Source organism: Pinus tabuliformis, chromosome Q, assembly GCF_031772625.1.
Source record: "Pinus tabuliformis cultivar Carrire ecotype Pingquan chromosome Q, CPIR1, whole genome shotgun sequence".
Lineage (NCBI taxonomy): Eukaryota > Viridiplantae > Streptophyta > Pinopsida > Pinales > Pinaceae > Pinus > Pinus tabuliformis.
This window is the reverse complement of record NC_142296.1, coordinates 158,354,417-158,498,595: the sequence shown is the minus strand read 5'-3', so window position 1 is coordinate 158,498,595 and position 144,179 is coordinate 158,354,417.

Below are 144,179 nucleotides of genomic sequence, written 5' to 3'. Positions count from 1 at the left end.
TTTATAGCAACCTGATATATATATGTTTGATTGATTTGCAAGAGGTCGGACAAGGAAGGAGAAGAATATGCATGTTGCAGCTATACCCCTCAAATATATACATCTCTCTTTCTGTTTCCAAGGCAGAGTGTTCTGATTTATTTGCAAGGGGTTACACAAGCAAGGAGAAGAATATGCGCCAGGCAAACTGACCCTCTTCGTGTTTTGGTTGCATTACTCCTGCATACCACCTTTCCCTTGTGCTTTTTGGTTCCTTGACCCGCCCTTTTCACCAATGGTGCTTGTTTTCTCTTGAGTCTGTTGAATCAAGTTCAGGAAGAGGCCCTATTTGTGCTTTTTGGTTCCTTCACCTGCCCTTTTCACCAATGGTCTTTGTTTTCTCGAGTCTGTTGAATCAAGGTCAGGAAGAGGCCTTATTTTTCTTGTGTTAGACTGCACCATATTTTGTGTGGGTTAAGTCATTTTAATATGCGTGGTGAAGAATATGTGTTTTAAGGATGTATTAGGAAGGTTAGATGGGGAGGTTTGGTTTTTACAGACCTCGTGTTTCAAATTTAAGCATTTAAGCAAAACTATGTAAGTTGTTCCAGGCATGATTTCTTCGGTGAAAAAAAGAGTCTTTTTAATCTATGCTGATATCCCTAAATTATTTTCAATTAAATTTAATCTCCATATTATTTAATTTTTTTTTTTTATTTTTATTTTATTAATGTCAATTTATTTTGATAATACCTTAACAACACATCTGATATTCATCTATCCAAAACCCATAAACATTTTAAAAATCATTTTATTTATATTTAAATTACATGTTTAATCTATATCAAATATATAAACGTTATGATACGTATTTCTTACCATCAAAATGAAGATATCTAGTTTCATGTTTGTTATTTGATTGGGTGTTTAATTCACATTTGTATATATTTTTAATTTTATTATAAAAATAATAAACTATGCTAATTTTATTATATACATATAAACAAAACAAAAAATTGAGAACCAGTCCTTCTAAAGGGATCAAATTTTATAAATGCATGAACATGTAGAGTGAGATTTCTTTAAAATGGAATGGGTGTATAAGGTAATAATCATATGCGGAAGATATAAGTCTATAATGTGGTTTGGGGATGGATGTCCATAAATTTTCCATTTCCTGGTCATGCATATTTTCTGGTATTATAAACTCAGTTCTCAACCTTCACACTTTCTGATCGATTGGTCATTATCTTTTTATTTAAGAAAACTGATCCGATGAGGGATGAATAAATTCGATCAAATATATAGATGGAAATGAAGATATCAAGGAAGCAGGGATCTTTCATTAAAATAAATTCACATATGCACTTTTGAAAAACGTTATGGATTCAATAGAAGCTGCTACGAGTTTATTATATTTTGATTGTAATATGTAAATCAAACTTAACCCTTTGAGATAGAAATTTACAGGAATTGAGACGTGTGTGACTATGTTACTGGGACCTCCCACAAGTGCTAGAGGATGCCTGTAATGGCTGGCTTCCGGATATGGGTTAATAGCTTACAATGTCTGGCTTAAGAGGCGAATCTGCTTATTGCAGAAACTAGCTCCACAAGATATGTGAGGTTCATTTGACATTTGACATCTGACAGAGAGCACTTTATGTGATTTTTTTTTAAGCACTTTATGTGATTTTTTTTTAAGTTGAGTGGCACTTGAGTTTAATTGTAGATTTTGGAATATTTGGATAATATAAATTTTAATAGAATTCATTTATATTTCTCAAAATATTCCAATGCTATAATGAATGCAAAAATAACGTTACAACAATTAAGGTTTATAATATTCCAAACCTATAAGAAATGCAAAAATAACGTTACAACTATGAAGATTTATATTGCTTCTAGGTTATAATCATTTTGAATTTAAAAAGAAAGAATTCCCATCTCAGCATCTGAAGAGGAGTTTAAGAACATTGTGCAAAGGTGAGGGTGAGGTTTTCACTGAATTAAAGATTCCTTATTTTAAAATCTGAATATGAGTCTAATAACACTCTGCACATTTGAGCGTGAAGTTTACGCTGATTCTACCTTGGAATCATCATGATTAGCGTAAAGTGTAGACTGATTCTACCTTGGAATCATCTTGAATTCAAGCAGAAATAAAGTATTTTCCTCTTGGAATTTGAATGGGAGTTCTCGATTAAGAGCAGTGCACAAGTTTAAGTTTACACTGATTCTACCTTGGCATCATCTCGAATTCAAGAAGAAATAAAGAATTTTCCTCTTGGAATTTGAATGGGAGTTCTCCATTAGAACACTGCACAGGATTTTTCATTTGCAATTTGGTTGTTGTGTTAAATTTGCATATATTTATGTTTCAATCATATATTTTTAAATTGGCTTTACCGTGTGGCTTAATTCTATTAAATCTTAAATTAATGTCTAAAAGTGTTGGATAAATTTGTAACAGTGTTGGATAAATTTGTAACATTTCTGTGGTAACCTGTATGAAAATATATTGGAGTTAGAAATTTTTTAGATATCAAATTATTATTCCAGACAATCTTCATCATTACATAGAATAACTTTAGTAATAGAATAGTAAATTACATAACCATCAATATTGTAACAAATTAACATAAATTTTTTATTTTCTAATTTAACCTTGCATTAATTAGATGTTAGTTAATTTATTTTTAATAATATAAACGTCATATCATGCAAAGAAGCATCATCATTAAACCGACACAACAAGCCATCACATCATTGAATAAAACCAACAAACGTTTAATTTTATTATTAACCGCTTGTGAGGGTATTCGCCCTTCACTCAATGGTTATAAAAGAATCCATCTTTTGACAATTGTTATAAAATATTGCAAAAAATATCATCTCAAAAACAACATAAATTGTTATAAAGCTATTAAACTCATAATGACATCATTTACCCACAAACCCTTCAACATTATGTCTTTAGGGTCTCGTTCTTGTCATCCGTGGATTATCCTACAGCCGACAATCTTTCAATCTGCATAGACCACTAATTTATTCCCCGCCATAACAGTAACTTAATTCATATTTATATGTCACAATTTTTTCCTGCCACTGCTATTGCCAACAACCTTTGATATCATGATTAAATCAATTATTAATCAAACCAATTCATAAATATACAGTAGTGGTGCTTCACCATCTATTCATGTACATTCATAAAATGCAAACAAAATATCGCGACATGCTTCTTTTAACATTGCATATGAATTAGTTATAAGTGTATAATCTTCAATGCATTTCTATAAACAAATACCACATTAACTGATATTCCCCTCACATAAGTCCACATTCTTACAAGACAAATCACTACAACTGTCCAAACATTCCTTTAAAGGAAACTAACACATAGTTATGATCTTGGTGCATGCGAATTACATAAACTTTATCAAAAGAACTAGCCCTTCAACTATTACTTTTGGTGCATACAAATACGTAAAGAAAGCTAACACAACAAATGTTGTTCCTATGCATGCAAATGCATAAACATTCCAAAAGAAAGCTTAACACAATAGGGCATGCAACACATGTTCCCTTTTCAAATCTAGTATAATAGGACATGGGAAAACATGTTTTTTTCTCTCCATAAAGATAATGTAATAAAACATACAAATACATGTCTTATTCTCCAAAGATTATACCAAAATTACCCACATATATATTCCAAGGAAACCAACACTTTACTATGGTTTCTGTGCATGTAATTCATCGTATTTCCCAGAAATTATTTTCCAATGTATGCTAACACAACATGCTATCATTTCCCACATACAAATGTATATTCTTTCTAACAAAAGCTAATACAAATCTTGCATGCATATACATGATCTTATTCCAAAAGAAACTAACATAATAGTTATGATAGCATAAAAGTAATCATATATAAATTTTTCTAAAGAAATATAGCTCAATACTTCTTCTATCCATGCAAAAAATATATCTCTATAACACAATGATTATTCTTTGTGTATGCAAGAGCTTATCATAATAACCTTCTTTAATATACACAACACATATTCCCTTTTCTAGAATTCTACCATCATTAACTATTATTTTCATGTAAACAAATACATACTTTTTTTTCGAAATGAAGTTAATATAACGTCATTTTTCTATCTTTCTACATGCAAGATTCTCATGCTTCCATTTCAATAAACTATCATAGCTAACTATATTTTAAGCATAAAACTCTTTTATGCACCTAAATCAAGAAATCAACACAATTCATCTAGCGAGACAATATTTTCAAGAATATTTACACAATAACTTTCTCTATTTACATGCAAAAACATATGCACTTGTAACTCATCTAGCCAGACAATATTTTCAAGAATATTTACATAATAACTTTCTCTATTTACATGCAAAAACATATGCATGTGTTCTTGTTCTTGTATGAACGAGATTCATATGCATATTTTAAGAAAACAATCTTTATTGTTCATCAATTCATACACAAAACTCTTATGCTTGTCTTTCTGCACTCAAATCCTTGCAGACTTTCAATAAACAACATACAGATTCATCAAAACTCTTCCAAGAAAATTAATCTAATTAACTTTTCTCTTTTCCAAAAATCTGATAATGTATGCAAAGACATTTCACTTCGAAAGCTAATACAATGATAGAGGTAATTAATTTTTTTTCAAGCATTAACATAAGAATTTAATTCAAGAATTCCGATATAATGGATATTATTATTGTGCACATATTCCTATTAAGATTCTATAGGAATCATGCTAATATCTCCAAGGAAATTAATAATCTATTTTTCTCTCATAATTTCCTGGCAATCTTTTCTTTAATGAAATAACTTATTTTCTTTATCTTTTCATAGGAAAAGTTTTCATACATTCTTTTCATGAAAAAATATCATGATTTATTTAATCTTTTTGTGTGCAGGTTTCAGGTGTGTTTTTTTCCAAGAAAACAATATCCCTAACTTATCTTTTACCATACAATTTTTCTTTCAAGTAAAGTAATATAATTTCTTTATCTTTTACAATGCAATTTTTTTTCAAGAAAATAATATAGTTTCTTTATCTTTTACCATGGAAAGCTCATATACATTCTTTATGAAAAGTAGTATGACTTCTTAAATATATTTTTTTGCGGGATTCACATGAATGCATTCTCTTTTCAAGATTAACAACATCCCTGTAATATATTTTTTAATAAAACAAAAAGGTTTCTTTGTTTTTTATATCTAAAGTTATCATGCATGTTTTTAGAAAATTATTGCATAGAAACCATGCAAAACCTTCCAATGAAATAATTAATTCCATTACAATAAATATCCTTGAAACTTTCAAGAGTCTAGAGCAATATTTCTAATTAATAAAATAACCTATCATTATTTGCACAAAACACATACAATTTCTTTCCAAATAAGTCAAGGTTACTTATCTTTTGTGTGTAATAACCATGAAGTCCCATGTGTATGCCTCATGTTCAAGAATACCTTTCGTTGGAGCTGCAACATTCCTCACCAAAGTTGTGATGGACAATTCCTCGAGACTTCATGTGATGAAAACTTTAATTGATGAAGATGAAAGTTGTTTTTTTCAATTTACGAATGAATTTAAAGAACATGTAAAACTTTTTTTTTCTCAATGAGTTATCATTTTCTTTATTTGATTCAAATTAGTTGCCAACTAAATCATAACAATTCTTGTTTTCAACCATTTCGTTAAACATGGTAAAAAAAATTGTTTCCATTGTGAATGTCATCATAAATGCAGTTTATAAGGATATTACAAGATTTATGTCACAAAGTTGCATGGCAATAGCTTGAGTGGTTTACCATTTGACCTGAGTTCAATGTAAAAGAGTGGCTATGGATAATTTAACTTTCACAACATTGATAAATCCATTTATAATGTTGTGATGTCATGATCACAAGGCGTTGTCTATTAACGCAGTAAATTTGCCCGGACATAAAAAATAATGCAGGGAATTTTTTCACAAAAAACTGATACCAGGAGTGCTTGAATCCTGTTTTTGATGGTGGAAATGGATTCAACACTATCAAAAACCATTGGGGCACCCGAAATCTTGAAACATGACAACTATAACCCGATATCCCAAATTTCTGCCAAAGTTTTTCAAAAGCTTGTCGGAATTTCCATTATTTTCCAGGAAAATTTGAGGTTTTTGAGATTGTCCTTCCGATTAATCACATAATTAGTTATTTGGTCGAATTTTCAAATCAATTAATGTGATTTCATCCTCAAGACAAAGATGAACTACATTACTTGGTTTGAAATGACAACCAAAACTAATTATGTGATTAATCTGAAAGACAATCTCAAAGATGGATCACAAAGGCTTAAAATCAAAAGTATTCATGGAGTTATGGAAATTGAACATTGATATTTTACCCAAAATTAAAATTATGGAGGTGGGGAGGTAGGAAGGAATAATGCTTGTTTATTAATTAGATTACTTTTGGAGTGGGAAAAGGGTATTGTTCAAGTGATAAATTGTTCAGCAGTGTATTTGAATAAGCAAAAAATATGTTTATAGAAGTTTTTACAGTGAAAGTTTAACGATAAAATTTTATTATTATTAATATATAAATAATTTTGTGAAATAGTGAGAAAAAGATACTATTTAAGTGATAATTTCTTCAGCCTTAAATAAGCAAAAAGTTTGTTTAGGAGAATACAAAATTAATTTCAATAATTATAATAATAGTAATATATAAATATTTTTTTAATACATTGTTAAAATATTAATATATACATAATTAAATTATATTATTTAATTTAAAAAAATAAAAAATATTATCATTCATATATATATATATATATATAGATAGATAAACATTAATATTAATTTAGAAAACGTTATCTTATATTATTTTAGACTTTACATCTACACTCATTATTACTCTCAATTCAATGTAATCCTGAATCTATGACTTGAACAATAAACAAGATGAATAGCAACGTGGTTGCTAGTTCCTGCCTAAGGGAAAAAGAAATATAACTTGGAACCCGTGGCAGCCATTCAGACACTCAACTACCATGGACCCACCTGGATGCATTACATGCGCTCTTGCATAATCATTTGGATGAATGTCACAACAAATGTTTGATTACTGGTGTCACGATGAATGTACTTGCTTTGGAGGGAAACATTGTAGTACTTTTTGAAATTGAGTCTGCTCATGAATTCATCGCAACCTAGTGAGTAAGGGGGTAGATCTGGTTAGCTTGGGCTTCCCCTATGGCTCTATGCAACTCATAAAATTGTGAAGAAAATAGCCATATCCTGCAAATATGAAAATGATGTTTCAAGCTTATAATTACAATGGAGTAGTTGTTTCTATTATTTGTGGAGTGGCCTCGTAGAAATTATTTGCAGAGCTGAGTGGTGTTCAAGAAGTGTACGTGTTGTTTTTTTGGGCCTAAGAAACATCATTTGAGCACAAACAGGGATCCCCAAACCAGGCGGTGGAGTTGGCCAAAAAATGGAGCTTTTGCTTTTGATAAATGACATCCTCTGCTATTCAAGTTCACATAGGCGTCCTCCATGATGTTCGATGGAAACAAATGGGGTCATAATGGTCATTACCCCATTACTCTTGTTGTCACTAGAGCATAAAGCTAAGAAACAATTGATTTTGGATAGTTTCGTGCGTAAAAGAAACCCTAAGGCATTGAACTGGCGCAAGCGTGCCAGTTGTATTAGAGGATCTAGTGTGGGAAGAATAATGTAGTTTTTCATTGTGCAAACCAGAAAGATTTACTGTAACATGATAACCGCGTCAGGTGACTCCTGTTATCACTCCAAAATTTCTTCAAAGTTGTCAGAAAAAGAAATGATAGAGGTAACCACAAACCACTTTTGGAGATCAGGACCTAGCCTTCCTAATCTCAGAGAGGGCTCTCTCTTTATGATTTAACTTTGTTTTAGTTAATTAATTTTAGGCTAGTTATGATTGCACTTGGGTTTTGATTTGAAATTGGGTGGTGGGATCACTTACTTAGATGAAAAGGGTTGTCTTTTACCATTGGGCTATGGGGTCAAATGTCAGACAAACAAGACTGGATTAAGTTCTAAAAACAGTGTCTAGAGGGCAAGATAGAGGAGTTACTATAGATCTCAAAGGCTTGAAGGTGAAATGGTTTCCAATTGGATCCAGGGAGCAATTAAGGGTTCCCTAGGCCGGATCATGAAGAGAATGAAAGGGGTCAATCGGGACGGGAGAGAAATTAAGGGTTCTCAAATCCAGGTATCAGAGGAAAACATATAAATGACTAACTGTGCAAAACAGAGTGTATTTAAACAAATTCTGAGCTAAATTTCCAGTTAATTCATTCAAATTCAAATAACAATTAATTTTATGAAACACATAAGAAGGTAACAAAATCAGACAAAGAAGATACTTCACTGCAATAACTCATCTCATGAATCCTCTAGTGCAATCTTTTTATCACTTGCTCCAGTGTGTTGACTTGAAAGTTCGTACAAACACCCTTAGGTTTAAGATCAAAATAACTCTACAAATGTATAGCAATCCACCTTCAATACTTCGAACTATGGAGTATTTATACAAAAAGAATTTACAAAATATCTCAAACTACATTGAGAACTAATCTAGGAAAAGGAAATATCTTCATGCAAGAAGATAGAGACAACTATTGAACTACTGTTTGCTATCCCAGTTATTTAGGTTCTGTTGTCTTTTAGTCTTTGATCTTTTACCCTTTAAGCTACTTGGATGTTTGGTATTCACACTGGATGTCATATTTACTTATAACCTTCATCTGATACTCTTTGACCTTGCTGTCCTGTCAATACCCTTTTACTATGCTCTTTTACTTTTTACTGTACATTTATAATTTTACTGTGTATTTCCTACAGTAAATCATTGAGTTTTCCCATGTCTCGGCATCTTGTAATTTGATATTGAGAATTTTTCGATATATCTCATCTGCCTTTGTGTATTTGGAAAAAGTAGGCTTATTGAAAAAAAAGTGTTTTACCTCATGCTGGAGGTAAAACAAGTTTTCAAAAGTTTGGTATAATACTTTGCCTGTCGGTATGCCCTTCATGGATGAAGTGTTTACCTGATCTTTGGCCACTTCCATGATCTTCTTATTGTAATCCTCTTGTGTCATTAGCTTATCATTTATAACTAAGGGATTTGGTAATCCCTTTTGCCTCAAAAGTTTGAACTTAACCATGAACCTGTCAATAGCGAGTTGCATGGTTTGACACTTATCCTCCAAGTTCAACATCAAATTTCTCTTAGTGAGGACTCTTTTGATTTCCAAAATTGTACTTGTCCTGTCAGGTATCTCTGGTTCTTGTAGCTCATACTTGTTCTTGGAGTTGAGGAAATGAATGATCCTTGCTGCCTCATCTGGGATATCTCCAAGTTCTTCTTTGACTCTCTAGATGGCTTCTGTAGCTTGCTTTATCAAATCAATTTGTTCAAAAATAACCTGAATGGATGGCCAAATATCATTGATAGAGTTAATGATATTGGCCCAGAGTTGTTCCTTAGCCTGACCTAGAGGCTCATTCAGTGTCATCTCTTTCTCCAGGCTTTTGATTCTTTCAGTGATCCTTGTAGCCTTTTGTTGTTCTTCTCTGTGCATGATTTGGGCCAATTTGTAATCTGTTTCTAGGTTGGTGACTTTCTCCTTAAGTCTGTTCATCTCAGTGGTCTGAATGGACATTTCTTCCATTTCTTTGACCAACCTGTTTGCTTCATCACCTGTGGAGCCTGTTGTTGTCGATCCTGTTGCTGATGTAGTTGGTGTAGATGTTGGTAGTGCAGTGGCCATTGGAGCAGTGGGAGCTAAGGATGCTGCCGAAGTAGAAGGTACAGTAGTGGTAACTATTGGAATGACAGTTGGAGAAGCATTATCAATACTAGCTTGTTTGAGCTGCATCAAGCTATCCAGTTCTTTCTCCATCTCCTTCAACTGATCATTCAGTTGCAGAACTAGGTCCATCATCTCTTCATGATTGCTCTGACTTTCCAGGACCTCCTTTGTCTGTGGGTGTTGTGAATGAGGTAGCTTAAGCTGTTTCTTGAGGGCTGCTATGTCCTCATTCTTCTTCTTGATTAATTTCTTTGTGGCCTTAATATCACTTGGCTCATGGCCCAGTTCAATGACCAAGTCCTCCAAGGACTTTATTCTGTTGACTTTGGCCTCTGAGGAGGCCTTTTCCAGCTTGAATTGGGCTATCACATTATCCAATGAATCCTGCAGCTTGTAGGTATCCATGGCCTTTCCTGTGAGGGTGGAGTAAATCATTTCTCCAGCTTACTTGTGGAACTCTATCTAATCAATGAGATGAACATCCCTGGCCAACACCTCAAAATTAGTATTCTTGTAGTCTGTTGAGGTCTTTGATTGTTGTACAATGGGCTGCAAAAATGACACCTGCATCTTGTTCGCTTTGATGTCAAAGGATGACATCAATCTGGTCTGGTTTGGTGGTGTAAGCTTGAGGTATTGGGCATATGTCTCTGCTTTCAACTTTTCATTCCTCATCTTTATTTCTTTGAATCTGTCTTTGATATCCTTTTCCCTGTCAGCTGGCCTGACAAAGGAAGAAACCTCCATACTCTGTTGTCTCTCTATCATCTGTGTGTTGGAGGTTGATGGTTGTTGTGTTTCCTCTGATGCAGCTGTTTCTTTACTTCTCTGCCTCATTGTCTCAGTGTCAGTCATTTCCAATGATTCAATGTTCTCCTCCTGTTCAGACACAAGATTCAACTTGGGTTTTTTCCTTAGCTCAAATAGCTCATCTATAGTCGCCATGGCAGATTTGGATGCCTCTTCCTTGTTCCTCTTATGATTCTTCTCCTCATTAGCTGGGGTTTGAAGCATAGGATGAACATTCGTTGTTTCTCCTAATTTTGGAACTTGCAGGAAAGAGATCTGGTCAAATTGTTTTTCTAAATCAATCAGTGTGTTCTCAACATCCACAACTATGTTGTCCATATCAATCAATGTGTTCTCCACCCACTCAGATTGGTTGGAAAACTGTTCAATGTCTGGTCTTGGGTGGTGGATGTAAGGTGTCAATTTGACCTTAAGTCTCAACTTGTTTATGACCCCATGAGGTTCATACTGCCATATGAAACTATTTCTGAATTTCATATGTTACAGTAACCTATCAGCCTCTGGACCAACCTCTCTATTGTTGAAAATGAATGGGCCCAATTGGTTTTTCACTTTGAACTGGGTTTTCTTCCTAGCAGATAGGAAGTGGACCTCATCAGAATTGATGATTTGCCTAAAATATTCAAGGGAAAATATCCTCATATGGGGGTATTTTGGCAATTTATAAGGGGCTAACTAGCAGCCATAAACTCTAATCTCAGTGTGGTTCTCGTAGAGGTACGAGTCTCCCACCTTGCTGTTATTTGCCAATTGTAGCACTCTCTTGATGTCTTGGCTGATTCTAGGCTGAGTATCAGAAGTCAACATGTTCATGACTGGGTACACAAAGGAATCTATGAAGTCTTTGTAGGTGAATGTTGTGGAAAACATTTGGACCAAGGGTGTCCAGTAGACCACTGATCTCTCTTTTCCCCTGGTGTCCAACTTCTGGATGCTCACAGGGAACTTATCTGTCTGGTAATATAAAAACATATAAAACAACACTGAAGAGTATTTGAAAACTCTTTCAGTGGGAAGTCTAGTGAATTGTTCATGCATTCTGTCTGCAATGAACTGAGCATAATCATACATGATAGCAGGAGGCTTTCCTGGAGTGAAAATGGACAAGAAGGCTAGGATGACCTCATCCACATGCTCATCTGATGTGTATCCTAGGATGCATGAGAGCATGGTGACTATGTGTCTGCCAATTTCTGAGAAAATGGTGGCAGCATAGGGTGGGGTATCTATAGGAGTATGGCGGTCTTCAATGATAAAATTCTGGAAGATTTGCTTGATTTTCACCTGGTCTAATGTGATGTATAAGTCTAACAGGTTTCCAATGGATAGAGGGGTCTAATTAGGGCTAGATTGGATTTGTAGCATTTGGTTGATTGACTCAAGTGTAATGGTGAATAACAATTGTTGATCTGGGGCAACAATAGCCCTTTGGCTAGGGACATAACAGGCATGACAATAATGTACAATATCTGGGAAAGGGTGAACTTCTGGGAATGTGTATTTGGGTAAATTGGATTCCCAAAGGTTGATGTCATCTGCATGGTTCAAAAATATGTCTTACTCCAATTGTGGAGTTTCAGAAGGTGGGCTACAGTTGATATGTCTTTTATTTGGAAATCCCTATTTGATAGGGCCAAATGGTCAATGTCCAGGTGAGGGTTTGACACAGGTCTGACATCCAGAGAGGTCTGGGTAGCCATCTTATGGGGAAAGGTGTGAATTGGGCTTGCACAGACTGTAGAAGTGAAGCTTGAACAACTCTGGTGGAGTGAAAGGGTAGTTTGCAGGTCGGAAAAGAGGGGTTTGGGTATTCTAGGGGAAATACTCTCAATTCAAGGGAAAGATTAATTAAATTTAATTAATTACTGTTTGAATTGACTGTATGCTTTCAAATTGAGATGGTTGTTCTAGTGTTTTGTCAAAATACCTGGAAATGGTGGTATAGGTTGCAACTGGTTTCAATGGTGGCTGCAGAGGGTACTCTGGCTTCAGTTATGCACTGGATGGTTGAATTGGGCATCCAGAGTGTGTTCGAGAGGTAGTTGGCGGTCAAATTTGGTTGCAGAGGCTTAGGGTGGCGCAGTAAGGCTTAGGAAGCTTTCACAGAGCAAATGAGCAAAAAGGGTGAAAATGAGCGTCTTCGGCCTTTTAACTGTCAATGGTTAGAATTTGGCACGAAATTTCATAATAAACAGTGGGTGGTTTCAGCTTTTGGCGGGGAGGTGGTTTCGGGGGTGTCAGGCGGAAAGAGTCGATAGTGCGGACACAACCAACCTCCCTAGGAGCCTAAGACTCTCTAGTGACAAACAAGACAAACAAGAGCAATCCTTCTCTAAACATGCATTTACTATATAAGAAATCAAGTGTTTAGATCCTACCTGTAATCCAACGCTGTTGCAGTAGTTCAGCCTCGCTGATCCGGATGAGCTCCTCCTTCACTTCGAAGCCTGCGTTCACTAACAATCAAACGATTAAATAGCACTTGATAGTCTCATAAAATAAAACATATTTAACACATAGACCAAGGAGTACATGAAACAACTCATAAATAACAAGTTATTGAGAAGAATGGACTCATTTGCATTAATAGGAAACAAAAGGAACAATTACAACCTGAGCCTTGGTGTTGTGCAAGTCCCTCCCAGGGTCCATCAAGAGTTCTCCTTTACTTTGACAAAGCTCACCCACTTCCAAATAGAACAAGCAAAGATGGCAATCTCTCCTCACAAGCTTCTAAATGGGAGTCCTAATTCCAGCAGCATCTACCCTTAGAAATGTTTAGCTTCCAACCTCTCCTCCTTCTGGCCTAATGCCTGTATTTATAGTGCTCTAGAGGAAGTTATTCAGGTCCACCATCAATGGGATAATCCCCTCTTTGGATGGGATAGCTCCCTTATTGATGGGATAAGTTCCTCTTTGGTAGGAGTACATGAACCATCTGGAGGCGTTCAATACACGTCGAACAACCTTCTAGAATGCTCTAGAAATGACCACAAGTAACTTTTTAAAGATGAAACTTGCGCATTTTGACCTTTACAGGGGTACGCACCTGCCCCTTTACATACAGAGCGTACAAGTACGCAGCTTTTGTGAACATTAGGTGCGTATCCGCAGGTAAGGTTGAGAGAACCTGCGTACCCAGAGATAAATACATTTACAAAGACTTTCTCTCTTTTTGAAGTTTGACATGGAGAGCAGAGGCATGAGACTTGCCCAGGAGGATAGCATGACTGTTGATAGAGCCATACCAACTGTAAATAGTCATGGTGACATTTTTTAGTGTAACAGATTGCCCCCTAAAGTGCGAAGCCTGTAGTAGATTAGGGTTTTGTATTATCTAGGAAGGGTGAAGCGCTTTATCATTTCAAGGATTATCTCGTGGAGAGCCTGGTCAGAACCTGCAATTTTCAACACAAAATACATGTATAAGATTATATCATCACTGAGGTAGGCATTCCCATACTCAGATCAAAACTTTAACTAACAGACTAACTACTCTGATACAGGAATGATCTTGCAGTACATCATAATCATAGACTTTTGTAGACACAGTATGGGCGCAACCATCTGTTTATGATTAGTCTACTTAGATAATGAATACAAAACTCCTCGCAGCCTGGATGGTGAAACTAGATCCAGGGTCTTCATTTCTACTTCCCGAATTGGTACGATTCTAGCCATGCGAATAAATGAGTTGATGTCGAACATGGTAGAAACCACTTGATTACCAGTCGATGATGTAAACTGTTAACAAGTGTGAGAGAGACCACCAGTAATGTCAATGGTTCTCAAAGTACCCAGTACAATCCATGAGATGTGAATGAATGAGTTGATGTCGAACATTTCACGGAATCCTTCGATCGAAAGTCAATGATGTAAACTGACGTCAAAGGCGAGAAACCTGCCATTGATGCATGCAGACTTCAAGGTACTGACGATTTCTAAGTCATCTCTCTAGATAATGTGCTGATGTCGATAGAAAGCGACCCGTTGCAGGCAAGCCCACAACACGAAATCATTGTTCAAGTTGAAGAAATGTTGCTGTAAGGACTGACTCAGGGATGGTCAAATGGATGACAAGTATTTTGCAGATGAAAGTTTTGCTTGCAGACCTCTTGAACACATAACGACACAACAGATGGCTTGGTGATAAACGACTCAAAGTTAATCCCCGAAACCCGGCTGAAGACTTTCAATGTGGTTTGATCAACTGTGAGGTAAAGGATTTCCCAACCCAGGTGAATGAAAAGTGTCGTGTCCAAGAGTGGTAATAAAGTTTCTTCTGAGACAAAAGATAACAAATAGGCTCATTCTTCTCTCTTTTCCCCCACCATTTCTGGCAAGTACCTCTTTATTTTTAACAAGCTTGAGGAGGATAACATATGCTTGATTATAAGCTCATCCTTCGGATGAGTCCAACCTAGTTTTGATTCGAACCCTAGGAAGGAGTGGTTCGTTCCTGTTTGTAATTGAACAGGTCCTTTACTGTGAAATTTTAACGAGCCCAGTATAGGAGAAACTCGGCGTTTTTCAATTTTAGAGAGTCTGAAAAACTTAAGAAGACTCCAGGTTGAACTTTTTCGTAAATTTGTGTCCCCCAAGCCCGAAAAAGTATAAAATAATACCTGGGAGAACCGCTTGATCTTGCGACCAAGGAGTACTTTCATGATTAGTGTCTCTGACCTGAAAAGTAAAAAGCGATCAAGGACACGTCGTTTTATTTCCGTATCGAGTTTGAAACGACAAAAACCCGGCAATCTTTTCCTGATTTTACGGTCAGAAAAGAGCTATAAGGGGACCGTCTTTTAATTCCGTTTTAACGAGTGTAAAAGAAACGCTCGGCAATCTTTTCATATTTTAGGAGTCAGAAAAGAGCTTAAAAGATGACTCTGACGTGAAAAAATGATAATTTACCCTAAAGTCCCTTTGTCCTGCACAGAAACAACACATTACTCATACCTGTTTAAGATGGGCAAAAATACATCGAAAATGTCCTTTCATGGTGAAAAATAAACAAATCTAGCATTTATTTATCCAAAAAACCTATAAAAAGACTTCTTACCATGTCATTTTTACCATTTTACTGTTGAGGTTGAGAAAAGGGCTTTTGACAAGAAACTTCCCGTGGAGATTGCGGAGAATCCGACCGTCAGAATCGAACGCCGTTTCACCAGGTATTCTACAACACCCCTCTCTTGTTTTCCATCCGTTTAGAATTCAGTTTTAAGTTTTTATTTGATTTTTTTGGGGCATTAGGGTTTCAAAATGCGCCCTTCGGGGTACGCAGGTCATGCACTGCTGACCTGCGTACCCCGATATTTTCCCAATGGGAAAATTACGGGGTGTACGCACCCGGCCTTAAGGGAACCTGCGGCCGGGCACTCTGTCCCTAAAGGCCAGGGTGCGTACCCCGCAAAACACAAATTGAAACCCTTGGCTCTCCAAAATAGACAAAAAATTTTAAATTTTATGAATTCTCACTTGATGTTTTATGATGTGCAGGGAGCACACCATGCTTGATTGGCGTGAAAGAGAGCACGAGGATGTTGATTTGGCCGCGATAGGTCATCAACCTTCCATTGATGCATTAAAAGCATGCGGACTGTACAAATACTGGGCCATACCTGGCATGAGGGGCCAAGTGCCTTTTCTTGAGTGGCTGGTTGAAAGGTGGAACATTCAGGAGCAATGTTTCTACATCGGAGAGCACCAGCTCGAGATAGAGCCCTCCGACATATATTTTCTCACTGGCTTGCCTAACAGGGGCGAGCAACTTTCTCTATTCGGGACTAGGCCGGGTGGCCAATCCCTTGCTAGTCTCCGACTAGAGTGGTGCAACAACCAAAACCATGAGAAGGGGATAGAAATCAAGTACATATCCCGGCCTGAACTTATGGTGATAGCCTTTACTGTTACCAGACTTTGCGGCGCGGCCGCTTTGCACCAAGCCACCGGGTCCCAAATGCGGATGGCTATAGACTGTTTCCATGGCACCATTTTCAACTGGTGTGATGCTGTGTTGGCTAATTTGAAGGGCCAACTAACCAGGGCAAAGAGAGGACAACTGAAGACCTTTGGATATGGGCCTATAGTTGTGAGCTTTGCCCTAGAGAGAGTTCCAATGCTGGTCCCCCAGCATCTTACAGTTCCAGTTGGGGCGCCTCGGGAGCCTAAGTTGATGAGATGGGTTGCGGTAATGGCCCGGCATCCTGATGAGGGCGCAGCAGTTGTTCGATTTCCTGATGGTTACTTTCACTGGCTAGAGAGCCAGGTCTTTGCTATTCAGGACTTTCCTTATGCCGGAATGGATTTTCGGAATGATCCGGACATGGTTCTTCCACAGGGAGAACAGTGGGACGACAGAGGTATTTCATTTTTCACAAGTTTTCAAATTATATATATATTTTTTTGTTTTTATATATCGCCTCAAAACTGACAGCACAAATTTTCAAAATGCAGATGTAGGTCCACGGCGTCCAGCCAACCTCCGGGCTTTTGAGAGGAGAGTACCAGCTGTACCAGCACCAGCCCCACAGGATGCGGCCGCAGAGACCTTAGCCGAGCTGGAACAGGATCTAGAGCGTCTGACGGCGGATATACCAGAGACCACCATAGATGACATTCCCATTCGACTTCAGCGCTATGTGGTCGCAGTCCCAGGACCTTTTAGGAGGTTCTTGTGTAGGGTAGCGCGGGCAGTGGTCTCGTATAGAGAGCACCACCAGTGATTGGCTAGTCACTTTTGTAGACACATATGACATTTTTGGTTTTTTGTACTTATCATTTTTGCCGATCATAAGGTGTTTTTCAACCTATGATCGAAGACGATGTATATTTTTTGACACACTCCTATCTATATATATATCATTATTACCGGCTCATTTTGTTTAACATATGTGATGAAATGTTTTTAAATTTACTTGCATGATTATCGTAAATGTCTGTCCAACATTCGAGAAGCAATTGCATCTGCTAATGTATTTAAAGACCTTGGAATATGCTGATATTCAATGTAATCAAATTCACGTTCCAAGAGACGCACTCTCAAAAACAACCTTAATAACACAGGATTTCTAATGGCATATACTCTATTAAGCTGTAATACAACAAGTTCAGAATCTAACCTCACTATCAAACGTCGAATTCCAAATGAAATAGATTCAGATAATAATTCAACCACTGCACTGTATTCTGCAATGTTGTTCGTCGTTTGACCGAGGCTTACCCCATGCATAGAAACTAACTCGTCAGAGGGCGAATAGATAACCCAAGCTGCGGAAGAGATATTCCGTGTACTACGACAAGCACCATCAGCAAATCCAATGTATGTTTGGAGAGGCGTCGACATCTGCAATATCAAGAGTAAAACCAAGATAAGCCAGAATAACGACGAAAAACACACTTTCTAAGCTAAGCACACTATCTAAACTAACAAACATACTAGCTAGAAAGAAAACCTAACCTAACTAAAATTCTCCATACCCACCATTTAAGCATAATACCTCTTTAGGTAAAGTCCATTTCTGGGTTTACCCAAAGAGTCCCCATCAAAATCTACCAGCTCATAGGCCCCTTTTGCTAGCTTTCGCTTTACAATGTAGGGTCCATGCCACATAGGAACGAATTTTCCAGCACCTAGCTTATCGTTAGCTTGATCATATAATAGCACTAGGTCTCCCTCCGAAAAACTTCGAGGGGTCACATTTCTATCATACTGAGCTTTCATTCGCTTCGCGTGAGTCTCGATTGCCAATGCAGCGTCACGTCGAGTCTCATCTAATTGAGCTAAGTATAATAAACGTTTCTCCTCTTCGGAAGTAGCTGGGAGTAATTCGACAGCCATTTGAAGTGATGGGATTTCGCATTCAATGGGTAACACAGCTTCCAAGCCATAAACTAGCTGGAAAGGAGTGAACCCTGTTGAAGTTTTCACTGAAGTTCGGTATGCCCATAGCGCTGAAAATAACATGTTGTGCCAATTCGACCGATGAATACCAATGGTTCGTCGGATCATGATAACCAGAACTTTGTTGATAGACTCAACCAAACCGTTGGCTTGCGGATAATAAGGAGTAGAGCTATCGTGGCGCAAACCAAGCTGGCTTGTAAGCTCAGTCATCATGATGTTTCGAAAATGGCTCCCATGGTCAGTGATGATTGCTTGTGGGACACCAAACCTAGTTATAATATGATTGAATACGAAAACTGCAGCTGTTTTGCCGCTTGCGTCGAATGTAGGCATCGCCTCGGCCCATTTAGTAAAATAATCAACCGCGAGGATGATATACGCATGCCCCCCGGCCGAGTGAGGGTTACAAGTAATAAAATCGATACCCCATTTGGCGAAAGGACCAACGGCAATTATAGGATGGAGAGGAGCAGGTGGTGCGCGCATCTTGCGATCAAACACTTGACAGTTGTGGCACTTCCGGACCGCAATGATACAATCTTTAAACATGGACGGCCAGAAATAGCCAGCGCGCAACACCTTCTGAGCTGTGGCATACCCAGACATATGACCGCCACATGCTCCAGAGTGACAATCATTCAAAACCCTCTCAGCCTCTTCGTGAGTTAAACAACGTCGAAAAACTAAGTCTGCCCCCCGGCGATAAAGTGTATCTCCAATAATCTTGTATTGCTGGGATTGAAACCGAATTTTTCGACGTTCCGACTTTGAAGCTTCAGGCCGAAAGGTTTGGGTTTGGAGATAGATGATTATATCCCCGTACCACGGATCTAAAGTACTGATAAGAAACAAAGATTCGTCCGCAATGGACTCCTCTGCCACAGTTTCTGTGTCAGCACGCGGGAAATCACACATCAATTCCGCAAAAACTAAGGATTTCTTAGACTTGGACTTCTCAAACTCCAAGTCGAACTCTTGCAGGATAACGATCCATTTAGAGTACTTGCCCCCTAGCAGTTGTTTTGTCAAAATATAAATCATAGGGTTGCAATCCGAAATAACTGTAGTTTTACGGAGAAGAATGTAGTGACGAAAACGCTGGACAGCTTGAACGGCTGCCAGGGCCAATTTCTCCACATGCGAATATTTTAGCTCAGTGGGGTTTAATGTCCTACTAAGATAATATATCACATGTTCCGCTCCGAATTCATCTTCTTGAACTAACACCATTCCAATGGTGGAATGCGAAGCTGCGAGGTATAAGAAGTAGTCCTGGTTGTAGTTGGGAGGATGCAACAACGGTGCATGGGTCAACGCGTGTTTAAGTGCATCAAAAGATTGTTGGGCAATCTCGTCCCAAAAGAATTGAGCGTTCTGTTTCAACAACCGTGTAAAACCTTTAGTGACCTCGGCGTAGTTTGGAATGAATCGGCGTAAAAAGTTCGCTTTCCCTTGCAAACTTTGGAGTTGGCGCAAACTCGAAGGAGGAGGCAATTTGATGATAGCTTCGACCTTCGAGGGATCGACGCGAATGCCGGCTTTTGAAACAACAAATCCCAGCAATCGACCCGTCTCTATACAGAAAACACACTTGTGGGGATTCAACCGAATTCGATAATGCCTACACCTCATAAAGATTGCTCGTAAGTGGACAAGGTGATCAGCTCGATGTAAAGAATGAGCAGGCAAATCATCGAGGTACGGTTGCACAATGTGCTTGATGTCATGAAATGCGTAAGACATCGCCCGTTGAAAAGTGGCCCCGGCATTCTTAAGCCCAAAAGGTAATTTGCAATAAGCAAATGTCCCCCATGGACAAATGAATGCCGTTTTTGGTTGGTCGGCAGGTAGAATATTGATTTGATTATAGCCCGAAAAACCATCCATGAAGGAAAACATTTCACTTCCGGCACAATCATCAATAATTTGATCGATATAAGGCGTAGGATAGTTGTCTTTTGGACAAGCTCGATTTATATCCCTATAGTCGATACAGATTCTTATTGTTCCTTGTTTCTTGTTGACCGGAACAATATTCGATACCCAATCCGTTAACGGGATTGGATAAATGAAACCTGCTTTCAACAGCTTCTCGACTTCTGCTTTAATCGCAGCCGCTTTCCGAGGGTGAATCTGACGCAACCGTTGCCGGACGGGTTTAGCGTCCGGGTAGGTCTTTATTTCATGAACAACAATGGCAGGGTCGATTCCTGGCATTTCCTCGTAAGACCAGGCAAACACATCGCGGAATTCTTGGAATAGGGCCTTGTAAGTTTGGATTTCATCTTCTGTACATGAGGCACCTATATGAATGTTTTCCTCAATTCCGGGCTTCACTGAAATATCAATGGGAATAGTGCGAGAAATATTCCCTAAATTCAACTCTGAATCAGAATGTTTCGTTGGATTCTGAGCGTCTTTGACATATTCAGCGGTAAAGATAGATGAAAAATCATTTTCAAAAGCATCATCCTTAGGTAAAAACGAAGATCTGTGATGGAGATCTTCCCATGGTAGATCGTCTACACTTAGGATTTCGCGAAGTTGCTCGTCAGATGACACGACTTCGGGAAACGCTATCCGTTCTAAGGTTGATGTGAAAAGTGATTCTTCACTGACCACATTCATTTGGTCGATTTCGGTTGAACGCGAGTCGGTAAAAGACATGACGGCTTCATAAGCAATTTCATATGGACTCAAAGGCATAGCATCACCGAATGAGTCTATCTCAGATTCAGATGGGACAATCCAAGGATCATCATAAATAATGTTGTCTGATGTAATCATATGAATTGATGCAAATGAAGGGTCTGCGTTGATTGGAGGGAAAGGAAAAGTTCCCAGTAAACCGGAATCTTTAACTAAACCTACGCCAACGTCCCTATAAGGGATTGTCGTCTTACCGACATGCTGGATACTCTCTGAAGAGGCTGGGTCGGATGAAAAGTATGTCAGCTGATCAATCGTCACGATCTTACCGTTATGTGGAAACTTAATTACTCTGAAGACCGATGAAACGACCGCTGTCATAGCATATGACCAACTTCGACCCAAAAGAAGGTTGTAGTCTAGAGGGGCATCAACCACCTCCACATCCAGACTAACGGTTTTACCTTCTACCCCTATAGGCAATTCCTGTAGAATACCAAACGGACGGAACCCACGGCCATCAAAGGCCTTAAGGATGGTCGGGGATTGGTTCAACGAAGGAGAACCAAGCGATCTCCAACATTGAATCGACATAATACACGTAGAAGCTCCCTCATCAATCACAGTCCGATGAATAGGCCTGTTTTTTACTATCACTGGAATTTGGAAAGCCATTTGATGGGGTAGACGCGGTGTACTATTTTCTAGATCGAAGATTATCAGATTCGGGTCCTGAACATCAACAGCTCCGATAGCCGACAAAAGTAATTTTCGTTGTGCTGGGCATGATTGCAGCACTTCTAAAGCCGACATTGCTGAGGGTGAAACAGCTAAGTCCTCAACAATGTTGTAATTCTGGGCTGCTCTCGCATGTGGATTGAAAGCAGACCTTCGAAGTACACCCTTGGCGGGCGGTTTGATTACTAAGTCCGGGTTAGGTTTTTCGATCTGTAGTGGATCGGAACCAGGAGCTGAGGTTGATGGATTAGAATGAGAAGATTCTGCTTCCTTACCATCAACAGGATTCTTACTACCATAATCTTGCGATCGAGTCGCAATCCTCACATGAGACATCATCAAAATGGGTTCTTCACTGGCAGTCGAGGAAGAACCTATCATCTTACTCTCCTGCTTTGGAAATGGATCTTTTAACACAGCAGGAGTGGGAGAACCTTTGACTATTTTCACAACCTCGGCCCGATGAGGGCAATCTCTTGTAAAATGATCCTCTTCACAAATAAGACAAGGATATCGAGGTTTGCGCTTTTCGTCATTGGTTTCCGACTTTTCTGTTTTCTCCTTCGGAGCCTTGTCTGCTTTAGCCTTCTTCTTTCCTTTCTTCTTTCCACCGTTTTTTGATTTGGCCGTAGATGACTCTACAGCGTGAATATCGGCGGAAAGTTCAGGAGAAGACTCTCCTGTCGGGGAATCAGGCAAAGTGATTATAGGAGTAGTAGAAGTCTTGGAAGATTTCTTCTTGCTCTTTGTGTTCACGATACCAATCATACCATCAGCGGCATGAGATCCCGAAGGAGCAGCAGCGATTTGATTCGATTTTGGAAGATCTGGAATCTTCTCGTGTAACGTACCCGACTGAGTATAAACTAAGTCAAGGTACTGCGCCTGAGCAATGACTTGCTCCTCAGTAACTACTCCGGCCTTAGCTACATCTTCAGTAATCTTCGGTAATAATGATTTAACAAACCATTCAGCTAAGATTTGGTCCGGAATAAAAACTTTCACTAACCTTCTTCGACGTCTCCACTCATGAATGTGATCAGAAATATACGTGGACGTCGATTGTTTTAGTGAAGTTAATAACTCCGTGCCGTTATCGTATCTGACCGGCAACTGAAAGTGAGTTAAGAACGAGGTAGCTAACTGGCTAAAATTGTAAAAAGAGGCCCGTGGTAACTCAATGTACCACTTGGCCGCGAGACCAATGAGTGTACGCTGGAAAAGACGTAAGCGGATCGAATCATCCGAGATAGAATTTGAAGCACACCAGAGGTGGTAAGTCATCACATGATTGGACGGATCCTCTCCAGACTTACCTTCGAACTTGGGTATATCACTGGGCAACTTATTTGGCATTGGCGGCCAGAACGGAAGATATTGAATTGGATCGTTCGTTAGGCGCGTCAAGTCTGGTAAATCCAAAGTTGCGATAAACGGTAACTGCCGGTTAGGATCTCTAAAACTCTGGGTCACAAGACCAGTCCCAGGAGGAGGATATCCAGGATAACTAGGAACAGGAGTCGCATTAGGGATATTATATCCTCCTGGAAAACCAGGATTAACCGGACCGTACTGGGGTTGTTGAGGTTGTTGATAAGTGTACCCAGGATACGGTTGATACTGGTAAACCGGCTGTTGGACAGCTTGCCCATGTTGGTACTGTCCCTGGTACGGTTGTTGAACAAATTGAGGTTGAGTAGTGACAACCGTACTTATACCAGGCTGACCTGTAGGCATCTGGACCGTGGTTTGAATCGTAGATCCAGACAACGGTAAAGATGTCTGAGGAGTGGTTACAGAGACAGTAGAAACCGGAGCTGTCGATACTCCAGAAGTAAGTGCGGTAGATGTAGCGGTAGTTGCAGCAGCCGTTTGAGATGGAGTACTAGGTGCAATTGGCGGCTGAGTAACTACCGAAGTTACAGAAGTTTGAACATTTGACTGGACAGGTTGCGGTTGCTGGGGTGGACCAGAAACTACGGGTTGTCCAGCTTGAGGTACCAACTGTATACTTGGCTGCAACACCTGTTGACCCTGTGATGGATCCCACACTATCATTCCGGGGTATTGACCCGTAACAGGTTGAGGATACTGAGATCCATAACCGGATTGAGGATAGGATTGATAATTGAAAGGTGCAGTTCCCATACCTTGAACATATGACTGACCTTGAGGTGGTTGATAACCTTGACTCGAGTATTGACCTTGAGGTTGATAACCTTGAGGTAAATACGGATACTGGGGTTGACCTTGACCTTGAGGTTGATACCCTTGGGGTTGATACCCTTGAGGTAAATATTGATACTGAGGTTGACCCTGGGGTACATATTGAGGCTGGGGTTGACCTTGAGGCATGTATTGCACCATAGGTACATACTGACCTTGAGGTTGCCCCCCAGACACGATTTGTGTACCTTGAGGTTGCCCCCCAGGCGTTAACTGAGGCTGCCCCCCAGGCGGTAATTGGCCACCTTGAGGTTGGGAAACGGGAACTGAACCTGACATCATGTAAATGTCTCCTACACCCAATGGTATATTACCATTGTTTCCAGCTAATAACCCATGATCAACGGGTTGAGGAGATGCCCCCGCAAAGGTACCAGAAAGTGATTGATACCCGGTGGGAACAGAAGGACCGCCGTGTAAGAAAGATTCAGGAGTTTGAGTAAACACGGACGACTGACCAGACATATTTACAGGAGTATAAATACCTCCAGGTGGAAAAGGAGTACGAGGTGTAGAAAAACCTACCCCTGAGTTGTCTAAATAATTGGTTAACGAAAGGTACCAAGTAGTACTTCTAGGAGGACTGTAAAAGATAGATTCACGCTCCCTGAGCTCAATAGTAAGTTGATCTTCAAGGTTAGAGACGCCTATTTCTTCCTCTGGAGCAAGTTCTTCGATAGCAATCAGACCAGTAGGAAGATTTTCGGTGATAACTCGTTCTACTCTTGGTGAATCTGGAACACTAGAAGTCGGAGTAACAGGTTCAGATATTTCAGGTTCTTCGCCTGTATCACTAGTAGACGAAAAACTACCAACAAGCTCAGAAACTGTAACAGCTTCGGGATTATAACCTGTCTCTAGACTTTGGTAATCTGGATGGACTACCAAGGAAGATTCTCCTTCTTCAGGTGAACCTACTCTACTGCCACTAGGAGGAGTTACAAGGACCTTCAAACCTTCTAGATTACTGGGGTCGTCTTGAGGAGGTTCACCCCGAAGTCTACGGGATCTCCTCAACAATTCGGCCACAGAAACAACTTCAGGAGACTGGCCCCGAAGTCTACGGGACTGTCTCGGTAATTCCGCCACAGCTAAAAACTTTTAACTACTACACACGAAAACAAAGTAAAATCTCAAATCAAACCACCTAAAGTCTCTAAAGAACCAAACAAATTTGAATCACACGCCTAAAGAATCTAGGGCGTCAAACCAAGCACAAACAGTAGCCTTCCAGACCGAAAACGCTAGTTGGAGATGAAACCCAACATCGCCGGATTCAGTACAGAAGTGGCGGGTGGAACAGTTACCCCGACAACCTGCTTAATGAATAGACCGACACAAGTTCCTCCACTTTAACCGTCTCGAGTGAAGTGAACCCCCCGGAAAATCCAAGTGAGTCTAGCCGACGTCTGCTCCAGGTACAGTGGGATCTTCCCTCCACCGTCACCTCGGTAGAATCCTAAAGATAATGGTCACTAAGGTTACCAACCGCAACAAATGCACCTGGGGGAACAGTCTACACTCCGACAGCACGCAAGGGCAGAGTATCAAGCTCAATCCCCTTGCCGGTTCCTTGACAATAATCCAAGGTTTACCGACAAGTGACCCCTGGCTCCTCGACAATGGTTAATCCGAGGTTTACCGTTTGTAATACGTGCGTGTCTGGCGTCGTTCCCAACGAGGGAGGATTGATCCCCTCACTGGTTCGGACACGAGCTCGTGCTTCTCCTTTAAGAGGAGCTTTCCCAGAGTACAAATGAGACAATTGGATTTATTCTATCACAAGATAAGCTACTTGTTTGGTTTTGTTGTCTTGGAGAGTTAATTACTCTCCTACTCCAAGACACTAGCCTGATCTAAATTGGTGTTTCAGAGCCCTAGTAAATAAAAGTTACTACGTTGATTTTACTTTAAGCGTTAATTTTATGGTTTTTCTTAAAGACAAAAGGTAGCGGAAATGAAACCAATGGTGTGTAGACTCGACTCAAACCACTACAAAGATGCACCTAAGATGATTTACGCTACTTTTCTTTTTCAATGAAATTCCTAACTAAGAGAGTTGAGAAATGCAAATTTTATAGAAAACAACTTTCTTAGTAAAGACAATCAAAGAAACAATTCTCTTTATCTTTCCAAGCATACAAACATGACCACTCCTTACGTGCACGAAAAACTCTTTTTCTTTCAAAACCCCTCAAAGCTACTTGAAACAAAACTTTTCAAAGGAGATGTTTTTGTATTTTCTCTTAAAAGCATATAAATCTATTTTAACGAAAATCAATCTCAAAAGTTATAAAATCTATGAAAACTTGACTCACAAGCAAATCAAAAAGAAATTTACTCTAAGCAAACCTAACGAGGCAAAAGCCTACAAAGATGATTCTAGGTTGTTTTACTTGACCAAAATCAAGCCAAGGACCAGCTAATGCAGAATCAAAAGACCAGTCAAAACAAAACTCAAATCTTTTTGTTCTTTTTGTAAAATGGAATTCAATACTCAATCAACAAGCACTTCGAAATTTGCCAAAGAGACCACTCAAAGGTAAGTTGCTCTCACAGGTAGACTTTATGACAGGTCTGACTTCTAAGAAGGCTGACAAAACCAGAGAGATCTAAGGCTTGACAACTTCTACCGCCAAAGTCACTACAAGACCTACTCAAAAATCAAACCCTAGGGCTTAAACTTCTATGAAATCCACTAAAACACTCAATGCTATCGAAACAAGTTCAGGTGAAGATCTTTGACAAGAGACTAATGGATCTGGGCAGTAAAACCTAAGAAAAAACAAAATCTAAGAGGAAAAAATGTAAAAAATGGAAATTTCTTAATTTTTAGCAGGGTACGCAGGCAACCTGTTAAGACAGGTGCGGGCCCGCTCTGTGCACACAGCAACAGTGCGTACAAGTACGCACTGTGCAATACTCAGAGGGTGCGTACTACTGAAAAAACCAAGAAAAGCTAAATTCAATCTAACCCTAAGCTAACCCACCCAAAAACAAAGTCACAGAGCCAAAAATCAGAAAATAAATGACTTTTCTCAGATCAAAGTTGCATACAAAGGAAAAGACTTTCACATCAATGGAGTCCCCAGCGGAGTCGCCATTTTGTCAGGCGGAAAGAGTCGATAGTGCGGACACAACCAACCTCCCTAGGAGCCTAAGACTCTCTAGTGACAAACAAGACAAACAAGAGCAATCCTTCTCTAAACATGCATTTACTATATAAGAAATCAAGTGTTTAGATCCTACCTGTAATCCAACGCTGTTGTAGTAGTTCAGCCTCGTTGATCCGGATGAGCTCCTCCTTCACTTCGAAACCTGCGTTCACTAACAATCAAACGATTAAATAGCACTTGATAATCTCATAAAATAAAACATATTTAACACATAGACCAAGGAGTACATGAAACAACTCATAAATAACAAGTTATTGAGAAGAATGGACTCATTTGCATTAATAGGAAACAAAAGGAACAATTACAACCTGAGCCTTGGTGTTGTGCAAGTCCCTCCCAGGGTCCATCAAGAGTTCTCCTTTACTTTGACAAAGCTCACCCACTTCCAAATAGAACAAGCAAATATGGCAATCTCTCCTCACAAGCTTCTAAATGGGAGTCCTAATTCCAGCAGCATCTACCCTTAGAAATGTTTAGCTTCCAACCTCTCCTCCTTCTGGCCCAATGCCTGTATTTATAGTGCTCTAGAGGAAGTTATTCAGGTCCACCATCAATGGGATAATCCCCTCTTTGGATGGGATAGCTCCCTTATTGATGGGATAAGTTCCTCTTTGGTAGGAGTACATGAACCATCTGGAGGCGTTCAATACACGTCGAACAACCTTCTAGAATGCTCTAGAAATGACCACAAGTAACTTTTTAAAGATGAAACTTGCGCATTTTGACCTTTACAGGGGTACGCACCTGCCCCTTTACATGCAGAGCGTACAAGTACGCAGCTTTTGTGAACTTTAGGTGCGTATCCGCAGGTAAGGTTGAGAGAACCTGCGTACCCAGAGATAAATACATTTACAAAGACTTTCTCTCTTTTTGAAGTTTGACATGGAGAGCAGAGGCATGAGACTTGCCCAGGAGGATAGCATGACTGTTGATAGAGCCATACCAACTGCAAATAGTCATGGTGACATTTTTTAGTGTAACAGGGGGCCATCACACCGCTTTTGGCAGTCGAGCAGTATTTCCCCAAGAGCACGCGCGTTCACCTAAAGCTGCCACGTAACCGAAAGGGGCCCGAACAAAACCACTAATTTCGCGTGATCTCGGGCAGGTAAAGGTAGGAAAGGGAGTCTGCGCGATATGGATGTGTGCCGTCAGATCTAGGGGTGGTAGATCGGACGGTTGTCGCGTAGTGGAGCTGCACAGAGGGAACTCGGGCAGAGATTTGTAGGGCCCAGGGGGTTAATTACAATTGATTTGTAATTACTTAATGAATAAATGGGGATTAAAATATAATTAATGGGTTATGGAGTGGGACCAAGGTTAAATTCGGCGGGATTTGCTAACCGCACCAGGGTGGTGGGTTAAACGGGTTTTATGTCGAGGAAATGTGAATTTGTGGAGTTAATTAAATAAAGCGGAAGGGAGAGAAAACTTAGAGTAAAGGGGTTTTATGGGGTAAAAGGGATTATGTCGAGAAATATAAGAATGGGGGAGTTAATAAAGTAATGCGGGTGGGGATTTAAACTTAGGATAAGGGTTTTTAGTGGGTTTTTAGGCAAAATAGGGAAATTAATAAGGGGAAAGTGGTTTCTTCAAAGGGGTTTTGAGTTGGGAAATGACTTTTGGAAGGTAATTTGCTAGGGAAATGTGTGAAACCAAGGGGCAAGGGTGAAAGTGAAGGGAAACGAGTATTTTCTTCGAAAATGATGGGATAATGGGGAAATTAGTATGTAGTGGGCGATGAAATGGAATGAGGGGAACTTAATTAAATCAGCTTGTGAACATCCTTTCACTTTCATAATTGCTCCTGCACACTAAAACATAGGATTAAGCATAATAAATGTGCTTTTGCTTCAATCAAATTTGTACTTCTGCAACCTTTCATCTACTTACCCTAACTTTTTTTCTTCACTTTATTGGGTGCATATAAGCTAGCAAACCCTTTCTTTCCTTTTTCTTTTGAAAAGTAAACGATCTAATTCTAACCTTATATCTTCCAATGGCTCAGATTAAGCTTATGAACACATTTTATTTCTATACCTAACTATTGATCTGCCAAGATTAAACAGTTTGGATAGATCTTTATTCTTTATCTATAAACATGAAATTTAAAGCATGAACTAGTCAAGATTAAACAGTTTGACTATCATGGGTTGTGGCATTTATGACAAGCTGCACACAACCATTATTTTGCACAGTAAAGTAAAAAGTAGTGGCACTTGGACTTGCACACTTTCATGATCTGTTTTTTATTTGGGGTTCATATTTTTCACTATTTTGATCTTTTCTTATTCTTTTTGTCCTTTGATATTTCTTTTAGGACATACCGTCTTTACATTTTTTAATTTTTAATATGGAAAACATTTGCAGAAAAACAAAGGTATGTACAATATTACAAGATTAATTATAGCCAATTCAAAATTATGAATCCTATTATTATAGGACCCTAACAACTCCTAGAAGAAAGAAAGTGGGAGGCGGGATATCCTTTTTATAGAATTAAATATTGTACGTCATTTAAAATCCTGTACGTCGGAACCAATGAAAATTAATCCCATCGGATTTTTAATTCACCCAGGAACATTGGTATGAAGTATTGACTAGTTTCCAAGCTCAAATCTCGAACTATATCTTTGCCAAGAAATGAGAAGAGTATAGTATCACGTGCATGTACTTCTATAGGTGTGAAAAATAGGACCCGTATTAATCCCTTCTCCATAGTCAGTACCATCATTAGCAACACGATTAGTTTGAGGTCCAACAGTCTATCCAGAAGGAAGAACCACCTTCGTTCACTAAGTTCCTGCAATAGCTAAATAAATTGAATTCAATGGGCATGAAAACATGCGTACTCGCCAATTTCACCCTCTTGGTTGGAACTCTCGGCATAAGACTAAGGCAGAATCCTCATCCATCATCCAACATTTCAAAATCCATCATAAATTGGACTCAGCTCCTCAACATTGAACTCTGCTGCTTGGAGAAGAAAAAATCTCTATGAAAGTTGGAGGTGTTAAACATTAGTCTGTCTTAAAATGTAGGAAGGTTAGACAGGCTTTCAGTTCGATGAGGGCAGCTTCCCACACATTAATTGATTGATTGGGAAAGCAAGCAAAGCAGGGTTCTTCCTTAGGTTGGGCGAACTCTGCCTTCTGGGGGATAAATAAGGCGCCTATTTATTAGTTAATTGGGGATCAATAAAGCTGCCAAGGGTAGAAAGCCATAAAGTAGCAAGCCAGTTCCTATTCGAACCCCAACAAGCCAGCAAGAAAGAAAGCAAGTAGCGGGATTTCGGGGTTATCCCCCAGTTGTCGATAATATGTTTGAATTACTATATTTCTTAACTGGTATTACTACAGGTTATCAACAAACATCAAAGAAATCAATAATATGTTGGACATCTGCTTGATTATAGTGACAATAGTTCTTCTTCATTCCTTCTACTAGTGATTTTAACATGTGCTTGGCAATGGACTTTGTAAAAAAATTCATCTCCATTCTTCATGCAACAAATTTAATTTGTATTTAGCAACAAGCTTAGTTAAATGACTATTCTTCATTATTCATGGTGATCTATTCATGAATCTGGGAAATGTTATTTTCAGGTTCACACTCTTAGCTCATCATGAACCCTTCCGATGCATACTCCCAGCTTATACGTCTGCATGAAATGCATCAATCCAAAGAACACTGTGCAAATGATCTTGATCAAATGGAAATACATTTGGATGATTCCAATACCATTGGCAAGATAACAATCAAAAGTCATTTAGACAATCTATAAACAGTTGATCATCCAGAATTGGTGGTAGTTGTAACTCTGTTTCTTTTTCATTTTCCTTGCCTGGTGGAGTTGGTCTCCAGGAAAATGTTCAAGTAGGCAAAAGCAAGCCAAAGAAGGGCTTCATGGATTGGTTTTCGTCCAAAAATCAGGGAGATGTGGAGGATGGTCAAGTAAAACATGGAAAAATGTTCTTGTTTTACGCCTGGCATCTCTCAACAAGCCAGAGACTCCAATGTTCATACTAGGATGCAATGGGATCCATTGCAACAGTTGTGCATTAGGTTACATTTCCTTTCTTTTGTGTCTTGCTTTCAAGCGTTATTGCCAGTTTTAATGAACCTCCACATGAACTTTGAAAAGATACCAGATTCTGGGCAATTGTGTATATAGTTTTGGCATAAACATGCCTCCTCATGAGACCAACACAGATGTATTGTTTTTTTGTTGTTGTGGCGAGCTTGTGCGGCATATACGATCATTGATATTTAATAAGAGTGGTTTGATGGTAGTGAAAATTCAAGGTCAGTGGATGGAAAAAACTTTTACTGTTTTGTTAATGGGAGGAAAACACTCCAAAGAGTAAACATTAAATTTGTATTCTCCTTCCGCTGTACGTTACTTCCATCCTCTGTCAGTCAGTCGTACCTCAACCGCCTTTGTCACCTATGCAATTGGCTTCCTTACTGTGATTTGTATTAGTTACAATAATGTATAATCATGTATTATCGTTGTTGTAACTTGTGAATCAGAGGGACAAAGTGTTGCAACTGATAGTGTTGCAACTTGTGGAGTAGTAGCAATGCAAGTACCAGCAATCATATAATGCACAAATAGCAGTATCCAGGTAACTCATAAATAACAACATTGTGTTGAGACAGAAGGAACAATTAGTTTGAATATTCTTTCGAGTTATTTGTATTTTGTTTTATCAAGTAGACCACTATTAGAAATACATAGAATTGTTTTATGTTAAGCATAGGGCTTTTCATGTCGTCTATTGTTAATTTCCCTCATAACTGTACAAATCTCATCATCCATTTTACATGATTAATTTTTGATCAAGTGATCAATTCTAGGCTCAAAAATGAAAGTGCCTATAACTTCTTGAAACCAGCTCCAAATCGAAGAGCTTGCCAATCTGAATCCAATGCAACTTGAATTTCTCAAAACCGATATCGTATGCTCCTGATATCGCGTTCTAATCGTTTTCCCAAACAAGCAAAAATTTTGCAGGTACGCTGACTGTGCAGTTTTTACGATGACTGGGCAGACTGATTATACAATGTCGGCTAATGATAGGCATCCACTTGGCCTCTCCAGATTGGTCGAATTCTGTTGTGTTTTGATTGGTGGCTTCGTAGTCCAATGGGTGGAAGCCATGTGGGTGAGTGGTGAGCAGCCACGTGGCCTCTCCATGGTTTGTAAAAAAATTATTTTATGGGCCGACCTTTCTCACAGGAATCGAACATGAGACCTCCAAGCCAATAGTCAAGTGCCTTACCACTAGGGCACACGATGGGTCTTATTAACCATAGTGCAAAAGCACTATATAAAGTTTCATGTATGCGAATTTGAGGGAAGGGGCCAAGGCTAAGCTCTAGCCCTCGTCCACCCCACGCCCATGATACCACAGGAAGGGGAGCCAAGGGCTAGAGCTTAACCCTGACTTGAGGTTCCAGCACCAACACATACAGCCAACTGGACCAAGCGTTGTAATCCATGAAGGCACTAAGGGGTGGGCGCAGAGGAAGAGACCTGACCGAAGGTCATACCACACCACATGGAACAATAGGCGGAGATCGAAGGTGCCAGCCTAGAGGCACTAAGGGATGGCCCCAGCCTAGGCCATATGGCCCTCGACGTGACCAAAGGTGTGGAGAATGGAGCGCTTGGAGGAGGTGTTAAGATGTGGAGACCAGCCCCAGGTTTGATGGACCTTATGTGACTCGGCGTGAAGTGTTAAGGGGCTAGGGCAGGAAGGGCGAGTGATTAGGCATGTCCTTGGCCTCATGCTACCATATAACCATATGCCCAGTGCTAAGGGATTAACCAACGAGGGCAAGCGTTAAGGCCCAGCCCTCGGCCATATGTGCCCACACGACGGTCCTAATTTTCAGCCTCAAGGGCTTACAAGATGAATTAAAGTTCCAACAAAATGCACTGGTGGAGGGCAAAATTGGCGCTTCGTTGGCGATTTTTGGGGTGGATTTGTAGAACAGTTTGACAGAAGGTATAATTTGTAGGATGGTTAACAATCAAGTTCAGGAAAGATCTTGGAAGCTCATAACGTTTTGAGCTTTTATCCAAATTGAGCTCAAAAAAATGGCTACTTAGGGGTTTTTGGATGTTTCGTGAATCCATTGGTAACCTCTAATTTCTTATTTGAGTGCATCTACATAGTATTTTTGCAATTTTGAGACTAAAGGTGTATGGATTAGTCAGGTTTTGGAAGAAGTTATGGGAGGTACTTGGGCATGGAAAAGATTTCGTAGGGGTATTCTCACTTCCATAAGGCTACTGTAGCAGCTGTAGCCAATAGGGTTCAACTCAGGTTCAACTTCTCTTATCATGAAGTTTTTTTCATGTGCTTCAATGTGGAATTCAAGTGTTCACATGCTTGTTTTAGTTCATTTCAGTTGGAGTATGTCATCTTTGTAGAAGATGATTTTAGTTGTTGTTGTTGTGAGAGTTATGTGTAGGAGAACATTACCTTGTAGGAGTAATGGCCACATATTTACCTGCAACAAATGTTTATGTACTTCATTGATACTGAATATATGAGTGGTCTAGTCATGTTGATAGGCCCAGAGATGTAGCCCAGGAGGGGTGAACTCTGTTAACAAACCTTTTGTTTTGCTCTCATTTATGCTTGCATGGATTGTGTGTTGTTATGTTCATTGTGTTAAATTACATATGGAGACTAATTCATGACGAGAAGAGACATTTGAAAAACATGTTGTTTCAAGACCCATTTTTGGAGCCATGCAAAGATGAGCTTAAAGAGAATGTTCAGATTCCACTCATCAGTATTTTGTTCCTGCAACAACAATAAAAATGATGGCTTAATTATGACAAGACAACATGTCTTCATGAGGATGATAAGTGAAGTGCCTTGATTGGGGCTTGAAGGGCACCAATTGAAAATTTTTCATTTTGGATTGAGTTTTTGGGTATTTTTGAGCTCCAACCTCTTTATATTGACTAGAGAACTAAACTTTTGGAGACCAAAAATTCCTAGTGGGGAGGTGTGATCAGGTGATCAATTTTAGGCTCAAAAATGAAATTGCCCAGAACTTCTTGAAACTGGTGCCAAATCGAAGAGCTCACCGATCTAAATCTAACGCAACTTGAATCGCTCAAAACTGATATCATATGTTCCTGATGTCACATCCTGATCGTTTTCCCAAGCATGCAACAATTTTATAGGTACGCTAACTGGGCAAGTTGATTGTATAATGTGGTCCAATGACAGGCTGCCGCTTGGCCTCTCTATATTGGTCGAATTCTATTGTGTTCTGATTGGTGTGTTTGTGCTCCAATGGGCGGAAGCCACGTCGGCCAGTGGTGGGCAGCCATGTGACCTCTCAATGGTTGGTCAAAAATTTATGTTATGGGTTGAACTGCCACACATGAATCGAACACGAGACATCCAAGACAACAGTCAAGTGCCTTACCAATAAGGCACACAATGGGTCTTATTAGGCATAGTGAAAAAGCACTATACATTTGGGGGAAGGGGCCAGGGATAATCTCTAGCCCTCAGCCACCCCACGCCCACAAGACCGTAAGCAAGGGAGCCAAGGGCTAGGGCTTAGCCCCAACCTGACGTTTCGGCACCAACACATACAACCAACAAGACCAAGCCTTGTAATCCATGGACGCACTAAGGACTGGGCACAGAGGAAGAGACTTGGCCCAGGGTCATACCACACCACATGCAACCATAAACAAAGGTCAAAGGTGCCAACCCGGAGGTGTTAAGGGATGGGCCCAGCCCAGGCCATATAGCTCTCGATGTGACCACATTTGTGGAGAATGGAGCGCTCGGCGAAGGTGCTAAGATGTGGGGGACAACCCTAGGTCCAATGGACCTTATGTGACCCGACGTGAAGTGTTAAGGGGCCTGGCGGGAAGGGCGGGCAATTAGCCCAGTCCAAAACAAGCAGGAGACGACAAAATTTGTGCAAGATCTGCCGACTAAGACTCTCGGGAACAAAATGCACTTTTCAACCCCATAAGTGAGTTGCAAAGCACACTTTTTGGCTCAAAAACTACATTTTCCTCAATTCCAGGTCAGTACATGCGTTCTGGAAATTTTCTGGAAATTTTTCAATTTTTTATAGACTTACCGAGAGTGTTGTCAGTAGACTAGTTTGGGTACTTCATCTCTGTTTTTCATTCTCCCTTAGGCTTGGATTCACTTGATTTGTCTCTTTGAGGTAGGAAAAATCCCCCTAAGGTTTAGAGTACACCTCCACATTGTTAGGAAGAGATTTGCTGAGTAAGAAGTCTAGGGTTTTCAGCATTTTCAACGACTATTTTCCGGATCTGATCCATTACTTTTCTGATCTCTTGGATAGGTTTATTTTACCTTTTCTCTCTTTATAGTTTGGGTTTGCCTTTTTCCCCTTAGGATCCTCTTCAATATCCTGGGTCTTTGAGCTTCATACATGTCCTTTGCAGCATTTTTCACTTGTGATTTTTGTTGTTTGTCTGCATCATTTACAACAGATTAGAGCCTTTAGATCCCTATCCCTTGAAATTAGATCTTTTTGGCCTCTTCTTTGTTTCTTTGAGTTGCTTGTTTTGCCTTCTCTTGCTTAGCTACTTGGTAGCCATTGTGGGTGAGGTTTTGTGTTCTTAATTGACTGGTTATTTTTTTGTCATTTTCAGATTTATTTACAGTATTCCAGCATTTTTCTTTTAGCAGCATATGGAATCATGAAACATGCTTAATTAACTTATCCACATGACACATCATTTTCACACACTCACACCTTAAGCGAACGTGAGCTTGGTTAACACCGCCAAGCCAATACTTGAAACACTATATCTTAATAAATCAACACACATAGATTAAGCCCACTTTGGCATCAGGGCCAAACAATCTTTGTAGTGTAGGTGTAGGGTCAATGGGATATGCTTCCAATAACACCCATCGATCACTTTTGATTGAGACATAGAAGTTGACATATTAGGGAGCTTAAAATCCTTCACCATCCCATGGTCAAAACTGGAGTGCGTCAGAAACCTAATTCAAAGGGGGTTAGGCTAAGTCATCGTGTGAGCAGCTCTCCTTGGGAGTACCCAACCCGTGGCAAGGAATTTTGTGCAGTGGTTGACTACCAAGAAGCTCAAGACTCAACCACCCCCGTGGGACAAAGGTAATCGTAGTGACCAATATTAGGAAAACACCTTATAAGACTGGCTGTGGGAAGCAATTGGTCTTCTACCCCGCCATTCTTTGGACAACTCTGCTTGTGGGGATGAGATTCTGTCAAGTAAAAAGTTCTTTGGAAGGCCATCTGAAACAATAGATCTAGGATTGTTTGAGGATTTTGATCACCTATAGGCTAGAGGTATTTTTCTTTAATAAGACGTGTTTTCTTATAGTAGAGTAACATCATTAAAATAGTTAGTTTACACTTGGCACCACTGCACTAAGTATTTGCTTGTTGTTTGTTTCTATTTTATCCCTACATTATCCTTTAGTCTAGACATCGTAGCACCTCGAAGGTGTTTTTCGTGTCAAATTCGAGGGATTCACCTTCAATTCCCGTTAGTCCATATTACTCCTCCCTGTCGAGTTCAAGTTCATCTTCCTAGTCCTCCATTGAGTCATCATTCTGATTCTATTGATTCATCTCGTTCATCTTCTAATTTCGCACCTTCTCAACCCCATATCGCCATCATGTCAGGCACCAATGCGGGTGCAGGATCCTAGGGAGGTAACTTGATGGAAATGAGATTTTTGGAGTTAATCCAAAATCCCTTTCCTTTACAAAATCGATCCTGAGGCCTGTGGCTTATGGCCCACAAATCCTATCGGAAGCGTTCTTTAGGCCTTCAACCTTTAACCGTGGACTTACACAAGAATCAGAGCCATATAACATTATCGACTTTTATATTGGAAGCATTCTTGAGGTTGTTAAGCCTTAAAACCTAGCGGCCATACAACCATCGGAAATACACAGGAATACATGTGGAATCCATATCCGAGCCCGAAGGCCGGATCTCAAAAAAAATGTTGAGTCGCATCTAATGAAGCTTCGGGTCCGCTCTCGTATCACAATCGCATATTGGCTGAGTCCAATAATGCCAAGGCTCTCTACCGATGCGACATATCGGCGATCGCTCATCGCAATCGCTCAAAGCCTGCATCCACCCACATGCCTCTATTTGTTTGTGATGAGATATGTGGTGATCGCATATCGCAACTCTTCTAGGCCCAAGGTCCATGTCCTTTGGGAATCGATCTTTGCAATGTGATGCTGCACTGCGATATAATCCTGGTCATTGATCGTAAAGATCCAACGGTCCTATGTATTCTCAGCTGTTCCTTCCTTAACTTAATCTTATCCGCCATTTGAAGGATTCTGTGTTAAAACACAGTTCCGCCACAGTCTCTGCCATTCACGCATACACAGTTAACTCATTCATCAATGGATCACCATCACGCCGGATGGTCGATCAACACACCAAAATTGGGATTTAAACCCTCAGCGCATATATATATAACAGAAATGGAAAGAGAACATATTACACAAACATGCAAGAAATCCACAGAACACATATGTATTATATTATAAATAACACAGTTACAATTCTAAGGAATTTCAACCTTAGGAACAGACTCACTCTCGACTACATCTGGACTATGCACTGATTACACACTCTATCTATTTCTCTGTGGCTCCTCTCTCTGAACACGCAGGTTCACGACACACATATATAAGAAACATTGTTGGACCAGATCACGGAAGGATCCAATCAATCCTCTAGCCAAAAACCCTTAAAGCACTCATACGCATGCATATAACACATGGTAGATTACATTTTATAAAGTCTTCGAGGCTTATCCATTTCATACTTTAAATCTGTTTTAAAATAGATTTTTCCCTATTTTTCTCCCCTGGTCCACATGCTCCTCTTCCCTCCGCTTTGGATTCCTCCCTTTGACTAAGGGTGTTGGATGCTCTTGCATCAAACTCCCAAGGCACAAAAATTTATGACCTCCTGGTCATATGCTTCTCCTTGTCCTTAGCAATTCTACCCACTTCCTTCTTCAATGGAACTGCCTTCATGGTTTTCTGTGAGCTGCAACCAAACCTCTGCAGTAACAAGCTCTTTTTGCTACATGATACCTCACCAAGCTCTCCTCACTCATTATTTTGGCATCCTTCAGGTTCTCTCCTCTGGAACCATATGAGCACTCCATGCTCTAGGTTTGCTACAATCTTCTCACCTTCTGTTGTCATTCTCTATGCGACAGTAAGACCATAACTCAACTGTACCTCCTGCTCCTTCTTCTTTCTCTCTGGAGTCCTTTCTTTTCTCTTGCACGCAAAATCTTTGTCTGCTCTGATACCAAATGATGGAAATGAGATTTTTTGGGTTAATCCAAAATCCCTTTCCTTTACAAAATTGATCCAGAGGCCTGTGGGTTATGGCCCACAACCTTTAACCATGGACTTACACAAGAATCAGAGCCATATAACATTATCGGATTTTATACCGGAAGCATTCTTGAGGCTGTTAAGCCTTAAAACCCAGCGGCCATATAACCATCGGAAATACACAAGAATACACGCGGAACCCCTATCCGAGCCTGAAGGCCAGATCTCAAAAAAAATAGAGTCGCAACTAATGAAGCTTCAGGTCCACTCCTGTATCGCAATCACATATCGGCCGAGTCTGATAACGCCAAGGCTCTCCACTGATGCGACATATCGGCGATCGCTCGTCGCAATCGCTCAAAGCCCGCATCTGCCCACATGCCTCTATTTGTTTGTGATGCGATATGTGGTGATCGTATATCGAAACTCTTCCAAGCCCGAGGTTCACGTCCTTTGGGAACCGATCTTTGCGATGCGATGCCACTGTTAGCCCTGAGATGCAGCGCTGCCATTTTTGAAGGTTGAAGGAAGGACCCGGTCTGCCTTGTTGTCCTTAAATAGGGTCCCACATAGACCATTATCCCACTTCCTCACTTACTCCACTCACACTTCACTCCTCTCATTTCCTAACCTAACTTGTATATCCCGACAAAACCATCTTTCACCTTATCCTAAAGCAAATTAACCCATAAAACCTTGCAAAACCTCACCTTTTCACCATATGCGCCATCCGCACATTTCCCGAGGATACCCCGCACCTACGTGTTCTCTGCCGTCGATCTACCTTGCCAATCCAATGGCCCACATCTCACCCGATCAATGCAACATCCCTGATCGTTCTCCACCATTAGATCATCCCCGCCAGATCTAACGGTCCTCACTCATATCGCACGGGCAACTAGCATGAAGAGTACCTGCCCGATGAGAGCGGTTTTTCTCTCTCCTCCGCCGCTACGTGTCGTCCATTGAATGGAATTGGGCGAGTTCAGACATTTACCACTTACGCCCGATTCCCTTCCGATAAAAACCACAACCGCCCTAGCCAAACCACCCCCGATTTTTATCGTCCGCACATCTCCTCCACCTGATAACTGTCTGATCTGCTCACCTAAGGTCTAACGGCCCGGATATGTTCTGCTCCCACCGTGACCTCAAACCTCCTGCGCACGATCTCCGTCATGCATTTCCCCCCCGATCAGATGGCCCTCGTCCACGATCGTCCCCAATCGTCCTCCACCGCTCTTTCACCTCTCTGTCTGTTTTATTCAACACATCCATCCACCCATGCACTCCATACTCCATTCCCTATCTGTACCCAAAGAAGAAGGTGGCCAACCCTATCAGCCTGATGACAGTCAGTCCGCTGAACCAAATTAACAAAAAGCATGACCGAAGGAAGAAGGACACAACACGATCCAGCAAACAGAATTAAACAGTCATGGAGCTCCACTACCATAATCAAGCCAACTACCTAGCAGGACAACACAGTACCAGAATTGATTAATGTTTTTGTGATGGGAAGGAAATTGCGTCCTGGAATGCAATCAGACAGTTAATGCCAGTAGGTGGTCGATTAAGACATCTCCAGCCCTAAACGACTAAAGATCATTGTAAAAGTAAACTATAAATAATCGAAAGCAAGATGTAATCAAAGTTGGTTGTTGTTGTGCGGTTCAACTTCTGGAGACTATAGATACTCTGTAACTTGCAACGTCTCATCTTCATTTTTAGAAATACAAGTTTCTTTTGTTGCTACATGCTCAATGTCCATTTCCCTTCTTTTTCTAAACTTGCACCTAGATTGGTTTGCTCACACTTTCTCCCATGTCTAATGCTAGATAAATGTCATCTTATCTCTGCATTGGTGAATTGGATCTATTGTTGAATGGGTCATCTATGTTTCTTCTGTATCTAACGCTAGATAACTGTCATCTTATCTTCGTTTAGATAGATCATATTTACAAGTTTCATTCACTGGTTGCAGCTGGCCATCATACGTTGTGTGTGCATCTGTTGGTGTGGTTAGTATTCTTCATTTACTCACTTAATCTGAAAATTATTGAGTGTTAGTGGTCTAAAGCCTTGTAGGCTAAGGGTGTTCATGCATATCTGGAGTGAAAACAGAGTTGAAGCGGTTGTCTAGCTTGAACCAAACCATCATCCATTCAAATAGTTCCTAGAACAATATTGAAGATTATATGTTACCAGGCATCTCCGAGCTACAACCTAGGAAATTTTCCTAAAGAGATAACATTAATTGGCGTCGTTGCCAAGGAGAGGAGATTGAAGCTCAGCTTCCCTGGGAGAATGACATAGATCTAGCTTTGATGATAGACAAATTCTAGACACATTTTTGGTTGTAATTATCTATCTAACGACTCTACTGGAGGCCGAACCTCTTGGCGACTCCACATCATAGTTCTGGCTCAGTTTGTGAGACATACTTAGAGAAATCCCTAGAAGTCACCAGCTGACCCAGTACCTGACCCTGAAAATATCATCAAAGGAAGAAAGATATCACAAAAAGGAGCATCAGGATCAGGTAAACCTAAACAATCCTCTATACCTCTGCAAGAAAGGCTAGTAATAGAACAAATACATGTTGAGAGTATAGCCTCTAACACTAGCAGTGAAGAAAAACTTTCAGAGATTCATAAAGCTCCTTATTCTTTAGGTTCTCCTCTTGCTTTAAGCCCGAAGGAAACCTCACCTCCTATCCCTCATATTCCTTTAGTCCTGTCAGTCACTCCTTAGCTCTCTATCATTCAGACTGCCAGTACTCTTCAATCCACCATAGCCATGGCAGGTCCACAAGCACTCACCAAAATGGAAAGAATCATAGCTACTAGGTATGGACCTCTAGTACTGCCCACTCCTTTGAATGCAATGCCTACTAGAGAATATCAGAAATACATGCCTAAGTTCACTGGGACTAAAGGGGTTACAGTTGAAGAACATCTTGAGTCCTTTTATAGCTATGCTGATAATCTAGACATTAGTGAAGATGATGTGTGGATGAGAGTTTTTGTCCAAAGCCTAGATGGAGAGGCAAGAAAATGGTTCAGAGAATTGACCCCTAGATCTATAACAGATATTGAGGCCTTAGATGATGTATTCCTAAAGCATTGGGGGGATAAGAAAGATCTGCTCTACTATCATACTGAGTTTGGGAACTTGAAAATGGAAAATGCAGAGTCACTTTCTGATTTCAATAAAAGGTTCAACCACATGTACAGCAAGATACCAGCTAAAGTGAAACCCACCCCTACCTCTGCTAAGCTTACCTATGCCAATGCCTTCGATTCTGATTTTTGTCTACTATTGAGGGAGAGAAGATGTGCTTCTTTGGCTGAAATGTAGGATGCAGCCTTGGAAGTAGAGTCCAATATCATGGCTACAAAGAAACTCAAGGGACATGTCGACCAAAGGAGACAGAGGGGTGAATCTTCCTCATTTTCAGACCCCAAGATAGATAAAATGACCAAGATGATAGAGTCACTAGCCTCTGAAATCTCCAAATTAAAGGTTGAGCATCACCCTGGCAAAGGAAGAATTCCTAAAACCTTCGCTCCTAGAAATCCGAATCCATATAGAAGAGCAAATGAGCAATTACATATCATGCAAAGGGGCAAAGATGCCAATGAAGACCAGAGAGTGAAGACCCCTTTCCAGAATGTAGTCATGGAAGACGAGCAATCTGAAGAAGATGATGAGATCCATTGCATGGAAGACAAAGGCAGTGCTTCCTTTTTTACCTTGGCTGCCTATGAAGAGTCGTTACTCAAGGACCAAACTAGCCAACAGTGGGATGGTGGGGATGTTCTACAAACTAAAGATCAGCGAAGGTATAATCTGAGGTCGAAGATGAATAGTGCCAAGGAAACCCCTGCCCAAAGAGCTGTTGTCCCTGTAGAACAACAAGCTAACAAGCAAAAGCAACTAGCAGCTAATCCCATCATTCTCAAAGCCCCAACTCAAGAGGTAAGAGGTCCTGACAAGTTCCCTTCTTCTTTCAATTTTGAATTGAAAATCCAGAAGTTAAAAATATCTATACCTCTGATGGAACTGGTAAACAATGAAGCCTTTAAGAGACCCATCCTTGAAGCCCTTGAGCTTAAGGCCACACAAGCATCAAACGACTATGTGAATTTGCAAGATGACAAACCTGTAGTTGTGCTTAGCCCAAGGACTGAACCCTCTGATGATAGCTCCCCGTCATTCTATGTCTCCTTGACTATTCATGACAAAACCCTTCACAACTGTTTGCTGGACACAGGTGCCAACCATAATCTAATGCCAAAGGCCGTCATGAATGAGTTAGGCCTTAACATCACTAGGCCTTATCATGATTTGTTTTCTTTTGATTCTAGAAAGGTGAAATGTTTGGGGTTAATCAAAGACCTAGCCATCACCTTGGCTCAGCTGCCCATGAAGAGCATGATGATGGATATAGTAGTAGCAGATGTTCCCCCTAAGTTTGGCATGCTTCTTTCCAGGGGATGGATTAAAAGATTGGGTGGAACATTACAAAACGATCTGTCCTATGCTACTGTCCCAATTTTTGGAGGTGAGAGTAGGAGATTATACAGGGAAGCTCAGTTAGCTTATATCATCAGTGATGAGAAGCATCCCACTAATCATCCCATCTATGCTGTTGACACTGGCTTTGGAGCCTGTATTCTCCAAATAGAAGAATCCCAATTGATCTCCATGTAGCTTAGGAAACCAATTTGTAAGGTCACAGAGGAAGAAGGTCCACAAATTTGGGAGATGTTCTTTGATGGAACTTGCTCTAGGGAAACTGCACGAGCAGGTGTAGTTCTGATATCTCCTACACAAGAATGCATACATTTATCTTTCAAGTTGACTTTTCAAGTCACAAATAATATAGCAGAGTACGAGGCTTTGATCTTAGGCTTGAACACTGCTAAATAAATGGGCATCAAACATCTGAAGGTGTTTGGAGATGCAGACCTCATTATTCAACAGGTGAATCAGACATTCCAAGAGAGGCACCCCAGGCTGAAGGCATATAGAGATGAGGTATGGAAGCTCAAGGATTAATTCAATAGTTTTAGTATTTCATACATCCCAAGGGCTAAAAATCAGCTAGCTGACTCCCTTGTTGTGTCTGCTAGCACTTTTATCCCTCCTCTGCCTCCTAAGTTGACTTATGAAATTCAAGTGAAATACAGACCGTCATTGCCTGACAATGTCAAGTATTGGAAATTTTTTGAGGATGATGATGAAGTCAATAGGTTTCTACAAATCATTGATGAATTCTCTGAAATGAAAATTGATCAAGGTAACGAAACTGTGGAGGAAGGCCATCAATCCCAGCTGAGAAACAAAATTGGCCAAAACAACATTGTACAACTGCCTAGCAACCATATACCCAAAGGGCTGGTACCTCTAGATAAGCTTTTCGATCATAATGATGTACCTTATAAGCTTGCCCAGAAAGAAAATGAGTCTGCAGTCCATAGACACAATATAGGGAGTCCAAATCGTCTGAAATACATAAACCTGTCCACTCACTTGTCTGCTGCCCAAAGTTCTGAATATTGCAACCTGATGAAGCATTTTGCTGATGTCTTTGCCTGGGAATACAGTGACCTTAAAACTTATGACAAAAACATCATCTAGCATAAGATTCCACTAGAGAAAGACACCATCCCTTTTAAGCAGAAGCTAAGACCCGTCAGCCCTTTACTGCTACCTCTGATTGAAAAGGAGATTAAGAAACTGTTGGCTACCAAGATCATAGTTCCCCTAAGATACTCAAAGTGGGTAGCTAACGTGGTGGCAGTAAGGAAGAAAAATGGAGAAATCAGGCTTTGTGTCAACTTCATAAATCTCAACAAATACTCTAAGAAAGACAACTACCCCCTGCCCAAAATGGAACATTTGCTCCAAAAAGTTTCAGGGGCGAGAGTCATGTCTTTCTTAGATGGATTTTCAGGTTACAACCAAGTTATTGTACATCCAGAAGATCAAGAAAAGACTGCCTTCACTACTCCTTGGGGCACTTTCATGTACTCCAAGATGCCTTATGGACAGGACCGTTTATCATTGCTTGAGCTCAGATGAACAACACTTTAATTCTACAAAATTTAGAGCGAGAAGAGGTTTTTGATGGCCTAGTCAATGGGTGGTTTTTGAAACTTTATTTCGTTTAAGGCTTTAAAACCTTGGTATTGTAAATATGTTTTTCAGTTTTATTTCATACTAGTTAGACTCCATGCCCAATGAAACACTATGTAGTAGATTTAATCTTGTTGTTTACTGGAAAGGCAGTGGTGTACAGTTCTTGAAACCTCACAAGGAGGCTTTCATCCCTAGAAGGAGCCAATGTTAGCCCTGAGATGCAGCGCTGCCATTTTTAAAGGTTGAAGGAAGGACCCAGTCTGCCTTGCTGTCCTTAAAGAGGGTCCCACACAGACCATTATCCCACTTCCTCACTTATTCCGCTCACACTTCACTCCTCTCGTTTCCTAACCTAACCTGTATATCCCGACAAAACCCTCTTTCACCTTATCCTAAAGAAAATTAACCCATAAAACCTCACAAAACCTCACCTTTTCACCATATGCACCATCTGCACATTTCCCAAGGATACCCCACATCTACGTGCTCTCCGTCGTCGATCTACCCTGCTAATCTAATGGCCCACATCTCACTCGATCAACACAAAATGCCTAATCATTCTCCGCTATTAGATCATCCCCGCCAGATCTAACGGTCCTCGCTCATATCGCACGTGAAACTAGCACAAAGAGTACCTGCCCGATGAGAGTGGTTTTTCTCTCTCCTCCGTCGCTACGTGTCGTCCATTGAATGGAATCGGGCGAGTTTTGACATTTACCACTTACCACCTGATGCCCTTCCGATAAAAGCCACAACTGCCCTAGCCAAACCACCCCCGATTGTTATCGTCCGCACATCTCCTCTGCCCAATAACCATCCGATCTGCTCACATAAGGTCTAACGGCTCGGATATGTTCCGCTCCCACCTTGACCTCAAACCTCCTACGAACGATCTCCACCATGCTTCCCCCCCCCGATTAGACGACCCTCGTCCACGATCATCCCCAATCGTCCTCCACCGCTCTGTCACCTCTCTATCCATCTGATTCAACACGTCCATCCACCCATGCACTCCATACTCCATTCCCTATCTGTACCCAAAGAAGAAGGTGGCTGACCCTATCAGTCTGATGACGGTCAGTCCGCTGAACTGAATTAACAAAAAGCATGGCCAAAGGAAAAAGGACACAGCACGATCCAGAAAACAGAATTAAACAGTCATGGAGCTCCACTACCATAATCAAGACAACTACCTAGGAGGATAGCACAATACCAGAATTGATTAATTTTTTCATGATGGGAAGGAAATTTCATCCTGGAACGCAATCAGACAATTAATGCCAATAGGTGGTCGATTAAGACATCTCTAGCCCTAAACGGCTAAAGATCATTGTAAAAGTAAACTATAAATAACCGAAAGCAAGATGTAATCAAGGTTGGTTGTTGTTGTGCGGTTCAACTTATGGAGACTGTAGATACTCTGTAACTTGTAGCGTCTCATCTTCATTTTCAGAAATACAAGTTTATTTTGCTGCTACATGCTCGATGTCCATTTCCCTTCTTTTTCTAAACTTGCACCTCGATTGGTTTGTTCACGCTTTCTCCCATGTTTAATGCTAGATAACTATCATCTTATTTCTGCATTGGTGAATTGGATCTATTGTTGAATGGGTCATCTATGTTTCTTCTGTATCTAATGCTAGATAACTGTCATCTTATCTCCGTTTAGATAGATTATATTTACAAGTTTCATTCACTGGTTGCCGCTGGCCATCATACGTTACGTGTGCATCTGCTGGTGTGGTTAGTATTCTTCATTTACTCACTTAATCTGCAAATTATTGAGCATTAGTGGTCTAAAGCCTTGTAGGCTGAGGGTGTTCATGCATGTCTAGAGTGAAAACGGAGTCGAAGCGGTTATCTAGCTTGAACCAAACCATCATCCATTCCAATAGTTCCTAGAACAATATTGAAGATTATATTTTACCAGGCAACTCCGAGCTACAACCTAGGAGAGTTTCTTGGAGATATAACGGCCACACTGCGATATAATCCTGGCCGTTGATCATAAAGATCCAACGGTCCTTTGTATTCTCAGTCGTTCGTTCCTTAACTTAATCTTATCCTCCATTTGAAGGATTTTGTGTTAAAACAAAGTTCTGCCACAGTGTCTGCCATTCACGCATACACAGTTAACTCATTCATCAATGGATCGCCATCATGCCTAATGGTCAATCAACACACCAAAATTGGGATTTAAACCCTGAGTGCATATATATATATATATATATATATATATATCACAGAAATGGAAAGAGAACATGTTACACAGACACGCTGGAAATCCACAAAACACATATGTATTATATTATAAATAACACAGTTACAATTCTAAGGAATTTCAGCCTTAGGAACAGACTCCCTCTCGACTACATCTGGACTATGCATTGATTACACACTCTATCTATTTCTCTATGTCTCCTCTCTCTGAACACGCAGGTTCACGACAGATATATATAAGAAACATTGTTGGATTGGATCACGAAAGGATCCGATCAATCCTCTAGCTAAAAACCCTTAAAGCACCCATACGCATGCATGCATATAACACATGGCAGATTACATTTTATAAAGTCTTCGAGACTTATCCATTTCATCCTTTAAATCTGTTTTAAATCTGTTTTAAAACAGCTTTTTCCCTGTTTTTCTCCCCTGGTCCACGCGCTCCTCTTCACTCCGCTTTGGATTCCTCCCTTTAACTAAGGGTGCTAGATGCTCCTGCATCATAACTCAGGTGCTAACTAGGGTGCCCCCACTAGCAGAACCCCAACCAATGTGGTAACTCCTACTCTCTTACTTCCTTTTGTCATTGTTTTAAGTCTCCCATATTTTAACCATCTTATCAATGATTCTCTTCTCCATGATCCCACATGGCCAGCAATGCCTACTAAACTCCCTTCAGACATCCCAAAGTTTGAAGGTAATCCTAGAGAAGATCCAACCAATCATGTTCTATCCTTCCATATGTGGTGTTCATCCAATTCTATTACTAAAGACACCATTCGTCTTCGGTTATTTCAACGCATGCTCACTGGAGCTGTTGCTAAGTGGTATGTTGACCAGCCCAGAGAAACCCATTCCACTTTAACGACTCTTGCCACAATTGTTCTTTCATATTTCCAGTTACCTCTTCGTTACGATACCGGTACCAAACTTTTGACTTCTTTCCGTCAAACTTTTGCCACTCATATTTCTGATCATGTTCAGGAATTGTGTAGGAGGAGTATCTGTAGAGCTCCTGACTTTGAAGACTGAGTCTACATGGATTGGTTTCTTAAATCACTATTTCCCCCCATTGCAAAAGATTTCACATCATACTTTCCTCAATCAAAGGAAGAAGCACTACAAATAGATCTCAAAATTGATCTGATTTACGCCCAGCTAGGTTATGTTTACATTGTAATCCCTGATCTTCCTCAGCTTGGTGCTGCTGATGCGTCGGGGACATCTCATGCCGCATATGGCATAGTTGGAACGATATCACAACCTTAGACATATGCTCCACCTCAGTTGAGTTATGGTCAACATCAGGGAGAGACAAGTTCCATTTACAATTACCCCTCCCCAATCCTCCTTGGGGCAATCCTTATCTAGGTTCCAGCACACCATATGCATATCCCCCCCTCATCAATAGATTCCAGGGCCAACTATTTATCTTCCTGCATATACCATTATTTCCCCATATCCCTATTATCCGTATGCACATCCTAGCGCTTCAGCCCCTTCAGCACCAACACCTCATCCCCCCATGTCTACCCCCACTTCGGCACCAACACCTCATCCCCCCATGCCTGCTCCCCCTTCACCACAACAACCACCTCCTCCACAAGGACAAGTGTATGCTCAGAAGAGTGGACCCAATCCCCCTAACCCCAAGAAAAGGAACAAGGGGAAGGGTAATAGGAACCAACAGTCTCAAGGTAATCAAGGAAATCAGGGTCCTCCACCCAATGCCCCTCAAGGTACTTAACCTAATCCTACAACTCAGCAACAAGGCAATCAGCATAAGCAGAACAAGAATCTTTGTACGAACAAACCTTGTGCTTGTTGCGGAGTCTATGGTCATTATACCCATGAGTGTCCTCTTTGACCTCATATGCGACAAGCATGGGAAGCTCAAGCATCTTCACGAGGATTGCAGCCCACTGCTCCTCCTCCTCCTGCTTCATCCCAACCGATCGTGCTTACCAATCCTTTTCCTGAACAAGGATGCATAACTGCTCAACCTACACAAGGTCAAGAAGCTCAACCAGATCCACAACCTAGTCAACGTGATTATCCGATTCTCATGATGAATTCTGATGAGGTAAATACCGAGCAAGTTAACCTCCAGACTCGATCATGCCAATATGACAAGCCACTTGCTAAGTCTGTGACTGAGTCCCAACCCAAAGTGTCTATTGAGCCTCTATCGTCACCCAACAGTACCTTACATATCCCTCAACCTAAAGTTGAGGTCATTCCCAAGATCCCGAAAGGTCCATTATGTCAAAATGTTGCTTCTACCAAAGTTGCTCATACATATAGCATAGTAGATGACTTGGAGTAGTCTCATGCTACCATGTCAACACTGGAAGTTCTCCAGACGTGCACATCACAACGAAAAGTTCTACTATCTACTCTAGGCTTCGTGGATCCTCAAGATGATTAGATGATTGTCTTTCATGTTAACAAGTCGGATAACCCTCCCTTACCTTCATATATTGCTTTCCAAATTCCAGGCTCCATTCAAAACACCACTGTCCAATGGTTTATCATTGAGGAAGTCTCATCCACTTGTGTGATGGCCACCAGTGTTTGGAAACAACTTGGATCCCCTGGCCTATCCCCGTCCACCATCACTATGCACGCATGGGACGGTCATCCTTCATAGCCCCTTGGCTTATATCGCAACTGCCTAGTCACAGTTGTTGACAAGACCATCTGTATTGACATCGAAGTCATTGATGCTCCCCTAGACTATAACATCCTTTTAGGTCGTAGTTATACTTACGCCATGTCAGTTGTCGCATCAATGATTCACCGCAAGATGTGTTTCCCCCATAATGGAAAGATCGTCACAATAGCTCAATTGACATACTATGATCCAAAAGCCCAAACTCCACCTCAGACCAACATTTATTTCTTGACTGAAAATAAGATTGTCTCGTCTGTCTCTCTAGGAGTCTATAAATATTTCTCTTTTCTTGGTGCTTACTATGGCCCACCACCTACTCCTTCTAAGCCTATCTCATTGAGCGTTTGCATGCTCCAAGCATCACAGGTCGCCCACAAATGGGTTGTTGTGCCTTCGCAACAGTCCGCACCTCCACAACCTGTTGTGTCTAACTTAACTCCGCCTGTCGGTACAAATCCTCAAGGATCACTTCCTTCTCCTAGTATCTCTCCTAATCCAGTTCCACCTGGAACCATTATCCCAAGCCTTAACCATCGTGGAGCAGTTCCTCCAGGTCACTATCCTTTTGATCATATTTCCACCTCCTTGAGTCTATTCTACACCTGTCATGGCTACGTTGAATCTACCCAATATTACCTTAGGGATCCCAGTCTGGTACATCGATCCTACCACAAACACTCCACCTAATCAATTGAAACCTTACACTGCTTTGACCCTAGTCCAATCGATTATTCCTACCCCTTCCGTTGCTTCAGTTGCTCAGCAACTGTTAGGTCCCTATAATACTAGTGAATACCCCATTACTATTGTAGTTGTATCCCTTATTAATATTTTTGTTCCCCTATTGTCCCCATTTTTTTATTACTGTGCCCAATAGAATCCCTCTATTGTTATTTTTGTGCCCATATATTATTATTGTTAGGTCGGCTGGGTTATATTATGACTCCTTAGACTCCTATATATAGAAAGGAGGTTTTATCATTTGAATCATAAAAGAATCATTCATTTGTGTAATGTAAAGGAGGTTTCCCCCTCGAAGAGGCTGAATTCTAAGGCGTTGATCTATCTTTTCTATCTTTTTGTGAGCTGGTTTCATAACATTTGGTATCCGAGCTTTGGATTCTAGGGTTTCGCTGCTCCAAATAGGTCATCATGGAATTTTCGCTATAACTTTTTTTCTACGATGTTTCAAAAGTGAAACAAAAAACCCATTTGAGAATAAATCGCACTGAACCTCGGATCCAAATTTCAAAGCTTTTCACGCTATATTTGCAAAGATATGATCTGAGGAAGTTGGTCTTTTGCAGACTCCTGAATTACATTCCAAACAGGTGACCTGGGGAAAATTGTCATAACTTTCTCTCTGAGCATCAGATTGAAATTTCGTAAGAAGGTACAGAAAGAGGATGGACTTTAGTTTCTTGTATATATTTTTCAGAGCCAAAGGTCGAAACAGGGACACGTGGCATGTCGTAAAAGTTCACTCTATTGAACTAGTCTATAATCAGGTCACTGTGGTAGATTTGGCATAACTCTTCCTTGGAGAATCCAATTGGGATCAGACTGGTGGCATTGGAAAGAGGACACAGAGGGCTACTGCATTTCACAATTTCAGAATTGGATGATCCGAAATTAAAGAGATACATCAGAGGCAATATCAAGCTCCTACAAAGTGAAAAAAGGTGTGTAGATTTTTTTAAATTTTTGCTTAAGCTTGGTTTGAAAATTATTTTAAAGGAATTCAAAGGGCATAGTAGAGTATTATTATCAGTAACTGATGCCTCGAGGAAAGAAAATGCAAACACCTAGTAAGCAACCTGAAAGCTCTAGCATGACTCATGAAGAAGAGGAAGAAATGCTACATGATATATCAAAATTACAAGACCAAGTGCAACAAATTTCACTCTCACAAAAGCTAACAGAAGCTAAGATAAATGGCGTGGAATCTAAGATAAAGGGTGTGGAAGCTAAGATGAATGGCGTGGAAGCTAAGATTGACGATTTGAAGACAGATTTGACAAATTTTCTACAAGAAATACTTACTAATGGTGAAAGGGTAGTAAAGGAAACTCATGATGTGAACAAAAGAAATGTTAATCATGATTTCATAGACTCTAATGTTGGATCGAAGACCCACCACATTCCAAAAATCAATATGAGGAAGTTTGATGGCAAGGATCCTGCAACATGAATATTACAGATGGAGCAATTTTTCGATCTCAATAATGTGCAAAACACACAAAGGGTACGTATTGCAACTTTATATTTGGAACCAAATCAGTTGGTATGGTATCAATGCCTTTGCTCTAGTAAACAAATTATCACTTGGGCAATTTTTACGGAAGAATTGACAGCACATTATGAGGATACAAAAAGCAACACTTTTTTTAGCCAATTGATAAGTCTCAAACAAAAGGGTTCAATAATGGAGCACATTGAGGAGTTCCAAAAATTGAACATAAGGGTAAAAAATATTCCAGAGGAGCATAGGATTGATGTGTTCATAGGGACTTTAAAGGATAATATCCAACATGATGTTCACCTTTGGGAACCTGATTCATTAGAGAAGGCATTCAGGTTAGCAAGAAAAATGGAAAGCAAAATTATGGCAACCAGGAAGCATACCACTCACAACTATAAAGATGGAAGTGTTGTTGCCCCTAGTCTTCCACAACCTATAAGGTTGACACCACAACAATTGGAAGAAAAAAGAGCAAAAGGGCTTTGTTACAGTTGTGATAAAAAATACACTAAAGGTCATAAGTGTGCTGAGAAGAAATTATTCTACATAGATTGTGAAGAGGAAGAAGAAAAGGAGCAAGAAAGGTCAAAAGAAGAGGATATATTCTAGGAACAAAGCCTAGATAAAGAAGAAATGAATCCGACCATATCTTGTAATGCATTGGCTGGAATTACCACTCCTCAAACCATCAAGATAGAAGGACAAATCAAGAAGAAAAAGGTAATAGTGTTGATTGATTCAGGAAGTACCCACAATTTTATTCATTGTAAGGTAGCAAAAGAATTGAATTGCTTCCTATATCCAGCACCAGAGTGTCAAGTGATGGTTGCAAATGGAGGAACAATAAATTGCTCTGGAAAGTGCCATAATATCAAGCTATCCATGGGAGAATATGTATTGACTAGCCCAATGCTTTCCATTCCAATGGGAGGTGCTGATGTTGTACTAGGAGTCCAATGGCTACAATCCTTGGGTACAATAGCTTTTAATTTTCAAGAACTTTTCATGAAATTTTCTACGGAAGGAAGGGAAGTTGAATTAAGGGGTATTGCAGGGAAACTGGAAAGATAATCAGCTCTAACGGTATGACAAAGCTTCTAAAAAAGGAACAAAGAGGTGTAATTGCACAATTATGTTCGCTAGATGTTTCCACATCGAAATCATCTATTTCTCCAGATCTCCAAAAAGTCTTGGACAATCATTCCAAGGTATTTGAGACTCCCAAAGGTCTCCCACCTATTCGTGATCATGATCATGCTATTCATCTGATTCCAGGAAGTGTTCCTCCAAACATCAGGCTGTACAGATATCCCTACACCCAAAAGAGTGAAATTGAACGTATGGTTGCAGAAATGCTAGAGGTTGGTATAATTCAACCTAGTCAAAGTTCTTTCTCTGCTCCAGTAGTATTGGTGCACAAGAAGGATGGATCATGGTGCATGTGTCCGGATTATAGGGAGCTCAACAAGCTCACTATTAAAGATAAGTTTCCCATTCCTGTCATTGATGAATTACTGGATGAATTGCATGGATCAATTTACTTCACCAAGTTGGATCTTCGTTCAGGATATCATCAAATCAGAATGAAGACTAAAGACATTCCGAAAACATCATTTAGAACTCATGAGGGTCATTATGAATTTTTGGTCATGCCTTTTGGCCTTACCAATGCACCTTCTACATTTCAAGGTTTGATGAATTCCATTTTCAAACCCTTCCTTAGAAAATTTGTGTTAGTATTTTTTGATGATATACTAATCTACAGCAAGTCTTGGAAGGATCATGTTGAACATGTTGACAGGGTGCTACAACTATTGGAGGAGAAACAATTATATGCAAAAAGATCCAAATGTTTCTTTGGAGTACAAGAGGTGGAATATCTGGGTCATATTGTATCTCATGAAGGAGTTAAGGTAGACCCTAGCAAAATTAAAGCCATTAAGGAATGGAAAATCCCCACATCCATAAAGCATCTGCGAGGATTTCTCGAGTTGACAGGGTATTATCGCAAGTTTGTTAAGAATTATGGGAGAATAGCAGCACCTCTAACAACATTATTGAAGAAAGATGCATTTTCATGGACTCCAGAAGCAACAAATGCCTTCGAACATCTTAAAGAGGCAATGTGCCAAGCACCAGTCTTAGCTACACCGGACTTCACAAAAACCTTTATTGTGGAATGTGATGCTTCAGGAAATGGAATTGGTGCTGTTTTAATGCAAGATGAAAGACCCATTGCTTTTGAAAGTCGTCCAATCAAGGGAAAGTTTTTACAAAAAGCTATTTATGAGAAGGAAATGTTGGCAATACTACATGCACTTAAGAAATGGTGACCCTACCTAATGGGAAGACACTTCAAGGTTAAAACGGATCATGATAGCCTTAAATACTTTTTAGAACAAAGATTATCCTCTGAAGAGCAACAAAAGTGGGTCACAAAGATGTTGGGTTATGACTTTGAAATCATCTACAAAAAAGGGAAGCAAAATGTGGTGGCAGATGCACTCTCAAGAAAGGATGAGGATGTGGAAGCATTGTTGTGCGCCATTTCTATTATCCAACCAGATTGGATAAACGAAGCAAGGGAGGAATGGAAGAATGATGAAGAAGTGTGGGCACTTATTCGAAAATTACAACAAGATTCCAGTACATCTGATACATTTAGCTGGAAAAATGATTCGTTATGGTACAAAGATTGCTTATACCTCTGTAAGAATTCCCAACTCAAACAAAAGATTCTTATTGAATTGCACACTTCTCCCTTAGGAGGGCACTCAGGATTTTTAAAAACTTACCACAGGGTTAAGAAGGAATTTTTTTGGGACTGCCTTAAATCAGATATTCAAAATTTTGTGGCGGAATGTTTGGTTTGCCAACAAAATAAAGTTGAAACAATTAAGACCCCGGGTCTATTACAACCTTTATCCATTCCAAGCCAGCGTTGGGAGGAGGTTTCAATGGATTTTATCACAGGTTTACCCAAGTCTGAGGGAAAGAGTGTCATCATGGTGGTAGTTGACAGACTTACCAAGTATGCACACTTTTGTGCATTATCACATCCATTTAAAGCCATTACAGTTTCTACTGCATTTATGGAAACAATTCAAAAGCTACATGGAAAGTAAGTGACAGAAATCCCATTTTCATTGGAAATTTTTGGACAGAATTATTTTCTTGTCTCGGTACTTAGTTAGCTCATAGCTCATCTTATCATCCTCAGTCTAATGGGAAAACTGAGATAGTAAACAAATGTTTGGAAGGATATCTTCGTTGCTTTGTATCTGATAAACAGACACAATGGGTTAAATGGTTGCCTCTGGCTGAATGGTGGTATAACACTTCCTTCCATACAGCAACAAAAATGACCCCATTTATGGCACTTTATGGATATCAGCCACCATCCATCACATCATATTTAAGAGGAAATTCTAAGGTTCAAGCAGTGGAACATCACATCGAGCATCAACAACAAGTCCTCCAACTCTTAAAAGATAACCTCGTGTTGGCGCAGAATAGAATGAAACAACAGGCAGATCAACATCGCAGTGAAAGAAGTTTTGATGTAGGTGATTGGGTATTCCTACGACTACAACCATATAAACAAATGTCCCTCAAGCAAGCTAAGAAGGATAATAAATTATCACCAAATTATTATGGTTCGTACAAGGTGTTGCAAAAGATTGGTACTATGGCCTACAAATTGGAGCGTCCTGCAGCTTCTCGAGTGCACCCAGTTTTCCATGTTTCATGTTTAAAGAAGGTTATAGGCGACAAGCTCCCAGTTCAAACAATATTGCAAGAACTTGACGAGGAAGGAAAAATTATATTGGAACCAGAAGCAGTCACAGAAACAAGAACTCGACAGCTACGAAATCAATCAATTTCGGAGTATCTCATCAAGTGGAAGAACTTATCTGCTGAAGATTCCACATGGGAGGATGAGAATTTTATACAGAATCATCCAGAACTACTCAAGCGTTGAGGACAACACTTTTTTTGAAGGAGAGGGGCATGTTAGGTCCCTATAATACTAGTGATTACCCCATTACTATTGTAGTTGTATCCCTTATTAATATTTTTGTGCCCCTATTGTCCCCAATTTGTTATTACTGTGCCCCATAGAATCCCTCTATTGTTATTTTTGTGTCCTTATATTATTATTGTTAGGTTGGCTGGGTTATATTGTGACTCCTTAGACTCCTATATATAGAAAGGAGGTTTTGTCATTTGAATCATAAAAGAATCATTCATTTGTGTAATGTAAAGGAGGTTGCCCCCTCGAAGAGGCTGAATTCTAAGGCATTGATCTATCTTTTCTATCTTTTTGTGAGCTAGTTTCATAACAGCAACATCAACAGGAGCTTACTCCCATTGCAAAATCATCTGGCAAGGGGGGAAGCCTGAAAGAAGGGAACCCAAGACAAGGCTCCCCCTAAAACTCCAGCTCTTCCTACACCACCAAAGCCTCTTCCTCCTTGTGCTTTGTGTGATGTTGTTAGTCACGCCACAAATAACTGTCTTGAACTCCCTCATGTTAAGGATGTGGTCACTGATACCTTCCCTGATTCTAACATTCCAGAGGTGCATGTCCCCTTACCTGAGTCAGCTAAGAAGTTCTAATCGTTACGCACAAACCACCCTTGTGTTTTGTGTGATAACTATGACAATTATTCCCACCACTGTCCCCGTCTCGAAGATTTTCGCGATACACTTCAAGTGCTTCTAGAACTAGAGGCCACTCGTAATGAGTCCACTTCTCCTTTACCTGTGGATTCTGGTGCCACTTCTACACCAGAACATGAGGTCTCTACAACACCCATTGTGATCCCTCCCCCTGATGTCAAGATGACGAATATTTCTGCTCCTATTCTCTACCTGTCGTCATTCATGAGATCGATACCTGGGAACTCCCTTAATGTCTCATTTTTTGATTTTGTTGAACCTTCTTCAACGAACACATTTGTCTCAACATTGGTAGATATTCCATCTACTAGTCATACGTCTCTCACCTTTGACGATGCGTATGTGAACCTTGTCTCTCATGAAGAGGCTTCATGTATCTCTTCGCCACCATGTGGTCTTTCTTCCTCCACTCTGCCCATCTTCCATTCTGATAAAGACATCATGGAAGCTATGACCACCCCTGATTACCCTTGGAATGATATGCACCATCATGCATACTTCCTTTGGCAGCAGACCCATGACCAATATGATGTGGAGTCGAAATACTTCATTCATAGTGAGGTCAATTGGTTCAATTACCCCTTACTTCGAACCCATGATTTCGATCCACATCCATCATGTGGCCATTACATTACCACTCAATGTTTGGGTAAGGGGGCATCTACTTTTGAGAGCCTAGGAGAAGCAATTCTCCCCAACCCTCCTAGTGCATATGCTAGTGTCAACTCTAGTACCATTATTCTTCCCCATTTAGAAGAACCTCTAGAGTCTCATATCACTTCAGAGCACTCTTGGGATGATCCACTTAATCATTCATCCATATTACATCAACGACCCAGTCCCTTAGACATTGTTGTTGTTAAACCATCATGTTTTCTAGGTGAGCATAATTTCATTATATCTGAAGCCACTCTTTGGTACAGTGACACCATGTATGTGAACCCAAAAATTCAGTGCATTTGATTCATATACGCAGTGCCAAATGAGATTGGTAATCCACCATTTCCTTTCTCCTACTGCACTCTCTAGTTCTTCCCATAAGAAGGTATCCATAACATAAACAAATGGTGAACCACATCATCAAAATGTGTTTGTAGTCCACTACTCTAAATAAATCTGGTATGTGCATAGAATACTCCATCTATCCATACTATGGGGGAACATATGCCCCTCCATCTATTCATGATCCTGTGGACGATCTAGTGCCAGTTGGGTCAGGATGCTTGAATCCCTTATTCGAGCACTTGGAACACAATGGTGCTCCACAAACTCCTTCTGCTAGGGGGCATCATTCCCACCTTTGCATACCAGATCAGTCCCCTCCATCACGTATGTTGGGGGAAATATCCCATGCTTGGGGGCATGATGATTCCCCCCTTAGCCACATTCTCACTTAATCAACAGAAGTCTCGGCCTAGACCCCAATGATCTAGGTATGGTTGATTATCCTTCCATTCCTTGGATAGTTTATCCTAAAGACCTCTCAGGTGAGCCATATACATATTTCCTATTGTAGACGATTGATACCGTATATTCAAACATTCTACTCTATGTGATGCCACACTTAACACCCGGTCCCCATGTTTGACTTGGTGGGCAGGGATGACCCTAGATCTTCTCTAGTAGTTCATTCTTGTTTTCCTATTTCCTTAATTCTTCACTAGGAACCATTCTTCCAAGAAGCATTAAGGTCATTTTTAGACAAGTAAGGCCACCTACCTGACACTTGCAGATCCTGATTCTCACGACCAGTTTTTCTACTATGATCTCCACAAGATTTAGGCCTTCTCCTCCTCTCCAAATTTTCCACAACTCACTATGCAAATGAATTGGACTTGGAGGCAAAAGCTCTTTTATAGGAAAAACCCTAGTTTTTTTTGTTGTTTCCCATTGTGACCAAACCGTAGCTCCGTTTGACAAACTGTCAACACTGTTGGAAATATGTCACCAAGTTCTATAACGGGTCTCTCTTTGTTTTTGGTACTTTGACACTTCACCCAGAAGCCACTTTTGCCATGAGGTCTCACTTTTCTACCTCTTAAAACCGAATCTCTTCATCTGAGCCATCCATACTCCGATACCACTTTACCTTTGCATTGGTTGAATCACGTGTCGATTTTTTTCATGAGTAACCATCAGTTACTCATGTTTTCATGGTCCCCACCAGGCCTCTCCCACGTGGCAACATCATCGAGTCACCCTTGTTCAGAGCATCCAAGATGTGTCACTGTTGTACTTATGGAGTCTGTTATGAGTCCCCATTTCGTCCCGTTACAGTGTTTCATTTGTCGTCATGTCATGTTTCTCTCATTTTTCTTATATTTGGCCTCCAGTCCTTCTGCTCTGTCTTTGCCGAACCCCCGTTTGAGTCATCGACCATCCCATCTGGAATCGACTCAGTCATTGCTAGGTCAACCACTTTTTATTATGCTATGACAAGGGAAGACGTCAATTCGCCATCCATCTTGTTTCCTTCCATCAGTATCCATGTCTTCAATCCATTAGCAACTTTACTATGTTCCCTCATGCCTTTGTTGAGGATTCCTCATTGCCTTAACTCTGATGGGCTCTCTTATGTCGACCTCAGCACATTTATTCCAAAAGAGTGGTCTAAAGGGTGGTGTACATTGGTTCCATCTTCCATCTTTGTTCGGTGCCTCAGATCAAGCAAAGGGACTCATTATTGCCCTTTGATTTGGTTTTTTCTCATGTGCTCGACATCTATTCCTTATCGCACAATTGAGATTCGTACACTTGATGGTTCGGTGAACCAGAATATTGTAGCAGTGATTCTCCGGTGTGTGTGATATGTTTTAGACCTCATGAGGGGGTGGCCCTTCAAGTAGCCCCCCACATGCTCGGATGACCACAAATGTTGATCCAGCCTCTGATGCAGTTCCACATATTTGAAGGGTTCAATTTCCGTTGCTTGCAGCACCCATAGCATGCATGTCTCCTCCAGATGATCCATTCTGACCTTTAGAGCCCTTTCTTGTTCAGCAGGGCTTCCTTGGTTGTGATCCCCCCTCCCCATGTCAGCGTGAGAGGTATATATCTCATGTACTCAAATGTTATTGTATTCAGTCTTGACCTATGTTTTTCTAGGCGCATTATATATATGGGATCCATTATATTATTTTATGGCCCATTGATGCCAGTGTATCATGTATCATGTATCATGTACTTTATAGCTCAGCCTCACATTGATGGGCTCACCATTATTCTTTGTTCTTAGTTATCTTGACGAGTATGAGTATGCCTCCCCTGCCTCACTTGAGATCATGTACTACCACATGTAAAGGAGACTTCATCAGTATTGTAGATCTCACCCCCTCCATTATTTGTCCATCCTTGACTTGCTTCAGATCTCTCTCTCTCTTTGAATCCCCTTTTGGTGTCTCGTGGAAGTGTAATTTACAACGTATTTCGGTCATACAATTTGCTCCTAACACTCATACGTGTGGGGGCAATATTTTATTACCAAAATATGATCACCTAGTCATTTCTAACTAGATGGATCGAAATACACCATGTAGGTTTAATTTTACCATAGTAAAATCACTTTCACTGTGGAAAATAGTTTAGTAAACCACTTTTATTAAATTATTTTCTGATTTAAATCAAAAAAACCCCATGAGAATAATTAGATAAATCATTATTTATTTAATTTTCTCTAGAAATAATTATTAAATCATTATTTAATAATTATTCCTTGTCACATTTGACTAAATCCCTTAAGAATATTTAAATAAATCATTATTTATTTAAATTTTCTTATTTCTGTTATTAAAATAATTATTAAATCACTATTTAATATTTGTTTATTTCATACATTTATTGTTTCTCGCGAAATAATTAATAAATCATTTTATTTGTTAATTATTTCTAAATAAAGGTATTTAACCATTTTAAATTCATTTTCCCTCTCCAATAAATATAATAAATTATTCCAAGTAGTTAGATCTGAATTTGGTTAATGATATTTTATTATTTTCCATTTTCAAGATTAACTCCATACTTTGCTATATAAAGGAGGGTTTTTCATTCATTCTTCACCATGATTATAATCATCGTCAACATTATCATCATTTTTCTTGAGCTCCCATTTTGAGTTCTTTTCTTTTGTTTGGGAATTTTACATTGAGAGAGAAGATCAATTTTCTAAAGCGTCCATCCCACGAAGGGGGACTTACATACCAATCTGTAGATTTACTTCACCAAGTGTTATCAATAAAAGATAATTCATTTAAAAATGTATTTCCAATTGGGTTATTACACTGGTTAATTTATATTGTTTCTTTCTGTTTTGGGTTATATCTCCTTTTACTGTAGGTTTCATATTTTTGTTTCAGATCTAAGACGACAACAACCATCAACATGTTGTTAGGGCCACTTGTCACCTGGTGACTTAAGTGAAGTATTTTTGGTACACCTTCCAAGAATTTTCACACTAACAATTACTTTCAATCTTAAAGGTAAAGTAGACATCTAGTGGGAAGGTGTGAAGAATGTCAGGGACATAAATGAGGAAGATCTGAATTGGAATGAATTTGAGCGGCTATCCAAGAAAAGGTATATGTCGGAGAGGTACTTTGATGACAAAAGAGAATTCTATGAACTAAAGATGGGATCCATGACAGATGATGAGTACACCAGTAAGTTCTTGGAACTGTTGAGGTATGTGCCTTACCTCAAGGAGGAGAAGGCTAAGATTCATAGATTCATTAGTGAACTACTGGTTGCATTCAAATATAGGATTTAATTCGATGACCCTAGATCATTGGAAGAGGTCATTCGAAAGCTAAAGCATTGTTATGAACAATCGAAGCGCGACACTGAAACTAAGCTAAGTTGGAGAGGTAATGTAAATAACAAAGGAAAATGGGATAAAAAGTGAGTAAGACCATAGGGTACAGATAACAAGGAGAATGTTGCACCACCTACGAGGTTCAATGCATCAGATGAGTACAAGGACATCGATCTGAAGAAAAGAATAAGGACGGAGGCTGGAAGCCTATAAAATGTTGGACATGTGATAAAGATCATCACATGAGAGATTGTCCACAGAATCAGGGTGGTAGACCTCAGATATATAGTGCATAGGAGGCGCATATTGTTGGAGATGTAGGCCAGAGTATTCCCCGTATCTATACAGTCATGGATAACAAGCAGGCAGAACACTAGGCATCTTTCATTGAGATGGACGGTAAGATTTGTGGTCAAGTTATTTCTATTTTGATTGACCCTGGATCTAATTATAGTTATGTTAATCCTGACTTGGTGGATAAGTGTGGTTTGAATAAGGAGTTGCATGCAGAGTCTTGGTTAGTGCAGTTGGCTATAGGTACAAAGAAGCGAGTACATCATTGGATAAGAGCTTTCACATTTGACTTAAATGGTATGCTTACATCAGCACATTTAAATGTATTACCGTTGGGTTCATACAATATGTTATTGGGCATGGATTGGTTGTATCTACATAGAACCAAGGTAGACTACTATGATAAAACTGTTGAGTGTTTTGATGACAATGGAGAACCAAGAGTATTACAGGGTAAGAAGAAAGCTACATCAGTTCGGATTGTGACAAAAATGCAAGAAAAGTGTAGTCACAGGAAGGGGTGCAAGCTATTTGAAGTACACATTTCTAGTGATAAGGGTAAGGAGGTTGAGGATGTGGATGTGTTGAACCGGTATCAAGTTTTGCAGCAATTTCAGGTTGTATTTCTTGAGGACATTATAGAGTTGCCACCTCATAGGGAGGTAGACTTTTCTATTGAGTTAGTGCCATGGGTAGCTCTAGCATCTAAATCACCTTACAGGATGAGCACACCTATGTTGGTTGAGTTAAAATTGCAGTTGAAGGAAATGTTGGACAAGGGATACATTACGCCGAGTGCATCAACATGGGGCGCACCAGTATTGTTTGTGAAGAAGAAAGATGGTACTCTCAGATTATGCATTGATTACAGGTAGTTGAACAAAGTGACTATCAAGAATAGGTACCCTTTGCGAAGATTGATGACTTGTTCGATTAGCTGAATGAAGCAACAGTGTTCTCGAAGATTGACTTGAGATCCGAATATCATCGGGTATGCGTCAAAAAAGAGTACATTTACAAGACTGCGTTCAGGACCAGGTATGGGCATTATGAATTTGTTGTTGTTCCATTTGGCTTAACTAATGCTCCAGCTACATTTATGTGTTTGATGAATAGTGTGTTGCGTCCATATTTAGATAAGTTTTCTATTGTGTTCATTGATGATATATTGGTACATTCTAAAAATGAGGAAGAGCATACCGAACATTTAGAAGAAGTGTTGAGGTTGTTGAGGGAGCATCAGTTGTATGCTAAGCTCAACAAGTGTAGTTTATTTCAGACTGAGTTTCACTAATTGGGACATGTTGTCTCCAAGGAAGGCATTGCAGTAGATCCAGATAAGATAAGGGCCATCATGGAGTGGGTAGCTCCGAATAGTGTGGATGAGGTGAGATCTTTCATGGGTTTGACATGATACTATAGGAGGTTCATCAAGAACTTCTCGCAAATTGTTTATCCCATTACATCATTGCAAAGGAAAGGTAAGAAGTTCGAATGGACTGAGGAGTGTGAGGCTAGATTTTAACAACTTAAGCAGTTGTTGATGCATGCACTAGTACTATAGATTTTAGATCCGAACAAAGAGTTTGTGGTATGCACAGATGCTTGCAAGAGAGGGTTTGGTGGAGTCCTTATGTAGGATGGACAAGTAGTATGCTACGAGTCGCGGAAGCTAAACGAGCATGAGAAAAACTACCCGAGACATGATCTTGAGTTAACAATGATCATACATGCATTGAATATGTGGAGACATTATCTTCTTGGTAGGAAATTTGAACTTATGGGTGATCACATTGGGTTGAGGTATTTGTTTGACCAACCGAATTTGAATGGCAAGAAGGCTAGATGGTTAGCCACAATCAACGAGTTTGAATTCTAGATCAGGTACATCAAAGGTAAAGCGAACCAGGGTGGCAGATGCTCTCAACATACGGGTACAGGTAAATCACTTGGCAGCTATGAGCTCCTATGGGAAAGACTTATAGGATATGATATTGCAGGCAGGACACCAGGATGTCAGGTATATGGAGATTGTGCACAGGCTGCAGTAAGGTGATAGTACAGGTATAGGTCATGGTACAGGTACAGGTGTAGGTGAAGGTAAAGGTACATGTAGTGGTATAGGTATAGGTGGCAGTACAGGTAGGTCATGGTACAGTTATAGGTACAAGTGCAGGTAAAGGTACATGTAGTGGTATAGGTACAGGTGGCAATACAGGTGCAGGTGCAGGTGCATAAGGCATGAACTATCATCTTATAGCAGATGGATTGGTCAAGTTTTAAGACAGAATATATGTATCAAATAGCAGTGAGCTCAAGAAGGTGATCTTGAGGGAATTTAATGTGAAACCATATTCAGGTCACCCAAGTTATCAAAAGACATTGACAGCGGTGAAGAGATATTACTATCGACCGAATTTGAAGAGGGATGTAGCAAAGTTCATGGATAGATGCTTTGATTGTTAGCGAGTGAAGGTAGTGTAAACATCCAGGTGGTCTGCTACACCCAATTGCGATTCCAAAATGGAAATGGGAGGTCATTTCCATGGACTTCATCACAGGGTTGCCGAAGACAGTGAAGTAACATGATTCCATCATGGTCATTATTGACAGGTTGACAAAGGTTTCACACTTCATTCCAGTGAAGTCTACATTCTCAGCTAGCGATGTGGCATAGGTGTTCATCAGAGATGTGGTTAGACTACATGGTGTTCCAAAGAAGATTGTGTCAGATAGGGATGCAAAGTTCACTTCCAAGTTTTGGAAGGAATTATTTGTAGGTTTAGGCACAGAGTTGGCCTTTAGCACAACTTACCATCCGCAGACACAGAGGGTCAATAGGATATTAGAGGACATGTTGAGGATGTAGGTGATGTATTAGCAGAGGAAGTGGGAAGAGTATCTCCCTTTGGTCGAGTTTTCATGCAACAACGGTTATCAAGAGTCATCGAGGATGAGTGTTTTTGAGGCATTGTATGGGTGGAGTTGTAACATTCCGATCACTTGGAGTGATCCAGTTAGAAGAGTATTGATTGGACTAGATATTTGGACAAACATGGAATAGGAAATGCAAGTGATCAAGAAGAATCTAAAGCAACACAGGATAGGAAAAATACTTATGCAAATAGGAACAAGTTGTTCAAGGAGTTTCAGGTTGGGGAATAGGTGTACTTGCGCATCAAACCAAAGAAGAGCTCCTTGCAGATTGGCTCATGTGCCAATATGGCACAATGGTTTTGTGGACTCTTCAACATCATTGAGAGGATTGGGCTAGTAGCCTATCGACTTGCATTGCCTCTGACAGTGAAAGTCCATGATGTTTTCCATGTATCTTTGCTTAAGAAGTATGTTAAGGATGTTGATCATGTGATTGACTGGTCTATATTGCAGATGGAACCAGATGGAGAATTCCAACTGGAGCCTCAGTGTATATTACAGTAAAAGGTTTTCATTCTCTGGAACCGAGTAGTCGAGCAAGTTAAAGTGCAATGGAAACACTTTGGGCCCAATGAAGCTACATGGGAGATGGAGGATCATATCTGGGCCATGTATCCTTCCTTGTTTGCTGGTTGAGGCAAAGCAACTTGACATGGTGGTTTGATATTTTCTTATGGTGGTTTGGTATATGCTTTATGGTGGTTCGATATATGCTTTATAATGGTTTGGTATTTTCCATATGATGTTTTGATATGTGCTTAAGTAGATATGATGACTAGTATATGTTTGATATACGTTTTGGTATATGATTTGGCATATGTTTTGGTATCTATATTTATGGTGATGTTGCTATCTGTACCCATGTTTATGGATGTAAATACCGTAACAGGTTGTGTTATAAAGATCCATTATGTGGTATGGGTGTCATGTCATTGTGGTTATGTTATCATGTTATTATGCTATCATGTGGTTATGTTATCATGATGTTATGATGACATATGAGTTGACACTCAGCCAGATGATCATTGTAAATACCGTAATGAGTTGTGTTATAAAGCTCCACTATGCAGTATGTTGTCATGATGTTTTGTCTTGAATAGGTCTTTCATTGTAAATATTGTATCGAGCTGTGTTATAAATCTCCATAAGCAGTATGTTTTCTTTCAGCAAGTTACTGAGGTATATGTGTGATTAAACACTGAGGACAATGTCCCCCAAGGGGGAGGGTTCTGTAATAGCCCTGGTAAAAATTCCATGTAATAAAAGTTAAAAACAATAACCACGGTCGATGGGACACTTATTCCAAGCTAAATGTTGCGAAAGACATCCTAGGGGGTGCTCATTTGGTTTTTGATGGCTAAGGAAATTGGCAAAGGCAATGGCTAAGGATTTGGAAAGGTAAAAAGACATTTTTGGCACATTTATTTATGAAAATAATGGAAATTAGGAGAAAAAGGAGGTGAAAGGTCATAGGTTGCATGTGAGGGGTAAAATGAAGGAAAATAATGGAAAATGAAGAAAATAGAGGCCTCATCTATAAAAAGGCTTCAAAGGATTAGTTGGTAACCTTTTGTCAGTTCAATCTTGGAGCTCTCTCATTATTCTTTCTCTCTCTCTCTCTCTCTCATACTCTTAGATACTTAGAATTTTCTTGGAGCACTCTTGGAGGGTGTGGCATAATTGCATTGCATTTTGGAGCAAGAAAGGAAAGGAAGAGCAAGAAAGCACAAGAGGGCATCAAGATCAGCAGCTACATCAAATTTTCTTGCAAGTACTGAGTTGCATGTATGTTTCCTTCACTAGTTTTGGCATGCATGGCATATTCATGTGGATTTTTGGTTGTGATCTGTCATGGGCATGGAGGATGGTCAGGATTGACAGTGGATTGCCTAGTCTTTCCATTTCCTGGATAGCCATGGTGATTGTGGGTTTACTTTCATTGTTTGTTCTTCGTTGGTTCTCATGTTTCCTTAGCTTGGGTTGAGTTATTAGTCCTAGAAGCTTTGGTTGAACAAACACTGTGGGAGCCCAGTAACAACTTAGGTTGAGTTACTAGTCCTGGAAGCCTTGGTTGGACAAACGCTCTGGAAGCCCTTAGTGGGTTGAGTTACTAGTCCTAGAAGACTTGGTTGGACAAACACTCTGGAATCCCTGTATAAGTTGTGGGTTGAGTTACTAGTTTTGGAAGCCTTAGTTGTACAAACGCTCCAGAAGCCTTGGAAGGCTTGGATGGAGACCAATCTGATGATGGTTTTGTGATGTTTGACCGTGAGGTGAATCATTGTTTGATGGTTTGAGGTGGATGGCCTCTGGAAGCCCTGGATGAGTTTTCATTGATGTGTTTTATGAGATCCCACATTCATGCTTGGAATATGGCATGGGGGTGAATGGCTGAAGAGAGATTTGGCTCAACGATTCTACGATTGGGTGGAACGTGGAAGTTCCATCCTGGGTTTGGATTTTGCATCATCAATGAAATTTTATTTCTCCTTGTATTTCTATGAGAATTTTGATGGTACGTGGTCTATATGGTTGTACTTTCATGAGTATTTATGTCCCTATTATGTTGGTTATGTATGTGTTTTATGACAACATCCCTGTATGTTTTTCCTTATGTTTTTACTTGTAATTGAATGGTCAATGTATCTATGACCTAATGGATGGAATGGCAGTTGATGTGTTGAGGCATCAATGGTTCTTAGCGATTCTCAGCTAAGTATGAGACCCCTATGCTCAGAATTGTTAATTACACCTATAGATTACACATTTGTAATATGTTTGATGAAATGCATGTCGTGGTTAGTAGGGGTCCAGTCAAGGTCTCGAACAAGTATTTTCTTTAGTACTGTCATTTCCATGTTAATTTATTGATCTGAAGATATGGTTCAATTATGGGCAGTGACCTGGGCTCTGGGCCTGAAAAAGTGGCTCAAATCTCAGAGTCGTTGGCATAGCACTGACTATTTTGGTCTCTGGTAGCTGGTAGAAAAGCCTGTGAGAGAGACTTTGAGTTGTTGGTCGCACTCATGCTTATAGCATGGTAGCAACATGAGCCTCAAATTTTCCAAAATCTCAGTGGGACCCTAAGGCAAGATGTCTAAAGTATTGGATTGGTTCCTTAGGGTCCTGTAGCTGATAATTAATGTATGTATGGTGTGTTTCCTTCGATTTCACTTCCTTAACGTGACTTGGGAGGTCGAATTATATCATAGTGGCTTCTCGTTGCATGTTTACCTTGGCTGTCTAGTTGCTTGGGTAGATGTGAGAGGAGGGTGTTAAAACTTCGGTGGAGGCAACTCCCTAAGGGAATGGCCAGTGGGTTATGACTGTTGGGGGTTGGGATAGATCCGACGACAGTGTGAATCATGGAGGCCGTGGTGGGGGTCGTGGTGCCAATTATGGTTCAGGTAGTCGGCCACCAAGAGCCACAACTCAGAAGATACCTTTGCAGTCTATATGGGAGAAGCTGGAAGAGTAGGACATAACTCAGCGTGAAGAGCATGAAGCACTAGTTGTTGCTCTCCATTAGTTGTAGTACTTTCATGCCCATCTCCGCGAGCGAGTGGTCGTTGTGTGGCGTGGACAAACTCTTCTTTTAGAGAAAATGGACAAGATGGAAGCATGGCTAGTACATATGGAGCAACATTTCAAATTTATCTATAGCCCTCCTTCCCCTCTGGGTGCAGGGCTAGACAATCTGATGTTCATTACATTTGATAAGTAGGTATGGTTTCTGGGGGGTCAAAGCATGGAGTTAGGTTGCAATTTTTGGCGAAATAAGGGCACGTTTTGCTAAAAAATAAATTCTCAATTGAGCAATTTTTAAGCGCTCGATCGAGCAATTTTTAAGCTCTCAATCGAGTTGTTGAGGTGCTTAAAAATAACTCAATCGAGCATTTAAACAAACTCTCGATCGAGCCATTTTCTAACCCGAGTTAATGGCTCGATCAAGAGTTATGGAAATCCAGTCCTTGAGCCGTATGGTTAACCATTATTACTATTAATAAAAGTTGGTAAGGGCAATGGCGAGTTAACTTTTTAATGGTGAGCTCGATCGAGCCACTGGTTAACCATGTACGTCGCTCTATCAAGGGTTACTTTAACTCTTGATCGAGCAATTTGAATTTTGAATTTAAGCACTTGATTGAGCATTTAAAGTGCTCAACCAAATTCTTGAAGTCCTAAAAATTACTGTTTCAACACCTCTTCTGCAGATTGCTCCTATCATATTTAAGGCAGAATTTGTCTTTAAGTGGTAGAGTTGATCACATTGGATTTGTGAAAGAACCCTTTATCCAATGACATATGAATTTGACTCATTCGAATTCATATGATATTTTTCATCTAATTTCTTTTAAACATAACACTGGAATTTTTTTTGGACAGTTTTAAAGGGGTTGAATAAAAAATCAATTACATAAAATATACACAACAAAAAAAATTCAAAAAATACCACTATCTTAGTTTACTAGTCCTCTTCAAAAGGTACTCTTGGTTTTTCAATTTATTTAAAGTGTTAAAAAAAAATTTACCTGAACACACGTGTCTCCAAGATGCAATTAAAATATTACTTCACCAACTTCAAAACATAATAAAAAATATAATTTTGCATAAAAAAAAAATTAATATGAAAAACTTAGTTCTCTCCTTGTAGATCATGCTCATTTATATATTTTTTTAAAATTACACATTTTAGACCAAGGTATGCTACATGAACACAAGCATACATCTTAAGTTTTGAGAAAATGTGCAATGGCATATATTGCATTTAATGGAAAATTGAGAAATTATACAACACTAAGTTTTTTGCAAAAAATATTATTAGGGCAACATAATTCTCCACATTGTATTTTTTGTTTTTTTTTCTCGATAAAGACTAAATCTATTAAGTAAAATATAGTACAATCAGGAGAAGCAAGAGACCGGCAGACCGGAAATGATGGATCCATCAACCTCGGTCCCGGAGGAAAGATTCAATCACAGAGCTACATCAAATAGTTTGAGAGCAAGGACTGACTAACAGACTTTTACCCCAGAGGGTCAGAAACTACAACACAATGTTTTTTCCCTTTCTTTTTGTTGACTTTTGTCCAGCCCTCATTGGGAGAATGAGCTAGAACAACTTGAAGACTGGAATTCTCTATCTTCGGGAACTCCTTTTCTGATTCAGAAGAGGAAGTCTCATGGGCGCGTTTCTGGGAGATTACTGTGACATGGGTGTGCCCCTTAGTGTCCGTGGGTGGAACCATCGGTTGAGGCGCCTGGTCCGGTTCTGAATCGCTTTCCTCATCCTCCATACTTGGGGAGCTAGAGCTCCCAGCTGGCAGCGGTGGACAGGGAGCCCAACGCTTGGGTTTGGATTTTGCAAAGATGCCCTTTTTCGTTCTTGCTGTCATCGATGGGCAGGAGTTCTGCAGGTGCCCTGTTAGGTGACAATGGCGGCATCGGAAGGCAGTGTTTTCGTAATCTAGAAACTGGGTCCAAACAGAGTCATTGATCTTGAGATTGATTTGCTCTGGCAATCCCTTGCTTAAATCTAGCTCCACACATACTCTAGCATATGTATAGAGACCTTGATGTTCCCTCTTGTAATCTCCCATTAAAAAGCAACCCAAGGTGTTGCCTATTTGCCTGTATACTTCTGTGCGCCACAGGTGTATTGGGAGATTTGGAAGTCTGATCCATACTAGGGCTTTAGTGATGACTGCAGAAGCTGGGTCAAAGTCTGGGAACCATGGAGTTAGGAAGAGGCCTGCTGAACCCATGAACCAAGGGCCTTCTTCTAATGCGTTTACGTAGTGCTCGAGGTTGTCGAACAACACTATAAAATATCCCTTTGCACAGAAATAAACCTTGCAACGGTCAGTCCAGTTGTCATTGATCCAGTCATAAAGATCCTTTGAGCGTGGCCAGAGCCCATTGAATCTGCAGATGATGGCCCTTTCAGCAAATTTTTGGGTGTCGTCTTTGAAGTCAGGGTAGGAGATCTCAACAGAGGGAACCTCCTCCAATTTGTCAACCAAAAAAGGCTTGGGTTTGGGAGGTTCCGGGGTTGCGGGTATCTCAGAGCAGACTGCAGCTTTGTAGGAGTGTGGAGGAGCAGAAGAGGACTGCCCTACAGCTCCACCTCTCAAGCGAAAGGAAAACACTAAAGAACTGTTGTTTTTTATGCTGTAAGAAGAGAGAGGAAGAGGATCTTCGAGCTGTTTACCTTGGAAAATAAGTCTCTGTAGGGCTGAGGGGATCCCAAGTCTGTGCTCCAGTTCTCCACATTGTATTTTTACTCCCAATCAAAATTCATAATTCTTATATGAATTTTGAGGGGTGCAATTAATGAACTTTTTCCAAAAAATAACATTAAGACAACATTATTCTCCACATATTGTATTTTTACTCCCAATCAAAATTCATAATTCTTACATGAATTTTGAGGGGTGCAATTCGATAAAAGAGGAAAAAATTCATGGCCACATTTGGCCCAAAAGTGTAACCCATCTTCACTTTATGTAATTTTCATTAGTACTTAATAGAATGTTTGACTTTATATATATATATATATATATATATATATATATATATATATATATATATATAATCTTAAAATTGTTATAGTAATGAATGCAATAATAAATGTGGTCTTAGATATAAAAAAATTCTTGTGTAAAAGAGTTATGGTCAAAGTAAAGATATTAAATATATTTTTTTTAATATAAAGAAGAGAGTTTTCTTATTCCATGGTAAGTGTTTTTTAATTAGGTTAAGAAGAAAAAATTGTAATGGAGTTATATGTAACATTTGAAAATATATATTAATAAAAAATTAATGTAAATATATATTTAGAGAGAGAGTAATTATATATTATATAAAACAAATGAAAATAAGAAAAATTTCAAAGTTAAAATATTTTATTAATATGTTGTTAAAGATAAAAATGTGTAGTTTTTCTTATGTTTAGTAGAGTTGATAGATACACTCATATATATATATATATATATATATATATATAACATAAATTCATGTTAACTTTTAATTTATAAGCATCTTGAAGGATCAAATCAAACTTATTTTTTAAATTTTACACTTTCAAAAAGATATTCAAATCAAAAAATTAATGCTTAAACACTTCAAGATTAACATAAATCTATATTAATGTGGTGATGATATTTCAAATTTTATATTTTGAAAAAGATTTACGCATCTAAAAACTGATCCTTAAACACTTCAGGATGGGTCAACATAAATCTATGTTGATCCTCCATTATATATGGACCAATGATAGTGGTCAAATAAACACTTCAGGGTGGGTCATGGATCTATGTTGATCCTCCATCATATATGCACCAATGGTAATGGTCAAATAGACACTTCGGAGTGGGTCAACATGGATCTATGTTGATTCTTCATCATATATGCACCAATGATAGTGGTCAAATAGTGCCTGCCACCATACAGACTCGGATTCCATTCCTGATTGGTGCATTATGATATCTCAACCTTTTCTCTAGGAAAGGTGCATCGTGATATCTGCATTTTGCTTTCGGAAAGAGGATATTCACAGTTCAATCTCCGACAATTGTGATATTTCTACTATGTTTGGAGATGCGTTTCAGTCATGCCCAGAAACAAATAATCATAATCATCGCTGAATGATTTACTTGTAGATATTCTTACCTTGGCAGCTGGATAGGGAGGCAGAAGTTTTATCGGGAACCAGTGGTCTAGTGGTAGAATAGTACCCTGCCATGGTACAGACCCAGGTTTGATTCCCGGCAAGTGCGTTACGATGTTAGAGGTTTTGCTTGTATATGCTCGTCCTCTTTATTACAACAAGAGGGAGGTCTGCTGATATATTAGTGGGGTCAAATGCTCTGTGGTTGTTATAAACAGATCAAAATGTAATTTATTTGCTTTAATTCCTTTCTTTGTTATTGCTGGCATGACAGGGTATAATCTCATTTTTAGTAATTTCATATCATTTCAAAGAATAATTCGCTACTCGAGCAAATTGTGTGTTATTACTAATTTTTTTTCCATGGAAAATGTTCTTGGAAATCGCGCTCGTCCCAATGCCATCTAGGGTTTCCTTGAATGACACCAAGGGTAAATGCTGCAGCTGCCAGAGTACATTTGCACCCAATGAAGAGGGGCTTTACCAGACTTGAACACATGACTTCTCAGGAACCTTCACCTTGAAATTGGTTGATTAAATTGAGTTATCTAACCCATTGACCTAAATTGTGTGTTGCTTACTGTTATGTTATATATAGGATGGATGGACTGGGATTATTTCTATCTGCATCATGATCATAGAATATGGATGGAACTTTGGAGGTTTCATTCAATTATTTGTTACTCGGAGTGTTTGGGCTTGCTCTTTAATATTTGTTCTTTAATATTTCCTTGTTGGACTAAGTTTTGGCTAGCCAACTTGCTTTCCCAGCGTTTCCGTTTCCCAGTGGTTGCGATTCCTTTAGCCTTTACAGCGTAAATGAGTTGTTTGGCTGTCCTTTTTTTGTTTAATATAATCCTCCTGCCACCACCCTACACCTTCATTTACAATATCAGAGCGGATCAGAACGGGACAGGAGGATGGAGATCCCTCATTATGCCAAATAATTAGCTCTGATCTGGTCAGATTATAGTTATGATTGGAGTATATTATAGTTATGATTGGAGTATATGTGAAGATCGATTATATTTGCAGTGTTGAAGTCTAGGTTTACTGCAACTTTTTTTTCTTTCTCTTTGTAAGGCAGATTTGGAAGAAGGAAGGAGAAAAATATGAATGTTTTATTTTAGATTTAATGAAAGGCACTCTCCAATCCAGTATACAAGAGATGTTGTAATGTTTTGTTTTGTAAATATTTTGTCTCAATCAAATTACATAAGAAAAAAAAAAATGAAGATGTGTAATGTAATGTAAATTAAATATTAGTTGGTTCGAAACTTCCACCAAACAATAACGATGTGATTAATCCAAAAGACATTCTTGCTTACAATATGGATCACAAAAGCCTAAGATTTAACCTAATGTAAATATTTTAACGGGGTGAAAAAAATAATAATAATAAATAACCTTAAAATAAAAATAACTTCATGGTATTTACCCATTATATTTATGTGGAAGATAATCTATTTAAGAGAAACTTTTATTTTAACTCTAGACGTACCAAAAATCAAATTTCTTAATTGAAATGCAAACTTCTTTCAAAATAAAAAGCTATTCAATCCCTCTCAACTTGACTCAATAAATCCAGAATGAATAAATCTAAACTTATATATATACAACTCTCTACCTCTTTCTGTTTCTGGTAAAGTAGTTTGATTGACTTGCAAAAGGTTACGCAAGCAAGGTGAAGAGTATGCATTTAGCAGCCTCGGCCTTCATCTCCACCTTGGGGAAAGTAGATACACACTGTGCTGCCATTTATTCTTGCACACTGTGAGAGGACACCATACAGTTATGTGTCTCATTTGGTTATGGTTGTAATGGATTTTCAGTCACTCTCTATAATCACTAATCATGTCATGAACATGCATGTTATTTTATTTGTTTAGGCAAATAGCATTGAAACAAATATGTTTATCTCATATTTTATTTATGTAACTCAAAGCTTACTTTATTTCTGTAACTCAAACCTTACTGCTACCTGATTCTAGATTCCACATCACATCTTAGCTTGGTAAAACACAAATTGTTCATAAGAAGCAAGGCTGCTTGGTTGGCTATATAGCTCATCTAACTTACAGGTCATACTTGGCTATCTAAACTTCAAATGGTTGGTCAGCCTGGCTTTTAGTTTTCCATGCGTTTGTATTTAACTTAAGGGTGCTCTTTGGCTTTGCCTTCGATATTTTCTTAACCTTCAAATGGTCAGTCTCGTTTTTAGTTTTCTCCGCATTTGTGTTTAAGTCAACCTTGTTTACATCGGGTAGACGGAAATATGTTCTAAGAAATCGGAAAAATACAACAAAATATCTAGATACCCAAAAAAAAATATTAGGAAAATTAAAAACATTAAAAAATATTCATTTCTTTTCTCTTTTTAACGTTTAAAATATTCATTTTTATCGTAGTTTGTTTTAGTCAATTAGTTTTTTGGTCCCTTCATTGTGCTTTCCTTGTCATTTTGTTCACGGTAATCACCTCTTAATGGTGGCTGCGATAACGTTTTTTAAAGGTTTCTGAAAGCGGTCATAGTCTTTTTACATTTTTGTCATATTCTGTCATATTTTTGTGTTGCAGTGATATTGCTAATTTATCATAATTGTCTCTTGTTATATGGTTTTTAGGTGACGACGTATTAGTATTTAAGTTGGGTTTTTAGGGAGGTGTAATTTGTTTTTTATTTTATTTTGGAGGATAGAAAAGTTGAGACTTAACAATGTCTTTTTTTCCTTGGAAGATATCAAAAGAATAATTAGTAACCTCAGGGACTATTTGGATAGTGTGGAATCTTGATTGGCTTGTGTTGAAGGTTGAAGGTTTTCTAGTTAGTGACTCTACCTCAGGAGACCTTATTGATCCTATGGGTGATCATCATGGACAAACTCCCACTATTATCTCCTCAGATTAGGATTAAGGATGGTTCAATTCAGAGTTTTGATGTTACTTTTATTTTAGTTGTCCCTTGGCTATAGATAGTATGACAGAGCATTTTTCTTGGCATGTTCTAAAGTTTTCAAGTTATGAAATCACGCTTTTTTGCCACTTGTATGTGATTGTATGGATTTTTATGCTCTTGTTGATGGTGGAGAGTGTATATGGAGCGAATCATCCTTTTATATCATTGTACATGCTCTAGAGGAGGAGGATTCTCTTAGATTTTGTGGATATAATTCTTACCTAATCTTTTGTTGGCAGCTTATGTTTTTATGCTACTTGGTACTTGGTGTTAGCATCAGAGTATACTATGTTTTCACTCTTTTTTGGGGGCACCTTTAACTAGTGTTTTTCCAATTGAAGCTGGTTGCAATATATGCCTACAACTTGGCTTGTTCTAGGATCGATGTGTCTTTTGGCTTACATCTTTGAGTAAGTGGTTAATCTTTTCATGTTGGTTGGATGGCGTGGCATTTTGTAGAGGATGGGCTGGAAGACTATATCTTAGCTCACAAATGTTTCCCTCTGTCAAAGGTCGCTCTCCTCTGGTTGCAATGCTTGTTTCTTCTTGTTTTCAATGCACTTGCTACTGAAGCACACTCGTTCTCAACTTATGTGCACTCATTCTCTCGAATTGTCTCAATTTGATGATGGAAATATTTTTAGTTGTTTTTGTAATGGGGTTTTGGTATTGTTGTAATAGTGTTTTCTATGGTTCTAGGATTTTGTGGTTGTTGGAGGAAGGGGTTTTTGTCTCTATTGTTCTCAGTGTTATTTGGCAATTGTTTTCATGCCTCCTTTGCAAAGGATGAGTAGTAGGAGGGGTGGCGGAGGCAATGTCAACACAAAGAGAATTTGTCATTTTTCCTATGATTTTGTGGCCACCTTCTTGGATGTCGTTCCTTTGGAAGTCAGCATTGAGATTTTATTGTTGGAGAGTAAAGAGGTTGAGGACCGCCTTATCACTCATATTTTGAGGTGATGGGGAAATATTTGAAATGGGTACCAGACCCTAGAAATTTTCGAAAGAAAAGAACTCATTTTCTGAACTCGTTGGCCATACACTAGCAAATGGCCACTTTGCTTCGCCTTATATTTAAGGATAGACAAGTTAATACCTACAATCTATTTTCTTCTTTAGAAGATGTCAAAAGAATGATTTGTAACCTCGATAGTGTTTGGATAGTGTGGACTCTCGGTTGGTTTGTGTTGAAGGTTTTCTAGTTAGTGACTCTCCCTCAGGAGACCTTATTGATCCTCTGATTGAACATTATGGACAAACTCCCTCTATTGTCTCCTCTGATTAGGATTAAGGATGGAAGAATTCAGGGTTTTGATGTTATTTTTTTAATTGTCTCTTGGCTATAGATAGTATGATAGTCCACTTTTATCAACATGTTTTGAAGATTTCAAGTTATGAAATCATGTTTTTTTGTCGCTTATACGTGATTGTATGGATTTTTATGCTATTCTCGATGGTGGAGAGAGTATATGGTGTGGATCATCATTTGATATCAATGTACATGCTCTGGAGGAGGAGGATTCCCTTTTATTTCATGGATATAATGCTTACCTAGTCTTTTGTTGGTGGTTTATGTTTTTATGCTACTTGGTACTTGGTGTTAGCATCAAAGTATATTTTGTTTTCACTCTTTTTTTGAGGCACCTGTAACTAGTATTTTTCCAATTGAACCTTGTTGCAATATATGCCTACAAGTTGGCTTGTTCTGGGATGAATGGCTCTGTTGGCTTATATCTCTGAGTATGTGGTTACTCTTTTTCATGTTGGTTGGATGACATGGTATTTTGCAGAGGATGTCCTAGAAGACTATATCTCAACTCACAAATGTTTTTGTCTGTCGAAGGTCACTCTTCTTTGGTTGCGGTGGTCATTTTTTCTTGTTTTCAAGGCACTCGCTACTGAAGCACTCTTTCTGGGCTTATATGCACTCATTCTCTAGAATTGTCTCAATTTGATGAGGAACACATCTTTAGTTCTTGTTGTAATGGGGTTTTGGTATTGTAATGATGTTTTTTGTGGTTCTGGGATTTTGTGGTTGTTGGAGATGCCGGTACTTCTAGAGTATATCAACTTAATGATCAAGTTGGTTATGTAATTTTCTTTTTGATATGAATACAAAGAACTTTAATTTAAATAAAAAAATAAATAACAACCTCGAATAAATGCATCACTACATATATGACGATTGAACCAAGATATAAGATGTATAAGATGACTACTGCTACATCTCACATCAACATTGAATCCTGTAATCTTGACTTAGGCTCTAATTATTAACAAAAAATTATAATTAATGTATCTCATCATCATGAGTCATTTACAATGAAACTAGATAGATTATTGGTTTCCTTTAAACCTTTGTTTGTTACATTGGTATCAAAGTTAGAGGGAGATTTGTAATGAAGTTACATGTCACATTTTAAAAAAACTACTAATAACCTAAAAATTTGAATCTAAATGTCTATCTAGAGATAACAAATTTCTTATGGTTAAAACATTCTATGTTGTCGTGATGAAAATGGGTAACTTCTTCCTTGTTTAGTATGGAGTTGACATACAAATAACCAGCTTAAATTGATGTTAAGCCCAATTTATAAACACTTAGATATATCAAATTTATAGATGTATAAACTTTTCTTAAAATAAGTCTATACTTAAAAGAATTTGATCCCTAAACACTTCTTGATATCCAAAATTTAGAGACTTTTTTACACCTCAAAAGATTTGATGCTTAGATATTTCAAAAACTTTTTCACACCTCTAGAGATTTTATCCTTAGACATTTCGAGAATTGACATAGAACTTTGTTGATAGTATATACACAAGAGACAAGGATAGTGGTAAAATAGTACCTATCGAGGTATTGACAGATTGGTGCACTATGATATCTGAACCTTTCTTTTCGGAAAGGTGCATCATGATATCTGTTTTTTTCTTTCAGAAACATAATGCCCACGATTCGATCTCCGACAATTGTGGTGTTTCTACTATGTTTAGAGATGTGTTTCAGTCATGCCCAGAAACAAATAATCATAATCATCACTGAATGCTTAACTTATATGTGCAAATGTGGTTGAGGGGAAAGTACCCCTAGGGTCCTTTGGGTTGAGACTCTACCAGACTGAAAATTGCTTATTCAAAGAAACACACACACAGCCATTATCTTTACTATAAGCAAATTCTAATGTTTAGGGTACGTACCTAAGGTCCTACGTTCGAGAAGGCCTTTAGGGTCCAAACCCTTCTTGGAGTTCCCTTCTTCTCCTTTGACCTGTAAAACAAACAAATCAAAGAACACAACAGTACATGGACAAATACTTATATGAAAACCATCTTCATGCTATAAAGTTAGTTATAAAAATCTTTAAGTAACTACTTGCATAAGAATTCAAGACAAGAATCTCATAAGCATAAAGAAAGATTGTTTCGGGAACCAAGACGTGTTTCTTTATATAAAGGCAAGTAAAGTACATATAACAGAAAGATTTCACCTGAAACACCTTCAGCAGGCTCCAAGCAAAGCTTCCTCCCGGATTCGTTCTAGCCTCAAGCCTCCAACAAGAGCTCCTTCCAAGTCTTACTCAATGGTGATATAAAAGATGAATGATCACCAATACACATGGAAACAAGGGTTTCCTATGAAAAATGGGGGAAGTGCAGAAGGCACCAAGGACTTCAGACCTGGTCTAAGGGGAAAATATCAGCATAATAATCTTGCTCTTCTTTTCTCTCTCTTAGGCCTTCCCTTTGATGTCTTTTTATACCATCTCCAAAGTAGTTTTTTAGTTAGGAGTTGGTTGGGAACAGTTGGGCCACGGGCACTAACAGGTGATCAGCAGGTAAAACCCGCGATCTCCGCCCGAAAATAAGGAATTATTATTTTTTTTAAGTGTTTTAATACATACACGCGGGTTGGGTATACACAGACCCACGTGTACATGCGTTTAACTCAGGGCAATGTCGCGTATAGGGGATAAAACATTGTTTTTTAAATTTTAGGACCAGGTCTGGAAGGAGGGGTTGCCCTAGGCCATGAGTGCAGCATCACAAACCATAAGAGTGAGATTTGGAGCTATAACAGATGCCCCCTAATATATGAGGTCAGAAGGGGAACATGATGGCCGAAATATATTATGTAAGAACATGGAAAGGAAGTCTTGTCGAGAAACTGAGGAGGACTTCACCAGAATTCAGCCTGCCAAGCCACCAAAAGGAGATCGGAAAGAAACACTGTCTGAGGCGGGCATACCCATGCTCAGAAAAAGTAAAGCATGTCCGCATATCAAGTACAAGCGGATCCACTAAGTATACAAGTATAAATGACTGGAAGATACATAATGGATCATCTGATCATAAGGAGCAAGTACATGTCTGAATATCACATATAAGACTGTCAATGATGCTGAAAGATGAAACGGATCACTAATATCAAAGACTGATCCCAAAAGGTACCAACTGAACATGATGGAATAGGATGGTACTACACTGCAAACTCAGGTGCCAGCATATAGAATGTCGCCATGACTGACTGCAACATATAAGGTGGAGTGGTATCAACTAACAGCAACAGGAGCAACTGTCAAGTGAACCAATGAATGCTGATACAACCTGAGGTCTTCACCGACCGCCGTGGTACATTTCTACACCATGGGAATAAATGATCTGAAGTCGACCATGTGAGAAATCATTTGATTACCGGTCATTGATGTATACCATTAACAAACGCGAGACTACTCACCGATAATGATAATGAGTGTCAAGGTACCCAGTACAATCTAACAAGTGTGAATAGATGAGCTGAAGTCGAACACCTGTGAGAATCTATCGATCAGGAGACAATGATGGTTTCCCACTGTCGATAGCGAGGAATCTGCCACTAATGACTACAAACCCCAAGGTACTGCCAAATGGACTCTAGATCTTTGCCCCAGAGCAATGAGTCGGAGTCGATAGGGAAAGATCCGCTAGAAGGAAGGATTTAAGGCATCCTCCATCAATCTAGCGCGAGTGTAACCCATAGGCCAATAATGTGGAAGGAATCGGACGAAAAAGATGTAGTAACCCAACCGAAGTACGTTTCCGGCGTACACAAGATGTGGCTAGCGCACGGCAGAAACCCTCTGAACCAACCAATAATGAAAGCTGACACAGAGGCGAGGTATCCACCAATAGGGTCAAATGGAAGCCAAGGTACTGCACGAATCCCAATGTGTGATAATGTATGCTGATGTCGAACACAAGGGAAACCACTCAGTCAAAGACCCATGATACTGATCGATGCTGAGCACAAGGTGACCTATCAATAATGAAAATAGGGCCAGGGTGCGGCTCTAGGCCTGTCCTCAGAGCAAGGTGTCGTCGTCGATAAGGACAAGACCCGCCAGCAAGAAGTCAATGGGGACCTTCTCAAACCGGCACGAGTAAAGGACCAATATACTGATGTGATGATAGACATGATACTGACAACCAGGGATGGCCGACTGAAAATGAGTCAAGAGACACCGCAGAGAGGCCGACTCAGGCTAACTTCCCTTGAACAAAAGCACGACTCAATGTGACTATGTGGCAGCATATGATGACTCTGTATAAGTTCGCCATGCAGGAGGCACGAACGAACCCTCCATATGATTGGAAGAGATAACCAATCGGGGGAGAACTGACTCAATAACAAGGTTATGGAAAACCTAAGTCAAACTAAATCCCACCCATGCGGAGGAGACTTTGTTTTGAGTGCTTTGTTCAAGGGCGACACGACTGACTCTAGCTGCCAACAATAAATGGAAATAATGTCCCTGTTCCAACTCTTTTTTGGAATATTTAATTTTTTTGTCTTTTTCTGTTAAGCCGGAAAAAGAATAAAAGAATGCTATGGTACAGTGGAAAGAACGAGTGTCGGTGAAACAGATGATCTAGTTCCTGGGAAAGGAACGTTCCTATGCTCAATGCAGGGAGGTGAAAACTGGTCAGTGACACTCAGAGGTATGTTCCTTCCACGGATCAGGGTATGTCAAGCTGCAGAAGTCAAAGGTATGCAAGGTTGATTTTGCAGATGTCATGGTCAAAAGTTGGCTTAAACGCGAGTCCAAGTGAAGCCGGCTCTAGGCCAAAAGGTGCAAATGGTCAACATGCAATGTAGAAGTACAACTCAACACAGATAGGAGCCTCTAGGGTATAAGGCCAGAACAAAGCGAAGAAGCAAAGAGGAATGAGTCTTCAATGCATAAGTCATGGCGGGACTACAGAGGACTCCCGAGCCTACTCAAAACGAAGCAACATGGGAAACAAATGTCAGTGAGGTGCTAACTACGATGCCCATGTAAAGGGATGGCTCTACCATCATGTCATGATTTAAAGAATCGGCGAGTGAAAATGGCTTACTAACCATAACATGATGGGGTGGACCCTACGGCAGATGTATCGGTCATATGGAGGCTAGTATGCATAATGCAACGGAAAAATGGTGTCCCTAACCTATATGCCAGTGAAAACACGATACCTGCCATGACGGGTCAGCGGTCATGGAACCGTCTCGAACCGTCGAAAAATGTCCAAAATGTCCTGAAAACAAACCAAACTCGGCATTCCAAGCTCCCAAGTTAAAAGTCACATGAGGCCAAACAAAATAAAATTTTGAAAAAATTTTGCATTTTCAAAACTTATAAAAGGCATTTTTGACTCACCATTTTCACCATTTGACTTGGAGAGCAAAAATTGTGGAGCAAAAGGAGAAAACTTCCCTGTGATCAATTCAACCGTTCAAACTTGCCGAAAACTTCCAGGTAAGCCTCAAACTTATCTTGCAATCAATTGTGATAGTTTTTAGGAATTTTAGTTGATATTTTACCGTTGGATTTTTGCAAAAAATTCTTTCGCGACGTACACGCGGGTTGGCAATATTGAACTCGCGTATACGACGGCCCTACGCGCGACTGTGTATATATGAACCCGCGTGTGCGCAGCGAACTATTTTTATAAACAAAACTAACGGATGAAAATGATTTTTTTTTTTCCATGATGACTATCACATGGCGTGAAAGAGAGCACTCAGCCGTGGATAATGAAGTTATGGGCAATGATGAGGCATTAGATGCCCTACAGGGATGCGGGTTGCTTAAATTCTTCAAATTGCCAAATATGAAAGCAAACACGCGTCTGCTCGAGAGGCTCATTGATTATTGGGATGTCGATGAGGAAGCATTTGTGATTGATCAGATGCCACTCAGGATAGAAGTGGAAGACATATATTTTATCACGGGCCTTTCCCGAAGGGGAGAGGTAGTACATTCCCGGGGCAGGACACGGAATAGCCTCAGTGTAGATGACTATGTACAGCTTTACTGCCCGGGTCATCGGAAGGTCGGGAGCCAGATCTCTATCCCACATGTGGAGAGTTTGTCACTCAGGATAATCTTGTTCACCATAGCTCGAGTGAACGGATCATCCTCACTACATCAGGCGTCACGGGTAAACATGAGCGTGGCAGTGGACTGTCTCACTACTGTGTTTGACTGGTGTACTCCTCTTCTTGCCAAAATGAAGGAACAACTCACTTCTATCAGGAGGGGACAGACCAAGAACTTTGGGTTCGGAACCATCTTGTGCACTTTCTTCTTCGAGAAGGTTCCCACACTCCGCCCCAGGGTAGCAGTTGCCATCAGTAGTCCACATGATCCACGCATGGGCCGGTGGGCTGACTTGATGAAACGTCTGGGGGGTGGGGAAGTCCCAAGGAATTCATTTGACGATGACTTCTTTGCCTGGTGGGAGCAGCAGATCATCGCCGTGGATGACTACCCCTATGCTGGGCTGGATTTCCGAGGAGATCCTGATCTAGTGTTACCACCGGATGCAGCATGGGGCAAGATTGGTAAGAATTTTTTATTATTTTATCATTTTCTTTTGGATTTTTCAAATATAATGATAAATTTTGAAAAATATTTTTTGATGAGATTCAAATGACTAATATGATGATCATGTTCCAGACATTGGGCCTGTATGACCAGATGGATTCCCGCGGCATGGACGGCATGGCCGAGGAGCCGAAGAGGCGGCTGCGGATATGGAACGGACCCTGAACAACGTCCAACGACACTTGGCGAGACTGAGCTGCCAAGTACCGATGGCCGAGATAGAGGACCTTCCTCCGGATATGCAACGTCATGTGGTTGGCATGCCATGTGACTGGGTTCGCGTCTTTCGGCGTGTGGCCAACGCTATAGTGACATACTTAGACACTCATCCTGAGCTGAGGCGTTAGATATGCCTGACATGATTATGGGCATTTGAGTCCCAATTTTGTATATTTTTGGACACACATATGTACACTCGAGGCGTTTTATGATATATATATATATATATATATATACAGTTTGACTTTTTGATGTATGATTTTATGATGATGAATGATTGATATGCCAGTCTAATGCTTGATTAGCGATAGAATCAGCTAACCAATTTTGAGATCTTGGAATGTGCAAATAATTAATGTAAATAAATGATCTTTGCAACAACCTCACCCTTAAATATTGGCGATATAATAAAGGATCCCTAACCCGATAAATGTTATTTAATTGAGACACTATCAATTGAGAATCAAGATATACTACCAACGAGTCGATCCCATAAGAGATTGCCTCGGATAATAAATTGATAACAGCTGTATACTCGGCCATATTGTTTGAAGCAGGACCGATACACACGCCTCTCGATACCATCAATTGACCAGTTGGATAATAAAGTACCCAAGCTGCGGAAGCAAGATTCCGGGTGTGTCGACTAGCACCATCGGCGAACCCAAAATAGACCAAATCATCCATCAGCACCTGCCACAGTAGACCAAAAAGCACTGATATCAGAAAACGCTCGACGATATATGTATAAATATATACATAAAGTACAAAGAAGTCATTGCCCAGCCTGAACTAAGCAAAGTACTTCTTTAGGTAGAGCCCATTTCGGGGCTCCGCCAGCTTGTTCCCTTCAAAGTCGATTAACTCATACGACCCTTTTTCTAAAACTCGTTTAACAATGAAAGGACCATACCACATAGGCCTAAATTTGCCTGCCCCCAAGGTGTCTTTATCTTGGTCGTAGACCAAGACAAGGTCACTTTCAGAAAAGACTCGAGGACGGACAGACTTATCATACTGCATTTTAACCCTTTTCTTATGAGCCTCATTCATCGTGGCGGCGTCTCGACGCTGCTCATCGAGATGTTCCAAGTGAACTAGGCGCTCTTCGAGACTCGAAGTCTCTGGAAGGAGTTCGACAGCGAACTTAAGAGATGGAATTTCACATTCAACCGGGTAGATGGATTCCATCCCATAAACCAACTGAAAAGGTGTAAAACCAGTAGCCGTTTTGATGGAGGTTCGGTATGCCCATAGGGCCGGATACAACATAATGTGCCAATTGGATCGATTTTTATCGATTGTCCGTTGGAGTATCGTCTTAAGAGTTTTGTTAACTACCTCGACCTGCCCATTGGCCTGAGGATAATAAGGGGACGAATGCTCCTGACGGAAGCCTAATTTACGAGCCAATTCGGACATCAGTTGGTTCTGGAAATGACTGCCATGGTCAGTGAAAATCTCCCTTGGGATACCGAATCGTGAGATGATCTGATTGAAAAGAAGCAAAGTTGTCGTGTCACTATCGTTCTTATAAGTAGGCATGGCCTCAGCCCACTTCGTGAAGTATTCTACAGCCACGATAATGTACTTGTGATTCGCCGCTGAAGGCGGATTACAAGTCGTAAAGTCAATACCCCACTTAGTAAAGGGACCGACAGTGACAACGGGGAAAAGAGGAGTTGGATGCGCACGCATCTTGCGAGTAAAAATTTGACATGGGTGGCAGCGTTTGACTGCTTTCACATAGTCCTTAAAAAGTGAAGGCCAAAAATAGCCGGCACGTAAGATGTGTTGGGCTGTAGCAAGCCCTGATAGATGACCACCACAAGCTCCACTGTGGAAATCATTGAGTACGGACTCTGCTTCCTCTAAGGTTAAACAACGTCGGAGGATGGAGTCAACCCCTCGACGATATAATGTGTCACCAACAATAACGTAGTTTTTTGCCAGGTGACGTAATTTGCGACGTTCATCCTTGGAGAAAGTAGAGGGGCACTTCGAAGTCTGGAGATAAACAATGATATCTCCATACCAAGGGTCTTTTGCAGAGATGAGGAATATATGTTCGTCGGGTAAACTTTCCTCATAAAAAATATCATCTCCACAAGGTAGCTCCGAGATAAGTTCGGCAAAAACCATGGATTTCTTAGATTTGGCAGACAAGAACTCGAGATCGAATTCTTGCAAAATGACTATCCATCTATTATATTTGCCCCCAATCACTCGCCTACTGAGGACAAATTGAAATGGATTGACTGCCGCTAAGACAAAAGTTTTACGTAGCAAAATATAATGACGGAGCCGTTGGACAGCATGGACAGCTGCCAAGGCCAACTTCTCAACCAGAGAATAGCGAAGCTCAGGGCCTATTAAGCCTCGGCTCAAATAATAAATGACGTGCTCAGCGAGAGCATCGTCCTCCTGAACTAGAACCATACCAATGGTTGATTCTACCGCAACGAGATATAAAAGGAAGTCTCTACCATAATCCGGTGGACTCAAAAGCGGGGCAGAGACTAATGCTTTTTTCAAAGCATCAAACGACCGCTGCGCGAAGTCATCCCATATAAATGGAACTCCTTTCCGTAGTAGACGCATGAACCCTTTAGTGATCTCGGCGTAATTTGCTATAAACCGTCTTAAGAAGTTAGCCTTCCCTTGAAGACTTTGAAGTTGCCGAAGTGAAGACGGGGGAGGCAACTGAATTATTGCCTCAACTTTGAAGGGATCAACCCGAATCCCTTCATTGGACACAATAAACCCTAACAGCCGACCGGATGTAACCGCGAAAACACACTTGTTGGGATTCAACCGGATTTTATAAAAACGACATCGCTCAAAGACTAATCGAAGATGACTAGGGTGATCTGTTCTCTTTCGAGAACGAGCAGCGAGATCATCTAAGTATGCCTCGATGACATGTTTGATGTCGTGGAAAGCGTATGACATGGCCCGCTGAAACGTGGCTCCAGCATTTTTAAGACCAAAAGGCATCTTTCGATATGCAAAGGTACCCCAGGGACATATGAAGGTTGTCTTATGCTGATATTTAGGACGGATAGAGATTTGATTATAACCTGAAAAACCATCCATGAAGGAGAAAATCTCGTTACCCGCACACTCATCAATAATTTGATCAATAAATGGCATGGGGTAATTGTCTTTAGGACAAGCCTTGTTTAGATCCCTAAAATCGATGCATACACGGATTGTTCCTTGCTTTTTATCTACGGGGACTGGATTAGAAACCCAATCGGTAAGAGGAACAGGGTATATAAAACCCGCCTTTAGCAGCTTCTGGACTTCAGCTTTGGTAGCTGCTGCTTTCCTAGGGTTAACCGGACGAAGTCTTTAACGAACAGGTTTCGCGTTTTCATATCTCTTGATCTCATGTTGAACTATAGAAGGATCAATGCCAGGCATTTCTTCATAAGACCAAGCAAATATGTCACGATATTCCTTAAAGAGGTCGGTGTAGATTTGAATTTCTTCAGGGGAACACTCGATCCGGATGAAGATATTCTCAATGATGTTAGGGTCCCTAGAGATGTTGATGGATATCGTTTTTGAAATTACCGACATATTACCTTTGGCGCGAATGTGTGCAGGAACCAAAGGGTTCGACATCATATCAACATCACTAGTACAGAGCTTGGAAAACCTAGATTCCACTTCCTGCAAAGGAGGAAGAAAGTACGAACGATGGTGTAAATCTTCCCACGGTTGATCTATACCCATCATTGCTTCAAGGATTGCTTCTTCAGAAGGTAAAATTGAATCCAAGCAATCCAAGGTAGAGATAGAGTCTAGGCTCCAGGCTAGGGCCACATGACCATCCAACTCTTCTTTAGAAAAAGGAGTGGAATGGTTATCTGCAGAGTCTACGATAGACTGATATCTAAGCTTAGCTGCAGATATAGGAAACGCCATTCCATTGACTTGTCCTTCAACTAATGTGGTCGTAGGTGAAGGCAAGGTCCAAGTGTCGGAAAAATAATGAGTTCAGAAGAACTCTTCTCGAGGAGACTCCTTGGATGATGAAATAGCATTGATTTTTGCAAAAGGAGAGGGAAGATCAAACATACCCATCAACGAGGAATACATCCCTACTCCTAAATTCTCAGTCGGCGGGCGAGGGTTATCCACCAAAGGAACAGTCAAGTCAGAGCTTGCTTGAGGATCGATTGGGGAATAGTCCAATTGATCAACCTTAACGATTTTCCCCTCATGAGGAAAGCAAATGACACGAAACAGAGTCGATACGATGGCTTCCATTTCGTATACCCAGTTCCTTCCTAATAGGAGATTATAGTCTAGGTTAGCATCTACGACATCAACTTCGATATTAACGACCTTCCCTCCAACACATATAGGAAAGGCCGGGATAATCCCATGCGGCTTGTGAGAATGACCATCAAATGCAGTTAAGACGGTTGGTGAAGGAACAGCCGAAGGTGAGCCAATAGCCTTCCAACATGACATTGACATGACACATGTGGAAGCTCCTTCATCTATAACAGTGCGGAAAATATTGATTTTCCGGTATGTAGACTTTATCTGAAAAGCCATATGATGAGGGAGTCGCTTTTTGACATTTAACATGTCAAAAGTGAGCACTAAGGAGTTAGCCGGATCAACTGCTCCAATTGCGGAGAGTAAAGCACTTCTCTGAGCCGGACACGACTGGAGAACCTCTAAGGCGGACATAGCACACGGGCTTTGAGCCAGATCCTCCACAATGGAGTAATTCTGGGCGGCCCTAGCATTAGGGTTAATCGTCACGCGTTTGGCGGAACCTTTTGGTATCCGAGGTATAGTCTCAACAAGGGGTCGCTCAATATGAAGGTCAGTACCTCCGGGAACGGTTTTATCCTTGGATGTTTCGACTTCACCATAATCACGTGACCGAGTAGTCACATGGACATTTGAACCCATCATAAAAACATTTGATGCTTTTTCCCCTTCCTGGTTGCCCCCTGAGGAGGTCCCAGGATTCGAACTCGCGCCAGCAAGAAGTTCCTGCCCTTGGGGAAACGGGTTAGTTAACACAGCTTGCGAACTAGAAGTCCCTTGTTGTCCTAACAAGCGCTGAGCGTCTTCAATCCTAGGGCAAAGATGAGTTAGATGGTCTCCTTTGCATAACTTGCAAGGAAACTTAACTTTCTTTCTCGACTCACCTTTACCACCACCAGCGTTGTTACCGGATTTATTTGCATCGGGCTTCCCATCCGAGTTCTTCTTCTTACCATGTCCTTTCTTTTTCCCATTGGAATTTTGATTTCCTTTGGGGTTATCGGATTGGACGGCATTAACTGAAGAAGTTTGGGAAGCGGGAGGATTAGACAATGTGACTTGGTTGTTAGAAGCAGTTTGCAAAGACAACTGCTACAATTGATTCAACAAGTTCACTGTAGATGTGTCTACTGACCCAACGATACCATCCACGTGCGGACCTGGCTTCGGCTTAGCTAAATCAACCTTAGATCCAGGAGCATCTGGCAAGTACTTTTGTAGGATCCCAGACTGAGAGTAGATCAATTCTAATTGTTGGGCCCTAAAAATGGCTTGCTCCTCAGAATAGACCCCAGACATGGAGACATCCTTGGAGATCTCGGGTTGTAAAGACTTCAAAAACCACTCGAGATGGTACTCCGGAGGAATTTCGGCTTTAATGAGCCTCTTTCTCCGTCTCCATTCCTGAATGTGATCGGAAATGTGAGTAGCCTTATCCTGACGAAAGGTGGCCAGAAGTTCAGTTCTGGCGTCATAGCGGACAGGCAACTGAAATTGATTTAAGAAAATATTGGCTAAGTCGGCGAACGATGTAAAGCTGCCCCCTGGCAACTCTGTATACCACTTGGCCGCATTACCAGTCAAGGTGCGCTGAAAGAGTCTCAACCTAATCGAATCCTCGATGAGGGAGTTGGATGAGCACCACAGATGGAATGTGGTTACGTGGTCGCCCGGGTCCTCACCACTCTTCCCTTCGAATTTTGGAATGTCCGAAGGGATTTTGGTTGGGACCGGAGGCCAGGCCGGATTATACCTGATTGGGTCATTTGTTAACTTTGTGAGATCTGGCAAGTTTAACGTTGCCAGAAATGGAAGCCTAGGAGGACCTAGGCGATTCCACCCAGACTGGGCAGAACTCCCAAAGCTCTGAAAGGATTGTCCTGGAATTTGGGAAGCACCAGGCTGCCCGAAGTGACCAGTAGAACCGGCTGAACCAAAAGGCAAGCCTTGTGGTCCAGCAAAATTCGGAGTTTGACCAACTCCTGTCGTATAACCTCCATAACCCGTAAAGTTTCCTCCTAAAGAATGGTAAGGAGTTGATAACCCCTTATATGGATTCCAAGCCGAAGCAAGGGGAGGAATACTTTGAAACGAACTAATCGTGGTGTACGGCCTATTCCCTTGTTGGCCGATAAACGGATTCCCAGTTCCCGCGCTACTAACCCCAGGGTTATTCCAACCTTGGAAAGGATTGTTGCTTTGTCCTACTGAAGAAAAAGGCATGGATCCTACCGTCGGGTTGGAATGTGGTATATGACCACTTCCGAAAGGAAAACCCTGGAATGAAGCCGATCCGCCCATCATGGACGTAGCGGCACCAAACGGAACCGATGGAATACCCTGTGATTGGGTGCCAAAAGAGAAGAGTCCAGTACCAAAAGCATTGGTTTGGGCATTTCCACTCGTAGACGGAATGGAGGTAGACCCAAGTAAAGATGTGCTCGCAAAAGATCCAAACAAGGAAGTGGAGGGGATGGAAATAGTTCCTCCCCCTTGCACTGATGTTGGGGTTTGCAGAGTCGTAGCACTTGTAGAAGCCATGCTTCCAGTAGTGGTCATGAATGGTAAGCGTGTAGCGTAACCTGGACTTGATGGTCTATGTGACGGAGTCCCAACGTATTGCAATACGTCTGGATGACTAAATGGTAGGGGAGAATTCGGAGCCCCTAACGACTCTGAGAATTCTTCTACCTCTACGTTATTCTCCGCTTGAAAAAGAACTCGAGAAAGGACTGGATTATCCCTCTCTTGTTCAGAAGTACCAGGCCTTGCTTGGGCAATAATGCCTCCGCTAGGAGGATCAATCTCCGATGCGTCAACCGGCGTAGGACGAACCCCACCGGTGGTACTCCCTCTGCGCCTTCTCGGAGAAGGCTCTAAACTTGGCGGTGAAAGACCACGAAGTCTTCGAGACCGTCTGGGAGATCGGTCAGCCACTTTGAATTTTTTGTTATGATCTAACTAAAGACTCAAAAAATTGAAAACTAGGCCAACTAGGAGCACAGATCACACACTATAAAGTCCCTAAAGACACAGCCAGTCAAACAACTTCCAAGTATTTCCGCTCTGGGTGATTAGGACCGGACACCAAAATACGAGAAAGTGAATCAAGGGGCCTTCCGAAGATAGTCTGGGATGATGAGGGCCCAGTCCTATCAGCGAAGGTATCAGAGGAAGTTACGCTGACCTCCTAACAACAGCCTGCGCCGGTGCAAGCCCCCAAGCTTCGCAAGGGTGCCCTCCAGTAGTACTGTCGAGAGTGATACAACGTCAACCTCAGGTGCCACGGGATTCCCCTCCGCAGCCACCTGTGTAGATCCCTAGGAGAGGCAACTATGGGTACCAACTCGTCGCAGAAGCCAGGCGGAACAGTCGTGAGGTAAGTTCGGACAAGTAGGAGAGGGGGTATCTCTCTTCCCTGTCTTCACAGACCCTCGTGCTTAACTCCCAGATCCGGAGCTTTCCTGGTCTTCCTAACGCTATTGGATTTTCTCTCGTTATTCAGACTCTTATGTTTGACGTTTTATGTGGCCTTGGAGAGTTAACTCTCCACTCGCCTAATCCAAGGCCCTAAAATCCTAAACTTGTTGGTGTAACTGACTAAAACAAAAAGTTCTAGTGGATTTTAATTAGCGCTTGATTTTATTAGGCTATTCTTTAAGTCACAAGGTAATGGAGATGAAACTTGTGGTGTTTTTTATGCACGCAAAAGAAATTAATAAAACTTAGCTACATGCACATGCACTTTTTGTTTTCGATGAAGAGCAATTTCTATGAGGTTCAGAGGTACTTCTAATATAAACAAATTTTCCTTTTCTTTTCAGACTCCACACTCACAAAAACTAACAAAACTATATATGCCTAAAAAGAGATGCAAATCTATCCTAATGCAAGAACTATATGTGGATGCAAGATTTAAAGACTACTCTAAAAACAAAGAAGGAAAGTTGCTGCCTTATCAAATTTGTCTTGCCACTAAAATGCTTAGATAGAAGATGATGTGTTACCAATCATTTCGTCCAAACAATAAAAACAAGTTCTAAGATAAACACAAAGCACTTTCACTTCGCAAAAAAGAAAATCAAATGAAAAGCAAGTTTAAGAAAGCGAAACTCAAAACTTTCAAAAGATTTTCTTTCAATGAAGCCAAGAAGTTTTTTTTCAAAGAATGCTCTCAAAAATATTGACACCAATGATTGATGAATAGGCAACCAAACACTTTTGTGAATTGACACCTTTCAAATGATTAAAACCCAACAAAAATAAATGTGTTTGAAATCGCTCATGACAATCAAAAGCAGCAATGAAAGTCCAAAAGATCAAAAGACAAGTTTCAAGAAAATGGTAACAAACAACTTTCCCGAAACGAAGGAGCAAATGGTCACAAAAATGGTTTCGTTAAGCAAACAAAAGGTCACCAAAACAAAATGAACACAAAGATTGAATCCAATCTTCCTACTCTGCCAAAACAGAGCAGTCAAGATTCTTAACCAGAAATCTTGTGTGTCAAAAAACAATGACGCTTGCAATCAACGAAAACAAGACTGATACTCCTTATAACTAGAAAGAGTTCAGAACAAGATGCCCCCTGTTAAACAGAGGACTGTTACTGGAAAATGACTACTTCAAACTGACCCAAACCACCAGACAGACATTCAGCAAAAAGAAAATTTATAAATCTTGAAAATTAGATAATATACGCGCCTGCAGTGATGTGCAGAGTGCGTGTACACGCGACTGTAACTGAGGAAACCTGCGTATACGCGGGTTCACTTAGTACAACTTGCGTATATACGCTTCTGTAATCCAGCAAAACAGCGTATCTGAAGATTTTCAAGAAAAATAAAAAACACAGACTGAAAAAACTGGAAAAGCTTAGAGTTCAAGAACAGATCAGACAGTCAGAGCCAGCAAACAGAGAAGCTGAGCCTTGATTGGCTTGAAGACTACCCAAACTAGGAACAACAAGAGTGTTGTTCCCCAGTGGAGTCGCCAATTCTGGTTGAGGGGAAAGTACCCCTAGGGTCTTTTGGGTTGAGACTCTACCAGACTGAAAATTGCTTATTCAAAGAAACACACACACAACCATTATCTTTACTATAAGAAAATTCTAATGTTTAGGGTACGTACCTAAGGTCCTACGTTCAAGAAGGCCTTTAGGGTCCAAACCCTTCTTGGAGTTCCCTTCTTCTCCTTTGACCTGTAAAACAAACAAATCAAAGAACACAACGGTACATGGACAAATACTTATATGAAAACCATCTCCATGCTATAAAGTTAGTTATAAAAATCTTTAAGTAACTACTTGCATAAGAATTCAAGACAAGAATCTCATAAGCATAAAGAAAGATTGTTTCGGGAACCAAGACGTGTTTCTTTATATAAAGGCAAGTAAAGTACATATAACAGAAAGATTTCACCTGAAACACCTTCAGTAGGCTCCAAGCAAAGCTTCCTCCCGAATTCGTTCCAGCCTCAAGCCTCCAACAAGAGCTCCTTCCAAGTCTTACTCAATGGTGATATAAAAGATGAATGATCACCAATACACATGGAAACAAGGGTTTCCTATGCAAAATGGGGGAAGTGCAGAAGGCACCAAGGACTTCAGACCTGGTCTAAGGGGAAAATCTCAGCATAATAATCTTGCTCTTCTTTTCTCTCTCTTAGGCCTTCCCTTTGATGTCTTTTTATACCATCTCCAAAGTAGTTTTTTAGTTAGGAGTTGGTTGGGAACAGTTGGGCCACGGGCACTAACAGGTGATCAGCAGGTAAAACCCGCGATCTCCGCCCGAAAATAAGGAATTATTTATTTTTTTAAGTGTTTTAATACATACACACGGGTTGGGTATACACAGACCCGCGTGTACACGCGTTTAACTCAGGGCAATGTCGCGTATAGGGGATAAAACACTGTTTTTTAAATTTTAGGACCAGGTCTAGAAGGAGGGGTTGCCCTAGGCCATGAGTGCAGCATCACAAACCATAAGAGTGAGATTTGGAGCTATAACAAAATGTGGTTGTGTTGTTGTGCTAGAATAGTACCCTGTCATAGTACGGACTCGGGATCGGATCCCGGCTGGTGGATTACGATATCTGAATATAGCTTTTGAAAATGTGCAATATCTGAATTTTGTTTTATTCAGTCTTTGGTATGCTAGCACTTATAAACACTTATACTATGAAATTGGGAAGAAAAACAAATTTTAATTAAAAATATATATAATTTTTAGTGTAAAAGTTAGTTTATTTCTATTTGAATTGCATGTTTAATTTATATCAAATATATTACTAAAGGTGTTAATATTATTTGGATTTCTTGTTAGCAAAATGGAGATATTTTGTTTCAAGTTTGTTATTGGATTATTTGTTTAATTTAATTTTTATATATATTTAATTTTATTATCTAAATAATAAATTATATTAATTTTACTATATAACTATTAAAAAAAATTGTGAACCAAAATTCTGTCCAAAATGGATAAATTTTATAAATTCATTAACATGTAGAGTGCCATTTAAAATGGAATGGATGCCTACATATTTTCCATTTCCTGGTCATGTATATTGTATATTTTTTTAGTGAGATAAATTTAGTTCTAAACCTTCACGGTAACAGATCTATTAGTCATTATCTTTTTATTTTTCCAAGAAAACTGATCTTACGAGGGATGAATGAATTCAAGCAGATATATAGATGGAAATGGTTATATCAAGGAAACCGGTGTTGATCATTAAAATAAATTCCTAGGTGCGGTTTTAAAAAACAGCATGAATTCAATAGAGTCTGCTACGATTTAATGATAGTTTGATTTTAATATTTCGATTCTGCTACAAGAATTGAGACGCATGTCTCTATATCACTCAGGGACCTTCAGAAGCGCTAAGAGGATGCCTTTAATGGCTGGCATCTGGGATATTATGGGTTCTAATACATATTAATTAGAAAAAATATTGAAATATATATATATATATATATATATATATATATATATATATAAAAGCGAGAATGAAAAAATATATAAATATTATATCAATTAAATTATAATAATAATAAAATTATTAAAAATAAAAGAAAAATGGTTGTTAAAGTCTTGAGCTCATCTCGAAAAGAAACAAATATGGAGACTAGTAAAAATGTTCACATTTTCTAAAATCAAAGATTCATTGGTAGGAAAGGATATTATAATCTCAATCGATCCTATTCAAGATAATAATTATGTTGGTATTGAATGTCTTAACCAATTAGTGATTCTTGAATCAAATATAATTGAAACAATGGATTTAATGAATAAAGAACAATATGATGTAAGCAATTTACAACTAAGTATTGGAGATTATACTTTTGTCTCACAATTCACAATTAAATCCTTATTTTGTGATGATAGTGACATAATTTTGAGTTCACCCTGGATGAAATCAGTAATGTTGTTCACTAATGATGTTCATTTTAAATACGAAGAAAAAGTTTCTAACATTTTCCTACAAGAATTAAAAAATAAGGCTACAGGATTTTATGTTGAACCCTGATTCAATAACACTGGAAGACATAAAAAAATATCTCAAAAATAATTCTTCAAAAAAGTCAAAAGTCAATGCAAAATATGTAGAAGGAAGTTGACAAGATTATCATAAACAAAAACGAAGAAGTTTCTCGCCTCAAGGAACACAATGAAAAATTACTAATGCAAATTAAGAAGCTTAAGAAAGACAAGAAGTTGTTGGAAAACAAGGTACAACAATTTATTGAGAAAGAAGCATCAAAATCGTCAAATGTGGAAATTCAAGTTGAAGCAAAGGGAACAAATATAGATCTCATTAACCTCATTGTTCACACAAGTCCAAACTCAATTGAAGCCAAAGCATACCCAGATGTTGTAGTTCAAATGACAAAGATTTTAAGTGAAGATCCAATGATTAACCAAACAACTTTCATATCTGAAGGAAATTAGATACCTCAAGTAAACCAAGAGATTGCCACAAACAAGTTACAGGAAAATCTGATAATAAGAACACCTTTATGAACACCCAGATAATAAAAGCACACATCATAACCAATCTGCATATCCATCATACCATAAACAACTAACATTTGTTCCCAAGAAGCTCAATGTCATCACAAATTCAGTCTTATGATAAAAATTCATATCCAGTAACCGCAAGATTCTGCAAAAGATTGAATGAGGATGGTCAAATCCCTTCTTAGTTTGACAATTTTGTTTATTACCTAGATAATCCTATCATTTTGTATCATCAAAGATGACAACTTGAAGAATTTCGAAAGATGTAAATAGATTACAAGGAAAAGAAACAGATGACACAATTTGTTAGCAATAAACTTTGAGAACAAAGTTTTTTTGAAGAGAAAGACAATGCTATGAATATAATATTTATAAACAATATAAGTAATAATAATTAATTAGAAAATGAAGAAGCATGTCTTAAAGGACATGACTCTTCATGAAGGGGTACTTGTCTAAGTATATAAGTGAGCCCTCATATGTAATCATCTCATAGCATATCACATCTTTTGTACATTTAGCATTCTTATATATAAATATACCTGTTCTATAATGTATATTTACATATTCTAGATATTTTGAATATTTTGTTACGTATATAAACCCTATTTATTACCAATTTAAAAAGTAAAAAATCATTATCATAGAAAATAAATATGATTTTAATAACAATAAGCATAATTTAGGATAATGTGTACACTGATTTTACCTAGAAATCATCTTGAATTCAAAAAAAAATTAAAAGAGTTTCCTCTTGTAATCTAAATAGGAGTTCTCATTTAAGAGCAATGCACTGGATTTTTCGTTTGCAATTTGCATGTTTTGTTGAATTCACATACGTTTATATTTCAATCATATATTCGCAAATTGGCTCCATTGTGGCTTAATCCCATTAAATATTAAGTCAATTCTTAGAATCCCTAGGTATAAATTAATGTCACACAACTGCATGGAAACCACTTGAATGGTTTGACATGACTTCAAGTTAAAAGAGGGACCATGAATAATTTAATGTTAAAGCATTTTTGTATGGCCAAAGGATAAGTGATTTTGGGAATGGTATACGAACAATTATAATTATATATAATTTTATATATATTGTAATTCAATATCTTATTCAACTAGCATAAAAGATATACATCCGAAGTTTCAAAAAATAGGTGGTCTCACCCTGACCAGGTTTGTTGACCATCGTATGCAAGAGGTGACAGAAATACAAAAGCGATGCTAGAGACATAGTCCCAACCCAAGGGCCACTGACTCTAAAAAACAAGTAATACCAAGAGGTCACCTACGATCATGCTATTCATCAGAAGTGATGGAAGTTGGGTTATCCAGGTTGTTCCTGGAGGAGGTGGTGGACGAAAGGCACATTGAACATGCCCTTCGAAGTGAGTCATCCATGACTCCAGCTTTTCCACCTTTTCAGAGAGCAAGTTGTGGCCACCCCAAACCACCACCACTCACTCGCAAACCTGGCACTGGAAGTAGTGCATTTTGTTCAAGGTGGCTATCAACTCTACATGTTCGTCCCTTATTATTCTCTCAATTGTTTCAATTCGATCTAGTAAAGGTTGGATTAATTCTCGAAAATTCTCCATGCAGCAATGTTGAATTTCCTGCAGGTCGATTTCCAAGCAGCTACCAGACCCACAACTCCTCTTCCCACCATGCTTCATTCCTCCTCACCTTTGAGCCTTTGGAGGTCATTCACCTTTCCTCGTCGCCTTCTCACCACTTCCATGTCCCCCTCGTGCACCAGCTGCCTAGAACATCCCACAACCTTGCCTCCTCGACTTGACCCAGCACCCTCCTGCCCCGAATTCACTGGTGGGATGGCCAATTCTGGGTCTTCACGTCTCGTCGGGCTATGCTTCACAGGGAGCAAGGACCGAACACATCGCAGGGATGGCCTCATCCTAAAGGGGCCTATAATACCACAATAGTCACTACAAATAGGAAAGTTGGAGTAGCCACCCACTAACCAAGCGAGCTCGGCTTTGAACCACCACCATCTCCTCTCCAAAATCCAAACCCTCCCGTCACCCGAGCAAGAATGTGAACTGCCAATACCTCTCCTGAAGCAGCACCTTGCTTCCCACCACCCTTTTCCACTCCACCGATCGATTCCACCGCAGAAGTGGCTGGACAAAGCACCAAGGTGGTTGAATTCCAAGCTCAGAGTGGTCCAAATGAACCCCACTCTGACCAAAGCACACCAACACCCTTCTCGCTAAATACTTCGACACTCAAACCCAGTGAATTACAGGAGAGTAGCTCTCCTTTCCTCAGTATGTACCGAAAACCACAAGAGCCACACGTTGTGGCTCCACTCAGCCCACCAAAGACTTCGCCCGTGCACCCACTTTCTACACCCACCAGAGAACCAGAATCCCACACCTTCCAAATTCAAATTGAACCAAATAATTTGATTGGTTACTGTTACCTCAATTTGTGCTGCACCAGACCAGAAAATCTCGAGGAACCCTTCTAGGGATAAGTGCAGGACCACACAGAGTCACTCAAACACGGAGAGAAAACACTTCCAATGCCTCCAAAACCAAAAGGTCAAGCTCCTATGCCTTCGTCGTTGCACATAAAACCACTATGACGCATGAAGTTGAACCACCACCTCAACACAGATGTCGTTCAAATTACCCATCCATCGCCATATAACATATCCTCCCACACTCGATGAGGTGATGATCTGTCTCACACGCTTGACATTACTCACCTCTGATCGCTTAATGAAGTGAGGGGACTAAGGGGTCGTTCCCCCTTCCACTTAATGCATTAATACTGAAATGGACCATAAGGAGCCACGCGATCCTGGGATCTCACCCCCATTGGAGTTTTAATAATATATATTAATTAGTATAGTTATTTAAATTAAATATTAATAAAATTCAAAATATTTATTTTATTATATATTTCATATTCTCAAAATTTCAAATATTAAAGATGTAAACAATTTTTTTAGTGCAAAATTTGAGAAAAGGTTTACACCTCAAAGGATTTGATCCCTCTTGGCCTCCAGAGTTAAGATAGATTTAAGTTGGTTCAATTTCTATAAATATAGCATAAAATTAAAATAATATAATTTTCATATTTAAATGTATGATATTGAAAACTAATTATAGTAATTTTTAAAAGATTACCACCAAAACTGATCTGATATGACCATATACTAAAAACTGATGTAGAACTGATTAGCAATTAGTGATTTGAATGATAACTGAAAGCACGGAAATCGAGGAAAACTGCTAGACCAGAACACTTTATGACAACTGATAAACCATAATGAGGATGTAAAACAAAAGTGAAAACAGTGAAATCATAATTATACCAGACATCAAGATTGATTATGGAGTTTGTCCCTGATGGACTGCGTCTCCGAGTCCGCTTTCAAGATGAACTGATTAGCCATTAGTGATTTGGATAGACTGAACTTGCACACAGGCAATTATGACCTATGTCATCAGATAGCTCTCTGAACCAACTTTCCAACGTCGCTTACAGTTTCCAAATCCAACTCCGGATGCTCTCGAAACCCTGAAAACAAAATCAGCCTCTAACCTCCAGAACCTGCATACAAAAGCTGAAAACCACTCTTCTATTCTTCATGGACAAAATCCGCCATTTAAAGGCCTCCATGTTCATCAAAACCTCCCTAGCTGGTTTTGGGGATGCATCAGCTGAATTTAGGTGTTGATTTGGTTCGGTCTAGTAGCATAGGGACACCTTAGGGCTTAGTCACAAGGTCACCGAATTAATTTTTAAACAAACTGAACGAAAAACCCAAAAATAGACCTTGGTTAATCCTGAAACCGCAAGTGGTTAGGAAAATCGAGCGGAGGTGCTAACAGTCCATGTGACTGGCATTGTTTTCCGCGGTTTAAGTGTCGGCGGTTCCGCTGCCAACTAACGGTTATGGTGACAGTGGCAGTGGCGGTCACATGCCGCGGTTTGCTCCATAGTCTCCATTGTGGTGAGAACTCTGCATCTCTGTAAACCCCGATAGTCAACTGCAAACCTAACTACTCACATGTTGATGGTTCCGACACAGTTGAGGTCTGCAGTTATGGTTAACACTGTCTCCGTTCACATGCCAAACCTCCGCCACAGTCTACGAACTGGTTGTTAACCCAAAATGGTCAGCCATGCCTCCGACGGTTTACAAATAACGATGGTCACGTGAACTCTGATGCAGACACAGCCAGCGACTGACGGTTTGACTGTCGGTTGTTGTTAACCCGACAGTTTACCAATGCGCGTTCACATGTTAACAGTCCCGCTGCGGTTGCGATAAGGGACTTTTATTACATTTTTGTAATGTTTTCAAAATGTTTGTAGGCCGAGAGGGTTAGAATCTTAGGTGTAGGTCTATTAATACATAGTTTAATGTATTAGGGTGAGGGTTTTAGCATAGTTTTAGGCTAGGTTTTGATGTGTAGCATAGGATTTGGCCATAGGATTTAGGGTTTGAAGAATTTAGGCTTAGGTTTAGGGTTTGTACATAGATTAGGATTTATTTTTAAGAAAACCCATGCGTACAATTTTGTCACAATGCGACGTTCGCGCAATCGTGACATGATGACAAAAAACCCATGCTGATCATCAACAAACGACGATATCAATCCTCTGCCATGACGACAAACCACGCACATCGTTGACTCCAAATGTCTTTGCAACGACAACTTGGACAGTGAATCTATGCCACTAACAACATTGATGTCGACACATCAAACCTACAAAGTCGAATGATGAAACACATGTCATCGACCAAACCCTGGGGAATTATCGATGAACTCAAGTCAACAACCAGGTGCTAAACCATCTTTGTTGAACGCCATGAAACCATAACATTACCTGAACAACCTGATCATAACCAACACTGTCGAAACTAAATTGAAGCGACGACGACACTGAATGACACCCATGAACACTGATGACGACACTTTGAACACTTGTGCAATTGGATCGATGGATCCTCCTGGATCATTCCTCTCCACTTGAAAGCTTTTGGACCACAAAAGTTTGACTAATCAATTAGTCGATGAGGGTATAACTCCCTCTCTTTCCACCTTGACGTGACGATGTACCAATGCATTCGATCAATCACCTGCAAGTGATGACCCTGATGATGCTGACCATGATAACTTTTGATTCGGTGACTTTTTTATTCCATCTACAGTATGAACAACTTGCGGCGATGGGAAAACAACCTGTTATCAACATGGAAATTGTATTCTTTCCACAAATAATCATGAGTTAGTGATTCAAAAACATCTTTGAAAATAGTATTTGCAGAACTTTGTTCAATACATCTGATGGGTATTAACAATCTACTTTCTGGAATAACTGAAATATTCAAAGACTTCTTTGGTTTTGACTTCACATCTATTACTTGACTTGATTTACTTTCCTGTTGACTGATTACTAAGTGAACTTGCTGCACATAACTCATCCAGTTGTGATGTAAAGTCTGCTGCAACTTAGTTTCATTTTGAAAATATCTAAGTAATTGTTGATTTACTTGAATCACTATTTCTTCGTCTATTAACTGATATTTCCACTGACTAACACTTTCACTTAATGCATTAGTTTTCAAATCATAATAAGGAAACTTTAGATCTACTTTCGAAAATTCTTTGTCATGAAAACTAATAAACTTCCTCTCCACTTGAAAATAGGCTTCATTACTTTTTAAAGCATGAAATGATGATGCAATACCAAAGGAATGTAACATTGTCTTTCCCCAATACTGACCTGCACCCCTGAAACTAAAAATAAACATACCATCTGAAACCAGTATCTGATTAGACTCACATGTACCATTCCCTGCAATTCACTGCTGATGATGATATTTTCTAGAATTCAGTTGAATGAATGAATTGAAATTCATTTTGTCTTTAAGAAGATGTTCATAGGACATTAAGTGTATCTCATGTTACTTATAATGTTCATGAATAAGATTTCTTGGAAAATAATTAACCACCTTGACCAATTTATCTATAAACTGAATCTCACATTCTGAACAATCATCCTTATGTTGTTCCTTAATAAACATGAGTACATATTTACTTGAACTTATTAACTGCTTGACTTGATTTGTAACAATTAAATCCAAGTTTGATTTGACTTTATGTGCCCTAACAATAAATTCAACCCCTTCTTTCTTTAGGTGATATTTATTTTCTCGTCTGTAAAACACTGCATCTCTATCATAAAGATAAGGACTTCCTAAGACAACTCCACATATGTCTACTGGGACGACATCTAACTCCACTTCATCAATGTACTTAGATGTAATTGCAAATTTTAACCGACATTGCTTTGTGACATGTATCTGAGTTGATTTATTAATCCAACCTAATGGGTATGGTCTTGGATGATTCTATGTTCCAATCCCAATTGATTAACTATATGTTCAGTTATTAAATTTTCTTGCGATCCACTGTCAAACATTGTGTCAATCTTTGTATGCTTAGAAGTTATCCTTATGTGGAAGAGTTCAACTCTTTTATTCTCATGTGGAGGATTTAGGTTTGAAGAAGATACATTAGTTTTCAAACTTGAACCAGTATCAAAAGTTTTACCTGTTGTAACCATGGCGGTTATCCTCCTTTCATCACCTAAATCTGAACCCAGATCCTATTACACTGCTGCAATGGCCTTCTTTTCATCCTTTTCCTTAAGGAAAATTTTGGGCTTAAGTTCTAGATGAAGTTTCCAGCACTTCGATTCATCATGACCGATTCTCTGGCAATGAGAAAAAGTATGTCTTTCCTTCTGAACAATCGTTGATTTCTTTCTCTTTGAAATGTTCTTCCCCTTACTGTCCCTAGAATCTCTGGTTTCCAACTCTTTAGATGACTGAGATTACAACTTGAATGGTCTGCCACCTGATTCAATATGTATGGCCTAAACACACACCTCATCAAAATCATCAGGATTAAACATCAATAAAGTATGTTGCAAATATGAATGTATTTTAACAAAGTTTCACGTGTTTCCAATGAAATAACAAGCGCTAATGCTTTCTTCCTAAACTCCTGAGTAAACTCCTGAACAATCTACCCTTTACCTTGCCTCAAATGCTGCCAATCAATAACAACTTGCTGCATGTATCCTAAAGGATAGAACTGTTTCCTAAGAGCTTTCAAAAACTTATACCATGAAGAGATGACTTTTCCTTTATGTTTTACATCTAGCTGGGTTTTACTTTCCCACCAAATTAAAGTTGTTCCTCCCATTCTAAGTGTAGCTAACTGAATTTTAGTTTTATCTTTAGAAATGTTCTGAATGCGACAATACACTTCTAACTACTTTATCCAGTTATCTAACTTTTCAGGATTCATTTCACCATCATAAACAGGTAACTCAAATTTAACATCAAGTTTCAAAATAGATGTTTTCTTAGGTTTCTTTTCCATTTTATATTCTGCACTAGAAGAAGAAGAAGAAGAAGAGGATGATGGAGATGATGGAGGTGAAGGAGTTTTATCAGCCTTCCCTTTACCTTTGTCCTTCTTCAATGCCTTTTAAGAAGAAGATGCATCTCTCGCCTTCTTGTCTTCGTACAATTCTCCCAAAATCTATTGCATGGTTAAGAACGCCTACTGAAACTGCTCTTCACTCATCTTAGTCTCAGTGTTTTCACTTGCATCTGGTCCTGACATGGTCGATTTTTGAACGACTCATTACTTTCCAATCTCTGGATCGATCTGCTCAAGGATTCCTTCTCCTCGTTGCGACTTTGACCTGGTTAACATTCAATGGCACATTCTACAAATAAAACCTACTTTGATACCAAATTATATGATCTGATATGACCATATACTAAAAACTGATGTAGAATTGATTAGCCATTAGTGATTTGAATGATAACTGAAAGCACGGAAATCGAGGAAAACTGTTGGAGCAGAACACTTTACGACAACTGATAAACCATAATGAAGATGCAAAACATAAGTGAAAACAGTGAAAACACAAATATACCAGACATCAAGATTGATTACGGAGTTCGTCCCTGATGGACTACGTCTCTGGGTCCACTTTCAAGATGGGCGACCGTTTTTATTAGGAATGAGAAGAAGAAGTCGATTACACAGTGATTTGGATAGACTGAACTTGCACACAGGAAATTATGACCTCTGTCATCAAATAGCTCTCTAAACCAGCTTTCCAATGCCGCTTACAGTTTCCAAATCTGACTTTGGATGCTCACGTAACCTTGAAAACAAAATGAGCCCTTAACCTCTAGAACCTGCATACAAAAGCTGAAAACCACTCTTCTGTTCTTCATGGACATAATCTGCCTTTTAAAGGCCTCCAGGTTCATCAAAACCTCCCTAGCTGGTTTTGGGGATGCATCAGCTGACTTTAGGTGTTGATTTGGTTCGGTCTAGTAGCATAGGGACACCTTAGGGTTTAGTCACAAGGTCACCGAATTAGTTTTTAAAACAAACTGAATGAAAAACCCAAAAATAAACCTTGGTTAATCCTGAAACCACAAGTGGTTAGGCAAACCGAGCAGAGGTGCTAACGGTCCATGTGACTGGCACTGTTTTCCGTGGTTTAAGTGTCGGCGGTTCCGCTGCCAACTAACAGTTATGGTGACGGTGGTAGTGGCAGTCACATGTCACGATTTGCTCCACAGTCTCCGTTGTAGTGAGAACTCCATAGCTCTGTAAACCCCGACGGTCAACTGCAAACCTGAGTGCTCACATGTTGACGGTTCCGACGCAATTAAGGTCTGCAGTTATGGTTAACATTGTCTCCGTTCACATGCCAAACCTCCACCATGGTCTATGAACTGGTGATTAACCCAAAACGGTCAGCCATACCTCCAACGGTTTACAAATAATGTTGATCACATGAACTTTGACGCGGTCACAGTCAGCGACTGACGGTTTGACTGTCGGTTGTTGTTAACCCGGTGGTTTACCAATGCGCGTTCACATGTTAACAGTCCCGCTACGGTTGCAGCTAGGGACTATTATTACATTTTTGTAATGTTTTTTAAATGTTTGTAAGCCGAGAGGGTTAGAATCCTAGGTGTAGGTTTATTAATACATAGTTTAATGAATTAGGGTGAGGGTTTTAGCATAGTTTTAAGCTAGGTTTTCATGTGTAGCATAGGATTTGGCCATAGGATTTAGGGTTTGAAGAATTTAGGCTTAGGTTTAGGGTTTGTACATAGATTAGGATTTATTTTAAAAAAACCATGTGTACAATTTTATCACAATGCGACGTTCGTTAAATCGTGACATGATGACAACAAACCCATGTCAATCGTCGACAAACGATGATATCGATCCTCTACCATGAAAACAACCCACGCACATCGTTGACTCCAGCTGCCTTTGCAACAACAACTTAGTCGATGAATCTATGCCATTGACGACATTGATGTCGACACATCAAACCTGCAAAGTCGAACAACAAAACACATGTCGTCGACCAAACCCTGGGGAACTGTGAATGAACTCAAGTCGAAAACCAGGCACTAAACCATCTTCGTTGAATGCCATGAAACCATAACATTACCTGAACAACCTGATCATAACCAACACTGTCAAAATTGAACTGAAGCGACGACGACATTGAATGACGCCCATGAACATTGGTGATGACACTTTGATCACTTGTGCAATTGGATCGATGGATCCTCCTGGATCAAAGACACAAAAAAACTGTGACAAATTTTGTCTTTTCACATAACGTCACCAAAGGACATGTTTACTTGGAGTCTTTTCCCATATTCCACACGAATATCATGGCTCAATACCATGAGTTCTCATAAACCTGAAGCTAAAAATCATTGGTAATTTGAGCTGGTCAAGTTTACTTAAACTACCCAACAAAAATTAATAAAAATTCATATAAATTCACAAGTGATATAAAATTCAAAATAAGAAAGTGGAGCTAATATATATTTCATGAAAATGTAACTAATTATTATTTTTCAATTCTGTTGAGAGGCGTTCTACAACCCAATATGGCAGAAATGTTGTAAAAGTTAGTTATATAAGGTGTTATGTAATGTAACATTATGTTGACTAAGTCAACATTAAAATTAAAAAATAATAATTATGTTTTTTAATTATACATAATTAAAATTAAAAATTAACTCTAGACTTGAGCAAACGGTGGCATGGTGTTATGTTAATGCACTCCATGGTGTACATGTCACCGGTTTGAAACTCCGTGGGAAAAAAATCCAACCATGCTAAGGGTTGGTGTGGCCCAGACAAGGTGCAATCCTCGGGTGATTTTGATGGCTTAGAATCCCCTGGTTCACGAATACTTAAGCTACATGTTAGTTGTGCTATTCATCTCAAGACTCACATAAACTAAAAAGAACAAACAAACAAACTTTGGACTTGATCCTTCTCGATGCTTGGTAGATCTAAATTGAAGATGGATCTAGGCTAGTTTTAATTTTTATTTCATTTTGTTTTAAACACATAACATGACATTACAACATCTCTTCTATACGGGGCTGGAGAGCGACTCTCAAGGCAATTACTATTTTAAATAACAATTATTATTATTAATTATAAAAATTATATATAAAAAAGAAAGATTCTTAACTATGAAGATTCTTAAATTGTAAATAAGCTTTGTTACAATACCATGGCTTACTGATATCATATGCTCAAAAAACCATAATTCATGTTCATATGGCATGTTTTTTAATTAATCAATTTAATTAAAATGGTAGAAAAGGCATACATACATTTAAAATAAATCTTAACCTTTGATTTGTGACTACTATTAAGAATATTTTAAAATATTTTGTGGAGGTTAAAGTCCTACCATCCCCTAAAATGGTAGAGATCTAACCTCCATGTAATATTTTATCTTCATAGTGGTTACTCCTTTTTTCCCCTTAAATTAAATTAATTAATTTTAAAAAGTCATATCAACAAGAGTCATATAAAATGAGTTGTGTTTTTTTTAACATGTGGTATTGTTAAGCTATGGTATTGCATGTATGTGGCTAGAAAATGCCATTTTCACACAACACCAATTCAATTTCTATAGAATTGTATTCCTTTATTTTTCGTTATTGTGTAATCCAGTTTGATTCTTATAGATGTTCCATATGATTGCCATATGGTTCCAGTCCATTGGCAAAGGAAATCATATTGTTTTGTTTGTGACTAGTGGAATTGACAAATGGGGAAGTCTCATACTTGCATGACATAGGGTTGATTCCATTTGCTACCACTTTAACCATTATGTGCACCATGCTTTCCCCTAACGCAGAGATAGGTAAGTCATGTTTGGAACAAAGGACCTCATAATCCTTACATAACATGATTTTCCAGCTGATCTACAACTTTGGGGCTAAGGTAAGCATATCTTTATTTATAAGAAGCTCTATTAAATTTATCTACCAACTATCAATGGGGCACTTTCTCTAAGCTTTCAATTATGAACCATCATGAGTATTGTGATGGGTAGATATGGTGAATGGGTATCCAACCTAACACTTGAGGCGTTATACTCAATCAATGGGCTAGGATTATCCCTTAGAACCGAGTGATCACATCAATAGGCATATTTAAATTGTATGAGAAACACCACAATGCAACTGTGAATGATTGGATAAAACTGTAGCAAGAAAATATATCTTTATTACATGAAGCTCTACCATATTTCTTTAGTGATAGTCTATGTTGTGCTTCTTTTGAGTTTTCAGTAGGGACCATATTAAGTAATGTGATGGGTAAACATGGTGAATGGGTGTCCAACTTATTGCTTGAGGAAACGTACTCAATCAAAGGGCTAGGATTATCCCTTGCCTTAAATCAAACTGATCGTATCCATAGGGAATTTCAAAGTATATGAAAAACACTACAATGCATAGTTACAACTAGTTGGATGAAATTGTAGTGACCAATCCTTTTATCTACATCATAATTCTATTTATATGCATCATAAATTAGAGTCAATATTCGTTGGGAATGGATTTGTTATCAAACAATCCACATGTTGTATATAGAATAGCCTTTCTTTCATTGTTGTTATTGGTGTTGCTGGTATTGGGCAATAGGGATAGATTTAATTTGATGGATTTATATAATACTATTGAATTGAACTAAACTTTTTTCTCTATCTTTTTATTCAAGATATTTTTTGCTATCGGTATGTGTGGATAAGTAAATTAAGATGATGGGTCAAATCAAACTCCAAATCATCTGACATAGTGACTCAAAGGAGATATCAGGAGGTTTGTATCTACTACTATGTAACCATGATTGAGAACAAGTTTAATAGGGAATGAGGATGGGTTGTAATATGGTTTGAGAGCATAGGTGGTTAGAGGCAATTTGGTCAAAACCCTTGGTTTTGGAAAACATGTCTTGAGAGAAGTTGTGCCTCAAAAAATTCCTTTGGCATGGTAAGATTTATATTTGTATTTCCCTTAGGGTTTGAAGACATGGTATCTCCTAAAATAAAAGGTAGCAAAGCAATTGTATGTATACATACAGCTTTAGATTTAGTGCCCACCAAAATCAAAGATTGTTAAAGAGTGCAACTAGGGGCTAATTCCCCTTCCTAGAAACCTATTATGAATCAAATATATATATATATATATAACTATAAATAATAACCATCCCGAATAATGAATAATTAACTAATAATTAGTGTTGAAGAGTCATGTCTCCAAGGACATGACCATTTGCAAATGGTTACCTACCTAGGTATATAATTGGGACCCTCAATTGTAATCAAATTATCATATATCTTCATGTATGTATTGTTGATGTTTAATGTACAATTACTTTCAATGATGATAATACATTGAAGTAATTGTTGCAAACCATAAAATTAACATGGTATTAGAGCTTTGGTGGAGAAAGGCCACAACAGAATTTTAAAATTTTGGGGTTTTTACAATCTTTACGTACAACATATAAAATTTTTACTCCTACCTAAAGAATGAAAATAATTCCATAAATTATGGTGCGCAATAATCCCTACTAAATATGTCTAATTACCGAAATATAAAGTATGTATCTGCTAATAGTAAATTTTTTTTGAACACTCTTGAAGGCTATATTTGTCAATATGGAATACAACACAATTGAAAGACTATGATTCAAGCATATGTCTTTTGATCATTTTGTGCAAATAGTATTGGCTAAGGCCCTCTTTCATAAACCTTAATTGGCATTGGCAATAAAGAGGTGACAATATTGAAGAGCTTTCAATGTGACATATTACTTGGTTCCTAGCTTGATAAAGGTTTCCATGCATAACATAATATAATGTGAGAACCAAGTTTAGAAATCGATGACTTCTCGAATCATTGGAATGAGAGCTATGCATCATCACTACAAATTGTTTGAAGTAACCTTTGTATTACAACATGCACCTTAAACTAGAGAGAGTCTAATTATATGAAATAAAATTGTGCAGAACAAGCATTGGGACACCTTCATGAATTAGACAATCTTAGGTTTGTGGCCTCCTTGGGTGAGTGGGAGTAATATTAGTTAAACATTTTCTTTCACATGATTTTTATTTGGTATCCTGGATGTACAAGAAACAGAGGATTTATAAAATCATTGTTGCTAGAATGGATAATTGTAAGACATTGTATTTTGAAGAAGCTCTTTAGTGAGTTGTGTGCCATCATACATCTATATGCTACTGGGAGGAGCACTGAGGCTCCCATGGACGGATGGTCAGGTTGTTGATATCCTCACAAAGCCTTAGGGAAGGCAAAGTTCTTAGCCTTCAGAGAGCAGCATTCCCTATATGGAGGGATCTTGATTGGGTTGAACATTGAACTTTGGGAGCTCTTGGGGGGTTGAGGTACTTCTTGGAGATATATGAGCATAGGGTGAGTGGTTCACCTTCCCCTATGGACCCAACATGTGAACATAAGGTGAGTGGTTCACCTTCCCCTATGGAGTACATACCTTAGTATGTGAACATAGGGTGAGTGGTTCACCTTCCCCTATGGAGTACATACCCCAATATGTGAACATAGGGTGAGTGGTTCACCTTCCCCTATGGAGTACACTATATTAGAACAGGATGAGTGGTTCACCTTCCCCTAGGAATTTAGAGGGTAATTTCCTCAGATAGAACACCAAAGGACACTGCTCACAAACAGATCACAGATCAATACACCAATATTCTTGACATGGTTAAAACCCTCAAAGAGAGAAATAGTCCAAGGCCTAAGCCAACACGGCCACTTCAGGAAATTTATTAATAAAAGAAAGAAAATTTACATAAGCTTCTCTCATGAATGGTCACCCTACAAATGGCCCTCCATGCTCTTTAAATAGTTATCATGGACCAGTCAGGTGTTAAGCCATGGATCAAGTGTCGGTAATACCGAGGAGAGAATGAACTATCAGATCACTTCATGTCTACAACATATCATGACCGTCAGATTGTAAGTTACAAAAGTACATAGTAAAGAAACACACTTTATCTAACTCTACACTAGACCAAGTTATACTTAACTATTTCCTATGTGTCGGAATATCCTAACATCCCCCCTTAAGAACAACTTGGGATAGGATTGAAGGATGTACAAATATGACACAATAGGAGAAGGAAGGAGGCATTAGAGCCTATCCCCCCTTAGTGACAACTTCTTGAACTCCAACCATAAATCGAAGTTTAGTAAACTTCGCCTCTATGAGAGCCTTTGTAAAGATGTTTGCAACTTGATCATCTGTTGAACAATATTGCACTTCAAGAACATGGTCATGAATGAGCTTTCTGATGAAGTGCATGTGTATTTCAATGTGTTTGTTACGCTGATGTTGGACTGGATCTCTGCATAGTTGAATGGCACTTTGATTAACACACCAGTGTAATTGGATGTTGTTGCTGAAAGCCAAACTCTAACAGGATCTGACGAAGCCATAGGGCTTCCTTACTAGCTTCTACGGCGCCACGATATTCTGCTTCTGCTAAAGAAAGAAAATGGCACTTTGTTTCTTGCAAGCCCATGTAATAGGTCCAGAACCAAGAGTGAAGACATAACCTACAGTAGACTTCCAATCATCAGGGTCACCAACCCAATCGGAATCAATGAAACCAACCAATAGAGGAGATGCTTTTGCACTATAATGAATCCCAAACTGAACTGTACCTCGAACATAATGAAGTATTATTTTCGCTGCTTTCCAATGACATTCATGTGGGTTTTGCATAAATCGAGAAACAAGGCCAAAATCAAAGGAAAGGTCAGGACAAGTATGGGTCAGATACAAAAGTTTGCCTACAAGTTGACGGTATAAGGTAGCATCAAGTTCAGGGGAAGTATAAGTGACTAAAATTCTGGCTCTAGACTGAAAGGGAGAAGGGGCTAGCTTACATTCTTCCATGTGAAAGTGGCGTAGAAGATCACAGGCATACTTGGATTGGGAAAGGGAAATACCTTCCTTGGATTGCAAGACATGAACACCAAGAAAATAATGTAAGTGTCGTAACTCTATCACTTCAAACTGCTTTTTAAGGCTGGAATTCACATGGTTTATAAGGTTGGGATCACTACCACTAAGGATAAGGTCATCAACATAAAGAACAATAATGATAAGAGTCTTACCCACTTTCTTGGTGTAGACAGTAATGTCAAAATGACACCTAGGAAAGCTATAATCTAAAAGAAAGCTATCCATTTTGGCATACCAAGCGGGGCTTGCTTGAGACCATAAAGGGATTTCTTAAGCCAACATACAAGGCTGATGTCTGTTTGTATAAAGTTAGGAGGTTGTTCCATATAGATTTCTTCATGCAAGAAGGCAAATTTAACATCCATCTGATGGACCTCCCATTTGAAAGAGGCAGCAAGGGAAACAACAAGGCTAATAGAGTTCATTTTGGCAACAGGGGAGAAGGTTTCAATATATTCAATGCCTTCAACTTGTGAAAATCCCTTAACAACAAAATGAGCTTTATGTTTATCAACTTTTCCATCTGGTTCAAACTTGGTTCTATAAACCCATTTACATCTAACAATTTTTCTTCCCTTTGGAAGAGGAACAAGATCCCATGTATCATTTGCCAATAGTGAACAAATTCTTCATTCATAACTACATCCCAATCTGGATGGCCTGAAGCTTCTACAAATGTGTCAAGATCATAATTCGTTGAAGCTTGAACCAGTAAAGAAGAGGCTCTATCAAACTGAGAACATGTACATCGCTGATTTGTAGGATCACCTGCAAGAGAACCTGCTACATCCCGAGTAGCACAGACCCATTTTGAAATCTGAGGAGCTGAAGGAGGATCCTAAGAAGGTGGGGGATGATTGTCATCCTCGCTGTCATTGTCTGAAGAAGAAATATTTTCAACAGTAGAAGGGATAGAGAGAGGTGGCACATCCGCCGAACTAGGCTCATAGGCCGATATATTTTCAACAAACTTTACATCTCTTCTAATGATAACATTTTTGGATTTAGGTGAAAGAAATCTATATCCTTTGACATCTTCAGAATATCCAACAAAAAATACATTTTTCACTCTTAGGTTATAAGGCTTTATGTTTCTCATCGGGAATATGGGCCCATGCTTCACTTCCAAAAAAACCAAAGTGACTTACATATGGTTTAATTGAGCTCCATGCTTCTTTTGGAGTGATATTCTTTAAAACCTTAGTAGGAGTGCGATTTACTATGTAATTTTCACATTTAATTACTTTTGCCCAAAAATTAAGACTAAGTCCTTTAGATTGAAGCACACTATTAGCCATTTCCTTTAAGGTGTGATTCTTCCTTTCAGCTGCACCATTTTATTGTGTAGTATATGCAACAGTATGTTGCATTTGAATTCCATGCTCAGTGCAAAAGTTTATGAATTTGGTGTTAACATATTCTCCGCCATTATCAGATCTTAGCTTAAGAATTTGATGTCCATATTGTTTCTCAACAAAAGCCTTAAAGGCAAAGAACATGTTAAATACTTCACTCTTGAGTTTTAAGAAGTATACCCAAGTGCATATGGAGAAATCATCAATGAAAGTTAAGAAACACTTGTAGCTAGAGAATGAAACAATTGGAAGTGGACCACATAAATCACTATGTGCAAGTTGTAAAGGGGCTGAGGCGTGCCAAGAGGCACATTTTTCAAAACTATCCCGATGATGTTTTCCGAGTACACATCCAGAACAAACACCATCTCTGCAAGATACCATAGGAAGACATGTCACCATATTTTCTTTACATATATTTTGAAGGGGACAATAGTTTAAGTGACCAAATCGCTCATGCCAAAGTTTGCTCACTTCATCATTATGAGCAACAAATACCGAGGGAAGGGTTCATGACCCAAAGTTTTTAAACGTATACAACCTTGTAGAATCATCAATAATGCCATTAGCTAAAATCTATCTAGGATCTCTTAGGTTCTTAATTACAACATCATGAGGTGAAAATTCAACAATTTTACCTTCATATGAATGAGTTATCTAATATACAGATAGAAGGTTGCACAATAAGGTTGGAACACATAATACATCATTAAATTGACCATTGTCTAGATGAATAGTTCCAGTCCCTACAACACTAAGAGATCTATCATCACCAACATATATATTTTTGGTGTTACAATCATTTAAAGAAGAAAACATGGCTTTGTTTTTGTCCATGTGATAAGAAGCTCCAGAATCAATGAGCCACTCATGAGAATGAGAAGAAGAAGATACATTTAGTGCATAATCAGACCGAGATGCTTGATACCCACATGCAGAAAGTGTTATTCCTGAAGATGAAGTTGAAGTTGAAGAGTGACCCAAATGGATGTTATGCTTCTTTTTTGCTGCTTCCAAGGCATCCATCTTCTTAAATAATTTGGATTCTAAGTGTCCATATCGATTACAAAAGCTGCAATGTCTATCAGTCTTCTTCCCTTTGTTTTTATTTCCCTTATCTTTTTGTTGAATTGATTTTTCATTTTGAGACTAAAAGTGCTTAGGACCCTTGGTTGGTTTAGGACCATTCTTCTTAGGATGATGCTTCTTAGGATTCTTTGAACTTGGTTGTTGTTGATGAGCTAAGGCTTTCTTAGAAGAGTTTCCAAGATTAACAAGACCAAGACTTAAGATTTTTTCTTGTTTTCTTATTAAAGAATCACAGAAGGCGTCAAAAGAGGGGTACTTGTAGGCTTGTCCTTGAGAAATAAAGGCTTCTCTAGTAAAATGGAAGGTGGAAACAAACATAGAGTAGATTGGTCCTAACTTTTTAAGAATGGAATAGATAAGGCTACCATCTTCTTTCTTAACCTTAACACCTTCGAAGAGAAGTCTAAGGGTCTTGAACTTGGACAAAAAATATTCAATGGAAGAAAAATTATTGGGGTCCAACGTACGCAACACATTTTCAAGTTGATGGGCTCTAATTTCATTTTTAAGTCCAAAAACTTTATTGAGTTGTTTCATTGTTTCATCAGGGGTATCAAGTTCTGCGATATGGACTCTAAGGTCTAGAGAAATAGGCATCCCTATCAACCCACATTCTTGATCTTGCCTATTTTCCCATTTGGCTGCCTTATCTTCATCTTTAGGTTTAGATTCTTGACCTGAGGTTATTCTATAAAGACCTTTACTTCTAAGTAAATCCATAATGTAGGATAACCATTGAAAGTAGTTGGTGCTGTCAATAATAACTTGGGATGGACTTTACATTTTAACATAAACTGAAGTTGTAGATGCTGAAACTAAGTCTTCCAATGGAAAGATCTCGAAAAATTAGGCCGATTAAAAAAAACGGCTCTGAAAACGGCTTTCAAATGAAGAAGTAATGGCTTTTTGGAAAAAAGTTGTTGAAGATGTCGATGAAGTACGTGAATGTGCGGAAGTGAATGATAATGTTATATTTAAAAAAGAATCCCCCCTTTCCAGACTTAGTCTAATTAGTTCACTTTAAAAAAATATGTGACTCACTTTTATAAATAAGTGAAAGTCACTTTTACAATGGTACTTTATGAGCTGCCCACTAAATTGTAACTTAAATAAAAGATAAAGAGACTTGTGAATTATAAGTGACTCACTTTTATAATGGGTGAAAACACTTTTACATAAAGTAATTTTAAAACATAACTTACATGTGCTTATTGAAAAAGTAGCTCAACAAAAAGAAAGACTTGAACCCAAAATGTCTATTCTCATAAAGTAACTTTGGACCAAGTGAGCTAGTTTAAAAGGTTAGTAGTTTTTGGAAAGGAGATTAGTAGTTTTTGAAGTCACTAAAGCTTTAAAGTGCGTACTTACTTGAAAAAACCCTTTTTTCCTACAAAACAAAAAAAAACACACACAAACCAACACGGACATGCAAAAAAACCAAACCTTATGACTTGAAGTTACCTTTCACCGGATACTAAATATTTTCCTGAATGTTTCTAATTTTCCGCTATCACACTAAGGCGCGACGAAAAAGAGCATACGCATGAGAAAAATCCTTTCTTTCTATTTCTAATTTTCTCTGATTGCAAAAAGTCGTGGGGTAAAGAGCATATGCAGAAATTAAAGGTATAGATCCGGTAATAAAAATAGAGAGCCAAATAAACTGAAATAAACAGAGAGCTAAATATCTAAAACTGCAAATAAAGATTGTATACCTCCAGATCTTAAAAATGACGTAGTTAGCGCTACTGGAAACCTTTTCGCGTGAAATGAAAGGGGTTCCTCACTGGAACAGATGTTCCTAACACAATATAGCAGTTGTACCGCATATTTGGATCACCAATGAATGTAGCCCTCAAATAGCTCTGATACATGTGGGAATTTACAGGGTAAGTTCCTCAAATAGAACACCAAAGGACACCGCTCACAAACAGATGACAAATCAATACATCAATATTCTTGACGTGGTTAAAACCCTCAAAAAGGGAAACAGTCCATGGCCTGAGCCAACACGACCACTTTAGGCAATTTATTAATAAAAGAAAGAATACTAGTGCATTGATATGTGATCTATTTGTGAGCGGTGTCCTTTGGTGTTCTATTTGAGGAACTTACCCTGTAAATTCCCACACATCATACCCTTGCATTTTAGGACTCTTGGGAAGTGCCTTTCATCTAGCCAACGATTTGGGAAAAGTGGTTAGGTTTAATTAGTACTACTAATGGATGTGTCAAGTAATATTGTATCCCCTATGACTAGGATGCATGATGTTAAACAACTTGATCACTAAGGATCAAGCTCGATAGGGATTATATCCTTGGACATAAGGACTTGCCTATCTCATTTTGGTGAGGATGGCAAGGTCTTGTGACCCACCCTCTTTCAATCGTTTCTTAGTGGACTATGATATCAAATCTTCAACAACAACAAGATAAGTTGTATAGATGGCACATGATGGACACGATGGCATAACAGTGGATGGATGTTGGCAGGTGGAATTCCTTCCAAGTTGAGAGGGAGTGTTAAAGAGTGCAACTAGGGGCTAATTCCCCTTCCAACAAGCCTATTATGAATAAAATATAGAAATAATATAAAAAACTATAAATAATAGCAATCATAAATAATGAATAGTTAAATAATAGTTAGTGTTGAAGAGTCATGTCTTTAAGGACATGACCATTCGTTAATGGGTACCTACCTAGGTATATAATTGGGACCCTTAGTATATAATGAGTACCATTGTCTTGTATGTATTGTTGATGTTCTATATAGAATTATTGTCAATGATTATAACACATTGAATTAATTTCTAAAAGGATATAACATACCATAAAATTAACAAAGATCTACTAAAATATTTTGTTTTTCATCTTTAACATTTTCCTATATTTCATTTATAAATAAATAAAAAATAGTTATAATAAAAAAATAATTCCAAAACTCTATTAAATCAAATTTCCCAGCAATTCGATCTACCTGTCGGTTGTCATGCATGAGTGATCTCTCTTACACACACAAACACTTCATCTCCCACATTAAATTATATACTTGTTAATATTAGTATTTTATTGTTTAAAAATATATATATAAAGATTTGTAGCTTAATCATATGATTTCACATCTATTACTTTAATTATAGCATGTACTAAAAGCAATGTTCTACCAAGTTTTCAAGACAAGGGGATGTGGGAACGAGGGGATATTGAGGTGTGTGTGTGTTATAAACATAATTCAAATTCAATAAATACATTGATTCATATAACATAAATAGTAAAAAGTGAGTCAAAGACTCGGTCTAACGTCATCAATATCTAGAGTTAAGACTCTAAATTTAAAACTAAAAATGAACAATAGACAATGAACCAATGTTATCGTAATCAGACCAGTGATCAAACTTATCGACCCCAAAATTGGGAACTGGTAAAAAAACCGATGAAAAAATCAATCAACCAAAAATACATAAATATTCAAATTTTGAAAAAAATGTGTGAATATTCTGGCACATCCATATGAATTCAAACCGTTATACATAAATGAACAAGGTTTCTCATAGATACATACATACATATAGCAAGGGTGAATATAACCAAAATAACACCAAGTGAAATCCATATTTGAGCCAAAAATACATAAACAAAGAAGCTCTAGATGTCCTCTACAGTCCAGAAAAAATTCATGATACAAAAAATACCTACATATCATCGTAATCATTACAAATATTGAGATCCTAATCATTAATATCACCCTCTAACATAGAAAAACTTAACATGTTAGTCAAGATTTTATTTGAGTGATAGTTACAATTTTACTATGGTCTTGACAGAGGATTTCAATAATCAATGCCACCAAGATCGAGGTACATAGAGGGATTGGTGCTCTTGATTAAATGTTAGTTCCATACCCTCACATATGATCGAATCTAATGGAAATGCTACAATTACTCCCAACCTTGAAATCTTGAAAACTGTTAAGTTTGTTGGATTTTGAGTGTAATCTAAAATTTTACTTTCTCCATATGAAATCCAATGAGGTTAGAACCACTCTCAAACATCCTAAGTCTATTAATGGTAATGTTAAAAATTTAAGAAAAATGGTGAAAATGAAAGATAAATGAGAAAAACAATTTTACTTTAAGAAAATTTTACATTTCCAATAACTACATAACGTTAGTAGGTCCCTAGTGTTGAATATTAGGTTTCCCCACCCGTAAATTATTATTTCTAGGTAAAATTCGGAGGGGACTCCCCACCTTTTTTTAGGGGGAACACTCACAAGCACTCCTTATTGGGACAAGTGTCCCATACATTAGGGAAACATTTCCCCCTTTGTCTCTCCAAAAGAGGGATGTGGGAAACATTTCGCCAAGTATCCCTTGTACCGAGAACATGGGCAACATGGAGAGTGCACCCCCACCCTAGGGGATGTGTTCTTATAAAACATTGATTAAAATATTTTTTTCTATAATCACTTATTAAATTAACATAATTAAGAATTAACTTAAATTCATTGCATTTTTTTTTAAACTCAATATTAAAGACTTCTAGTGGTAACAAAGTTCCTTATAATTTAGTTATATTAAAGCATACATTCTTTTACGCTTAAAGTATTAGTTGGTTTTCATAATGAAAATGCTTTATATTGGAGAACATTTTAGTAACCAGACTAATGTTCACCTAAAATAAACACATCATGCAACTTCCAAAGAAGTTCTAGATTATATGCATGTGGGTAAAGTTGAGAGGGAAAAAATAATAGCAAATTTTAGCAAAACATAATGATTAAAAAAAAAATTAAGAAAAAACAATTGCATATTCAATTTGTTATATTTTAGATTATTTGAAATATATCTTATATTTTTAATTAGATGTGATTATCATGATAAGCCAAAAGAGTGATGATGATGTATTGTATTTGGGCCCTATTAAGATGATTGATGAAAAATGTTTGTGTAGTTGATAGCACAAACCCCTTTGTTGGATGGTCATGACCAATTCTCTTAGTCCTCATTTCAAGGTGTTTGATTTTAACTATCCCTTAATGGCATTAACGCCCCATAAAATCAGGAATTTATGTCCTTGGTAGATAATTAAGTATCTTGAGGTGGCCCTACTAAGACCCATGAACTATGGGGGTCCATAGTTATTCACTTATTTTATATGATATGTACAAGTGATTTTTCATATGTAAAGGTTGCCATACTTATGGTTTAACACGCATATTGTGTGCCATATACTAAAACTTTCTCATATGTATGTACCATAGTTTGGCTAGGAGTTATTGAGAGGTTTGTGCCTTTATTCACGCATTTTCACATTTCTTTAGTAGTCTCACATTTACCGAGGCATTGATCCTTATGAAGATTCATGACCTAAACTTGAGGGCCAACCCCATGTATATGGACATTAATATATATATTTGGAGGCTTTATGACTAGTTTTATGAACTTGAAATGTTTTTTAAATGTTGTGATGACTGGATATTTATTCTACCATTGTATTTTTGTATTGGTAAAATATATTCTTTTAAGTTATTGTGATTATGAGATATTTATTTTATCACGTGAATTGATTCTATTTTACTATATGAATGTTTAATTTAGATAAATGAGATGACCTATGTGGTGTGAATATATTTCATGTGGATTTGAACTTTAGTGAGGATAATAACATCATTATTTGATCAAGAAACCACATAAAATGAACACCTTATTCCACCAAGGAAAAAACCTATAAAGAAAGCCCACAAAGAAAAACATGTTTTTTTTTGGGAGAAGTTGATTTTTTTTGGGTAGATAATTACACTACTATTTTATTAAACCTTTGTTTAGTAACTTTTTAGCTTAATTTTTCTATTTTATCTTTCTTAATGAAATTGCAATGTTAAAGAAATTTTAAAAAATAACATTAAAATGCAATAAAAACATAAAATTTAATCACAAAAATAAAACAACTAATAAAATACTATATTGTTGAATGTAATCACCAAAAAATTAAGAAATATGGTTAACTAATATTGTTTATATTAACATATATACACTTTAACATATATATATGTGTGTGTGTGTGTGTTTTAATTAATATATATAAATTTTATAATTAAATTCATTAAAGTCGGGAGAATAGAAATAATAGAAAAAAGGGAAAAAAGTTCAATAAAAAGGAAATCAAACAAAAAAATAGTAAATAATAGAAATTGAAGTTACTATGGAACCCATATAAAACCTCAACATATCCCTTTATAAATAAATGAATTAGAAAAAAAAAAAAAAAATTGAATTCTCAATATTAAACTATGGATAAATGATAAAAAACTAAACTATGGATAAATGATAAAAAACTATAAATAAATAGTAGAAATTTTTTTTAGCAAAAACAAACTAAAACCGGGATACCTAAAACAATGCCACAGTAAATAAAACATAGCTTCGCAATCAAGATTTAACCTCAATTTCTTCCGCCGGATTCCGTCACCGGAATCTCCAAAAAGTCGCATTATAGACAACTCCATATTTATATTTACAATTATAATATTATAATGCCATAATTAATAATTAACACTGAAACCATGCATCTGAAACATTCCTAGGAGTCTTCACTTACAGTATCTTAAATAAAGCAATGGTGTCCCTTCCATTGCAGGTTTACATAGGATCGATCCAGTGGACTTACAGATTAGGTCTCCAACTACAAGAATGGATTAGAAAACTTTTGACATAAGAATGTTACAGATCTCCAATATTAAAGAGAACAAAGCAAATGGGAGAAGGATCATCGATCTAGCAATTTGGAATGGGCGCAAAATAACAAGTTTTAACATAAATTTTGGCCAATTCCATACATCTCCACAGAAAGTTTTATTCAACTTATAGGATTTGTTTGTCAAGTTTACTTCTTTCAACATCAAATTCTTCATTTCTCTTTTGCACTTGAAACAAACACCTAGTACTGTCTAATTCCTCCTGCAGCATTTCATTCTGTTGTTTCAGTGAATTTTCAGATAATTCATATTGCTGAATTAAATCTGAGCGTTGTTTGGCAGCTTCATTCACCTGTGCTTGAAGGCAATTAATTATCTTCTCCTTTGCTGCATTTTCAATCATCAAAGCTTCCAACCTCTTGGCATTGCTTGAGGACACAGCTTTCAGCACCTGCCTCTCATCATCCAAGCAAACTAACTGGGCCTTACATAACTCAACCTCAGTCGTCAGTTCACTATTCCTCTGTTTCAATGCCTCCCTTTCACTTGCCATCGACTCAAGGTCTGTTTCCACATTTCCATAAATGTCTTCCAACTTTCTATTTTCAGTACTCCACAAATAATTGTTCTCATCTAAATTTTCAAGCAATTCATCAAAACATGCCATGGATTAATCAACTCTAATTTCAGCTCATTCAACTGAGATTTCAAGGACTCTGCTTCAGTATCAAGCTCTACATTTTTCTTGCTCAACAATTCCCTTTCACTATTCATCAAATCTATCTTTGTTTCCAGCTCTTCAGAAATGCATTGCAAATTACTCTTTTCAACTTCCCAAAGAGAATAACCTTCTTCAAATTTTCTGAGCGATTCCTGAGACCTTCCCTTGGATTCATTCTGTTAGCGCTTGAGATTTCACCCTAGGCTGAGGAAGGTAAACCTTCAAGGCAACATCAAACCATTTCACCTCGTAGCTAGCCCTACGGGGTATGAGAAGGCTCTCTCCGGTCAATCTCAGTAAAATATTCAATGGACAGAGATGACCAATACAGTGACACTGATATTAGGCTAGTAAACTGATTAAAAGGTTGATTTGGGGTTTTTTGGGTTTTTTGGTGGCAATTGGAGGGAGTGCAATTCAGGGTGTGGGGATTGAGCTCAGTTTTTGCAGGTGGGTCTTTGGGGCAAGGTAGGAGTTTGTGCTGATGCCTTAAGCTGAGATGGATGATCAAGGAAGAAAGAGAGGGAGCTAAAGAGGGCAAACAATGACTTTGAATCCTCTTTAGACAGTGGAAAACATAAATATTAAACAAAATTGAAAGCTGAGCATGGCATGCATGAATTCAAACTTTATCACTTCTTTTGTTTAATTAGCAGCAATAGAATAAGAGATGGAACACATAAACACACTTACAATGACAAGTAGGAAACACACCATCAACATAAGAGTCCACAAGAATCCCAATGATGTCTGCAAAAACCTGGTCTTCCCTTTCCTCAAATTGCAGAGATACAAGTAAAATATACAATAGGAGCTTCTCCCTCAAGAGTCCAACCATGAAAATGAGCAAGAGAAGGCATAATATAGATGATCTAACTCCTTTCCCCACCTCTAGGGGTCGAGCTCAGCTTCCTAGGAGCTGTTTCAACTAATTCTAAACTGAGCACTAGATAATAGGCAGTCAAAACAACTTGCCTCTAAAACTTAGGGAACCTATCCATGCATTAAATATTTACCATTTACATCAAAGAATCTTCTAGAAGTGTTCAAAGAGAGTAAAAGCATCTAAATTCCATGAAAATTACACAAAAATCCATCATTTACATGCCTCAAAAGTCAACCAAGATGAAAACAGTGTTTTGCTGGCCGAACTGGTCAAAACAGTGAAATTTCCCTGAGTGGTCGCGCCCCTCACTTTGACTGGTCGCGCGCATTGACAGCTCTATTGGAGGGCCTTCCCGGTGTCCAAATCAGGTGCAAGATAGCTCATTGGAAAGTTCTGTGAGTCTACTTTCCAACCCCACCGGAATTTCTGAATTTGGAGTTGATTTGACCCCTCAAAAGTCATTTCTCCCAAGGCAGCTTTCTGCAACTCAAAAAAGGGGCAGAAAGTCAAAATTTGCATGTATTTTGAGCTTTTGGAAGCCCAAATCTTCATAAAATCTGAAACCCATCCATAGGCAAGTGTATTTTTGCATGACAATTCCAAAAATGTAGAGTTTTCCCCGTTCTGAGCTTTCCCCATGACTGGTCACGCGCGAGGTGAGACCACTCAAATGGCCAAAACCTGTAAAATTCTCAAAAATGCCAAAAATGTCTCAAAACTCTCAAAATTTCTTGGGTTTGCTGCTAGGAGGAGGCTAATGAGTATCATGGTGAGTGAGAGAGGCCTCAGCCAAGATACGGAGCGGGTTGGTCTTCTTCTTCCTCCTGCGGGCCTCGGACAACTTCCTTTGGAGTACCTTCATCTTTGTTTTGCAAACATGCATTCTCGCCCAATAATGATTTTTCATGTTCCGTAGCAGCCTCTTGTCTTGGTTGGCTTTCTCCAACAGTCTCTCCAAGTGTGCATTCACACGGATAAGCATGGATTCCCTCTCCTTGGGCAGCAAGTCACCGGGCCTCCTACGGTTGATGACTCGGTCACTTCGAATCCTCCACAGCTCATCCAACTCTTTCTCATCCTCAAGTTGCTTGTTGCGCTGCTCAAGATAGTTTATTGTCCGTTGGGCCATGTCGAGCTTCTGCTGTAACAAGCGGTTTTCCGCCTCTCTCTGTCGGATGATCTCATGCAAATCTGAAGTGGGGAAGCGAGCATCAAGGTCAATGAAATCATGATGTGTATCGCCAACTCTCTCGTCCTCAACCATGGGCTGCTTGCCCTCCCGTACTGCCTCTGCTGACGAAGAATGCGAGGCCCCTTCCACCTGATGTGGATATAACACTCGCTGACCTGTAGATGATGATGGCGAGACCCCTTCCACCTGCTGTGGGGAAAGTACTCGTCGAGCTGCTGCAAACAAGGTCCTGTGACCTCTCTGGTAGGTGACCTGAGGTGAGGAAGCAACCTGTCTCGGAACAATGATCTCGGGCTGGTGAGAAGGACCTCCCTCCTCATAAATGACCTCTGGCTCTGGGTGTGGCTGTGGTGGCACTGTAAAGAACTCATGAGAAATGAAGTCTGCCCATGGAATGCCCTGCTGACTCAATTGATGGGAAACAATGAGCTGGATGAAACCATGATGGCACAAACTCGTATGCTGCTGAGCTGGGGACTGCCTCTGAAACACAGACACCATCCTCTGAATGTCTTGGAAGAAGAAAACCGGGATGTTCATCATCCTCACTCGGGTAAAGTGCATCAACAGGCGAATGTGACAAGAGAAGACCTGTGAAAATCTTCCCTCGCATGTGAAGTAATGCATGATAAGCCGCATGATCGGAGCATACTCCCCCCAGAGGAATCTGAAGGGAAAGACCCCTGACAAGTGACTCATGAATGCTGGCCTGACATATGGCTCAAAATAAACATAATCCAGCATTTTGCGCTTGGGCCACACCTCACCCACATTTGGTATCCCGGTAGCCTCTGAAATCACCTCCGGAGATAGTACAAAATTCACCCCTGCAAGAGTGACCTGCCCATCATGAAGGTGCAAAACAAATAAGCGGGCCAACTCCTTGTGGTGCTGAATCTGGGCAAGCCTCTCACAGAACTGAAAACATGACATATAACGGAAACAATTCACTGCCATAGGACAGGCCTGCAATTCTGCCAAAGAGGTGGGTTTCTCTCTCCTATGATGACCACCTTTGCCTCCCCTACGAGGCCTCCGCTGTACCTCAACCTCTGTGGAAGAAGACCGGTCATCACCTTGCTCATAGGTTTCAGTGGTTGACATGGTGCTTTTGAGCAAAGTGGAGAAAATAGACAAAGTAAACTGCTGCCCTTGCCTGCAAAAATGCTGAGAAGTATGTTGTTTTCAAGGGGAAAAAATCATAAGGGAAATGTTAGGGGAGGGATTTTTAATAAGGAATGGGAAAATATGTAAAAACAGGGATTTTTAAGGGATAATTCACAAAATGTCAAACATATCATCTCATCTTCCATCATTAGGAAATCATTTGCAAAGAAATACTTTATTAGGGAAAATACGTATGATAGTCATCAAGGGAAAGGACATGCATTTGCAACAGGAGTATAGGACAGCATAGATAGCTTGCTCCTTTGAGTTTTTTGTTTTTTCAATGTACATCATAAGGTAAACAGTGTTTTTCAAAGGATTTTATGTACATTTAGTCATAGGGGAACAAGGCTTCTTTTACATCTTGTCATAAGGGAAAAGGGATCTTAATTGAACAGGATTTTAGGGAAGGGGTAGAGAGGAAAATAGGGCTTAGTTTTGGGGAGACACAACAATATTCTTTTGCAAACAATATTTAAAGCAATATGTCCATTTTATACATATACACAGCTGCATTTTTCTTGTTTTTGCTATGGATATGCAACAGCAGTGTGTCTTCTATTTTCCAATGACTATGCACAGCAACATCTTTTTTTTATTTGGTCATTTTGCCATATTATTGCTCTTTTCTCTTTTTACATAACATTTTTTATCCTTGCTGTTGTTCATTTATTTTCCTTGCCGTGTGGAGGGTATTAGGGTTTGGGTAGAATACATGAAAGGGCATTAGGGTTTTGTAAAGGGATTTGGGGGAGGGATAGGGTTTTAGGAATTTTGGGATGAGAGATTTAGTATTTATTGCAAATGAGATAAGATATAAACATATTATGACATTTGTGAATTTAATAGGAAACAAGGAGGGAATAAATAGGGATTTAAAGCCTTGAAAAAACATCAACCCTAGCATAATGCCTACATGAACAAGCAATCACCCAAATCCATTTCTCCTTACATTTCTTGGTGATAAACATATATATGCAAGCCCATCATTTCATGTTTCAAGCATTCAAACGCACTAGAAGACCCTACCTCGATCAGTTGAGCAAGCAAGAGGGTGATTTAGTCGATTTGGAGTGGTTCTGTAGAAGACAGCTTGAGTGGTCGCGCCCCTGCTCTGAGTGGTCGCGCCCTGCCTGAGTGGTCGCGCCCTACCCAACTGGTCGCGCACTGAGCCTGAGTGGTCGCGCCCCTGAGAATGACTCCAACTTTCTGCAAATCGCCTCTTTTGACCTCTCACTCGTTTTTGCAAGCTCTCAAATGCATAATGAGGCTGTTTAGAGGGAAATTTACTCTTTATAGGCCCAATTTGAAAAAAATTAACTTACCAAACCCACTTTCTAATGTTTTTGTTTTGACATTCACTTTAACACTGTTTTGAGTTTACTTTTGTCCTGAATTTGACTTTTTGAGTGCTTCAACTCCGTTCTTTTTGCAGGTAGACCATCTGATGGACTCTGGCGAGGGGACCAGGGTTATTGCCGGCATTGTGAAGAATTTTTTAAATTTCCTTATTTTTTACAAAATTGACATGACCTTGGCTTTAAAAACATGGTTTTTAAATCCAAGGTATAAATGAGCTGTACCTGATGAAAATATCCATGAAACATATTTACATACCTCCTTCCGGCTTGCTGGGGACCCATGGACCTCTGACTCATGACCTTGCAATGACACTTGACCGAAACCCTAGACCTAAGACTTTGGACTTCAAGACAAAACAAAACAAGCGTGACACAAGTTCATTAGCTGATATGACCTGATCCAGCAAAGCCAAGAAGGGAACAAGGACCAGCTCCTCCATCAGTTTTATGGCATGCCTAATGGAATGCAAAACTGATATCGATGAGACACCTACTTATGCATATGCAAAGAGTTTTTTTATCACTGATGGAGGGCATCATGACCAACACTAACACATTCAACTCAGATTCCAAATCAATCTTTTCTGTTCTGCATTGATGCAGAGTCCTCTCACACTGGTCCTCATTTTCCATGCAAGCCAAGCCTGCAATACACTCATTCAATTGGGCCTTCAAGGACTCCATTTCGGCGTTCAGATCTCCAATTTTCCTCCTCACTAACCCTCTTGCAGTGACCATCATCTCAAGTTTGGTTTGCATTTCTGCAAAAGTGCCTTCCAAATTTCTCTTTTCAGCATCCCACAAACGGCGATCTTCTTCAGTTTTTTCATTTAATTCCTTGGCCCTGGCCATGAATTTATTCAACTCAGATTCCAATTCATTCGTTTCCGCTCTGCATTGGACTAAAACCCTCTCATTGTCCACAGAGGTCGCCGATAAAGAAGCCTTTTCTTCTCGTGAACTCTTCAGTTCTTCAACGAGGTGTTGATTCAGTACCCGCGACTTGGATATCTCATCTTCGAAAATCTGGAAATCTTTGCCTTCCTTCACAGTTGCTTCGGCATTTTTAAAGCTGGAACGCCTTCTACGTTCCCGGCTAATGCTGCAGCCTCGGCTTCCGACCATCTTGTTCCACAATCAAACAGGAAAAAATATATATTAGAGTTAGTTTCTGCGGTACAGTGGAAGCGTGAAGAACAATAGTCATAATAATTATGCCTTGTTTGTTTGTTTGGATACAGTGCATATAAATAAAGAAATAATCAATCCATCCCACAACATAAACGGGCACAAGGCCGACCAATTATAATTTACGTTTTAAACTCATTGCCGTGGGATTAGATGGGTACTAAATCTGATACAAATTAACTATTTAATATTATTTTGGGTTGTTTTTATTTGGAGATGGGGTACTAAATCTCGCATGAACTAATTATTTTATATTTTACATTCTGGTTTCCAGAATTTTATATTTTGCATTCTGGTTTTTATTTGGATCTTGATATTAGGTACTTTTCAAAAGTTTTTTTTTTTTTTTTTTTTTTTTATAAGCTTAAGGACTTTTGGAGCAATGCAATAAAGGGTGGTTATCTTTTGCAGAATTTTTTTTAAAAGACATTATATAATCGTGTGTTTGTGGGTAAAGTACTATCTATAGGGTAAAGTATTATCTGTATTAAAAGTTATTGGCTCATAGTTCAATTTTTACTTCCAAGCAATTTTGCCACATTTGTTAGATTTTCTTTAGGAGACTTTCAACATTTTTCCTATATATTGAGAATTGAAATGAGATTTACAAAGAGAATTATTAATGGTGGTGAATGAATTAAGCCTTAGAATGCAAGGTTGTGTTTGGAATATAAACAAGATAGGGATAAAAGTGAGTAATTATGTGGAGTAACTAAAAGACAAGACTTGGGTGTTTACCCCCGTGGTCGGGACAGACGACTTTCCACCTCCCCACTCGGGTTCAATCCCCCGATGCATGTTTCCAGCTACTCTGCAACTTATTGTTGATCATTCTTAATCTTGCTTTGCTGCTCTGCAGTATATTGTAACAATCATGATTCTGTAAATATGTGTACATTGTGAATTCAATCTCACTTCTGTAAATATATGTAAATTGTGAATTTCGGGTTAATACAGCTTCTTCTAGAGGGACTCACCAACCACCCACCCCTCACACCCCCCCCCCCCCCCCCCCCCATTTATAAAATAAAAGACAAGAACCAAGGCTTTGTGCACAAATTGAATCAATCCTTGAGCCAAAGACCTAAACAAAAGATTCAATTTTTGTCTTCCATATAATTGAATTTCACTATGAAAAAATTGCAAGTATGAAGATAGATGTATACATCCTCCAACAATAAGGGTTTCCAAGTTTAAGTTCAAGCCACCTATAGAGGTCCAAAAATTGAGGCCAAATGCTATTAAACTTAGAAATCATCCCATAAGCAATGAAATTTGAACATCACAATCACTTCATCATGAAAGTAAGAAGACAAATGTATACATCCTCCTATAATAGGGGTTTCCAAGTGTAGGTTCAAACCACTTATAAAAGCCCAAAACATTGAGGCCAAATGCCATAAACTTAGAAATCATCCCATAATGAATGGAATTTGAAATTCATAATCACTTCACCATAAAGTGAGATTATAAGAGTTTATGTTGCTTTCTTCACAATAAAGTGACTAGTATAGAATTTAAGAAATGGACCCTAGACTATGAAGTGACCACATCTTTAAAGGATTTAGGAAAAGTGAGATTTCCTTAAAAAACATGAAAATGAATCATGAGAAACCAAAATAGAAAAGAATACTTATAATGAAAAGCACCAAGCTTGATGTGGTCTTAGTGTAGTTCAAACTAAAACCTTAACTTGTAACATTACATAAATAGAACATAGAATTTCATGGCTTAGGTGAGTTAAAAGAGAAAAATAAACTTCAAATGATGCCTAAAAACATAAAAGAAATTCATACAAGAGAGTTGTGAACCCTAATTGAAGAGAAAACCTAACAATAAAAAGAAAAATTCCAAGGTCAAATTCAAACACTATTAGATCTCAATGCAACTAAGACTAAAATCCTATGTTGTCTTATAGTTGGAGCAAAGAAGCTCATGAATTAGGGAGGGTGAAAGAAAAAGGATGAAGGGATGGAACTAGGAAAAAAACTTCAATAGATGCCTTGAAAAAGATAGATAAAATTCAACAACAATAAAAGAAATTAAATAAACATTCAATCTAAAAGATAGTGCACTCTATTGCCATCATCTATACCAATAGAGACAAATAACATAATAATTTGCTATAGATACCATGATAAATGTGTTATGTCCACATTAAAATTTCCTTGATAATTTAGCTTACCCTAACTACAAATGGTTAGTTCATCAAGTTTGCACACACTTGTAGGAAATATCGGCGAGTTAATGCTCTAGATTTGGAAAAAATAAATAACTAAAAATGAGAAGATTACAATTGTGATGATGTGAAGGGTTCCTTGTATTTATATGCCACACTATGTCATAGTGGTCGGGAGGGGGTGTTTCCATGTAAATGGCCTAGGTTTAAGCCTTGGCAGATGTAGAACTCACATGCATGCACACGCACACGCATGTGTGTGTGTGTGTGGTTGCAGTTTATACTATGGTAAAGAGGAGGCGAATTTGTCTATCAAAAGATAGGAAAGAATTCTCAACAACTACATCAGTTTGCATATAAATTCTTGGTCGCTACTTCACGAGAAATTAAGATGCCAAATAGCAGAGGTAAGATAGTGTGCCTTGTAGCATACCCAGCAACCTATGTACATTGTTAAGGCTACATATACCTCAAAAACCACCAAACCTTATTTTGATATCAATCCAATTAAAAAATGCATGCATGCTCATGCAAAGTTTATGCAAGCATAAGATAACAATTATTCAAGGAGGAATCCATAATTATGAGTGTAGATGAAAATGCAAGCATACAAAACTGAACAAACTAGAAAATAAATAAATTCATAACAGGGACATCAACAAGTTCTTTATCATTACAACGTAGTAGAAGAACACTTATCTTTCTATGTAAATAATCCTAAAAGTAAATGTGAATGAAGGATGTTACACTTAGCATTGGGATCTCTATCACACCTAATCTTTCTATAGCAAAGGTCGTCCCCTAGCACATGCTATCAATCCACAAGGGTGATGTCCTAAGATCTGGCTATATGTCCTTGTTCATCCCATAAACCAAAAACTCCCATAGGCAAGTAATCTCTCTATAGCTATCCCAATTAACCAACACTCTACCCCCTCGATTTGTAAAACACCAAAATGGGATCCCCTTCTTTGCTAAACAGTCCCCCAGGCTATCCCAATTCCCTTCCAATGGTCTAGCACAAGCTAGCTAGAGAATCTCTCTGTAGGGACTCCAGGGATTCTCAACTATAGCATAGACTCCCCTCTACCTCATCCACCAACCCAATTACCCATGAAAAGCTCACATTTTTCCTTCAATCTCTAAAGCTTAGGGTAATTTAAAACAAGGATTAATAATCAAGGTTTTATACTCAAGGGTTTAAGGACTTAGGTTAAATAACACACTAAGGGACTCTCCCTTTAGCCCTATTAAGCATCCTGTTACTCGTTAGATTCAATTGAGTGCACCCTACATTTTTTTGATAGAGGTGACCTAACAAGGGTACCTATATATTTAATGCAACATTTTTGCACCATTGTAATCCAAAATTCACAAGCCATGTAACAACCATATGATGCCCTATAGACATCCTAGACCTTGTGTTATATTTTGTCAGTTTGTTATGGTCGGACCATGGCTAGTTCCTTTGAATTCATCTCTGATTTCTTTCGTTTTGGACATGACTGGAGAACATTTGATGGGATTATATGAGGACTCATGGTTTTAGAGGAGCCTTGTTTTGTAGGGTGATCACCGGTGTAGGGGTGAGGCCAACCCATGTCAGGTGCACCTATGTCTTTCCATATGGTATCGAGTTTCTCAGACATGGCAGTGTCACGGTCAATGGCATTTCATGCTTCCCAAAGCCGTTTATGTTTCCCAATGCAAAGTGTTCCCAGAAGTCAAAAAGTCGACATGGTCTCAAATTGCAAAGATCAATGAGAGGATGACATGCTACGTGGATTTTTTCCATTTTGATGAGGGATTCTCAAGTTATGATTGGTCAAAGCTGGTCAACAACAAGGTGTAGGTTTCTACGGGGAAAACAAGTGGAGGGTTGTAGTGTTTTGGACATGCATTACATCCAAAGTGGTCTACTCAGTGAAAGGAACAAAATCCATGTCTTGGTTTTTGTGCATCCTTATGGGCGTTAGAGATCCTCGATATGACTTATAATTTATGGGGTTTACCAAGCTTATGTGGCAATGTTGTTGAATGTTGGAGCTGACATAGCATACTACAGGACATGACGTGCAAATAATACCGATTTAATGACACCTGATAATATTTTCTAACAGCTTTACAAAGGGAAGATATTCTTGTTTTATGAAAAATGATAAGAATGATGAAATACCTCCTAGTTTCTTTTCAAATGTTTGGAAAGGGGAACAATTTTAGGGAGATTTTTAATATCATTCCTTGAGATCATGTGATGGAGGAATTCTTACATATATGCTAGGGTTATCATTCACTGTATATTATGAATTTTGGTTCCAAATCCTACTAGAAATGCTTGGAGACTAGTTCCAAGCAACAATGAATGACAGGGGCACAATTTTTAGAAATTTAGGAATGTAAGCCCTAGCAAGTGGGCATGCCTTTCCAGTTCAAGCAATACCAATGATATTGCAAAGATTGCCTTTTATGCATGTAATAAAAAAAATTGAGTGAAACATTTAGAAGCTTTTGCGCAGGAAGTTGAAGAATTACTTGTTCGATTACCAGAGAAATACAAAGCAGGGAAAAATTTCGCAAGTGCTTGTCATGCTGTTGTTTTAGGGGGTCAAATGCAAGGAATGTTCAGTTCAATTTTGGTACTTGATTGAAAGTAGTCAAGCTATTCCACAGAAGCATGTTATAGAGACTCCTGAAGCAAACATCACAATGGTTGGATGGCAAGAGGTTTTAAAACGTTTGATTCAATTTAATGAGAATCCTCCTAAGAAAGAAATTTTGGGTTTACAAAAGAGCCATCTAGATGGAATGCAATTGTTAGGCAATGTCAATGAATTTATGAACACACAGTGGTAAACTATCCATGGTTTTTAGAAAAGTCTTGGATTGCTCATGTTCTTACCAAAGGAAAATGTCTGACCAAAATTCAAGTTTACAAGCACAATGAAAATAATGTTGTGTTGGAAGATTCAGTATCTCGATATAAAATGTAATAGAAGAGGAGTTTGAAGTTGTAACTTGTAAGTGCATTCTGTGTAATAACATGTAATTTTAATTCCCCGGGATGTGAAGAAATGGTAATGCACACATCTGAGAAAGCACTTGGCACCGATATTATTACCTTCAAAATATCCACGATTTGAATAAAATTATTATTAATAGAATTGAAGAAATTTGGCAAATCTGTCATTGCTAATTTAAGTGAAAGTGAAGCAGTGAAAACCTCTACCTTTCCACAAGCTGAGTTGTAAGAATGCAACGACTGGCATTTTATTGAGTGTCAAAGTTTTTGTTGGATGAGAAAAGATATGAAAGGCAAACATGATTTGTGTCCGATGAAGGGAAGGAGATTACTACTAAATATTGAAGAACCGGAGATTTTCTGAATGTGCCACCAAGAATTTCTAATATGGTAGAGTCTTTAATGAGAAAAGTGGCTATTTATTTTTGATGTGTGGAAATCCAGGGCACAGTTAATGCAGGTGTCAGCATCACATTATGTTCCAGATACCATTTTTATATTGATAAAAAAAAAACGCAGAGTTTTCAGACAACATATTTAAAAGGTACGTTTTGAATAGATGAAAGCAGATGAAGGCGAATTTGATGCAGGACCATCCGGACACCTCAATGAAAAAAATTTAGAGAAGGAGACATGTGGACAACCACATGGACAGCCAGGCCAATCTTGAACAAGATTCGGTTAATAACCTAATTTTAGTTAAAAATTAGTTAAAACCGAATGTATCTGAATGTATGTATAACAAGAAATGAAGGATTCATGGAGAGGAAAAAAGAAGAAGGGAAAAACGTGTGAGTGCGTAAGAGAGAGGGCAAAATGTGATTGCCAAAGAAACCCGGATTAAGGCTGAAATGCCTTAACACTGTTAACTGAGTTTGTAATAATGAAAATTCATCTTTGTGAAATTGTGTCTTTGTGTGTTTTATTTTGGTTTTTCTTTTCAGTTGAAAATGAAAATGTTATTGCCACCGAATAGGCATGTCGGGGAGGATGATTTTGATTTTATTGAGGCAGACTATGAATACGAGTTTGTGTGTCAAGGATGTTCTTGCCACTATGTTATTCTTAGCCTCACAGTCAACGTGCGTGAAATCAGTTCAGGAAAGGAACGCAGTCTCGGTTCCAGAAAAGAATGGCTGCTGAGTAAATTTTGGCGAAGATACCTTGTTTTCTGATTTTGAGCATTAGGCCGAGGAAGAAGTTGCAGGCAGCCCTGAAAAGGAGGCGGCAGTGGTGCTCGACAGCCCCACTACCACGGCTGCGACGCCACCCCAGCCCCATCGTCATGGTACTGGACGAGCGGAAGAGGATAGCAGACAGAACACAGTTGGAGTGGGCATTGAAAGCAGCAAAGAGAAAAGCGAAAGGCATGGCTAGCCAGGATTCTCAGATGGATGCGGTCATCACTGAAGCTGTGCGCTCTCGGTCATCCTACTTCAAGAAACAATCTGATTCCTTGACCTGTGAAGGTGTTCGTCGACTCTTGGAAGATGATCCGGGACTGGAAACTTTCACGTTGGATGAGCTTGCCGAGAATGCAAGCCGATGATGTTGCGGGAGAAGATCTGAAAGCTAAGGATCTCGTAAGCAGTGATGCATTGGAAAATTCTCGAAGGAAAGGCGATGGCTTGGCGGAGAGAAGTCTCAGAATGGGGCTTCGTGGGCCCATAACCCAAAGGTCCCAGGATCGAGCCTGTAACAATACTGAAAATGAAGTTCACCCAGACTTCGTTTTCATCAGAATTTCAAAAATCCACGATCTGGGTTTTGTGCAGAATGACCCATATTAATTTCAAGAAAAGAATTTTTCTAAAAACCTAAACGGTTTCAGTGATTTCGTGGGTTCTTTCAAGGCATATTTTTGTTAAAAAAAGCGCCCTGCAAGTTGTGGAATTAAGGTATAAACGAAATTATAATGCGAACACTGTTGCAAACCAAGTTGGAAAAGGAACATAACGTTGACTTGAATCAGATTTTCGTGTTTGGAGTCAAGGTTGCAACTTGGTTATTCGTTTTTGTTTGTCAAATATTGTTTGTAGCTTCATCCAGTGGCGTGAGTTAGGAGCAATAGTTACATTGAATTCAAGCTTAGCATTGATCGATAAGTATTTCTCACAATTGCCTAGAGATAGATACTATACACCTCTTCAAAAAAAAACCCTTCACTAACTTTGGTCTCTTCTCAATTTCTTACTTCTATAAATTTTTAGTTCTGCTTAAACTTTTGATGATTGGTTCCAAATATCAGGTGAAAATGACCAACAAGAAGTGGTTCAATAATTTTATAATGTTCATTGACCTTTCCTTCTATAGATATTGAGGTCAGATGTTGAGAAGGGCCTGGCCTGCGTTTTAAAAAGGAAACCATATTGACAGTGATAATGTCACAAATGCAAAGGCAATTTTACCGGGCATTGCTTCAAAAACCTTGGATATTGTGAATGTTGGAGGAGAGCGTAAGCGCCTTTTGAAAATAGGTCATGCAATTGCGGAAGTATTGCAACCGTCCATATATATTTCAGGGTGCTGAGCCAGATGACAAGAATATTGGACATTCCAGAGGATTATTGTATGTTCCATGGATATTAGTATTTTCGAATTGATGGGCATACTTCAGGAGAGGATAGTGATGCTTCCACGGATTCTTTCAATCAAGAAGGGAGTGAAAATTTTATTTTCTTGCTGTCAACCGGAGTTCAATGTATCACCATAACTGATAAAGATATTGACCGAATTATTGCGAAAGGCGAGGAGGCTATAGCAGAGCTGGATGCAAAGATGAAGTTAACAGAAGAAACAGTCCAGTATGTGATTCTTTCAATGTTTCAGATTGATGGATCATAAAAACAATACTCTAAATCAACGCAGTCCCGGGAGGACAAATTGCATGAAGTTTAATGTATTGGGTGGTCCCGCAAGGAAGTTTTATTATACTGACCATCGAATGATCAACGAACCTCATTCATCACAGAAGCACTACCTTGATTTTCTTTAAACCGCTAAAGGTTTTGCCGGTGTATCCGGAGGACGAGGCCTGGGTCCCACTTAAACCTCCCCTCTCGAAAATTCAATCACGTGATAGTGTTATTGAATTTATAAGGTTGAAAAGGGGCTCACTAATTATACAAAGTATACACATTAAAAGAGCCTTCCCTTTATTTTGTTGGCTTTAAATATTATGAAATTTATTATATCATATTTAGTGGTTATATAATTGCTTAAAAAACACTTTTATAACCAATTTTGGGGCAGTTTGAGGAAGGAAGACAATAAAAGAGAATAAATGAGACATTGTCGAGGTTCGGAAGGGCATAGTCACCCATGATTGGCAATGTAGACAAAATTCATTCTGAAATCTGAACATGATATTGTAGTTTGATTCCAACATTGGTGTTGCAATGATTGTTTTTGTCATGTGTTCCAGCGTTCATATATGTTTTTCCTCTCTTAGACAGTGTAAGATGCAGTTGGTGCTTTAGTTTAGTTTTTAATGAATTTACTTCGTTGTACTCATTAAAATTAATCTCGATGCTCTTAATGAAGCGCTCCACATCTAGGAATCTCATTCATACTTTTTTTTCTTCATCCATCATTCTTTCTGCAAAGTTGAAGCACAGATTCTTAATTGTCAGTGCCAAAAATCTGTCTCCTCCATTTTTTGCTTTATATCTCCACCCTACAGCGCTCATAGTCTTTGTCCATTTTGTTTTAGAAGTCTAGCTTTTCAGACATAAAAGTTTTGCTTGCAAACCCTTATGGCTTGTTCTTTCTTCCATTGATTTTAAATTGCTTTTAATTAATCCCAAAATGTCTCAAACACTGGTTCCCCCACAGCGAGGAACTGGCTCCTGAGGTACAACACATGGGATTGTCATCCTTCACAGCCCCTTGGCTTATACCGCAATTGCACAGTCACAATTGCTGGCAAGACCGTTTGTATTGACATCGAAGTCATTGATGCTCCCCTAGACTATAACATCCTTTTGGGTCATAGTTATACTTACGCCATGTCAGTTTTCGCATCGACGATTCACCACAAGATGTGCTTTCCCCATAATGGAAAGATCATCACAATAGATCAGTTGACGTACTATGATCCAAAAGCCCAAACTTCACCTCAGACCAATATTTCTTTCGTGGCTGATAATAATATTGTCTCCTCTGTCTCTCCAGGAGTCTATAAAGATTCCTCTTTGCTTGGTGCTTACTACAACCCACCACTTACTCCTTCTGAGCCTAGCTCATTGAGTGTTTGCACGCTCCAAGCATCGCGAGCTGCCCACAAATGGGTCTTTATGCCTTCACAACAGTCCGCACCTCCACAACCTGTTGTGTATGATTTAACTCCGCCTACTGGTACAACTCCTCAAGGATCACTTCCTTCTCCTAGTATCTCTCCTAATCTATTTCTTCCCAGAACCATTCCCCTAAGCCTTAACCATTGTGGAGCAGTTCCTGCAAGCCATTATCCTTTTGGTCAAATACCCTTCTTATTTCCACCTCCCTAAGTCTATTCTACACCTGTCATGGCTATGTTGAGTCTACCCAATATTACCTTAGGAATCCCAATCTAGTACATCGATCCCACCGCAAACACTCTACCTAATCAATTGAAACCTTACACTTCTTTGACCCCGGTCCAACTGGTTGTTCCTACCCCTGTCTTTGATTCAGTTCTTCAGCAACCTCAATAGGAGCTTACTCTCTTTGCGAAAGCATCTGGTGAGGGGGGAAAAGCCCGAAAGAAGGGAACCCAAGACAAGGCTCCCCGTGCAACTCCAACTCTCCCTAAGCCATCGAAGCCTCTTCCTCCTTGTGCTTTGTGTGATGTTGTCGATCACGCCAACAAGAATTGTCTTGAACTCCCTCATGTTAAGGATGTGGTCATTGATACCTTCCCTGATTATAGCATTCCCGAGGTGCATGTCTCCTTACCTGAGTCAACTAAGAATATCTGATCGTTACATAAAAACCACCCCTGCGCTTTGTGTGATAATTGTGGCCACTAGTTCCATCACTGTCCCCGTCTCAAAGATTTTCGCGATACACTTCAAGTGCTTCGCGAATTAGAGGTCACTCTTAATGATTCCACTTCTCCTTTACCTGTGGATTCTAGTCACACTTCTACACCAGAATAGGAGGTCTCTACAACACCCATTTTGATCCCTCCCCCTAGAAGATGACAGATAGTTCTGCTCCTATTCTCTACCTGTCATCATTCATGAGATCGATACATGGGCACTCCCTTGATATCCCCTTTTGTGATTTTATTGAACCTTCTTCAACGAACACATTGGTCTCAACATCGGTAGATATTCCATCTACTAGTCATATGTCTCCCACCTTTGACAATGCGTATGTGAACCTTGTCTCTCATGAAAAGGCTTCAGGTATCTCTTCGCCATCATGTGGTCTTTCTTCCTCCACTCCTCCCATCTTCCATTCTGATGAAGACATCAAGGAAGTTATGCCCACCCCTGATTACCCTTGGGATGATATGCACCATCGTGCGTACTTCCTTTCGCAGCAGACCCATGACCAATATGTTGTGGAGTCCAAAGACTTCATTCATAGTGAGTTTGATTGGCTCAATTACCATTACTTCGAACCCATGATTTCGATCCACATCCATCATGTGGCCATTAAATTACCACTCAATGTTTAGGTAAGGGGGCATCCACTTTTGAGATTCCAGGAGAAGCAATTCTCCCCAACCCTCCTAGTGCATCTTCTAGTGCCGACTCTACTACTATTATTTTTCCACATTTAGAAGAACCTCTAAAGTCTCATATCACTTCAGATCACTCTTGGGATGGTCCACTTAATCATTCCTCCATCTTACATCAACAACCTACTCCCTTATACATTGTTGTTGTTCAACCACCATGTTTTCTAAGTGAGCATCATTTCATTATATCTGAAGCCACTCTTTGCTACACTCACACCATGTATGTGAACCCAGAAATTCAGTCCATTTCATTCATATATGCAGTGCCAAATGAGATTGGTAATCCACCATTTCCTTTCTCCTATTGCATCCGCTATTTCTTCGCATAAGAAGACATCCATAACATAAAAAAATGTCGAACCACATCATCAAAATGTGTTTGGAGTCCACTACTCTAAATACATCTGGTATGCCCATAACATACTCCATCTATCCCTACTGGAGGGAACATATGCCCCTCCATCTATTCATGATCTTATGGAGGATCTAGTGCTAATTGGGTCGAGATGCTTGAATCCCTTATTCGAGCACTTTGAACACAATGGTGCTCCACAAACTCCTCCTATTGGGGGCATCATTCCCACCTTTGCATACAAGTTAGTCCCCTCCATCACGTATGTTGGGGGGAAGTATCCCATGCTTGGGGGCATGATGATTCCCCCCTTAGCCGCATTCTCACTTGATCAACATAAATCTTGGCCTAGACCCCAATGATATATGTATGATCGATTATCCTTCCATTCCTTGGATCGTTTATCCTATCGGCCTCTTCGGCAAGCCATATACACATTTCCTATTCTAGATGATTGATACCATATTTTCAAACATTCTACTATATGTGATGCCACACTTACCACCAGGTCCCCATGTTTGACTTGGTGGGTAGGGATGACCCTAGACCTTCTCTAGTAGTTCATTCTTGCTTTCCTATTTCCTTAATTCTTCACCAGGAACCATTCTTCTAAGAAGCATTAAGGTCATTTTTAGACAAGTAAGGCCACCTCCATGAAACTTACAAATCTTGATTCTGACGATCGATTTATCCGCTACAATCTCCACAAGATTTAGGGCCTTCGCCTCCTCTCCAAATTCTCCACAACTCAATATGTAAATGAATTGGATTTGGAGGCAAAAAGCTCTTTTGTAGGAAGAACCCTAGTTTTTTTCATCGCTCATTGTGACCAAACCATAGCTTTGTTTGATGCACTGTTAGCACCGTTGGAAATCTCTCACCGAGTTCTATAATGGGTCTCTCTTTGTTTTTGGTAATTTGATACTTCACCTGGAAGCCATTTTTCCACGAGGTCTCACTTTGCCACCTCTTAAAACTGAATCTCTTCATCTGAGCCATCCATACTCTGGTACCACTTTACCTTTGCATTGGTTGACTCACGTGTCAATTTTCATTATGAGTAACCATCAGTTACTCATGTTTTCATGGTCCCCACTAGGCCTCTCCCACATGGCAACATCATTGAGTCACCCTTGTTCAGAGCATCCAAGATGAGTCACCCTTGTACTTATGGAGTCTGTATTGAGTCCCCATTGCATCCCGTCACAGTGTTTCATTCGTCGTCGTGTCACATTTCTCTCATTTTACTTATATTTGGCTTCCATTCCTTTTGCTCTGTCTTTGCCAAACCCCATTTGAGTCATCGACCATCCCCTCTGGAATCGAGTCAGTGGCTGTCAAGTCAACCACTTTTTATTATGCTCTGACAAGGGAAGTCATTAGTTCACCACCCATCTTGTTTCATTCCATCATTATCCCTGGTGTCAGTCCATCTGTCACTTTACTATGTTCCCTCGTGCCTTTATTGAGGATTACTCATTGCCTTAACTCTGGCGGGCTCTCTTCTGTCAACCTCAGCGCATTTATTCCAAAAGAGTGGTCTAGAGGGTGGTGTACCTTGGTTCCAACTTCCACCTTTGTCTGGTGCCTCAGATCAAGAAAAGGGACTCATTATTTCCCTTTGATTTGGTTGTTTCTCATGTGCTCAAAATCAATTCCTTATCGCACGATTGAGATTCGTACACTTGACGGTTCAATGATCCAGACGATTGTAGCAGTGATTCTAGTAGCAGTGATTACTAGATGTGTGTGAAATTTTTCAAATATCATGAGGGGGTGGCCCTTCAGGTAGCCCCCCACGTGCCTCGTGACCACAAATGTTGATTCAACCTCCGATGTAGTTCTGCAGATTTGACGGGTTTGGTTTCTGCCGCTTGCAACACCCATAGTATGCATGTCTCCTCTAGATGGTCCATTCCGATCTTCAGAGCCCTTTCCTATTCAATAAGGCTTCCTTGGTTGTGATCCCCCCCTCCCCATGTCAGCTTGAGGGGAATTATATCTCATGTACTCAAATGTTATTATATTTATTCTTGGCTTATGTTTTTTCTAGGCACATTATGTATATGGGATCCATTGTATTATTTTCTCGCCCATTTATGCCAATGTATCATGTATTATGTATCATTTACTTTATAGTTCAATCCCACATTGTTGGGATCACCATTATTATTTGTACTCAGTTATCTTGGTGGGTATGGATATGCCTCCCCCGCCTCATTTGAGATCATGTGCTACCACATAAAAAGGAGACTTCTATCACTATTGTAGGTCTCGCCCCCTCCATTATTTTTCAATCCTTGACTTGCTTCATATCTCTCTCTCTGACTCCCCTTTTGGCATCTCGTGGAAGTGTAATTTACAACGTATTTCGGTCATGTGATTTTCTCCTAGCACTCATATGTGTGGAGGCAATATGTTATGATCACCTAGCCATTTCTAACTAGGTGGATCAAAATACACCATGTAGATTTAATTTTACCATAGTAAAATCACTTTCACTATGGAAAATAATTTAGTAAACCTCTTTCATTAAATTATTTTCTGATTTAAATAAAAAAACCCATGAGAATAATTATATAAATCATTATTTAAAAAGAATTCTCTAGGGATGATTATTAAATCATTATTTAATAATTATTCCTTGTTATATTTGACTATATCCCTTAGAAATATTTAAATAAATCATTATTTATTTAAATTTCCTTATTTATGTTATTAGAATAATTATTAAATCACTATTTAATAATTATTTTGATTTCACACATTTCCTGTTTCTCGCGAAATAATTAATAAATCATTTTATTTGTTAATTATTTCTAAATAGAGGTATTTAACCATTTTAAATTCTTTTTCCCTCTCTAATAAATATAATAAAGTATTTCAAGTAGTTAGATCTAAATTTGGTTAATAACATTTTATTATTCTCCATTTTCGAGAATAACTCCATACTTTGCTATATAAAGGAGGGTTTTTCATTCATTCTTCACCATGATCATAATCATTGTCAATATTATCGTCATTTTTTTGAGCTCCCGTTTTGAGTTCTTCACTTTTGTTTGAGTTTTTTACATCGAGAAAGAAGATCAATTTTCTGAATCGTCAAGGATACCAAAGGACCCATCCCATGGAGGGGGACTTACAGACCAATCTGTAGATCTCCTTCACCAGGTGTTATCAAAAAAAGATAAATTCATTTAAAATTGTCTTTCCAATTGGGTTATTCTACTGGATAATTTATATTGTTGCTTTCGATTTTGGGTTATATCTACTTTTACTGCAGATTTTGTATTTGTGTTTCAGATCTAAGACGACATTAGCCATCAACTTGTTGTTAGGGTCACTTGTCACCAAGTGACTTAAGTGAAGTATTTTTGGTACACCTTCCAAGAATATTCACACTAACAACTACTTTCAGTCTTAAAGGTAAAGCAGACATCTGGTGGGAAGATGTGAAGAATGTCGGGGACATAAATGAGGAAGATCTGACTTGGAGTGAATTTGAGAGGCTATTCAAGAAAAAATATATGTCAGAGAGGTACTTGGATGACAAGGAAAAAGAATTCTATGAACTAAAGATGGGATCCATGACAGATGATGAGTACACCAGTAAGTTCTTGGAATTGTCGAAGTATATGCCTAACCTCAAAGAGGAGAAGGCTAAGATCCAGAGATTCATCACTGGACTACCAGTTGCATTCAAAGATAGAATTGAATTTGATGAGCCTGGATCATTGGAGGAGGCGATTCGAAAACATAAGCATTGCTATGAACAATCGAAGCGCATCATTGAAACTACGCTAAGTTGGAGAGGTAATGTAAAGAACAGAGGAAAATGGGATAAAAAGCGAGTAAGACCACATGGTACAGATAACAAGGAGAATGTTGCACCACCTAACAGGTTCAATGCATCAGATAGAGGACAGGGACATCGATTTGAAGAAAAGAATAAGGACAAAGTCTGGAAGCCTATAAAATGTTGGACTTGTGGAAAGGTCATTGCAGGAGATATTGTCTGCATAATCAGAGCGGTAAACCCTAGATATACAATGAACAAGAGGCATAGACTGTTGGAGATGTAGGCTAGAGTATTCCTCGTATCTATGCATCCATATATAACAAGTAGGCAGAACACCAGGCATCTATCATTAAGATGGATGGTAAGCTTTGTGATCAAGTTATTTCTATTTTGATTGACCCTGGATCTAATTATAGCTATGTTAGTCCTGACTTGGTGGATAAGTGTGGTTTGAATAAGGAGTTGAATGCAGAGTCTCGATTAGTGCAGTTGGCTACAGGTACAAAGAAACGAGTGCATCATTGGGTAAGAGCTTGCACATTTGACTTAAATGGTATTCCTATGCCTATACCAAGGTAGATTTCTATGATAAAGCTATTGAGTGTGTTGATGACAATGGAGAACCAAGAGTATTACAGGGTAAGAAGAAAGCTACATCAATTAGGATGGTGATAGCTATGCAAGCAAAGTGTAGTCGCAGGAAGGGGTGCAAGCTATTTGCAGTACACATTTCTACTGATAAGAGTAAGGAGGCTAAGGATGTGGATGTGTTGAACATATATGCAGTTTTGCAGCAGTTTCAGGATGTATTTCTTGAGGACATTACAGAGTTGCCACCTCACACGGAGGTAGATTTTTCTATTGAGTTAGTTCCAAGGGCATCTCCAACATTTAAAACACCTTACAGGATGAGCACACTTGAGTTGGTTGAGTTAAAATTGCAGTTGAAGGAAATGTTGGACAAGGGATACATTAGGCCGAGTGTATCACCATGGGGCACACTGATATTGTTTGTGAAAAAGAAAAATGGTACTCTCAGATTATGCATTGATTACAGGTAGTTTAACAAAGTGACTATCAAAAATAGGTACCCTTTGTCGAGTATTGATGAATTGTTCAATCTGCTGAAGGGAGCAGTAGTGTTGTCGAAGATTGACTTGAGATCTAGATATCATCAGGTACGCATCAAAGAGGAGGACATTTACAAGATTGCGTTCAGGACCAGGTATGGGCATTATGAGTTTGTTGTTGTTCCATGTGGCTTAACTAATGCTCTAGATACATTCATGTGTTTGATGAATAGTGTGTTGCATCCATATTTGGACAAGTTTTTATTATGTTCAATGATGATATACTCATATATTCTAAAAATGAGGAAGAGCATGCTAAACATTTAGCAACAGTGTTGAGGTTGTTGAGGGAGCATTATTTGTATGCTAAGCTCAACAAGTGTAGTTTATTTCAGATTGAGGTGCACTACTTGGGACATGTTGTCTCCAAGGAAGGCATTTTAGTAGATCCAAATAAGATAAGGGACATCATGGAGTGGGTAGCTCCTAAGAGTGTGGATGAGGTGAGATCTTTTATGGGTTTTGCAGACTACTATAGGAGGTTCATCAGGTACTTCTCACAGATTGCTTATCCCATTACATTATTGCAAAGGAAAGGTAAGAAGTTCGAATGGACTAAGGAGTGTGAGACTAACTTTGAACAGCTTAAGCAGTTGTTCATGCATGCACCAGTACTAAAGATTGCAAATACGGACAAATATTTTGTGGTATACACAGATGCTTGCAAGAGAGGGCTTGGTGGAGTTCTTATGTAATATGAATAGGTAGTATGCTACGAGTCACATATACTAAACAAGCGCAAGCAAAACTACCCAACACATGATCTTGAGTTAGCAACGATCATACATGCATTGAAGATGTGGAGACACTATCTTCTTGGCAGGGGATTTGTACTTAAAGTGATCCCATTGGGTTGAGGTATTTGTTTGAGCAACCGAATATGAATGTCTGGCAGGCTAGATGGCTGGCCAAAATCAACGAGTTCGATTTCGAGATCAGGTACATCAAAGGTAAAGAGAACATGGTGGTAGATGCTCGAAGTAGATGGGTACAGATACATCACTTGCCAGTTGTGAGC